The sequence below is a fragment of the Sparus aurata genome, chromosome 7 (genome assembly GCF_900880675.1).
Source record: "Sparus aurata chromosome 7, fSpaAur1.1, whole genome shotgun sequence".
NCBI lineage: Eukaryota > Metazoa > Chordata > Actinopteri > Spariformes > Sparidae > Sparus > Sparus aurata.
In genome coordinates, this window is record NC_044193.1 from 23,115,408 (window position 1) to 23,259,586 (window position 144,179).

Below are 144,179 nucleotides of genomic sequence, written 5' to 3' on the forward strand. Positions count from 1 at the left end.
GCACATTACTGTGGTGGTGATATCTGTTTGGAGCGTTCAGACCGTCCTCAGTTCATCCTGGAACAGAGTTATGGCTTCTTGTTTGATTTCCTCAACTTGGAAGATGGAGGAGAGAATTATTACAGCTGTGTTTGTGCTGGGATTTCTTAGATTTTATGACCCATCCCTAACAGCATATAAAGTTTCTGCAAAGCCAAAAAATCCATGGAGGAAAATGATGGAGGTCGCGGGTCCTTCTGCTGTGTAACTTTACCTACACATATGTGCACTGGTAACATAAACTCTGGTGGAATATTTAAAGAGTTGGCTTGTTAGCGACCCTGTTCCATCACGTCCAAACAGCTGTCGTCCACTCAGCTAGCTCGCTCGCTCGCTGAAGGAAAATATAATTCCAAGATTACGTTTCCAGGCTGTGATCGATCCGGGCCAAATAAAATTAGGAAAATGATAAAGCAGAACACAAGTGAATAATGCTTTTAAATTTTCATTATCATCACAGAAACTTGGCGGAAAAATCGCGAGCAAAGTTGTTCTCTGTACGCGTCTGGCAATGGAATGGAAATAATATCATCGACAAAAAAGCCCTCTATAAAATGTGCTGGATGTAAGAATTGGCCACCAATCGCTTGCAGACAGTTACTTTCACCTCTTTACGTACATGGTGGTATTATGAGACAGGATGGGGCGAGGCGAGAAGTTAGCATACTGTATTTCTCCTACATAGTACATTGGTGTATTTGACATAATGTCAAATCTGTTATTTGTCCACAGTCTGTTTAACTTTATACTTCACTAAGATTCTTTAATGTAGCTCCTTAAAACAACTTTGAAAAGTCACAAACAAACAAGTGAAAAACACAAAATAAAACCTCCTGTGCTAAGTTAGACTGCTGTGTCTCTGATTTTGTGGCCAAACATGTTTAGCTCTGTGGGAAATTGGGTCAGAGCTTTCCCCTGCTCATACAGGCAGCAGCTGCTCCAAAAGTATCCCAATTGAATTCTGTGTTTGATCGCTATTCATTTTTGTGCCTCTTATGCAAAGATGGCATGCAACTTGTTCCAAGTCAGCTGGATTTTTGAAAAACATTTAACTGGAACCCGAAGAAGGCCCAAATTGATTTGGATTAGCCAGCTTGAACTGGGCCTGCCAGATGTTGTTGGTAAAAACAAATTCAAGAAAATATTTTTGTTGTTTTATTTTTTTTTGCTGAACTATGAATCATTTTTTCATGAACTGAGCGTGCTTGACATATTGACATGGATGAAGTCAGTTGATAACAGTAAGGCGTCTTGGGATCTATGTACCATGTTCAATCTTTACATTACAGTTCATACAATACAGACGGTGCTTGAATGTGGCCAAATATTGAGTTTCAGTTTCGGTACTATGATACAGCTGCGGCCCAGCAGCTGGACTTTGACCGTTTAGTTGTAGAACAACTTCCTTAGACTACACAAAAATGAGCACAACATTCCAAATTTCCAACTTCCTGTTTGGTTTAGGTCATGGCCACAAGAGACTTTTTTAGGTCTATGTGCAGTACAGGTGATTACCAAATTTAATACATGTAGGTGAAAGTAGCCTTAGGATGTGACGAGTATCTAGGACGGTTAATCTCTTCACGAAATTCATCCACTTATTGGCTTCCACGGTTTTTACCCTTTGAGTCATGGAGGTTTGACGTGGAGGTCAAGTGTGTGTCAAGGTATGTGTTTGTGTTAAGTGGCTGAATGGAGGCGAGGCGAGGGGGGGGCCTATCAGAAAAAGGTGCATAGCTACCAAACGGATTTGCTAAATTTGGCTTATGCTTGTGAGCCTGTTTGCATTTAGAGATATGAACGCGTTGATGCCTGTGCATTCCTGGTTGTAGCATTTGCAAGTGCAGCCAACGTTGCATACTCAGGTATGTTAACACTGTTCATTACTTTTCATCCTTCCTCTCTTTTGACTCGTTCTGCCCTTCCTCAGTCGCTTGGTCCTTCGCTGTGTCTCCACTCGTGTCAACTCCATTAGCCTATCTGGGCCTCTGCTCTTGTTGCCAAGAAAAGATTAAACATTTATGAACCCTCAGGCACATACACAAACACCAGCTGTCTCTACGCCTTGTGCCGCGAAATTGTTCCTCATCCGCCATTTCTGCCCTGCCTCCCGCATTGTGTATTCATGAACTTCTGCCCTGCCATTTCCGATCACTCCTCAACGAGCTGCAGTCTGATTTGTCAAAGTGACGCAATGTCAAGATGCTAGTAAGTGGTCTTATGTTTCATCTCCACTGACAGCTTGAAGAGCATAACTCAGCCCCGGGAGGATCTTTTGAGGCTCAAAAGAAGGTCCTTCACTCAGACAGTACAATTCAATCAGGCGATCGACCACAACTCTACGGGGATCCTGAAAAGGAGGCGTTCCTCTCAGGGTGAATTACATTGTTGAGGAGTTTGGACGTCGAGACAGAGACACAAAACGATCATATGTGGGATTTTTAAGAGCAATCACCATGTTTGAAACCCCTATGAGTGATTGACACTGACACTGAGGATTTCAGTGAAAGGAGGCAAAGTATAAACAGCAAATGTATCTCTTTTTAATCAGCGCAGTTCCTCATGCTGCTCTTACAATCTTGCGGTTAAAGAGGCATTTCCTCTCTCCAGTTACACCAGTACAATACGGGGAACACTCATTCATGGCTTGGAAGGTGGCTGGTGTTTTCACAAATGAATGAATTCAGCTCTTGAACTGCTTTCCCACGTCTGTTTGTCCTTTGAAAAGACTGTGCATTCAGACAAGTGTTGTCCAGTCACGAGGCCACTGAGGGCTGAGAGCACTTCACTCCGCCAAAAACACGCCGAGTGCCGCTTCAAAGTTGCTCACCAACTTGTAAAAGAAATCAGTTGGTGTGTTGTTTGCTTTTTGATAGAAAAAAAACCCTTCATTCTCTTTGCAGTGCAATTTATTAATTTATATCTCAATGTACTGTTGTATTTGTATAAAATCTGATCACACACTTAATTGGCAAAGCCTACTTGCAAACAACACATGCCTGTAAAGTAGTAACCCGTGTCTCTCCTCCCCCTGCTCATGCAGTAAAAGAGAAAATACATTTTCTGGTATCCCTGCCCACTTTTATCCAATCAGGACAGAGAACTCCATAAAGGGGCGGTCCTGTCTGCTTGTTAATGCACAGAGAGCAGGATCCCCCTGCTGTCTGGTGATCACCTCTGCACATTCATGTGGTGACGTAGACAGGAGGGAGGGGATTGCTGACGGCAGAACAGACAGGAAGTTAGCTGAGCGCTTACAGCAGCTTTAAAGCAAACAGTAAAAAATCTGGGGCCTTGGGATAGCGGTTCGAGTCGGAAACCAAACCGACGGCGCCAGTATTCGATGACCAGGGGACGGGACTCAACTATTGATTATTTTTCTCCAGGAAGTTACATTTGGCTGACTTGATGCTTGTATAAAAGCAGAAAGCCCACATTTGGTTCAGGTTATGCGTGTATAATCAACATATAATGCAACACAAACAACAGTGGTTATTGTTATGGCCACAACAAAACACACAGTTGGCTCTACCTTGCGGGCAGCAGCATATAAAGAGGATGCTTTACCCGAGAACAAGTTTGGAAAAGAGATGGTTTTTATTTACAAACAATACCAAAATGAACCACAACTATGAGAGTCTGGAGGGCTGGCCAGAAAGAACAAAAGGATGGAGGACGTCTGGGCCAGAACTTCTAAACTAAGAAAAACTGCACGACCTAAACCAACAAAGACAGCCGCAAAAAACAGGACAACCAGACCTCCATCCTGAAAAAGCAAACAAAAAAAAAAAAACGCCATGTGAAGCATTAAAATATGGACATTTCACAGCAGACACAAAGAAAAACTGTAACTTTCATTATATAAAACATCCGTCAACAGAAGCTTGAACTGCTCTCAGGTCACTGGCAGCCTCCACACAACAGTCCACATTATGAACCGCTGTGTCTGATCTTGTTAGAAATCTGCTGTATTGGAAAGACAAACCCCTGCAGTAAACACAGATCAGATTTTAGATTTTCTGGCGATGGCAATGACAATGAAACCAGAGAGTGGCAGATGGAAAACTCCTTTCGGAACATGTTTGTCCTCTGAAAGATCCAAAAAGCATGCGCCTGAAGACGAGGACAAGTAGCGACATCTTTATTTCATCAGCGCGCGTCGGTGTTTACAGGGAACACAATCTTAATTTCCAGGAGCACGATACCGCTGGAATGAGACGGAGGCTACTGGCTGTCAGCGCTGCGGTCTCATTTGTCCGCGCTAATTATCCCGAGGCGCTTTGATGGTTTTCTCTTTGACATATTTATGAGTATTCAAATACTCTGATGCATTTTGAGGGGAACGTTCTATTTGTAATGGAGACTGATAAGAAAATAAGGAAAGACCGCAGCACGAAAAACATTTCAGTCGTGGTACGATGAGATGCATATTTGAGGTTTTGTTGGCACGTTCGTTATCCGAGATGCAGCCAAAATATCCACTATTAGTCTGTATCCATAAGTAAGGTGAAGTGCACACGGGAGCCGTTTCACTGACACAAACAACTCTCAACACAGCTACGAGACGCGCTGTCATCTCAAGCACCCAGCATTCCTTGGCAACAATCAAACACTCGTCTCTCTCCCCACTCTCTGCCTCTCACTCTGCATGAAGCATGCGCGGGAGCCTCTTTCAAGTGTTCCCCCGAAGACCCGCAGTAACACTGACACCTTGAATGGCTCTCCCCTCGCCCTGCCGCGACCCCCCTGTTCACACGCAGGATTGTTTGTGAATAGATGCACACGGGATGGGGCTGTCGAGGAGGTACCCCACGACTTAATTAAACCACACAACGCGTCCAATCAGCGATGAAGGGGGTTAAAGGCCAAGTATGCGCAGGGCTCAGTGGGTTAATGTAGAGATGGAGGTGCATGTTGTTTTTGATTATTTTGTCTGCGCCAATCTAGTCATTTACAAGGAGCAGACATCCAGACATCCCAAAGATTCTTCATGTCTTCGTTATCTTGAAAGAACATACCAGTACAATGATACTAACTTAGTTGAACTGAGCATTCAGCCACATTTGGAAATCTGAAACAGTATTGCTGTTTGAGCAGGGAACTTTCTACAGTTTGTCTTGACTTGACCTTGAACAACAACAACACCATCAAAGTCTGCTTAGTCTGTATCTGTTGCTCAGGTTATCTTTTGGGAGCTGGACTTCTTGTATTGTAAACTTACGGTTGGATTCCCCTGGTCTGCATGTCGAAGTGTCCTTGGGCAAGACACTGAACCCCAAACTGCTCCTGATGTGCTGGTGGGCACCTTGCATGGCAGCCACCGCCATCAGTGTATGAATGTATGTATGAATTACCGCAAGTCACTTTGGACAAAAGTGTCTGGTAGATGTACTAAATGTAAATGTAGTAGTTTTGGTAACGATACACCTGCATACAAGTCGGAACAGCAACAGCACACCGAGCTAAAGTAACCTGAACCAGAGACAATAACGCCTCGCTTCAACATGCTATCGATTAAACCTCTTTGGAAATGGGCTGACGTGGTTTGTGAGACAACCTTGCTAACAAAGCCGAACATCAGGCAAGTTCATCAACACTCGCTGTCCTTCACCTCTGTCAGGATGTCTGTAGAGGCTGCTGAGCACAGCCCTGTGTCCCGCTTATCCGGCTATGGTTTAGGCACCCGTTCTGGCACCGCACCTGAAAAACCTCCTCCTCCTCCTGTCGGTGCTCCGAGCAGAGTCAAGCATGTGATAAATGGAAATCTGGATAAAGTCTGGGAGGCAGAGCCCTTTCAGTGCCGTGAAAGCTGCTCAGTGGCGCATGGAGCCAAACTAGTTCCCTTCCCAGATATATAAAATTACCTAGATCTTCGGCATAGCTTCCGCATTGTGTGGCCCATAGTCTGCGCACTTGAGACTTCTGCTGGCAAAGCAGCTGACTTCTGGTTCAGCCCTCCGCTAACTTGAATGGGAATACAATTAACGGGGCAGCTCTTCTACAATTTCGGATGGTTTTCAGACCGAATGGCTCAAATCTGATAGTGAAATAAGTCATTTTGTTGGGGGTTGTGATGCTCACAATTAACAGGCGTTTCTTAAGCTTAAGCTTATAGGAAAGATATTTTTGGGCCAGGGTACATCACGTGACATTGTAAGCACAAGGTTTGGCCACTATGTCAAACTGGCTTTGTGGCCTGATGTTGTTCCTGGGAGCTTGGAGCTAACTGACGACATCAGAAGGAAAACTATAAAACATTTTCTCCATAGAAGTGATAGAGGGCTGGAGTGTCTGAGAGACAGAGACACCATTCAGCCTATGACAAGACGCTGTTCCGTCAAAATGGTTTTGAAGCTGTTATTTCAAGGTAAAAAGTTACATCATGTTGCTTTAAAACATAAATGCTTTAAAACTGCATTATAATTACTTTAAACTGTGTGTTAAAAGGTTTATATGCTGCTTATAAATGATAAACACTGTGGGAGTGAAGCAAAGTGTCCTCTACTGCACTTTACTCGATGTTGAAATGGTGTTATGAATCATCCGTAGGAGCGTGCCTTCAGCTGGGAATCTGTGTGTGCGTAAAGGAGGGGCAGCTCACTTGGAGCGCTACTGCTCTCTCTCTCTCTCTCTCTCTCCCTCTCTCTCTCTCTGCTGTGAAGGCGTGGTGTCTCTCTCTCTGCCTCTCTCTTTGGCAGAACCACATTGTGTTGTACACGCAGCTGGTGGAAGGGAGCTGAGGGAGCGTCAGCCCGCGGAGCGGAGTCATTGAATCACCTCACCAGCCCCGGCAGAGCGCGCAGAGGACACCCGGCTGCTCGGTCATAAACCACTTTTACGCGCAGGGGGAGCTGCCCGAGAGCGCAGATGTTGGCGTCTTGAGAGGAAGGAATCCGGCAGGTTTATCCCCCCCCCAGAACTCACCTGGAATACTCTGTGTAATTGTTGGAGGCACATAAAAATAACCATATAGAAGCCGGAGGACATCTCCTGAGCAGGATGAAGGGATTTACACCTTTCTTCAACGTGATTCTTCTTGCGCTGCTTGTCGGCACCGTGTCAACGAGCAAGTTAAATGTACCGCGGCTGAGGCTGTCATACAAAGGTGATTAAGTCTAATTAATTTATCTATCTATCTATCTATCTATCTATCTATGTGGCATTAATTGGTCATTAATTCATCGTGACCATCTCTGAGGAAGTATTCAGACTCCTCTCTCCTCTTTCGAATAGACATCTGTTTTATTCTGTGAATATTTAAACTTCACACCCTCCTGAAGCCTCAGCCTCAGTTTAATTTGTCCATTTATCACAAACCACTTATCCTCTTCGTGGTGGTCCGGGCTGGAAGCGTTGAATCGTGGTCGATGTTCTGGCTACCGTGAAACAAACCCCCAGGTTCATGTGGTTTTTTGAAATTCCTTATTTTTTAACGTTAAATCGCTGGTGTTCCAGGTTAAACCGCTGCGCAGTGCCGGCGGGGTGTCCAGCCAGAGGAGGTGTTGGCTGAGGCTCATCGCTCTGCGGTGCGATCCACCGTCTCATTAGAAAAGTTTATGAGGAACGGCAACCGCAACCAAATACCAAGGATGTTAAATAATTACACTGTGGTATGGGTATTAGCACTGTGCCGTTTAGTCTGGAAGAGTTAAGAGCAGCACAGGTCATTTTAAAGTAACACAAATGTTTTATATTCTATATTGTTCTGCTTGTATTAAAGCGGCAACATGTAGTTTTGGGGAATAAATTAAAACTCAGAATTTTAACTTTTGTATTAATGAGGTAATAACACAAACTCAGATATATTTATTATTTCCATAAGTGAATATAGAAGCTGCTCTCAGAGGAGAATAAGGTCCCCAGAACACTGCTTGAAGCTTTAAACGTGGCAGAGTCCGCCACATATAACCAAAGTAAAACAGTATGGGATCGTGTCGTCCTTTAAGGTCAGTTTGTTTGTTCAGTTTATTCAGTCATGAAAACAAAAAAGGGGTTTGTTTAAGCATACAGAAATCATCGGATTAAAATGTCGTACCCAAAACTACATGGTGCACCTTTAATTGTAACCTTGTCTGTTACACAAGGTTCAGGCTGTACAAACCTTAATAATGACCGTTTTGTTCCTCCTGTTAGAGCCTCAGTGTAAATGTGATTTGATTGGTTTTATTGGTTGTTCTCTTCTTGCTGCTCTCATGCTGAATGTTGAAGTCATTTAGTAAATAACAAAAAAATAAGAAAGCCATAGACGGTATGACTTTAGCCAGTTCACATACCATGCCCTCTTCCCCTCTCTCTAATCTGAGACCTGTTGTTGACCATGACTCGCTCAAGTTTAATGATAATAAGGCAGCAAAGTACATTGTGTGTGTGTGTGTGTGTGTGTGTGTGTGCGCGTGTTTAAGTAGTGTTGACTGTATTGTTGCCAGACCGTGCTCATTGTTTCGCCTCACTCAGGCCGGAGCAGGTCTGCAATCATCATCGGCAATTGATAACACACAGGATTTCCTCCCGTTCGGCTCCATGTTTTCAGGAGAAAAGTCACCATCTGAGTCGACTGACCTTCCTGTCGGCTGGACTGGAAATGCTGCTCAGTAAAGTGAGAGAGGAAAAGAAAGAGAGATTTCTGAATACATTTTTAAGCTATATGGCAACAGAGAAGAAATTCAAATGAATGAAGAAACAGCTAAATTCTGAACTTTTACATCCTTGTTTTTGGTAACTGTACTTCCTAAATGTGCGGCAGAACTACTAGACTATTTCTCACTCTTTCTTTACATATGTTTTTAACCTGATAGGGCCTAAGTATGTAAAGGTTAGTCGTTTATTAGCTCTCTTGGTCTGTCAACAACATGATATATTAAAAACCACAAATCATATTCGTGGTCCTTCAGAGGATGAGCCCTGATCCTTTAGGCGGGCCCTGACCTCTCCTCTTGTGACAACATCAGACTAAAGTTTCTGTGTTGGCACAAGAAATATCACAATCTTATGTTTAAAATTGCCTTGAAATCTTTGGAGCGTATTCATGGTCCCCCGAGGACGAACCCTTTCCTTCGTTTAACACTCTGATTTCTCCTGTGGCCGAAGTATAAACTTTGTTCGAATCATTTCTCACAACAGGCAGATTGCCACGAAATTTTCTGAGCACATTCTTGCTGCCATGGGAATTAACCATTTCAATTTGTTTGATCCTGTGGCCTCCCCTCGTGCGCCACTCACAGAGCGAATGCGGGACTGAATTGCGAAATTGTTTGCATATAAGTTTGTAACAATCCTTGTAACACATTGCGTCCTGTTGTGAGATGCCAGATCACATTATTGCATTTCCAACAAGGTCAGTTGGGATGTGACAAAATGTGACACAGTTTCTGTTTTATTCTTTTAGTTTGATGTAGTTTTGTAACAGCTTAATGCCTTCAGAGACATGGCTCAGTGCACCATTTTATTGGATCTGACAGGTTTTAATTAACTTTGGTGACAGTGATTTTAGGCGAACGAACACTGCCTAGCCACAGTGTTTACCGAATAATGTTTTTGGTCTCCAAGTGATAATATCTAAAAAATCCTGCAACACAGTTGAAGAGCACGAGCTCTCTGTTATTGAGCAGACAAACTCGTGCCCCAGGCAAACACTACAAGTGGAAAAAGCAGTGCCCAACATCGTGAGTCACTGTGTTGAACTCATGTAGAGTCACAGTTTCAAAGTATTACAGCGATCTTTTCGCTTTGCTCGAGCACAGACAGCACCACATAAATCCAGTTTTTCTTCCCCATTTGCCATCGAAAATGACCCAACTCTCATTCTGCGAGCGTTATGAGGAAGGAGTGTGGGAAGAAACTCTGCCTATAAGATTCTCATTAGTGACCAACCAGCCTCTCGCTTCCTGTCAAGATGACCTCACCTTTGACCCCACAGTTTGCCCCGTTTTACATAATTTCCCCCTTAACTGAAGTTCCGCTCGTCCATGTTTGACTGTCAACTGTGAGTCGTTCCACACGTCTCCATGTGTCTCATCTTCTCACTCTTCAGTTTCATTATTTCTCACTTGTCTGTCTCACCTCGCTGTTGTTTCTTTCCTCCTCTGTTTGTGTCTCTTCCGCTATCACCCCCTCTCTCATTATAACCCGCGGGAGCCCAGAGGGTGTTTGTATTCCCCGGAGGATGTTGAGGTAATTCAGCAACAGGAAAAGCTGTCATTATCTCATTTCAATCAATTAGTGGGTAGAAGTTCAAGCAGGAAGAGGGCCATTTTTGCCTCCAAACTATTAAAGTACTTGTTTCCCCCCGCCTCTCTTCATGTTTACCTTCGGCGTCCCACTCAGCACTGATTTCGAGATTGGCAGCAAAAAAAAGTCCAGAGAATGTTTTGTTTAGGAGTGGATCTTTATTTAGACATCTGTTTGACATATAAACATCCTTTTACTGCATTTAAATGGTTTTCAACCCAATCTGCACAATAAATGTTGGCAATGTATGTTTCTGCAAATCATTCATATGTTTAAACTTTATTTTTGCATTTATTTAGGTCAGTTTTTAATTTTTACACTGTGACATCGCTGTGCTTATGATCTGATTGGGTTCACAGACAAAAATCACTCGGCTAGTGTTTGGGAAAGATCCATTTGGTCTTACGTGCTTAGGTTGCCAGTAACATGTTTGGTAAAAAGTGTCCCAACATCTTTTTAAAATATCCAGTAGTTTGACATTTACAAAATTTGAAACATAGTCTGGAATAATGGCTTATGGCTTGGCAGTTGTCTTTGCAACCACCATCATTCTCTCCAACGTCTCTCAACAAAGTCAGCTCATATGTAATGTGAACGTGAAATGTATTGTAGAAATGCTAAATGATACATATAACACGCACAAATCTGAACATATCTGTGGTTTGGAGAAACGTTAAATGGCAACAGTTTATTTTGATGTCTGAGCTGCTTTGTTTCAGAAAGTAGGTCTTCGGGAGTTCTACTGCATATGTGAACAAAGTAGTATGAAGCATGTTGTGGCTCCAGAGGAAGCTGCATGTAATCTGATAAATCACCTCCAGTGAAGTCACTCAGGAGCTCAGTTGCATTGTGGGTAATGAACACACCATGCTTTGAAAGGGAAGAAGAATGGGTAGAATAAAAACGGCAGATTGTAGACAGGGGACTCCTTTTCAAAATCTGATGCCTACATTTCCCACAATGCAACCAGGCCATTGAGTGACATCACTGGAGGCAGTTTATCCGATTGCATGCAGCTTTCTCTGGAGCCACAAAAGGTTTTATATTACTGTTTTTTGTGTTTTACATGTGCAGTAGTACTCCACAAAACCTGTAAACACACTTCAATGTGTAAAATGAGTGTAGTTACCCTTTAAAAGCTGTTTGAACAAGTGTTATATGTAACTTGATTATTTTAGATATTACTTTATTTTATTTTACTTCTTAATCAGTATGAATGTCACAGGACTGTTTTCATCAAACATTAATATGTTTACAGAAAATCTGTGTTGATAATTTAAAGAAAAAAAAAAAAAATTTGCAATTCAAACTCGCAGCAACAAAAATGTGTGCGTGTGTCTGTGTGTGTATTTGTGTGTCTTACGAGCTGACATTGAGCCGTCGAGGTATGTTGTGCGCACGCGTGTGTGTTTGTGTGCGTGCACGGTTGGCTGGACTCCCAGCCCTCTGCCAAGCATCTATACCAGCCTCCCATCATGCATCTCTGCCTTTCTCTTTCAGTCTCTGGATGTCTTTCATTTGTCTTCTTCTCCCTTCAGTCTGCCCGCTTCATTTATTCATTTGAATTCCCCGATGTCTGTTTGTGTGCCGCACACACTGACTTTCGACACACACACTCCGTCTAATACAATATTCACTTTGTCTCTCTGAAGGCAGGGGGCCACTTGAAAACACCAATGCACACATCGGCGTCCTATTTTGATCAGATTGCATTAGTTCTCAGAGCGAAGGCCTCTGTTTGTTTTCACTTACAGCCTGTGAATTAATGAGTTTGTTTTCTCAGCCGGCGTTGCCCAGATGCATACATCCAGACGGGTGTTAGTTGTTCTAAGGCGGAGCGGGGTAATCTGTCACCGGGAGTCTGTTGGAGACTCTGGAGCCACTCGAATGTAGGGCGTCTCCCATCCTTTCATCTCTCGGCCCTTTTCCTTTCTTTGTGCATTATTTTCATCTCTCTTTCCATTCTGCATCTATCACTCCCTCCCTGCTGCATGTAATAGCTCCTTCATTGCAGTCTTCCTCTCTCCTGCTTTGCTCCAGTTCAGTTTAAGTGCTCCCAGGCCTCTAGACTGATTTAAAATCCAGCAAGAGCGAGAAAAGGAGGAAACAAAAGAGAGAAACTTGAAGGTTTAGTGAGGAGGCCAACTGGCTTGTCAGGCACATGCTCTTTTACTAGGATGTGTAACTTTGGTTCGAGGAAATATTGGAGAGAAGAGAGGGTTTTAAAGGTTTTAGTGTTTTAGTAATGGTTGACATGTGTTTAAATTTCAAATGTTTGTGGAAGTTCTCAACATATAGTCGAGGGGTCTTTAGTCTGCAGGCTCAATAGCTGATATTTGATGTGTACAGTACACTGAACAATAGCCCAAATAGTTCTGTAAAAGTAAGAAAATTTAGAAAATGTAAGAAACAGTCTTAAAATAAAATCCTTGTCCAGGTGAAAGTTGTAATCCTTGACTGGATTCAGCTGTAAAAATCCACTTTAGTTACAAAAGATGGATTTAAAGGTGCTGAAACAGTTTCATAGGTCCTTCAAGCTTTCAAGCAGAGACCGAAGGCTATCTTAATGTTTGTGACAGGTTTCTAATGGTTTGTGTCCCAGTAGAGAATACTTAATTCTGATTGGCTGGACAGTGTTTATCATGTAAGACTACTCTATACGTTGTCATGATATGGGTCACACAGGAGCAATCATGGAATGTATGTATTTTTGTGGGCATTATTCTGCTTTTATCGTAGCCCCCTTGCCAACAAAAAAGCCCTATGTTATCAAACTTCAAAATATCAGTTTTCAGTCACTCATATGTCCATCCATCAATTAACTATACCTGTGTATCCTTTAGACCAATCGTCAGGTCGGTGGCCAGTGGTTAATAAACCAACTTCTGACATGAAAACTCCACACCTGGCTGGGGGCCTTCTATTGTCAATGAAGCTTTAAAGCTGCCAATTTATGCCCAAAACAGTATTACATTTACAACAAATACTAGTTTGAAAGCACAACACTCTCTTAAAGACCCTGAAATGCTCATGGTTCAAACTAGATTTCAGGGGTAGCTACTCTTTAAACATCTTGACGTGTAGTTCCTGGTTCTTAGATCTCCTACGTCACGTATTGCAACATCTAACTTAACAGTAAGGGGTTCAAGAGGCTGAGTCAAGTTTTGTACACTTTATTACTGACATATTAAATAAGAACTGCAGGCAAACACCTGCATCAGTGGAGTTTAGTTAGTTGAGAATCAAGATTCCACACAGCTGTACAGCTCCGAGGTCACATCTTCATCTTCATCACTGTCCTTAATTGACAGTCGCCTGGATTAGGACGGTAGATTTAACTGTTACTAGGCAACAGCTGCTCCGCGTTGAAGTAGTAAAGTTTAACCGACGAACATGGAATCTAATTATATAGCCACAAAATATTGTAAAACAGTATTTGCATTTTGATTGCAGGGGATTGTGCGTGGAAGAAGATGGATCACCCACATCGGCCCGTGCGGTCATTAGTAAAGGCACTAAACACGGAGTCAAATCCCTTTTTGATGTGATAACTGCGGTGCTGCTTGTACGTTACCGCTGCGAAGTGTGCGCTCATAGGAAAAGCAATCATGTGCTCGGATCTCAGCTTTCATAACCCAAACATACTGACTGTGCCTGTCACTGTAGCTCGGTGTTGTGGTCTGACTGCAAAATCACAACCCTCCTCTGCTTTTGCTGCACTGTGATGGACTACGAGAAATCCAGATGATTTCTCTCTTGTTAGTGACATTTTTATTGGTATTTCTGATGACATATCATTATTGCAAGACTGGTGCACGGACAGAAAGTGTTTTTTATAAATATATTAGCTGACATATGAGAGGGACACAAAGAAGCTTTGTCCGGTCCATGAAAATCGCTCCTGTTTGGTTTGGAGGCTGCAGAGACAGTGTAGAGAGGTTTTCTGTCTGGTATGTGGACGTGCTGACAGTGGAAACACACTGCATGTTTCTGACACCGCAGGCATGATGTGAGGGTTGAAGGATGTGTATTTGTGTGTGTGTGAGAGAGAGAGAGAGAGAGAGTGAGAGAGGAGGGAAAGGCGCAGTGAGTATGTTGGATGTAGAGCTTTGTGTGAAGAGTGTGTATGCGTTTTTGGATCCATAAAGCACCGACATGCGTGTCCGTGTGGGTGTCACTATGTAGGTGGGTGTGTGCGTGCGAGATAAAAAAGGGATGTATTGCTTCCGACGCAGACATCTGTTCATCTGAAGGTGTCACTTGTGTGTCGTGTCAACAGCTATCTCTCATGTGACAGCCATCAGATGGCAGCCTGGCGAGATCACAGACGACACACAGATGGAGGGTTTAGAGATGAGGAGAGAGGACTGACAGCCGCAGTGTGAGAGACAGGAAGCTGGAAAAATGATTGAGATGAACAGAGGGATCAGAGAGCACAGATGGAGAGGAAGCCGGGGTGAGAGGAGAAAAAAGGTGTGTGGGATGTTTGACGCAAAAGAGAAAGGACAAAGGAATAAAAAAAATAAACTAAGAAAGAGACCCAAAAGAGAATTCACACATCAAGGAGGTCCAAGATAAGAAAACTTTTGCGTAAGAAATCCTTTATAAACAGTGTGGATGAAAATGTTTCTGTTGGCTGGGACCGAACCACAACTTGTCATGCCAGTAAAGAATGACCCCACTGCTGACTGTTCCTATTGTTCGGTGTAATGCAGCCATTCATGAAGGAAATTACATTATAGGTGAGGTTGAGGCTTATTTCTTGGCAGAGCAGATATGAAATGAACCTAGAACAGTTCGGTAATTTGAGTCTTTTATCTCCATCTGCATTAAGTAAAAGCAGGTTTCTTTGCAGCCATGTAAACACAATTGTATTATTGTTGTGAGGGAGATGGTGGAGACATGACGCCTCAGCTTTCATTTACAATACAAAAGAAAATTTCTGAGAAATAAACATTGTTGTTTTGAGTTAACAAATATTGTGTTTCTTTGCAGTTGATAAGATTGTTTATATTAAACAGGTAATCATACTAACCACATCACACACTCCAAGGCTTCCTGACCTAAACACAGTCACGAAATGTAAATATAAGTGAAGTTATTCTTAATGTATTTACAAATTACTTTTTGTTGTATTTCATTTTATTGCATTTAATTATTTATTTACTTATCAAGGCTGCAAAAAAAAGGTTCATATTAAGGATAAGCAGGAGTAAGCGAAGCCCTGTTGTACAAAAATCGTCTTCAACTGAGTGCCTTATGAAGACAACAGTGGGGAAAGCATCAGGATGGCAATAGTAGATATTTTAAGAAAAACTATAACCTTACAGTATGTAACATACTACAGTACATAAGTGAGCTACCATTTGCCAACTTAATTCAAGTGTTTTCATATTTTGACCTTCTATGGGTCCAGCACCTGCCTTAAACGGTTTTGGTACATGACTTTAATATATTAGAAATCAATATTTTCTAATTGTCATCAAATGTCATTAAAGGAGCAACCCAACAATGAACTGGTCCAAGCCTGTCTTAGCTCATTCTTCATTCCCACAGACCTCCACTTGTAGTCTTTCATTGCTAGTTTAAATGTGTATTTTTCCACATCTGGAGATAGTCCCCATTAAATACCCAATTTACTCTCATCTCAGTCATGTTTGGAAAAAACTAGTCTATTTTTAAAAATTGAATTGAACACTGTGAATTATTGGTTTTGCTGACAGTTAGAAACATAAAACAAAGCCAGCCAGATCCCATATGATGGTCAGCCTCTACTAGTAAGTCTGGGTGCTTAAGGATGAAGTTAAACTCCTTGTAAAAGTTGTGTAGTTTTCAAAGCACACGTACATTTTTAGGACATAGATAAACTCTGGATAAACACCTACCAGCTTCCCCTTGGCAGATAAATCTAACACCACACCATGCTCCCTGAAGTCCACATAAGATAGACAGGATTGCCTGAAAAACCCTTGTTGGATTCAAACCAGCTTGGCTTTGCTCTAAAACATGTCAAGAATAACAGTGCAGAGATATCCCTCTTAAAGGTCAGTGCACAGAGGCCTCTACAAGCCTGAACCAGGACGGCACCGTGAATTAAAACATGTGCCCCCCTAATGCTGGCATGAACCACCGGGCTGAGAGATGAATGGAAAAGGGGGGAATGTCCATGAAAGCGAGAACACATCAATGAACAGGGTGAGAGGAGGACAGAGGGTGAAGAGACGGACGTAATGAATGAAAGATCTGTGAATGTGGAGGGAAAACAAATGACGGAGCCTCGAAAGAGTGAACGTAAAAGAAAGACAGGAAGAGAGTGAACGAAGGGAGCGTTAGACGGAGATGGAAATACCAGAGAGGGGCAGATAAAAGGAGGTCATGGTGCCGGGGTGGAGAGAGATAAATGGATGAAAATAAAGGACGGAGAGGGGCTGAGAAAAATGGAAAGGAAAAAGACAGGAGAGAAAAGATGAGGGAGGTGGAGGAATGACAGATAGATGGAGGATAACCTGTAGGCTGGAAGACACTGGTCCCTTTGAGAAGCAAAGGTTGAGGGTTCAAGTCCCAACAATGTGGCTTTGACCATCTGTCATGTAGATTACTAAGTACTCCGCTTTCACACAGGAGTGATGGGAGATGTGTGCGCGGGTCGGATAGCAGGGGTATCCTGTATCTCCTTACATTGTGGAATCTTTGTCTATTCACTCGTCCGACTTGTACGCCCAAGTTAAAGAATAGATGTGTGTGTGTGTGTGTGTGTGTGTGAGTGTGTGTGTGTGTGTGTGTGTGTAAAGAGTCCGCCCAAACCATCCCCAGTGTGCACACATTGGCTGTTGTTTTATCATGAGCGTTACAAATCACAGCAGTGGACGTTCACCAATGGGGGTTCAAGTCCTGAAAAACTATTTATCTAAACTTTCTACACTCCGCCACACCCTGACAACCGAGCACACAGCAGCTCCCCTCCCTGCTGTCCTCCAGAGGTCCGACCCATCCTTCGCTCTGGTACTGATCCGATCCATTGTTACCTACTCCGTTCTGTTTTCAGGCTGTTATGTTTTAGGGAAGGTTACATCATGATGTAGAAGTTTCTGTTTGCAAATTCAATTTTGAAATTAAAATTTGAGCATGGTTGATGTGGCTAGGTTGTTTTCTTTTCAAGTTGGGTAAGTGAAAACCACTTGTCAGATTGTCCTGGTGTGTCTGTAGTCTGGCTGCAATGAACAGATTAAAGAAGAAGGAAGACACAAACTGAAAACAAAACCAGCTGTTTGCCAAATACAAAAACGCCAATAAACCTCAAAGATAAGAAGAAGAAGAAGAAGAAGAAAAAGAAGAAATGTAGGAATTTGAGTTTTTTTCCCCCCCAAATTTTGCCATTTCAGGCAACTTTTCAAAAGCTTCAAAATGCTCATAAAATACTTTGATAGGAAACACAGTTACCAACTTGAGCACTAATGAAGCTTGCATGTTCACATTACAATTCCACCAAAATGAAATCCCTAAGCCAAGAAAAATGAGAATCTGTTGCCCATTTCACCAAACTTACAATATACAAGTTGTGATTTGCTACATGAGATCATTTTCTCTTTGTTCATGTTTGACTCATCAGAACAAACATGACGCCTGCATGAGTGTGCATGCAGCGCTCGCAAATCACTCCCTCTCTTGTCTCTAACTTGCCAACAAACGTTTGGACGACGTGACGGCACCGATATTGAAACCAGTGCAAACGTTGTATATAAATGAAACTTACATGGCTATCTGCTGTACAGGTCCACCCAAAGCTTTTTAATACTTTCAACAGATCACAGTCTCATACTAACACCTTGTGAAAACCTTGTGATCACTTGGACTAATGTTGAACTTGGCCTCCTCCTGTAAGTCACCGCCCACCAACTGCACGCTGCGTCCTGGTGCTGACAGGACTGATGCCTTGCCAGTGTTTTATAGTAAGTCTTATTGTTCCAGCTTGAGAAAGAAAACTCCCTGTGCTACCCTCTCCCTGTGAGATGGATAAACATCCTCAGCTCTGCTCATGTATTTTTTCACTGGAGACATTAAAGGATTAGCAGGCATTACATGTGGTCCAGCTGGACCTTCCTGCAGAGAGCACCGAGCGCTCAAAGAAAGAAAAACAGAGAGGAAACACCTAAAAGGACAGCCCGTCCTCCTCAGAAACATGACCATGTAGGCTGACCATGCTGACGTCTTTTGTGAGGTGCTGACCCCTGTTGGCTGTAATAATTAACTTACTAGTATAAGTTGGATAAAACAAGCACAGGACGTTCCCCTAGAGAGCACTGTTAGTGTCAAACCAGAGTGAACGGTGAGTTATGTTAGCCTTAAGTGACGTCAACTACATGATGTAACGCCTCCGCTGGTACAGTTGTAACTATATTCATAGAAACGATGTAGTTATTTTAAGCCAATCCACCATTTATCTCACCTTAACCTAACCAATGTGTTTACTCGACTTAACGAAGTACTAACCAAAGTGCGAGTGTACGGCTGAGATCGTGTACGCCTGTTGCTGGTACGTCATGTTGTTTTTGGAGAAGTGATATATGTCGTTTTAGGGCCGACAATCAACAAGGCAATGGACCTATTCATTCGCTTAGGTAGGAGGAAGTGTTGATTAGGATAATTACACACACACACACACACACACACACACACACACACACACACACACACACACACACAACCCAGTGCTCAGACAGAGAAAGTTCTTCTCGTCTCCTCATGTCGATTCAGTGTCCTACCATTTGGCTCCTTTGGCTCAGAACCAATGCAAAGTGACAGAGAAACAGGCCAGAGGTGATGGGAACCCTCTTTTATGGTGGATGGGAGACATTACATGTCACACACACACTGAGTTGCTGCCACAGAAACAAACACACCCTCTCACGCAGCAATCGATTAGTTCCACAGTAGCCGTCGAGAGGAGGGGACGAGCACAAGGGACTCCACTGTGGACTGATGTGTCTATTAGACGGAGGCTTAAACTGTCACTCTTATTAATTTAACTTCTCATTCAGTCTTAGATTGAATCTTGACATTTTCACTTTCTAAGTTAAACAAAACAGATTTTATTCTCACTACATTCATGTTAATTTTGCTTTATATCCAAACTTCTGTGACACATAACCTTCAATGCAATTCTAGGTTTAAAACACTATATATAAAAAACTCACTACCTCCGCGTTGCACAGAATTGCATGTGTGAGTCCACTCTGCTGCGTTCAGTTGACGCAGTGTGTGTGAGGCCACCGGAGAGCTGGCAGGACTGTTTGTGCTGAAACACATGACGTCAGCGGAGAACTTTACAGAGAGCTGGAGGCCTCGGCTGAGGCGTCGAGAGATGGAGGGATGAGCAGAAATCATAAGAGAGAGTGAAGTTTAAAGAGAGAATGAGGAAGAGACGCGGCACTGGTCTCTCTTCCGAGGGAAACGTTATGTGGTGCGTGTTGGACTGATGAAGTGAAACGGAGGAAGACGTGAGGAGGGAGGATGACAGATTTCTGCAGCGAAAGGGAGGAAGGGTGAGATTAAGAGAGGAGAGACGCGGGGATGAGGACAAAGGACTGAGGAAGAGATCGGGTTAAGAGACGCGTGGTTCGTCATGCATCATGCTGGATGGGGGAGAAAAAACGAGGGAGAGAGGTGTGCGGTGCGGGTGAGTAATGGACGGAGAGTGGCTTGAAATATGGAGGAAAAAAAGATGAAAGCAGACGAAAGAGAAAGACGGATAGAGAGAAAGCAACTGGCCGTCAGGGAGGGAGGAAGATAAGGAGGGAGAGAGAGAGAGAGAGGAGGGAGAGATGATGAAATGAGGAAGAAAGGGGAGGGTGAGGGTCGATGAGAATCGAGGGTGATGAGGTAACAACCGGTGCCGTGTTTTGATTGGCCCAGCACGGGAAGATCGGGTATCAGGAACTCTGATAGGCATCCAGAGACGACTGAGGGGGAAGAAGCTTTGAAAATGTCACTATAGTGTGTGTGTGTGTGTGTGTGTGTGTGTGTGTGTGTCCTCCCTCTCTGGCGCTCGTCTCACTTCCCACAGATTTATCACATGAGCGAGTATGATAAAAATGCGAGCCGTGCGGGTAGGTTGACATCTCCAGTGAGGAGCAGTAACAGGTTGGCAGGAAATCCTGGGATTTACTCCGTCATGAGTGATCGGGCCGGCGGTATCTCTGCCAGGACAATTTCCCCCCCAAGTTTCAATAATCACAACACAGATATGTGGAGATCTAATAGCTGTGAATTATTACAGAGAAGAACAAAACTGACCTAAACAAAGAAACCTGAGAAAGAAAAATGTGCTCTAACTAAAAACTTAGTAATAGCAGCTGATGTTCAACTACATTAGCAGGTAAAACATGACTTAAATGTTAAATCAGCACCGTTTTCTGAGCTCTTTTGGATTATATTCCTCAATATAGAAACGTGGTCAACCAAAAGATGCACTCGTAACACGACTGTGATTTATGACTTTAAAAGAATCACCAAATTCTCTTTTTTTTAATTGATGATAAAATCTTTAAGAATTATGTGTGAACGTTGCCATTTTGCAGAGCTGTGCCTTCATCTGATACAGTTTTTACAACTTGTCCTTCAGACATTTCGATGATCCAATCTGTTCTGATTGAGATATTCACTCATGCCCTGGTGATACATTTCATAATGGTCACTTAATTAAAACAATATTTTCCAAAAGCCAGATCACGAGGAGTGTGAAAAAGTGCTTGTAAAACTGAATTTCCACACTCTTCTTGGTATCTTTGGCTGCCGTGCCTTCTGGTGTTTCATGGCACGGTTTATATAGTAACTATGAACTATTGGAAACAAATGTGCATTTAGATCAATATGAAAATTCTATGTAATTTGTCCAACCCCAACACACACCTCACACAGTGCCTTATTGTGATATGCACCAATTCTTAATTCCTAGGGACCCTCCAACAGTGCTAAAAAAAAATGCGCACAAAAGGAAATTCACATAGGAATCTAAGACTTAAGAAGCAAATTTAAAAGCAAAGTTCAAATAGACTAGAATATAACATATAACATGTAAAAGAATAAAATAAATAATGTGGAAGACACAAAGAACTGTGTTGGGAGGCAAAATGAAGAGGATAAGAGGGATCCTGAGACCTCGGAGTGGAGGATGAGGAGTAGGAGCGCCATGAGAGGACTTTCTGTGCACGCGGCAGATTCCAGACATACCTGGCACACTGGAACAATATACAGCCGAGGTGTAATGATACCCTGGGAAGCCTGTCAGCGGTGTAATGAGTCTGATGGGTCTTTATTTGTAAGCGGGCGCTCGCGTTTGTGTGTCGGAGCTCGTGAAAACAAAATGTCAAAGAGCAATATTTGGAGATGGAGGCGGCGTGTTCAGTCAGCTGAGACGGGAATAGGTGTATCCCGAAGCAGGGACTTACTGATTCAGGACGATGTGTGTGTGTGTATGTGTGTGTGTGTGTTTCTGGCATGAATTTTGCAGCACAGGGGGTCTAATGGGCTTCAGATGTGTCCCTCTCTCCCACTGAGCCAACAGTAACAACAGTGATACTATTGTGTGTGTGTGTGTGTGTGTGTGTGTGCGTGTGTGCGTGTGCGGCTTAACACAGCATACACCCTGCCTTTGCCCAATTTGTACATTAGAGATGTCAACATGAGATCTGGCAGTGAGCTCTTTCTTTGTCAACCCCTTCTGCTTCTCCTCTTGAACCCACGTTCACTCTGGTTTCCTGTCAGTTTTCAACAGCTCTGCCCTCGATCGCTCTTCGTTGCATCTCATCTTTTTTCTTTTATTATTTTGAATCAGAAGTTTGATTACATCTCTTTGGCCGTCGAGTGATGAAAAGTCTGTGTAAGCTCCCGGATCAAATGAAAATATGCAAATAGGCGAGTGGACTTCTGACAGCGGTTGTGAGCAAGACTGCGCGGTCCACATGTCTGACACTCGGCTTTGACTGACACCAGAGAGTCCTGACCAAGCGGAACATCGACAATGTAAACAAATCTCATAATAGATTAGAGCGTACGTGCCTTTGAAGTGGCTGAGACGGCTCTGATGCGGCGGTCGAGGTCTGACACGCACAGTGAAACCAGATGCTCTCTCGCATGTCGCTTTGGTTTTGGCACGGCTGCTGTTTGTCGGTGCAGCGTCGGGCCGGCTGCCCCTCAGGGGAGACGGGACACATTGCAGACAGATGTAAGGGTTCTCCCTACGGATGCTGCGAGGAAATCTGTGGAAGCATAGGCTCTTGAGAGGATGAAGGGAGAATGATCAGGCGAAGAGGCAGGAAGACGGATGGCCGGGCACGAGAGATGAAGTTGCAGAAGTTGCCTCAGCAGAGAGGAAGTTGAAGATGGATAGATAGAAGAGATAGGGCACGATGGAGAGCGGAGAGAGGTTAAACGGATCGATGGGAGACATGTGAGGATGGATAGACGGCAGGAGGAGAGGGAGAGGTTGGTGAGAGGTGAGACAGTGGTGTGGTTTCCACAGCGAGCTGCCGGAGTGATAACAAGCTGCAGATGGAAGCTGTTAGCTCACCTTTCCCCTCTGTTTATGTATGTGTGTGTGTGTGGGGGGGTGTGTGTATGTGCTTTACATTCTTGCGGGAGATTTGTCTATACGTCTGAGTGTTTTATGACATTCAAGGTGGAAAGAATGAAGAGAGACAAGAATCTGCTTCCAGGTCTGACTGTGTTTGAGAGTACATGTCATGGTTCGTACTGCATGTAGTCGGAAAACGAAATGAATCAAGGAACTCTGTATAAAAAGATACTGAGCCTGACTGAGCCCCCAAACAAACACCGAAAGAGCTGCGATGATGTTCTTCTGCATGTTAAGCATCAGGTCATCGATCAGAGATGCAGAAGTTCATTTAAAATGAAGATTTATGACACGATATGTCTAAGCGAACTTCTGGTGTTGACTCTCAGGCAAAGATGAACACCAAACACTGAATGTGGTGCCTTTTTTAGCCCATGAAGACAGGACATTCTTGTTCCCCAGAGGATAAATCCCTCTGACTTTGACAATTCTTTTCTTCTTGTGCCTCCCTGAGGTCGACGTTTTGGGTTTTGAGTGAAAATGTCGGAACAATTCTTGGATGCATTATCATGAGGAGTGCAACATGCATTACATTTTTTTTTTCTTTTTCTGAGCATTTCTCCTGATAGCAGACATACAAGCATGAACTTAAATGAAATGTGTCATGTGCGCAATGTGTAAGAATTTGCATTTAAAATATAAAAAGGAATGTACCAAATTAACAGAATGTGAAGAAATAACAGTTTTGAAGATATGTCAAGGATTAGCATGCTGATCAGTTAGCCCCTAGCTACTTTGTACCTCAAGAGATGATAGTCTGTTAGCAACACGAAGATGTGCAAAGTTAGCCAACACAACCGCTCGGTAGCTGTATGCTTAACTGCGATTACCGACGGCTACCAACAGTTAGCAGCAATTAGCGGCATTCAGCGTATCTACTGAACCTCGTTAGTGAGGTCAGATAAACTCAGTCCGACCTCACACTCTTCTACAATCCCTCCTGTCAAAACAAAGAGGTGTGCCGTGAACGTTACATCTCGTCCTGATACCTGCAGTGTCTGTTAGAGGTCTCAGCACCAGATACTTGCGGAGACGAACGGTCGGCGGCTGACGATGTGTCGAGCTGCCCGCATTGATCGGCTGATAAACGTGATGACACATATTAGCTCAGATATCTGCCCTCTTCCTGTCTATCAGTGCGTGGGTGCTACCGGTTTGTGTGAGAAAATAAAACTTTGGCATGAAAGCGGATCATATATCATGTGATGGCACAGGTCTCCAGCGCCATAATGTGAAACAGTTCTTATCTTCTGTCTCCATATCATAGTTTTTCCTCCTGCTCACCCCGTCAGTCCCAATAAATCCATCACACGTCTCCGCACCCTCCGTCTGTCTCATGGTGTTCTCTGCCTGTCTCTCTAACTACTCATTATTTTCTGACTTTTACCAGCTGCTAAAAGCCACAGTGTTCCCCCCTTTCCCTTCCCTTCCCCTCTCAGACTTCATCTTTCTTTCTCTTACTTTTCTCTCGCTCCCTCTCTCCCCACAGTATCTCCCCGATGTCTCCCTGCATGTGCGTCTCCTCATTATTCTCTTGCCAGCAGCTTTAAAGTTTTACATCCAGTCTTTTTCTTATAAAAACCACACTGAACCTCCTCATCACTGTCTTCGGAGGAGCAACATTTGCTCGGCCCCGGCAGAGGAGGGTGTTTGAGCAGAGTTTGCCGGTTCATCCTGGTTTTGATTTGGCTGCTGCGGAGATCTTATTAGGGAGTGTATACATACAGAGAAAACACGAGAAAGTGTTAAACTGTTGAAAGCGTTCTGCTTTTACCGTAAAAGTTTCATCTGCACTGATAATGAGGGGAATCCAGGGCGAGGCTGTTTAAATGTGTGTATTTAACTGTGTGTGTGTGTGTGTGTGTGTGTGTGTGTGTGTGTGTGTGTGTTGCTGCAGGCAAAAGATTGAAGAACGACTGAGGTTCCTTTCTGTGTGTGCGTGTGTGTGTGTGTTTAATGCTGACATGACGAGTGAATTTAACAGAAAATGCAGTGTGTATGCACGATATGATTTTTTTCAGCTGTTACCAACAACCTATAATTCATCCCAGGCTACTGCCAAAGCCTGTTATAGAGTCTTTGATCCACTAGAGGTCAGCATGTGAGTGTGACCATTTAGCTAGCCACACATCGATTAGCTATGACTCCTTTTTTACACTTGGTACTTGGAAGAGCTGCCGAAAATGAAAGTAACTGAGCTGCGCCGTCTGTCAGTAAAGCTCCCGACTGATTCCACCATTATATGTGCATGCAGAACTTTCAGGCTAGCTGACAGGATAGCCTTGCTAGTTAAAACCACCCATGTGATTATTTGAATTACAAAACTTTTGAAAAAAAAAAACTATATGCCAAAAACAAATGATAAACTAAAAACAGTTTATAAAGTAAACTGTGAAAAGTGAAATATTTTAGCTAAGTTACGGATGAAAAAGCCCAGAGATAAATGTAAATGTATTAAATTTGAATGGACACCAGAAGCAGAAGGAAGTGCAGTTCGTAAAGCAGATAAGTGACATTATATTGTGCAAGTTGAGAATTCATTGGACTTTCCGCCTGGTGACTGGAGTTCTTGACTCTGCATGTGAATTTGGTTGAAGCCACCTAGTGGCAGTTCATAGTAGTGCATGCTATTATTAGACAGGAATGCCTTAGTCCTGTTCCATCCATCCATCTGAGACTTGTTAGATCCTGTTTCACAAAAAAGAACTGCTCAGTAAACCTCCAAAAATTTCTGGTTCTCCTGGAGTTTTTTGAGTGGTTAATAAAGCTGACTGAATAGCTAGTTAGCATGGAACTTGACTGTGGAAGAGATAGTGTTATTTTCACAGATAGACGAGTGACATGGTGGAACAGTGTTTCTTTAACTCAGTTTGATGTGTTACCAGGTCGGAAAGTTAAGTGCTTCTCGTGGTCGACATAGATGAGATAACCGATAATTTTACATTTTGTATTCTTAAAAGAACCTTCCTAACCTGTGGTGTATTCTCACCTTAGGCTAAGATATAGTGAGCAAAGACAGATGATTTCCTACAGCTTTAATTTGTAGTGTTGGAACTTGTAGGGTGGAGCCTCGAGGAACATGTAGTGCAAATTGTAATTGTGCTGTAAAAGATGTCTGCACCTTCACCAAAGGTTTGCCAATTAACAGGACATTTATCATTTCATTATCAGTGAAGTAAAAATGTCAAACATTCTCTGGTTTCAGCTTATCAAACTTGCTTTTCTCTGCTTAACATCATAGTAAATTGACCCTCTGTTGTGTTTGGATTCATTCATGAGGAACATAATTCTTATATGGAGTATGCAAGTGTGTGTGTGTGTGTGTGGAAGACCTGGAGTTTGAGAAATGGAGTTTTGTAATAAAAACAGATCATTCATGTGTGTGTGCGTGTGTGTGTGTGTGTGTGTGTCTGTGTGTCTGTGTGTGTGTGTGTCTGCAAGGCTCTAGTGATGGACAAGGTGTCACTGGTACATGGGGCCCTGTGCTTCACTCGGTCAATACCCTTGCTGAGTGGTGAGTGACTGAGCCCACTTTCTCACCGTGTGTGTGTGTGTGTGTGTGTTGGACTGAGAGGGAATAACAGGCGTGGAAGACGAGTGATGAGAGGTATACGGAAAGCCGTTTCAGCAGAAAGACACGTCCACCGAGAGTTTGACATACCGAAGACGTCTCCTCACACACGTCTTTCTCTCCTCATCTTTTTAGAGACAGAGGTGATACAGCAGAAGAGGTAGGAGAGGCAGATGTAGGAGGTGTTTGTGTGCGAAAGTGAGAGATTTGGAAGCTGCGAGAGGCTGAGAGGTGGAGAAGAAACACGCTCGCTGTTGTTCCTGTACTTGTGTGTGTGTGTGTGTGTGTGTGCTTGTGTGTGTGAGACACCCCACGTCTCACTGAACTTGACTTCAACCCTGCCTCTATGCCGCTCCTGCGGAGTCGTTGCATCAACCTTTTGACTTTGAAGCTGCTGCCAGATCAGAGTGGAGAGCCAGGTGCAGGCTGGTGCGTACAGACGGACTCCTGCTCTCCCACTGATACTGTTTACTCATATGGGAGTGTGCACTGTGCACATATTAGCTTGTGTCTCAAGTCCTGCACTTCAGAAATTGAACAACGATGTTCAATATCTTTAGCATTACTGGATTTAAATGACTGGGATCAGATGTATTGGCTTTAATCATCAATTATTGCCTCTTTTTACTGTTCTATCCAATGGCAAACTCAACATTTTTGAGGGGCGAGGGCCAAACAAAAAGGACACCAGCTGTATGCAGTGGGGCGCCAGCACACAGAGGGCACTGTACTGTTTTATCTGCCATATGGGCATCAGAGAGGGCATTTTTCCAAGTCCCCCCCCTCCCCTGCTCCTGAGTTCACCAGTGCTCCTCCATGTTTTTTAGAATGCTGTTCGCTCATCCTTCTCTCTTCTCTTTCTGCAGACCTGCTGTCCACCAACAGGTCCTCCATCTTCAGCGGTCACCACGGCCAGCTCTCTCTAACCGCCGTCTTCCTGGATGAGTACCGTGACCGCCTCTTCCTGGGAGGGAAGGATGTCCTGTACTCCCTCCTGCTGGGACCTACCAGCAGCGAGTCCAAAGAGGTGAGGCATTCAGAGACAGCTCATGATATGAGTCGAAGTATTTGACTGCGTTCTGCTCTGCTCCGTTGATGGATGTACTGTAAAAGGTTACTGTACAGTTAACATTCATCGTTCCATTTAGATTAAAGTTGCAGTGACTCTGCGAGGGGGTTTTTCAATCTGTAGGTGATATATGACTTTTAGAGATAGGCGTAGGAATTTGTGTTTTTTCCAGAATTCCCCCCGTTTGCAGAACATCTGTTTAAGCACTCTCTGCTATAAATCCAACATAAACGTGGCGACTCAAACCTGAACAGCCATTTTATTTCATATCGCTGCTATTGCATCATCGCTGACAACAGTAACAGAAAACAGTGGTGAAAATATTAAATAGAAAAAAAGTTTTACGAAAAAAATCAAGCGATCACACACCTGCTTTCTGGGATAAAATTGTGACCGGTCCAGTCTGGATTATATTATGAACAGTCAGTGTACAGACACTGCATGGAACACATTGTGAAATACATTTGAATATGCATTTAGTTAGATGTACTATCTGCGTTTGTTTGCGCTTTATAAAAGGTTGTTCTTACCTCCTTTGTCAAAACATTTCTACAATCTCGTGCCCTTCCAGGTGTAGGAACACCTGTAAAGGTGCAGCCTGAGGTATATTAGACCTTGTTTTTCATCCAGCATCTCCTTTAATCTGTACACGAGTGTATCATTAAGGCTGGTTGAACACAGTTTCTTAAGCTCCCCATAAAGACACGAGAAATTCATTTACGATCCGACTGTGCAGCAGATTTCCCCGACCATCAAACACCGAGAGTCTGCTGAACACGCGGAGAGAGGGAATGCTATCGTGCTACGATCATCATTTATGATCAAGAGCTCTGTTTTTCTTTCATCTTTGATTCTGAAACTTAAATGTTGGTTTAAATCAACACAGCTTCTTCATTTTGGGAAGAATCGCAGAGTTCGTGTCACAGTGATGAAGAGCTCCATCAGTTCTTGTTTAAGTCTCGAGGACCAGATGCAGAATGTTCCCAATTATAGAAAATGTGTCTCTCATATTAGAATGGAATTTATATGCAATATAATTTATTCAGAGGAACAGTAGACGTGAGCTATGCTGTGATTTGTGGAGTTCGGGAGTTATTATACCTTTTGAGTTATATCTTATGAGTTTTCGGAGAGTTTTTCCTGGAAGCCTTCGACACCGGGGAAATGAGCAGATTTAAATTAAAATAGAGTTTAATTTCATCTCCTCTGTATCTGTTGGAGAACTGTTCTGGGAAAATATGGAGCACATTTATTCATATTTCATACTTTTCCAGTAGGGCGCCTAGTGCGATCTGTGTTCCATTAAACTGGTTTCCAGTGAGCACAGAGCAAAAATAACTCTAGAACAGAAAGCCTCGGTGTGCTCCAGCACTTTAGCTAAGAGCAGCAGTGTGAGTGTGTGTGTGTGTGTGTGTGGGTCGAAGAGACCGTGATGATACAAAGCGAATGGGCGAACGGGGAATTTACCGAGCGCCAGATGTCGCCCACCTCAACCAGTCTTTAATTCCTCTTCATCCCTCCCTCAGCCTCCTATCTCCGCTCTTCTGTCTTGGCCTACGATCACACGTGAAACTTGCTGATACAGTTTGCTGCAGGTCGTTTGAGGCTTAATGCCCCGCGCTTCCATCAGAGCCAGCCATTGTGAAATCTATCAGGGATGCCAGTTCAATTAAACAAAGGTTTACAAGATGACACACATCTGCCAAATACTCTGCAAAGCAGCACTGACAGAGAAGAGAAGAAAAGAAAAGAAAAGGCTAAAATTCAAACAGTGTTTGACTTTCCAGGAGAAGTTATTGATCTAAGAAAACATGCTAAATCAGCCAGATATGGCGTTTCAAACTCGAGGGCCCCACAGCTGAACTAGAGCCAGGAGTCTATTAGCCTAGCTTAGCCTAATGCCTGGAAGCACGAGACACATCGAGCCTGGCTCTCTCCCAAGTTTGAAAAATATCGAAAACTCACTTTAAAAACCATAGATTGTTATGTCTATACTTCTCGATCTGTAAACGGATACACCATTTTAATGATGATGTTTCAATTAAAATTTAAGACGGATCTCGTGGTTTTCCCCTGCTTCCAACAATTGGTGTAGCGATGTTGTCATCTTGAAAAAGTTTAAAACACCAGAAAGTTATTGCTTTCAAATTAAAAGCAGCAATATGAAATAAATGTAGTTGAAAACATTCAAAAATTAACTCACCTCTCAGCTCTAAGCTACGCTTAGCAGCCGTTAGCTGATATTCTAGTGAGTAGAAATTTTGAGTTAGACTTCAACAGCTGGCCTATTTTTACACATTGCACCTTTAAAGGTTGGTGTTCCTTTAAAGTTTGGGCTGACACTTTAAAGTTTCCATACTTTTTCAAAGACGTTGTAGCACTGTGAAATCTCTCACACTGGCTTGCAGGTTTTCAAGCTCAAACTTTGCCCACCAGACTTTACAACGTCTCTGGCATAAGAACCTAGCATTGCCACCCTTTCCACTATAAATCCGGCCAACAGCGTAATTAAATTGGAAATGGAAATGAAAGTGTAATTGTAAACAAAAGGCTTTGGTTGAAAGTCAGATGGCACTGAATCCGTGCACGCAACTGGATTCAGCGCCGACTGACTCAGCTCTGGGAAGTGGAACGATTTGTTTTAATGACAATTACCCGGGAGAAAGTAAAACAAACACTGATTTAGTTCATGTAAATGTTTCATATGATGAAGTAAATATTCATCTTTCTTGTAGCGAAAGAATAAAAAGGTGTGAGTGGAATTTGAGTTCTTATAGTTTATTTGGTCTTGGAATGTGTTTGGCACACGTAAGTTTCAGCATGTTCAGACAACTAGTTCATTTCACTCAGTGCTTGGTTATGTCCAGTGCATCCTGTGTTTCTGTGCTTCCTTGGTGATTTTGAAAATTGTTTCTGGCCCAGTCCACCAAGTGTGGCTTCATTTTGGAGTAATTACTCTGGCCTGAAAAGAATACAACTTGTTAAGTGACATGCTTAAACCCTCTCCTCAGGAGCTACATTTTTTTCTCTCTAGGTTTTAGGCTTGAAGAGTCCAAAGCAGAGTCCAGCATTTGAACCAGACAATTAAGGGTGCATCCTGATTCAGTCAGAAATAAACTCCCCTCATCCTATGACTCTATCTTTGTCCTTCTGCCAAATTTTGCTCTGGCTCAGCAACCCTGAGCTGACAAATACGACAGAAGGTTTTCTGCATAAATCACTAGTGAGTTGATCAAAATGGAAAAACATCTGCTTACATCAGCGTGCAGCATGCTGTCGCTACACCCAGTAGCATGTGTCAGAGCTATTCTACTGCCTTTAAGTAAGTTACAAGTGAAGTGCGCATAAATAGAAATAATATAACCAAAAATGGAATGCTTACAGGGAATTTGTTTTTATTGACATTCATATCCAACATACGACAAAAGTAATGCGCCTATCAGATACTTTTTGTGTGCACACGTTTTAAAAAACATGTTGGATTGATCGAATTTCCAGCAGTTCTTCGGTCGGTTACATCAGTTGTTTAATCCTTTCATTTTGTGTTGTTTAGCAGCTGAAACGCGAAACAAAGACGTCATTTGAGGATTGCTATCACTTCACTTCATGATTTTGGCAGACTTTTAAAGCATCGTGTCTGTAGTCACTGATGCTTTTGATGGTCCTGTTTAGTTTAAAACTTAAGGTTAAAAAGTCTCAGCTTGAAGTTTGAAGGACAGCCGGTGTTGCTTGGCTCCGCTGATTCCAGCTCTGAGTAGATCATTTTCAAAGTTTGAATAAACACTGCTCCAAGTTCAAAGATCCAAGACATGACAAATAAGAAATATCTCAGAGGGTGGATTAAGAATTAAAGAGGCAGAGCCACACTGATCTAGTATCAAGAAACAGTTAAACAGAGGGAGGAACGTGGACAGCTGCTGGAGGTCGGCCATCCTTCCCAAAGCGTGCGTAGTGGGACTCCTGGACGATGGATTGGTTATTGCAGCACACTGACTCAAACCGTCGCCAGCCAGGGTTTAGGCAGGGCCTGATTTCACAGTATATCAGTATCAGTCAGGCATGCTATCAGGCCTCTTTAGATCAGACTGTGTGTGTGAGCCAAGCACACATTCATATCAGCCCCAGAACCACGCCAAAGAAACGGGTCCAGAGATTCGAGACCATCTGAAGCCAAGTTTTTGGACCGGCCCTAATTTATATATTCATTTCAGTCAAGCGTGAAACAAATGATTGTTCTGAATGGATTCCTGCAACGGCAAGCCAGCTTTCAGACGACAGCAGGCTCCTATTAGATGGCGTGAAGATGGAGCTGATCGTTTTCACCAATAAAACACTGAACGCTTTGGGGAATACACTTATTCTCTGTTTGAGAGTGTCAAGCATGTATGGTAGATATAAGGCTACATTCAGGCCGCACACTTAGCTTAGCACAAAGACTGGAAACTGGGGGAGGAAACAGCTAGACTGGCTCATTAAAAAGTAACAAAATGCCTACCAATAGCTCCAAAGCTCACCAACACGTATCTTTGTATGTGTACCCTGTAAAAAAGTGGAAATGTAAAAACAACAATTCACCTTTCCAAGGGCGACATTGACACCTGGGATCACACCAGTTGTGACACCGGACAACAACCATGACTACTTAGCAGTGACTACTATGTTACTGCATGAGTAGTCAGTGCTCAGGGATCGGACCGCACCCACATTAGAGCTCAGCCTTCCTTCTGATCTGAACCCAACATCTGACTGGTTGGACTGCGTCTTGCATGATTATCACGCTTCCATGCTGACAAAGGCGGACAGACAGACAGACACACATGCAAACACCTGGCAATGCTTAAGATCGCTCCTGTGTTAGTTCCCGCTACAATCGATGTTTACCAGCAACACATTTTACCGTAATGACACACACACACACACACAGAGTCAACAAGTGGAAAACATTACAAGCCGCCGCTGCCGTGGCTGGTAACAATGTGTTTTTTGAGCATTTAGGTGTTTAAACCCAAAATCCAAGTACAAACCTGAAATACACAACACACTACAAATATCTGTACTCGCCATGAGTTTATATGAATTTTCTTCTTTGAGCCAGTTGGCAGTTTGCACTACCATGATCCAACAAATCCATTTGATTCATACAATATCATATCATCATAATTCATCTGAACTGAACCGAATGTTTAGCGTAAAATTTTCTTTTACAGGCAGCAGCATGTTGAAGTCTTTGTGCTCTTACACTGTAACACAATATATCATATTAGAGTGGTTAAAGTATTTCCATGCTCTCCAGCGTCACATCCTTTATCCATACAGGACTCGTCAGATGATTTCTAATCTCTGCGAGCCAGGCTTCAGTTGTCCTGATCTACAGTGAGTCCTCCGTAGCGGTTGTGATGGATTGGCATTCATGACAGAAGCGATCAAAATCTGTCCCGGACTGTTATCGCTGATATGAAATTCAGTGAGCGACGAGCAAAAGAGGAGAGCGTGGTCCAGGCAGAAACATTCTATCATCCTTTAAACTCAATTTAAATCACGCTCCTCTTGTTTTATCACTCTCCCATTCAGACACACTATTCCCCGAAGCTACCATATTGGCCCCTTGACACACACACATGCTCTCCATACACACTGAACATCTGAAATCAGACGTAGTTTTGTTTTCCTCTCCGGCTTCTATTTATCCTGTTGGCCAAAAACAAAGCCACTGTGCTACTGGACCAGACAAAGACTTATTGTCTCACAGAAAAAAACCCTCTGGTAGTCGAACAGAGTGTACAGTATCACACACGTCATTGCCTAAATGCTGAGAAGGACCTGGGCTTTTCTCTTCTGCGGCAAATTGATTTCATTTATCATTTTCTGAAAGCAGTGTGAGAACTATTCCCCATTGTTTCACCTCCAAGTTTTGTTCTATGCTTATCTAAGATCCAACTCTTCACCTCATTGAATTTGCAGAAAGAGGCAGAGACTTTGGGACTTTCCTAATCAGGCAATGTTGGATCTATACTGTGAGAACTGTGGGAAGGTGCAATCTGAACGGATTTATTTGTATTTCTATTTTTAAACTCCAGACGGTCTTGTTGGGATACTCTCCGGGTCTGTCTGAGAAGCGCTTTGAGACTGTTTTAAGCCAAAAGTGTAATTTAATTTCTAGGCACAAAACAGAAGACAGAAGGAGACTGAGTGATGAACCTCAAGAGTCAGCACTTTCACATTTACTGCAGCTGAGTACATATAGTCTATAGTAAGCAAGAGAGTGTTGCCTAAAGTGTACCAGAGCAAAGAAAATTCTGAAGACTATAGTATTTCTGACATGAACAATTATCACTTAGATACAAATTAAACTCAAATTCAATAGAAGTTAAGTCACAAATATGGCCAATTTCGACTTCAGTGTTTATTTATTTTATTTAAACCTATTTCTATGCCAAAAAAGTAATAACACTGGTAATACTTTATAATAACCATCATTAATATATGATAAATGTATGTATGAAAATATAAATGCTGAACAGTTTGTACTGTAATAATTGATATGAAGTGATCCCAAATGTATTTCTTCAAATATTAAATTAAGATCAACAAAAACACCCTCGATGTCCTCAATGGTGGCCTGGGTGAAGTTCACCCACATTATGAACACACAAAGATGTGTATCTCTTACTTTTGTTATCTTATCAAAACGTTGATTTCGGTTTAATATGTCGAGGTTTTGACACACTTGCGTCTCTGAGATGTCCGACCTCGCCCTAAGGGGTCGAAGTGGAAAGAATTTTGGTTTTGGTGTTCACAGCATTTAAATAATTACATCTGGATTACTCTCAGCCAGGACATTGTTCGTTAAAGTCAGACTGCTGTTGGTTTATTTGAATATATTCTTCAAGGCTGTGAGCACTAAGAAATAAATCCCTCTCTCCTCTGATGTACTAGAGTAAAGCAGACAACTCAGACAGACTATCTCAAGACCTGGACTTATAAAATCTTATGTGCTTGGCTGGATACAGAATACGTGGAATGATGAATGTGTCTGCTGTGTCTCAATCAAGGTTTCAGCTTTACAAGCCAAAAGTTAACTCCCATCACATGCAGAGGATCATGCTCAATTTGCTGCTCTAATTGGAAAATAATTCAAATGTAATGACACATGGGCTGATTGTTGTGTTTTGATTGCATTAACGGAGTCGCATGAAGAATGTGTGCGTTCAAAAAACAAATTACGTTTTGCAGCATACGAGTGAGGTGCTTGTTTGCATTTCTGTAAAGTTATGAGGTCGTCAATCATCACACTCTTCTTTCTCTGTTCCTCCATCTTTCTGCTTCTTTCTTCGCAGATCTACTGGCCGCCGTTACCTGGCAACAGAGAGGACTGCATTCAGACGGGGAAGGAACCACAGGTGAGAGATTGATGCTAGTTTTAACTCCATTTACATTGAAATGCTGTATTTGTCTTTGATAGTTGATGGTGATCATGAAAAGTCCCATCAGGTCTTTTTCACTTCCTCACACCAAGTTGAAATGATTGCAACAATCACAGACTTGTTTTAGCCTCATTTTAAGATACTTATATCAAACCTCTTTGCGTCCACTGCGTGTTTGCATTGACATAGATGTAGAACACTTTCACACACAAGCTGAATGGCCTTCTCCATCCGCTCTTTCCAAAACCACTCGCCCACTGATGTTGTCACATTTTGGGTAAAAAGGAAAACTGACCCGTTGTTCCAAATCAGTTTATTTGTGGTTGGAAGGCTCTGAAAGATCCAAAATGAGGTTCACCAACTGGAGCAGAACCCATTCCATGTTGGTGGGAAAGAGGCAACTGTGGACAGTTTTTCTCTCCCCACTTGGAAGTTTCCGTACCCTGTTTCACCTGCCCGTTCGTTCTTTCACCTCTCAGAGATCACATTTGCCAGACACTCGATTGCTTTGCAGCTGCAGCCTGTTTCATGCTCGTGTTTTGTATCCAGCTCTCTCGCCAATGTTCTGCCTGTTTGCTGATAATTTAATGTGTTTGTCTGGCCTGAATGCCTCCCTGTTTTTGGAAGCCTTCAATTCTACCACCTGAGCCCTGCAGCTGCAAAAAGTCGTTCCTGTTTCGGGCAACTTGAAGTCCGACAGAGCAACAAGTTCACAGAAGAACCGAGCAGCTTTTTTCCATAGTTGAGCTGACCGCTTTGACCCACACTGTTGAGCAGCTCTATACATTTTGCCAGATGACTCCAGTGATGAGCAGAGAAGCAGCTCCCAAACCCCATGGCTTGTCGATTCTGTGTTTCACTGAGATCTTGGCTGCTCACCAGCTGAAATCCTGCAGTCATGCCAGCCCCCGCTCTGCTCTCTATGGTTCTTGTGTACCCTCAACCTCCTGCTTGATTTATCCAGCTCTTATTTATTGAAAGACATTTTAGACCCAGGATACAAAATATTTATGCACTCACGGCACTATACAGCCCCCCATTTTCTTTTAAAAGCAGTCCCCAAATGGCAAATGTTGTGATGGGTAGTGCAGTAAGTGCCTCGAGCAGTATGACAAACTGAAGTGTACTGTAAATGGCATACTTAGACAGTTCAGTGCCGCGTCGTGTTGTGCTGACACTTCAGTTTCCTGCCCCACAGCATCTGGTACTCTTGTCTCTGGTGCAGTAAACTATAGACTATTAATGACTCCAATGAAGTGTACAACAGCACTGTCAAGAATAATAATCAGGCTGAGGTTTTAAACTTTGAGTACCTTTTCTCAAAGAAGAGAAAAGACAAAAACAGAGAAACGGAGGGAAGGAGAAAACTTTCAGGAGAGCAATGCTGTTATAAATGAAGTTTCAACTTTTGAACTTTCATTGGTTCTGTGAGGGAGGACAGGGAGGCAAGGGTGCATCGCTTAATGAGCACTCGAAATACAGAAGGAGGAAGGAGGAGAGATGGATTTGAGGAAAATAGAAGATGTCAAGGAGGATAGTGTAAATACAGGAGGAGAAGGGAATGTGAGGGAAGAGAAAAACACAAAAGGAGAAGAGTCTTTATCTAATAATGAGCACGAGGCAAAAGGAGAGGGAGATTCTGAAGAAAACCACCTCAGTTCATGTCAGTGAATAGAACCAGTGTTCAGGAGTGTGTCGGCGCCCGGAGCTGTTTACCTCCTCCACAAGCTGACTCGGCTTTCTGCTTGTTAGCCCGGAGAGGGTTAAAGAAGCAACTGTACAGCAGATCAAACAGAATGAAGTGGACGGAAAGAGGAGGAGAAGAAAGAAAACGCCAAAGTTAATAATGGTTATAGAAGCATCAAAAACAGGAAGGAAAGACCCGGCAAAGTAAAGCAGGTGGTGCGAATGTCTGCAGGACTGAGCTTTAGCCGTTAAAGCCATGGTAATGTAGATGTGGCTAACATGGACCACAGGTGGCTCAGGCTGCAGGATGACGATGCCTAAAACTTGTGGAAGGACTGCAATTATATTTTGGGCAGACATTCATGGTCCCCAGAGGATGAAACCTATAGATCTGGGTGTTCATATCAACCAAATATCAACCTTGTGGTGGCACTGGAGGTAATTTACCTCCAGTGCCACCACAAGGTTGATATTTGTGGTTTTTAAATATCTCAACAACTACTGGATGGATTGCCACGGTATTTGATGCAGACATTCATGTTCCCCTTAGGATGAACCCAAAAACTTAGGATGATCCGAGAACCTTTCAGAATTTTACTTTTTCCAATACTTTGGTTCCAAATAATTGGTTCCCAAATACCTGCAAAACTACGGACACTCCAATCCACCTCAGCTCTACTTTACGTCTAGTGCTAATTAGGCAAAGTTGCAAAGGGCTTTGCAATAAAAACAGCATATAGTAAAAGCAGATCAAACCCACAACTTAATATATGAACAAGATGAAAAGATTGAATAATATAAATAAATACCATCAGTTAAGAAGAGGCCTCACATTGAAAGAGAGGTTTCAGAAGAGATTTAAAGGAGGGCGGCATGTCGTCAAGAGGATAACAGCAAAAGAGACAACCAATAAAGGTATTGACGATAGGAAGAGAAAAAATGAGTCAACAAAAAGAAGGAGGAAAGAACGAAAGAGAAGACGGTTTAAATGGACTCAGTTTCTTTAGATGTACTGAGACATCGTTAAAATTGATCCCAGCTGATAAAACTCCCAGCGGCTTTATTGGTGCTCAGAATGCATAAACTAGCACTAATTACTGATTTACACACATACTGCACATCACACACACACACACACACACACACATTGAAAATGAAGACGCTGTTTTAAAGGCACCGTGCCTTCATGCCTCATGGCAAGAAGTCTGACAGCTGCCTCCATCTGGAACGGTTTATAAGGTGCGTGTGTTTCTGTGTGTGTGTTGACTGTGTTTGAAGTGGCAGGTGTGTCTTGGGTGTCTTATATCAGTTTTATTAGGTGTTTCCTCTGTGTGCTGCTCACAAGGCTCACACGAGGCTGGGTGTGTGTGTGTGTGTGTGTGTGTGTGTGTGTGTGTGTGTGTGTGTGTGTGTGTGCTACTGTACTGTCCACGGTGGGGAGAAGGAGTCACAATGCATTGTTAGACAGGTCTTTAAACATGTGTAACGTGTGTAACTCTAGCTTACTTCTGCCAGAGGAGTCATTAAGTGTGTGTGTGTGTGTGTGTGTGTGTCTAGATCTCTCAGTAACAGATAGAGATGTTTGTCTCCTTATGTTAAACTGCACAGAGATATTCCTACATTCCTTCACGTTTCTGCATGTTCCTGAGTTTTTTGGGGTGTCAGAGTCGATGAATTACCGCTGTATCCCGTGGCATCTGCAAAGCAAGAGACGCAAACACACACACACACACATGCACACACACGTTCCATCTCATGTGTTTGCTGTCTGCGTCTGTTAAACATAACTGTGTCTGACAAAAGGTGGTGGAGGTTGGAAGGTGAAAGGTCTTCACATTGTTTTAGAGATGTTTGTGTGTCAGTGTGTGTGTGTGTGTGTGTGTGTGTTTGTAGAGAGAAAGACATGAGACAGAGACAGAAAAAAAAATTCAGAAAAGACGATGAAATTAAAAAAATGTCATTAAAATTTGATCTTTCAAACATCTAAACCACAGAAAAAGAAACCAATGATTGTCTTTTTCTTAGCTGCATGTCTCTTCTCTTTACGTATATCAAAAGTGAGTGAAGAGCAGATGAAGCTGCCGGGCGTCCTTTTTATCTCTTCTACTGACTCTGTCTCTACCACCTTAAACATGTTTTCACTGATAGCATTTCCTCCCAGAGTCACAACCTCATGACCTCCACCGCCATTAATTACAGCTCAGACAAATAAATAACAGGCTGAGGGGAGACACTCAGTGACTTCAGCCAAGAATGCACCGTCTCGCCTCGGCTGTTAACACATTTCTCCACCTTCGTCTGCATCTTCTGCTTATAATTAGATTGAGTATCTGATCAGCAGTCGCTTCCTCCATCTTCAGAGGGCTCAACGTAACACATTTATACATTAGAGTGATGCCCATTTTTGCACAAAAGAAATGTCTTTGAGAGAGAAGAGATCAGGGATAGTAAGTTAGGTTTTTCTGGTGCATGATTAATTTGGCTTGGAGAGAGTGAGAAATTGTGTATGCGAGTCTGAATTCTGCGCGTCTCTGTGTGAACTCCACAAATCGATTTGTGTGCTCGGTTCTGCGCTTTGTTCTGTCAGGAAGAGCTTGACGGTGTCAGTAATCCGGCCTCCCTGTTGGTTTGGGTTTATCAGAAGAGCTGTGATCAGTTTGACTTTGTTTGAATCTAGTGTTTGACATTCTCTGTCTGAGTGAAGCAGAGTAAGTCCTGTCTAGACAAGCGGTCTAGACAGGACTTCGCAGGATTTTCGTTTGATGTTGTGCTGCAGAAAAGGTCTTGAGAGTGCCACAGTTTTTGTCTTCTGTCCTACTCACTGTAGAATGTTTTTTTTTACCATTAAGGTAATATTTCACTATTCTTAACACAGTTGTTTCAGTTGCATATTACCGTCTATAACTTGACTATAGAAGGCAAAATAGAAAACACTGTCATAAGTGACTTTTTTAAAATTCAAACACTTCTTGCAGTCATTTCGAAATTGAGTCCTGAAAACCAATACATATGTTTATGATGCTATAATAAACATCTACATAGTCTTATTACCACATAATGATGTTAATAAGCATCTTATGAGGACTTATGAGGAACTTATTAAAGACGTACTCATCAGAAGGACCGTGTGATAATAATACAGGTGCATAGTGCAACAGGTGAATAGACAGGAAAGTGATATACTCTGTAAACAATGCAATGGCACTTTAATTCAAAAACATCAACCTTCTACATAAACTGGCACTAGGCAAGTATTTTGTTTTCACTCATTGTTGGGAAGTCAATAGCAATTGTACAATGTAAGGATTAACCAATAATGACACCATCTGCATTTAGATTGGATCCCTATAAGCCTCGCTTCACTGTGTATTTTTCACTGATTGTGGGCACGAAATCTACAGGGAAGATTTGAAGGCATGAAAAGCAGACAGAAATGGAGACAGGCTGCCTACGAAAATGGAGCCAGGCTCATTTTCGTAAGCAGCCTGTCTCCATTTCTGTCTACCTTCACATCTCCATCGTAGACTCAATGAATGAGTAAACTCACATTTCTCCTGTTATTTTGGACGCCGCTACTCTGTGGAACACAGAAACCAGATATCTCTGTGACAGTGGTGACGAGACGTTTGCTAAGAATGGTACCTAAACTTATTTCCTCCAATTACCGAGTCTTTGATGGGATCGAAGTACACTGTAAGCACTCTCATGCTCCATATTGGCTTGTGCAATAGTGAATCATGTTTATGTTTCTAACTAAAAAACTGTAAATCCCTTGTCTGAAAGTAAACGTCACTGTTTACACTGTGGCATTGTATAGTACTAAGCAGTAATCCATATGGGCTCCAGATTCAGGACGATGCAGCAGCTCGGCTCTCTGTGGCTCCTTCATGTTTTTTGTTTAATATTAATGAGAAAAAGATGCTGCAGAGGCCAGAGACCAAGTGTGGTCTGTCTCTGCCCGTCTTCTGCTCTTACTGTTGCCAAACTGTTAGGAAATGAAGGCTGCAGCTCTGACGCCTGCCAGAAAGTCAAGTAGGTGACTGTGGTTTTTGATTAAGAAGTTAATATTGATTGGTTACATGGTGGGTGGAGTTGGTAGAATTTTTGGAAAAATCGTCTCATGCAGTTTGGCGAGAGTCTCTTGCCATGACTGCATGTTTTCAGTGCAGTTTGAAAATCAAAAGCACTCAGAACTATGGGCTTCTTTGAGGATCAAACAGCGGTTGAGACCAAAGACTTGGAGAGGCCGGTCCATCCAGCTGTCCGGCTTTGAACTGCTTTTATGATGTTTGTGAATGTCTGTAATTGTGTTTGTCTATGAGGTCCTGTTCACTGTATTCCTGTCTGTGTGCATATTTGTGTGTGTCTGTGTACACGAAAGTGTTGGTCCTCATATCCTGTTAGTATTTCAGAATCTGACTTCTCTCCACTTACATTGGCTGTTTATACTGGAAACTGCTCTCCACGTCTAAACTTGCCTCTCCCTGCCGGGGTCAGCCATCACAGAGCAAGTTTGGCTGCTTTGCTGCTGGCTCCATGTTGGCTCTACCACTGTGCTCCATGGACATCGCTAATACACTTTATAAGGCCACAAAAGTGAAATATTACCAAATAAAATTCTCCATTCTCCAGCTCATCGCTGGCCCCAAGCTTCCACTGTTCACCCTTTGGTGTATCTGATATTGCCATGTTGGTGTTCGTCTTACATCATGATTAACTTTGATCCAAAGCTACAATCCAACTAATCAAAGTCTCTTTTGGGAGCAGTTAAGATATTGTGTTAAAAAATTACTTTGGCAAACGTGAAGGTCACATTTACGACTGGCACTTTAGTAAAAGTCTTAAAGCATCTGATATTAAATGAACCTAAGTATCAAGTGTCCTGCAATAAAGCAAGTAAAAGCAAATTATACATATATTTACCGATGTATATGTATATACTGTATTACCCACTTGGTCGATTGTCAGATTTTTTATTCAGCATTTTTATGTCTATATTTGAAATCTGATAACTGATAATATACATTCATTCAAAAATGTGCCACTTTGGTCCAGTTGCAGCATGCAGTCTGCGAAGTAACTAGTGACATCAGTTATCAAGTTATTAAATTACAGGTACCGCAAAACTATACTTAAGTACAGTACTTAAGTAAATGTACTTAGTTACATTCCATTCCTGTAGGCAACAATAACTATTGTTTAGGTCCAAGAAACGGTCATAGCTCAGGTTTCTCAAGACCCTTTCACAACATCACCACATGTTGCAAAACCTTTTTTGTCTGAGTGATGAAGCTATGGCATTACAAAAAGGTGATTAGTCGATGCAGTTTTAGTCCTGGACCGATAATACTGTAATTATAACGCTGTGGGAACACCACCAACACAGCGATATTTATTTTAGCATTTGAACCACTGCTCTCTTAGAGAGAACCAATGTTCTCTCTAAGAAAGCGTGATTGAGAAAATACCATTCCAATGAATGATGCCATTTAAGTCCTGATAAGTCACCAGTGCACCACTTTGACAAACCCCTTTAAATGTCAGCAATATGAATCAGCAAATGTACCAGAGGGGTTGAAGGTTCAGAGCTGTCGGCCTGTCCGGGGCAAACGTTGAGAAGAAAAAGCATGAAAAACTTTCTCTTGAATGCATATGTGAAACATATTTATGTATCATCGCCAAAAGTCATATCTAGATTCATTTCCAAGTTACGATACTGTGTTCTACTAACTGTAACAATTCGGACAGTGATTAAAATGATATGTAGTGTGTGGTAGAGTTGCTGTTCATACTTCTCAAAATGAAGACCACATCTCGCAAGAAACCCTATTTTCTGTTTCTGTCATGAAGAAGAAAAATGTTGATTGCTGCTCTCTGGAGTCACCTACTTTGTTTCTTCAAACCAAGTTTCTTTTGCTCAGTACACTGAAAGTCATACTGAATGTTGGAATAGTATACAAGTTTGTCATCGAAGCACTCAGGTTTTGAATTAACTTGTAATTAATATGGTTAACCAGTTGTACAGTTGTTCGACCATTATTGGACTTGTGGTAAGTGCTTTTGCTGTTGTTATTTCACATCTTCACCTGCTATTGAACTTTAAAATCTTAAGCTTTAGAATCACAGTACCCTTGTTAAAAAATCACCGGACTCCATGGGAAATCAGTCCTATTACTGCATATTGTGAAGGCCAGGAGAGCCAGCCAAAGTTCTTGACCATGTTCTTGTTTGTTTATGTTAATGATACATATGTCCCAGAGAAAATGCTGTTATAATGTGATATTTAAAATGCTAAACATACCTCTCTTAACCCCCAAGACACAAAACTGTGGTTTTTTCAAGGTTTGAACTGTGTGAATGAGCAGCTTGTCATTGCTTGGAATGAGTGTTTGTGGTCGGCCGTCCTCCCCTTGATAATCAGAGGTTAATATATGAACATTCAGAGCTTTTGTTTCCAGAAACATAGCCCTGACCTTGGCTATTTATGCAGTGATTAAATGCCTCCATTTCCAATGCCTGGCTGGATGTTAAGACAACTCCCTGACATGTCAGTGAGAGGAACCAGATTTGGTAATCAAACCACTTCATTTTCTGTTCAGCACCACTCCCTGGATTGCCACTTCATCTCAGGCAGACCACACAGATACGTACAACCCCAGATCCCAGGGCGGGAGAGCAGAGACATATTTTCTCTTTTCAACATATAATTCCTCTGTTCGCTCTCCTCGGCCACACAGATCTCCAAGACGACTCCCCGAGTAGCAGAACGGAAACCTTGGAGAGACAGATTTCTGTTCGCTCTCAGTCCACTCGGTAGGCTGTTCTAGACCTCGTATATCTTCTGTACGGAGCAGAGACATAGTGTAAAGCCCGGCCTTTAATGTATATGATTCCAGTCGGCTGGAGAGTTTATACTGGTAAAGCAACAGGGATATACCATGTTAGACGCAGATGCCCCTTTTATGTGTCGATTGAATAATCAGCAGCAAATGTAGATTAATTGAAAGCAATATAAAAGTGGTTTTGTTTAGTTTATTACTGGTCTGGTTTTGTTTGGGCTGAGACATGAGCCAGCGGGGGACGGGCAACGCCATGATGTAAACTATGTGTTGGACTGCGCTGACATGGTTTACATCAGGTCTACGGCGCCTCAAAGCACTCGAGGAAGCGATCAACAACGTTTGAGCGTCCGACTTCGGCTGTGAGAGGGAGGCGGGCCACACGCAAACGCACAGTGACAGATTTACTGGACTCATCTGCGCACAACACACACCCTTGTTAAAACACAAGAAAGACGAGCACACGTTCAAGCGTTAAAAGAAAAAGACATACACAAGCAACACAACCCATACACCCTTAAAAGTTAAGGACAACAACACACTTGGATCTGATTCAGCCAGTCTGTTTCGATATTTGCGCATGAAAACACACTCTTGCCTGCACGCCAGACGCTCATTGTGCATGTATGAGTTTGACCTTGTCAACGTGTGTGAATGACACCAGGCCAATCCCCTTTCCTTCTCAGCTGACACCCGTTTTGTCACCGCTGTTTTTATAGACCGGAAGAAGGAAGTATTCGTGCCCTGTGCTTCCTCTGGACCTCCGTCTAGTACAGAAACATCTCGATACTCGTTTCCTGAGTCGCCACTTCTTTTGTTCTCTCTCTAATGTGTGTTCGAGTGTCTGACCTTTTTATGATCGTCCACTTGTTACCTAGTTTATCAAACAGCCAATGAAGACATAGGATCATATTTCTGTCTTTCTTTTTCAAAGCTCAAGTAAAACAATAGAGTTATTGTTGGTGTCATGACTCAAAACTCACAGTTCACATTATTATCACTTTTTCATTTTGGCACCCGGGTACTTCTGATGTGATGCAGTGTTCCTTCAGCCTGAATGTGTTGAAAGCTCTTCTACAACATCAGCCTGTCACGTTGGCTGAAATCCAAAAGTCAGAGATACGAGTCCTATGCACTGCACTGCAGTGGTGAAATTTCATCTAATAAAGCTCGTACCTTGGCCCTCGTTGCAAACATGTGGGATCGATAAGCCTCGTTAAGAAAAAGTTTTGGTTCTGTTCAATAGCCTGAAAATCAATTTAGCTGCGTTTGGTTGACAGTTACTGTTGGACTGTGTGAGTCTAATTATTAAAGGGTCCTTCCCCTGTTTTTATGGGTTTATGCGTGTGTAACATGTGTGCAAGAGTGAAGGGAAGGTCACATCCCGTACCTGCACAGAAATATCAGACTATATCATTACTATTTAACGAAAGGAAACATTTTTTATTTGTTTAGTTAAAAAGAAAGTTGCACTCTTCACTTGTTTGGTCAGTTTCCAAAACGAGAACATAAAACACTTCACCCTACAGTCTTTGAGCGTTCACACTGACACCAAATAACATTTGACACAACATATATTACATTTCACATATTTCTCTGAGATACAAGGTTTTAATCTGTGTGTATGTATCTGTGTTTCGCAGACGGAGTGTGCCAACTTTGTTCGCCTCCTGCAGCCCTACAACCGCACCCACCTCCTGGCCTGTGGCACCGGCGCCTTCCAGCCCATGTGTGCCTTCATAAATGTGGGGCACAGAGGAGAGGTAAGCCAGGGTGAAGACAGTCAGTGTGTGTGTGCATTTATGCAGCGCCTGGGGATGCAGCGCCTGGGGGATCACTGTGGAGGGCTGCAAAGTATCTTAAGAGGGGGAATGTCTCAGCAAAAATACACACATCCGTACCCACGAAGACATAAATCCTTTGTGTTGGCAACTAAATGTGAAAAATAAGAATTAGTTGGTGTTTTTGAGGAAAAGCTCAGTGATATACAGCTGTCACAGTTGTGTAAGAACACATATTTTACTGTATGCTCGCCTCACTCCGCCTCCATTTCCTAAAGGAAATGTTTGGAAACTGTAAATTATACCCACTTTTCTCTGCACTGTGTCGCTGTTAGAGACTGTTAAAGACTCTGCGGTTTACTTAGATATTAACTGACGAGAATTTGAGTTTTCCTTTTTAGTCACTCCTTGGCATGAACATTTCCAGTGTTATTGCTTTAAATTACAAGTCACAAACTGCCAGCAGACAGTGTGATAATAAGAGTGATGTCAATTTTGGAGCAAATGCAAGTTGATAAGTTGATTTCTTCTTAAACATGAATTGACAGTTAATGCTGAAATTTCGTAAAGCAATTTCTATACACTAGGAGGCAGAATGACCCAGAGAGAAACTCCCAGAAATATAGTAGCCAACTGATGCTTGTTGGCTGGTGTTAGCAGGGCAACATTATTATTCATTTGAAGTTCTGTTTTCCGACACCTGATGAAAGCAATCAAAATATTCACATAGAGCTATGAACTGTCATTGCTCTGATTTGGCCTCCACCATCTACTTTGCTAATTATAGCTAACTGCTCCATTGTGTTCACCAGTTAGTCACACACTTCGTTCTGTCTTTAAGTGTTGAATTAAATTAAGCACACAGCTTACTTGTCTTTGCAGGAAACAGCTCTCCACATAGATTTATGGTGTATTGGGAGATTCATGAACGCTGGATGACTGGACTTGTGACTGAAAAATGTGCAGACGACGATGCACAAAAAAATACACTAAAAGAGTCTAAAAACTAAGTTTGGTGATCAATTTCTGTAGGTTTAATGAGAGATAAAATTCCTTTACATCACAGAAAGACTTTTAGTTTTCAACACATCCTATCTACTCACCTAAACGACTGAATGGGTCAGTTGCCAGTGACTCCCAAAACAAGACATATCACTGTTATGTTTGGTTGGGTTTAGGCAAGAAAACTACTGGGTTAAGTTTAGGAAAACAGGGTCAAATCAACTACGTTACAAATTATGTAATGTATGTTAATGTTAACTTAAGTTATGCATGTTGTTCATGACTGAAGTTACGTTATGCAACTGAATGTTAAACTGCTTTGACAGTTGTTTTTCTGTTGAGGATGTTCTGGACCGCCACCACAAGGACTTTTGGTTCTGATTACATTTAGTTTTATGTTATTCAAATACAGTCAATCAAATATGGTGAAAGTTGTTTGAACACCAGACAACTTAATATTGGCCAAGTAACACAGACTTAAGCAAAACTCAGCAGACGATTGATTCAAACAAAGTCCATAAAAGTTCAAAAGAATGGCTGTCCAACTAGTTTACGTGCAGAAATGTCTTTATTATTATACTATAAGTAGCAATATAGAGGCAGGGTGCCACTGTATTATTATACACTTAAAGCAGTGTACATATGAGATGATAAGGAATCAATGAGTGGCCTCTGTGGAGGAAACCAGGCTAATGAAACAAATATGGCTGGTGCCAAGATGTTTTTGTAGCTCAGACGGGCTCTACTGTGTTCTCAGATCCCGGGGGTTCAATGTTAAGCCTCAGCAGGCAGCGCTGCCATGAGGCTTTCTGTAAGGCTACTCAGCCGCGGCGCTGGGCCCTCTATACATCCTTTCAAGTGCACAGGCTGGCTCTCTACACAGCCACTCAGCTCAGAGGGACCCTCTGTGGAGTCTCACGCTTGGAGCCGTTTGAAAGACAAGAAGCAATGAATGGAGCCATTAAGAACGACTCGTAGTTCGCTGTTTCACGGCGGTCCTCCAGATCGCAGCGCAGGGTGCAGCCTTGCCTTTCCCAGCAGGAAGGGGGCGAACTGGGCATGAGGAGAGAGGAAAGCTGGGTGTTGGCAATGAGTGAGGGAGGGGGGAAGGAGACAGAGGAGTGGGAGAGGGCCAACCCTTTAGTGGGAAGAGTGTGTAATGGATTGTGTGTACAGAAAGTGCACTGCAGCATTTTTTCTTTCTCTTGTGGGCTCGGGTGCTCTTCACAGTGTGTGTGTTCTCCTTGATGCCGTTTTCTACCTCCCACTTAATCTCTCAAACTCAGTGTGGTTTTCGGACTCAGGATCTTTCGGGGACATCATGAAAACCAGCAAATGTCCTCCTCTGTTTGTGCTGAAATACTCTGAGCACAGTAACAGGGCAACACTATACGGTGGTCTGCATCTTTGAAGAACAAGGAAAAGAAAAAGTGGAGATAGAAAAATAAGTCAGGGGAATCTTTGATGGTTGGCACTGAGCAGATGTTGTAGGAAAGTAGGTCTCCAGTTTGGATTCTTAGATTCTACTCTCTGGGAAATTTCTTGCAAAACACTTGAACTAATCGATTGTTGGCACGTAGCAAAGTATCACAGCAGTTTGTGAATAGTCATGAAATCTAATCTATCACATTCATGGACATGGGCGTGAATTTTCTTTTTTTTTACATGACACTCAGCATGACTTTCACATGGAAATTCCTGTCTAACAGTCTACTTTTGTACTCACCGAAATATGCCAGATTTGTTTCCCATCAAGATCCATGCATTATTCCCTGAGAAATTAACACAAATGTCTAAAATCATCCTATCTCACCATGTTCAAGAAACATTTGGTCAAATGTAAGTACACAATTCAAGAAAATATATAACAAAGGTCGAGTTGTTTCAAGATATTTTAATGCGGCATTGTTCCATGTGATATCTTTTTACCCAAATTACAATAATTCCCAAACCTTGGCCAAACCAAAGCCGAGGTTACAAACTGAAAAGAATTTGTCACAAGCTGAACCAAAGTTCTTTCTTTGCCGTAATCTAACCGCAGACAGGACCTACTGCCTTCACTCTAATGTAACAGTTTACTGAAGTATGGTGCAGGCAAAAAATAGTTGAGTTTGGAATCACATATCAATGTGTTACAAAACAAAGTGTGTCCATGTATTGTGTTGATAATGGAGTCATGGTTCAACACTTTAACTTTGCGGTGCACATCCCTCACAAATGTCTGCAGATTGCGGAAAGATTGTAATCGCAATCTTCCTAAATAAAGCCCTGGGTTAAAGCATGTTTAACTGTGAGCTATTGTTGACTAGTTTATGATGATGAAGGAAGTTGACTCTACTGCTGCCCAGCAAAATTTATTTCAAAAATGGGTTCATGTTAGGAAGATGTGTGTTTGTATCTCTACATATGAAGCGACTCCCAGGATTTATCAACTATAGGTGTATTAAATCAACCTCAGCCCTCCGAACTGATCATCACTCAGACCACAACCGCGTCCTTTCAGCTCGTCGGAGTGTCTGTGTGAATGGACGACACCGCGGGGAGCCTGTTCATTTATTTAACCAATCGTTAACTGGCGGAGAACGCACACCTGGGTGTTTGTCTGACCTCTCGGGGGGGGGGGGGGAGACAGAGGCCACGAGCCCTAGGACCGGACTTTGGGTGGGATGACCTTTGACCCTTGAGGTGTTTCATCTCAGTTAGGGAGCAGACATGCACATACCCGTTCTGTCCCTCTGTCTTGTGGTTTCCGTCCATCCAAAGATTTGACGCAAGGTTGCTGAATGTAGCAAGAAATACGACATGGATCAGGCTTGTTTTACATAAGCGGTGAAGAAACAGTCTCTCTCAGGGACAGGCCGTGTTTTGAAAATGTTGGACGGGCTGTTATTACACTGCGGTGTCGGATAATCCTCCCGATATTTCATTCTCTCATTCAAAGATGAAAACAAAGGGAGGCATTTAGCAATATTCAAGTGACGTATGCTCATGATGGAGAGGAGCATCAGTAGTTTTTATAGTTGTAGGAGGTTGTTGGGATTTTTCATGCATATAAAACTGTCAAATCTATTTTGACATTTTTCTGCAATAAAAATGTAATTCCATCTAGCTAACAGTGTGTCCCAGTTTATTGAACTTCTCGAGAGAAAACAGTATTTGGATTCATTCTCACCACATGGTGTTCGTCTCGGTACCTGACACATGTGAAACTACAATGTAAAGTGTATGTCTGTGTGTGTGTCGCCGCCGCCTCGGTCGGACACAGACTGGTGCCCCCCCCCATGGTGAGTGACACAGCAGCCCGGAGCTGTGTCATGTATGTGAAAATAAACCACCGTATCACAGTGACGACATACAAGGGACCATGGACCACACACATGCGTGCACACACACATAATCAAACAAAACAAATGACACAAACTAGAACATATAAATAGGCAGAGATACAGACAGAAACACACACAAACGTGATGAAAGGCACGCGCATTAAAAACATAAATATATAGACGCAAATGTGCGGAAAGACACTGATTGACAAACACACACACACACACACACACACACTGAAGCAGACATGTACATGCACCTAACAACAACCGGCGGATTGAACACACAAACAGCGGCGCTGTGCTGTAGAACTGGATCAGTTCACATGCTCCATTTTTTCAGTGAAAGCCCACTTTTACTCCACAGTTCTGCTTTCTGGCACTTAGGAAGAAACCCCCTGAATAACTCACTTCCTCTCATCGTGATGGCAGACCTCCACGACAACCTTTTGTAAGTGCTCCACATGGGACGCTTCGAGTCCAGCGCGCGGGGGGGTGGGGATGGGGGGCTCTTCAGTGGGGCCAACAGCATCAACGTGGATAAAAAGTGGACTAAAAAGATTGAAAGCATAATAAAATATTAATTGCTCATAAATCACCCTCTTATTTTTCCCACGTATGTTGCCTTTGGATCAGAGCCGTACAAAGTGGGGATGAATGAAGCCTCTGATTTTACTGCTTCTGCCTTTGCCGGCGGGGTTTTTTCCGTCGTTTCTAGGCCTTTCACTTGGCATTTCATGTCAGTTTTAACGGCACTTTAATTATTATCATAACTCTTAATCAGCTCTCTGTCTCTCGCTCGTTTTATACTTTTTATCCGTCTTTTTCGGCTTTTCGCTTGCTTTCACCAGAGTTGAAATGAGAGAGCGGGCTTCCCATGCTGTCAACTAGAGTGAGAGCTGAGTGGTGAGAGAGGCAGCCCAGCCATTATGTGACTGGACAGCGCCGGTATGGCCAAGTACAACACCATATCAAATGAGGTCCGTTGGTCGGCCCAGTCGCCTTTAAGATACCTGAAGTGAGTCCAAACTGGAATTTTTACAGATTTAACATTTTTGTAACGCCGCACTACCTCGACTCGACTGCTTCATTGGGAAAGAATTATATACACTCGCAGCACTACTCAATCAAAGACTTTAAAAGTGAGGGAGGACAAGAGGGGGAGGCGGATGGAGAGCCAGATGAGAGGCTGGTTGGAGCTGGGAGCACATAAGGTGGATGTCTGCTTTGTTCAGCTCAGTGGGAGAGAGGAAGAGCGATGGGACGGGGACGGCGGCGGTATGATGTGATTCAAACTGAGAGTCTGACACAGAAGACCCCGTGTGAGACGTAACTGTATCTCAGCTCCATGACATGTAACAGAGACGATCACTTTTATACGTCTCTGGTCGTTCTTTGTAGTTGCAATGATTTGTTTTCCTCAGCCTTCATGTACTTCTTATGGTATGAATTTCCTTTATGACATTAAAAGCCTTTGCCTTTGCTGTTTTGATGAAAAATAGTAAATCTGAAAATGAATCCCAAAGAAGCTTGTGGGAACTGATACAAAAAAAAAAAAAAAACAGACATCACTGTTAAATCACTGTTTTTAGGTTTCACTGAGCAGCAGCCATTGTTGCCAAAAATGACAGCCGTGGGATGATGTTTAATGCTGAATCACAGCATTATAATATTGTTAGCTAACATTAGCCATGATAAAAGCCAGTGGTCGTACCAGACCAAATGAGGCTGTAGCAGGAAAACTCCTGAGTGTGTGAAACTGAGAGATGTTTCGTTTCATCATCGCTAAAGTCGGACTTTTCAGTGTGCTACGTTAGCAGTTTGAATTTACATAGCCTCGCTTTAAGGCATCTGATTTAGGGTCCAGATTAAATGATACCAATGTGCACACATTTGTGTCAGTAGTCGCTTGTCTCGACGGTTTTGCAGTGGAGGTCCTGATGTGTTGTGCTTGGCACAGCTGAGTACAAAGTGGCCTGGATGTCTCTCTCTCTCTCTGTATCACTGCACTCGAGTGTATTTGTCTTGGCAGAGTTTGGTCAAAGTGACTCTGACAGTCTAATCAGCTGAGCCGGCAGCCACACCATTCCCCCCGATCATAATGAGATAACACAGGCACACACACACACACACACACACACACACACACACACACAAACACACATACGACCCTAAAACTACACAGTCTCTTGCAAATACAGCCCTGATTCCAAAAAAGGGATAAAGCATTAATAAAAACAGAATACAATCCTTTAGAAATGCTTTTCAACCTTTATGCTATTTAATACAGTACAAAGACAAACCAATCCATATTCAAACTGATAAACGTTATTGTTTTAAATACACACTCGTGAATTTTGATGCCTGTAACACAACAAAATGGAAAAATCGCAACATCCCAATTCTTCTGGAATTGGGGTTGTAATGCCCAATATGCACTGAAAAAATGGAATACGCAGAAAAACTTACAGACACTCACTGTGTGCCAATCCACCCACATAACACACACGCACACGCGCGCACACACACACACACACACACACACTCCGATGGGGACTTCATGCAGTGACGTTCAAGCAAGGTGCTGAAAGAATGAGGATGACTAACGAGCGGGCTTAAAGTGCTCGGCAGTGTGGGAGACGGAGAGCAGAGAGCAGATGGAAACACGAGCAGAAATACGAGTTAGAGTGAATGTGATGAGAACAAGACCAACAAGCAGCACAAAATCACGCGCTGTACATCACCGCTAACAATTCCATTTTTATCGCGCAGTATCTGCAGAAAAGAAATCTTCCTCTGCGAGCGTAAGTACCACTTCTCTTCAAATGGAGGATTTCTAGTTTTGGATGGAAAAAGTACATCTGGTACAACTTTAAAATCGACAAAGAAGTGATCATACAATCCACAGACTCAATTTTTAATTTAGAAAAGAAATCCACATGAATCCACAATTGGAAGAAATAATGTGGGTCTTAGGGTGAGACAAGATTCAGAGCATTTTTTTTTAATACCCCTCATCAGCTCACATTTCATTAAGTGTGATTGTGTGTATAAGCATTGTGCGTGCTGGTAGGCTGCACATGTTCCCTTTGACACCTGTGAAACTCATTCAAACAGCTACATGTGGATCAAATAAAGAAATAAACTGTCTCTCCTTATTTCCTCAGACCTGCTGGATAAGCCAGCGTATATATAATCCTATGGTGTGTTTCTGACAGTAGGAATTTTCTGTATCCATGTTACTCAGCACGTTTCACTGCACCGGTGACCGTGAATGTGTTGGTGCACGTACAAAACTTAACATGCGTGGGTGTCCGCATTGTCCACTTTGTTTCTTACAGTATTTTTATCTCGCAGACTTCAATGTCATCATCTCCCCTGTGGTCTCCGTTCGGTGGAAGACTCACCCTCCCAGTAACAATACTCCATTGTCTATTAGAGGAACAGAGACTCATGCACACACCGAGTTCACTGTGAGGACACTCAAGTCAGTTATATGGACTTGAATCAAACACAAGGTCTAATTGTAGGCCCCTGTCGCCTTCCATTCGCGTTTTATCCCAGAAACACGCCTTGATCTCACCCTGGCCACTCTGGCAGAGGCAGCCTGGTACGCTGATGTCGTTGAAGTGGGCGTAGAGGGGCTAAAAAACAAAAGGCCTTTTGTCCGCAGTGACCCCACTTTGACCCGACGAATCACACAATCCGAGGACGTGGCCAGCGTTCGTCAGGTGAAATCAACTAACTGGTGAATGACGAAGAAAGCACAAGTCTGCTGCTTTAATTGTTTCCTTATTCCTTCACCGCTGGAGACAGAAAAAAAGGATTTGGTGCGGTGAGATGCAAAATGGCGATCCATCAAACATGTTTAAACACTTTAAATTTTGGAGGCATTTTCAGGCTGAAAGTATGGGTCTAATGGTTTTGTTTTCCTGGTTTTTGCTGACTCTTCCTCTGACACATATACTTACATTGTACCTGAATTTTCAGTTTTGATCATGCTGATAACTCAGTCCATCCTACTTTTCCGAACAGTCTATTGTTAGCACTGCTGCTGAAAACACACCGAGTCGCTCCACTTCCCACGCAGCAGAATACTTTTCCCAGGAAAAATCCCATCTGACATTCGACGTTTCTCACAGCCAATGAAAGAGGTTCCATTGATTCCGTTAACAATATCAGTTGGCGAGACAGAGTGGAATTTTTCTTCTTCCTTTCTTTTACGTGTAAATGTCAAAGATTATGACTTCCTGCGTGAACCTCGCTCATTTACTGCACAGTGTGTGTTGACTGAGGTTTGGGACCCCGAGTGTCATGAAACCTGTTCTCATACGAACCGGCAAAATTCTTATTCTGCTTGGATTTTAAGTGTAATTTTTATTTGATAACAGTGTTATGGGCTTTGTTTAACTCTGTAACCCTGCTGGCTCCTGAGTGTACAATCGAGCTGAATACTGTGTCCAGCTCTCAGGACTGCTGCTCTGGGAACCGAGTGAGAAACGTGTTTGAACTCTGGCAACTCGACTGATCCTGCATTTATTCGTTTCTCAGACAGCGTCTTTAGTTCTCAGACGGACACAGACGGGTTCACTGGAAGGACAAATAAATCTCAAACACAGGCTGAACACTGAAAACAGCTCCTGTCCCACTTCTCTCTGGACCACGGGACAGAAAAGCAAGAGAAATGTACCCAATATAAATAGACTCCTTGAATTTGTCTTGAGCAAGATAATTAATGTCAGGTGCTCCAGTGGAGAAGGTAGAAGGTGAAAGACTTTCCAAATGGAAGAAAATGTAACCCGGTCCACAGTCTGATGCACATAAAGCAAATTCTTCATGTTCAAGTTGAAGTCCAGGCCTGTTTCTTGAGAAGGGACAAACGCGAGGCTGACGTTATCTAACAGACTTGCTGGAATGAATGACTCATGACTGTTTGTGATTTTTCCTCTCCAGCATGTGTTCACGATGGATCCTACGAATGTGGAGAATGGACGCGGGAAGGTTCCACATGACCCCAGCTTCCCCTTCGCTAGCACCTTCAGTGGTATGTCCCAAGTTGTTTTCCCTGTGTTTTTAGATGAGTTCTCCCAGTTTCAACAGGAAATTTGTGTCGCATCAATACCATTATAGTGAAAAACTTAAAACACGGAGTGCTCTGGTAGCCGAATGGTCCAGGCGACAAAGAAATCCAACATCTGAGGTTTAATTTTAGCATGGAACCTTTGTGCATGTCATACCCCTCCTCCCTCCTCTTCCTGTCATCCTCTTCACTGTCAACTGTCAAAATAATGAAAAAAGTACTACCCAAAAACACAGAGCATATACAATGCAAACAGGTGATTCTTGTGGACAAAGTATTTAGTCTGGTGGTCTGGCAGTAGGTACTTCTGTATCACTTGTCGGAAGGCAGCAGGGTGAACGGACCGTGGCTGGTGTCAGTGTTGTCTTTTGGTATGCCTTGGACTCTGTGCAGACACCTCACCTCAGTAATTCTTGATAGTTTGGTGTCGATGGTATTCGGGTGGTTTTGACTACCTGCTGGGTCCACCCTTCCCGCCCTTGGCCGGAATAACAAAATATCATTTACTCAAGTTGATCTGCTGTGACAGAGCTGTTGTTCTGTGTCTTGGTATTCTTTATCCGCCACATCTAATTGTTTAAAATGTCAAACACAGAGAGCCTGTTTCTATCCATTTCTCTGCTCTGCACAGATCTATGCTACATGTTTTAATATGATAATAACCCCAAGCAACTACGGAGAACATCTTTGGCTCTGACATACACACAAGCTGCTTTACTTGATATGACTTTTCAGTGGCCTCTCTTCATCTGTACAGCCTAACCCAAACCCATACCCTAACCAACTTATGCCTAACACTATATTTAACCTTACCCTTAAACTTTGCCGGGACCATCATGTTTTGCTTTATTCGGATTGGTCTTTGGTCCCCATGAGGACTATAAGTCCTGGCATGGTCAGTAGTTTTGCCAAAAATGGTCCCCAATAGGTAAAAAAACACACACACACACACACACACACACCGCACATTGGAGCTGCGCTGATTAGGTGAAATAGTTCTGGGTGTTTCTCTCTGAATGTCAGATAAAGTTAATTCATGTAATAATTTTGATTTATATCAGTGACAGACAATCCTCAGAGCCACTGAGGGTGGAGGAATGTGCGTGTGTGCAAGTCTATTCTCTTTGCAGCTGCGTGCTTTCAGCATCAGAATTTATCCAACAATGCGCTGTTTCTGGCAGGGGAACGTCAAAATGGAGCCAGATTGGACCCCAACAGAGCTTTACAGTGGACACATACGTAGATAGAGAACAACACACAAAGCTCGAGAGGAACGCCATTAGGCCTGCAGAAGCTCACTGCAGGAAGACTGGGGGACAAAAACAGATATTAAATCATACATGCTGGGATGAGGAGGGTGATTTGTTCACCTGGACACATTTAAATGTCACTTTCAACATAGTGAAATGCTGACTCAACAGATCTCCTGGCCTACCTCAATGTCGGCAGGGTCGTGTAAGATGACCAGACGGCTGGAGGTTATGCTCACACGACCGGGCACCGTGTTCAGGGTTTCTGCTCCGTCTCTGCCGGTGACCATTGACCTCTCCATGGATTTTGTTCATTAGAAATCCGAGGTGTGCAAAAAGCAAACAGGGCTCTTATTGACCATTGCTGTTTACAGAGAGTCCGAGTGCACCAGCCTTGAAAAAAGATCTTTGACATTATCAAACAAAACAACTAAACTCACAATGAAGCACACATAGGAAAGACAAAAGAGGTCGATGCAAACAATGTAAATGATGATGAAAGTCTTAATTATCAGAGATCAACCCAATAATGTTTTCCCCTCCCCGATGTCAGGAGCTTCTCCCAAAACTCCCAAAACTCAATAGGCCCTGTCATCACCAGTTACTCTGTGTGTCTGTTTAGGTTTGCTCGACTGAATGTGAGTTCGAATTGACTGCATATGTGTTTGTGGGTGTTTGTAATGTAAAGAAGGGTGTGTCTGTGCGAGTCTGTTTCTAATGTCACTGTTGCAGCCAAATAAAATAAGAAGATTTAAGTCACACCCATGGGATCACTGTGGCCAGATTCCACGTCTAATTTGGGCACCGTGCTCGTAAGAATTACAACCAGTTGTCTCAGAAAACAAATTGGATTACTCTGAAACACTATCTCGAATAATTCCTCGTTATCTAAAAGCTGCTGTGGTGATTTCTGCTCCGAGCCGTTTTCAGGTCTTCCATCTTGACTAACAACAGATAACCTTGGCTGCCGAATGTTTTTTCGAGACTCAGTTACGAAATGTGCAACAGGAAATATTTTGTTTCTGTTTGCAAGAAAATCAATTTTCCGAGTTGTTGAAATTGAAACTGAGTCCTCGGCTATGGTCTCTGGTCTCAGCGGAGGACTCGCTGTACGAGGGGGGCTTAAGGTTTGGGTTTTAGATTACTCTCCCACTGTGTTCTTTATTGGATTTGTTCGATTGCTTTTTTCCTTCTCTTCCTTTGCCTCGTTTGCCTGAACCGCAACATTTCTCCCCGTCACCCACAGTTTCCTATTTGCTCTTCTGTACCAAACTTTATTTTTTCCCTAATCTTTTCTTCCTTCATTGCTGCTGTTAGTTCACACTCTTATAACCCTTTTCTTCCAATCCCTCCCTCTATTTCCACTTTTACCCTCCTCTCTGCCTACTTCCAGTCGTATGTCTTTTACTCTTCTACCTCTCACTTTACAAACTTGTTCTCTCTCCATGCATCTCTACAGGTGGAGAGTTGTATACAGGGCTGACGGCAGATTTCCTGGGTAGAGACTCAGTGATCTTCAGGAGTATGGGAGGTCGCTCCACCATGAGGACCGAGAATGATGAGAAACTGCTCCATGGTAGGCTAATGTTTGGTTGTTGTATCAATACAGAAATAAGACAATGTGCAGTAAAAAAATGTTTCATGAGTGTATTAATTTCGAAAGTATTATCATTAATATATGACCGATTATTTGCACAAGAAACGCCAAAAACAAAGACAAGAAAACCCACAAAAAAACAAACAGCTGTGTCTGTCATATTTTTAAAAATCTTTTTTACCATTAAGGGTTAATCAATCTAGCAAGAAGCAAAAGCACATTTGCGACGGTTACATGTTATTTAATAAACTTGATCAAAATTGAATTGGTTTATTAGACAATCAGGAACTGGTGTTTTCCCATGCCATAATAATTCTTATCAGACCACCTACATTACCTGCAAGATAAGGCTGCAGGTGTCCTACATGGTTTTCTAAAAATAATAATAATGATAATAATAATAATAATAATAATAATAATACAAAAAAATATATATAGTAAAAGAATTTACTATATCAAAAGACACAGGATGTTTCCATACCTTACTGTAAAGTCCAATCTAAGTGTGTTGGCTTTTTAGATTCCACATTACAGTTGTTTACTGAATATTACACCGAGATTGACATTTAAACTATTTCTGTCTATTTATCTATGTCGCAAATCATGCTCATAGGCCCGCCTCTTAAAATTAGACTTTTAATGTGCTCAGAGAAAATCAACACTTTGAGCAATTGGTGCGAAAAAAGCCTTCTAGTGTCAAACTCTGCACATGCATCATTCCACACAGTGAAGCTCAAACATTCACCTGTGAGACAACAAGAAGGACACATTTATTATGGAAGGGGGACTTGATAACAAAAAATTTAGCATTGTGTTGCATTCGATTTACATGTCACTAGGTGAAATCTTTCAGGAAATGTTCTGGACTAGGGGAGTGAGTTTTGTCATTCAGTCATTTGTTTAAACTATTAGAAGTATGTTGCATTTGATTTTAAGCATCATAAGTAAGACAGACTCTGCTGCTTTGACAAAAGACCACTCATCATTTTGATTGTATGTTGTTTGGTATGTCTACATCCACATCTCTCACCTCTTCCTCTGCAGACCCCAAGTTCATCGCTGCCCACCTCATCCCGGACAACGACGACAGAGACAACGATAAAGTGTATTTCTTCTTCACTGAGAAGGCCACGGACGCAGGGGACAGGGAGGGGGCCATACACACACGCATCGGACGAGTGTGTGCGGTGAGAATAGCTACTTCCTTAACCCTTCGTGTGTAGACATTACATTTTTTTAAAGGCTGCACATGGCACTGCTCACGTACCACATATTTGTGAAATCGGCCGAGGCTTTGTTATATCTGTCAATGAGCCTTATTCTGTCGGTGCGTTCCAGTGGAGGTGATTTATGTTGGAATGGAAAAATGACGTAAGTCCGTCTGACTCAGCAGCATCCAAAGACACAAGTCAGATACAGACGCACATAAGCATATAGGTAGATTTTCTGTTGGCAAGTGGGGATGAGTGGAGTCAGACTGTCAGGTAAGCTGTGCTCATCCTGATGACCATAAAAGGATCCGGTCTCTGGAATGAGACATCTGCAGGGGTGTTTCACTTGATGAAGAGCTTGTGACATCTGGGAGTCCTTTTGGGCTTTCTTGTTATCTGGTGGATCCGTTATGGGTCTCGGATATTGATTCTACGCCAGGTCTTTCAGTCTGATGTATGGATTCACAATCCCACTGGAAATAAGGTTACATGAGAAGACAAATGCAGAGAAAAGTGAGTGGAAAGAAATTATTTGAATTAGGGGGCTTTTTCTACATTTTCACATACAAACGTCTAACTTCCCAGGACAAGGAGGTTGTGGTTTTATGGCTTTCTCCTCCTATTGTGACCCTGTCATGAAAAAGGCTAATCTCTTTTTTAGGCAATCACATATTTACATCGCCCTGAGGGACTGTGAAGGCACCGTGATATTCAGAATCATGTGAATCCTTCCAAAACACACACACAGCTGTCAAATGATCCCCATCAGCCCTGCACGCTCTCCCACATTCTTTCACGCATTGATTTGTCTTGTAAAACCATATGTGAGGCTGTGTGTGCCATATGCAAACACAGGCATGCATTGAAGCACACATACAAACACACACACAGCTGCAGGGTTTCCTTAGAGACACACTCGAATGTGCCAGAAAAGTTTGCGAAAGCTTCTCAGGCAAAACCCGACTTAAACCTTCAAATTATAACTTTCTTCGTCGCCTCGTCATTTCCGTCTCCCCTTCACGTTCCCTCCATCTGTCTCTCCCCGCGTAGACGCATTAGGGTGTCTCCTCTTCAGTCGTTGTTTTCTCCCTCAGGCAAAACTGAATATTGTCATCACTTTCCCGGTGGTGCCTCTTGCCAAGAAGCCAATTATCACTGCTGAGTCCATCACAACACACACACAGACGCAAAAAAATGTTAATGCATGCAGTCATGCATATGTACGCACCCCTACACACATACAAGATGATTTCTTCAGTTTTAATGAAAGGGGAAAAGTGAAGGATACGCACACACTCCCTCTGTATCTATTGTGACTCCCTGCACATCTACTCTCTGCAAAAGATAAGGAACTGTGCACACAACAGATTCAACAGAAGCACACTTCATACAAACAGTATGTGTGTATATATTGAAGTTGTAGCAGTAGTTGAATATAACGTGATGTAGTTTTTGTCTGTGTTCAAGAAAATGTTATATTGAAATGAAACAGTGTTCAAGTCCTTATTTTTTGCTTGAATTTGAAGGTATTTATGGACTGTAGCTGTAGTTATTTAATACAGTCTCCCAAATGTTAAAGAAAGTTCACTTCCTGTCTGTATTGGGACACTTGGGCCTTGTATTCAGCAGTTGAATACGTGCTCAGTTTGATGGAAGTAATTTTTCAGACTTACACTGTCTCGGTAAAAAAAAAAAACACTCTTTGATGGCCTTGTGCTCAAGTTTAAGTTCATTTTGAAAGCCTTAAAGTTTCACTCTCTTTCAACACTTACAGTTGCTTTAACCTCAGATTATTTGAATCCAAATCCTGCATGCTTGAGTACAGAGCCAAAGCAATGAAACTTTGTGTTTTGAAATGAATATGCAGCTGTGTTTTATAGATTGTGTGTACTCTGTTTTCTGCCAGAATGATGTTGGAGGCCAAAGAGTTCTGGTGAACAAATGGAGTACTTTCATCAAAGCCAGACTGGTCTGCTCCGTACCGGGACCTCATGGGATTGACACACACTTCAACCAACTGGGTGAGAGACACATAAACCTTTTGCACCTGCGCACAGTTGTATTTTAACATAAAGTCTTCTGTACATGAATTGATACATAGAATACAATTTTTTTAGAAATGCTAAATGATGTTGTCTTTTTTTTGTAAAACAGAGGATGTTTTCCTGCTGAGGACTAAGGATGAGAGAAACCCAGATGTCTATGCGATCTTCAGCACCATCAGGTGAATATACTGTATATGTGACATCATACCTAAATATTATCTACTTTGTAGTTTGTCATAGAAAATCTCAAGTCTAATAAATTGAATACTGTAAATGTAATTTGGTAAGGGGCAGTGTCCCATGATAGTCAAAATACTGCAATCACTATCTTCGTCTCCATTATCACATACTTAGAGACCAACCTAATAGCCCATTAAAATCATGTATTTACTGACATCCAGTGGCATAACTCATTACCTTTCTGCTGAGCTGTTAGTGTGTACTCTGGGGTGTATCAGAACACCATGACATCACTGTTGAATGTGGTCACAGGTGCATCAAGGGTGTGAACAGAGCTGGACCAAATTTTTAACCAGTTAAAAGCTGAATGTTAAGTTGCTCAAGCGACAGTGTTTAGATTTTGGGACTTGCATCTAATAAAGCTATTGATGAACTTAAAAAACACCACTGATTGAATTACTTATATTATAAGTACATAAAGGCAAAATGAAGTCACCAGTTTCTATTTTATTAGTCCTATAAAATAGAAACTGGTGACTTCATTTTGTCTTTATGTTTGTTGCAAATGTAACTGACTCGGATCACATTTATTGCCCAAATAGTTTTTGGATTAAGTTGTTCATGTTAAACTGTATATCTCCGCTCTCTCCACAGTAATGTGTTCCAGGGTTTTGCTGTGTGTGTTTACCGCATGGCTGATATCCGAGAAGCCTTCAATGGACCCTTCGCTCATAAAGAGGGCCCCGACTACCAGTGGGGGGCTTACGAAGGCAGGGTACCTTATCCAAGACCTGGTGTGGTGAGTGATCGTTTTGTGATTGTCTAAGTTTATCACCTCTGACCATGGATTTACTCAAATGTTTAACTTGCCCATACATTGACTATACCACCTAACATAGTTTACTTACCATTACCAAGATATTTTCCATAACTCATGCTTTTACTTGGCAACGTTTTTGGGAAACATAAATGTCCAACTCTTCATATGCTGATGAAACACTGTTTTACATTTTTGTATCCTCTTCTGATCTTGGTTCTATAAACAACCTGGTGGGCTCTATCAACGGTATGCAATATGAACTTATGGTTTTCCAGAAACTTTTTTTTTAAATATACATCTTAAATTGATCCTGTAAAACTGGTGAATACATTAATTTCAGTGCAGTTTTTTGTTGTAATACCAATAGTAGGGCTCAAACTTAAGACAGAGCAGTAGCACTATGAGACACCACCTTTCAAATGATTACAAAGTTTAAGTTAGTCATAGTTTCAACAGTAACTAAGCATAATAACCTTCATTAATATTATTTATTGCCGGGCTATTGCATTAGAATACAGTCATTTTAGCTATGTGTAACTACGGTAACAGACAAAACACCATCATGCCAGTGCTTTAATCAATTAAGAATGGATTTAAAATGATTGATTTAACAGTAAGTGAATCATCCCAATTGGTTGTGATGACATTGCCAGGAAACTAGCTGTGCTATTTTCCACATCAGTTGGAAACAAGCTGGATTCATTTTCCTGAACACATTATGTATCGTGCTGCATTTTTCCCCAAAACATGTAATGTAATACAGTTGTGTACAAACATAATTCGAGGATAAGCGTTTGCTCGAGCCTACTGTGCGTAGCCGACCAGAACAGAAAGTGGAAAAAAGCATTGAAAGGGAAAGATGATAAAGACATTAAAAATGAGGCGCAGAAAGTTTCCATATCAGTAACATAAACTACTGTATGCGGTAGTGCAGCTGTGCTCACTGTATACAGTACAGACCCTTCTTCTGGTTTACATCCTGACTCCCAGTGGAGCCCTGTCATGCTCTCTCCACCATATCACTGTAATTCACACTTGTTATACACGTAAACATGTGCGTGTAGGCAACACACACACACACACACAATCCCGCCGCGCGTGTAATTCCACCTCGTTACCGGAGTGAAGGAGAGCGTATAGAGGCAGAAGGAATATGAATAATGTGAGAACAGAGCAGACACCTCCGTGGTCTCACTCCACTGACTCTCTGATTAACAGCCATTTTTGGCCTGAAACTGAGAGGGAAGTGAGGAAATGGAGGTAGAGAGGAAACAGGGGGAAAAAGGTGATGACTCAGGGTGGGCTGATGAAGAGGCACAGATGGGAAGGAGATAGAGGGGGGTTAGTTGCTTCATTCTCCTCTAATTATTCATCCAAGCGCCATCTTGATGAAGAACAGCTTGATATCCTACTTGAATGTTTGGCTAGAGTTCAATTATTCTTTTGCTAAACTTTTTAAAAACAATTACACCGACCTGGATTTCTCTGTTTGATAGAACATTGAGGTCCATTTAATTTCCATACATTGTGACAGGTTTAAGCTTTGTACTGTGTGTTATCCATCATGTCTCCTTACTCACTTGTAAAAACCTGCCAAGGAGTGGAAAGCTTAGTTTCACCTTCCGAAAGAGTTCATTTGAGAAGGACTTGGTGGAGTTATCCTCCCTGGATATTTATCTTGGATTGAAATATCACTGCACGTTGTTGAAAGTGGTGTCAAAACTCATTCTCTAATAGAGGATGCGATGGGATACTCTCTTTACTAAAGCTTTAGTGGTAATCCTACCTGGAGCTTGGCATTACATTTCATTAACATTGTGATGAATTATCTGCCTGTCTCTGTCATCCACACTGACATCACAAAAGCCTTGTGTTTGATGCTTAAATATGGAGCTTTTGAGTCGCTACCAGACATATTTCATCCTCGATGATCTGCACAGAATTTAATTTGCCTGGGTGTTTCTCTTGGATTAATTTTCTGACAGTAAAATCACTTGTGTGGCCTGTTTTAAATCAGCCATACTACATTATGCCGTCACATCGACAATCAAGAGTATCATCTGCATACTTTTCTGCCTCCTGCCTGCACTGTTGGTTTGGTGTCATACATTAAAGTGCCAGTTTTTAAATAATGAATGTTGAAGGTTAAACGAAATGTGTTTTATATCCACACAATTGACTCAGAAGTCATTTAACCAGCCATATATGCTGAGGGACTGCTCACTTTAGGCATAGGTACAGTATATGAATGCTGTAATATCCTATCTTAAACCAATCTCTTCATCCTCCATCAGGTCTAGGGTTTTCAGGGATACATCACTTTTTTCTCATATGAACTCAATGTCCACAGAGTAGCACACAACAGCAGCTTGTCCGTGTCAGAGGAATTCACACCTAGTGGCCATTGGTGGCTACTTAGCAGAGTGTGCAGCAAGAAGAAGATTCTTCCTTAATGATAACTGTCTTTCCATTGATCAATACTACATGTATTTGGATGTAACCACAATATCAATAAAAGAGTGGAAAGCTATGCACAGTCAAGTGTAAAAGAGTACGAAGCTGCTTCAGTCCATGCAACTTCAGCAACATACCTACTTGCTCGCTGTATATTCTACAGACAGTCGCCTGCTTTATTCACGCATGGGTTCAATCAGACATTACACAGACTTTGTACAAGGGAGCTGACAGGGAAAAGTCTGTTTAATGTCTGGCCCAACTTCTTTGGACATTTGTTTCAGCTCCTTCAGGTAGTTTTAATGTAGCAGTCTGGGCAGGATCTAGGTATAGGCAATCTAGGCACAAACCTCGGGCCTTATTGCCACTACGGGGCCCAGATAGAAGAGAAAACAATTGCCTGCTGTTGAACGGCATGACAACATTACACTGTAAATTGCAGGCTGTATTTGAAATTGTAACCCAAACAGGATTCTCATTGAAAGGTTGACATTGAATGTTAGGGTTTGCAAAATGTGAGGACCCAAGTGCAGACAGGGAGGCACGCAAGTTGGAAACATAAAGCAAGCTCTATTTACTAAAGCGGTATCCAAAAATTCAAAATGCAGGCAATAAACGGTTGGAGACGAAAAGGCAACAAAACAGAATCCAAGAAAAAAACTTGAAACGCAAAAACAAAGACGAAAGTGACAGGGAACACTGAGGACACGCAAGGACCAAATGAGGACAAATGACAGCAGGGCGAAAAAAAACTCTGGACAACAGAGAATGCAAGAGATGCAGGACTGACGTGGGGAAACATGATCTGACAAGGACTAAGGAAAAAACACAGTGACTATTTAACAGATGAAATGCAGGTATGCACAGAAAAGAGGTGGGAAAGAGACAAAGACAGGAAGTCCCAACAAGACACATGAGATCTAAACTAAAAACAGGCATGGAACTTTGGGGATCACAAGCATCTTTCTCTCAGATTGCATGTAAGTAAACCACAACCAGAGAGGCGGAAATAGAACTGTGGAAAGTAATTTTCCAGGTTGCGAACCTGAGATAGTCTCAGTCTCCTCTGGGTCTGTTTGCTGTGGTGGAACAATTCCTCTGATACAGAGCTCACACACTGCACACTTAACTCACATGCATGCAACACACTCACGTACTCAGTAATGATGGCCGTGAATAGATGTCTGCCAAACATTCTCACTTCTTCCCTCTCATTTATTTTCACTTGGCGCTCAGTTGGAGATGGAACGTGGTCGACCTGCCGCAGCAAAGTTTGGATGAGTTGTCAATGGATTCTGGAGCTGTTCCAGTTTAGGTTTTATGTGCTGAGGAGTAGTTCGACATAATTTAAAACGGACTGACACATCAAGGATGTGCATTAGGAGCTGCACAAGTACTGTATAAGTGCATAAATGTGTGAAAGTTGAGGAAAAACTGGGAGTGATTGCTGGAAATAAACACAAGATCACAATTCATACCCTGTTTGTTGTGAAAAAAGTCTCACTGTAAACAAGTCAACATTTATTGGGAGCATTTGAAGTTAGGAAGGATGAGATTTTATCTTGGATCTGCTCACACATTCTACACCTTCTGGAATAAATTATAATGGAGGGCATTTAGTAAACCATACTCAGAGAAATGTAATATTATACATCATTAGATTGTGCAGTTGTAGTCCAATGTCCCTGCACAGTTCAGATACTCCCTCTGAAATTGAATCCAGACCGTTACAGAGCTATTGTGGGGATCACTCTCTGTTGTGATAAGCAGGAGTAACAATATGTCTACCATATGCAAGAACAGTCTGGAATAGCAATATCAGGGAATGAGATTTACACAAATACCAAGTGCTCGAATGACTAACTGCTCTCTCATGAATTTTTTCTGTGTAAGAGACTCGGTCTCAATTAAATTCTACTCTTCCCTCAGCCTTAATTGATGAGATCTGGCGAAGTTTTTAGGCTCCTGACTGTGACATGTGCTTTCATTTTAGTCAGTTCCTGCTGCTGTGTGGAGCGTCTCTCGTCCACATCTCTTTGCGATCCCAACCTCCCAGCTTGAGAAATGATCGATTTGTTTGCTTTTTAGGATTATTCCTGTTCCTGCCTCCCTCAGATTATTCCAGAGTAATATATTTTCCTTCCTTGGCCTGTTTTTCTTTTGTATGCTTAAGTGAAATCAGCATTCACCACAGAGTAGCTAATCTGATTGCACAGCCGCCCAGTATAATTCCAACAAGACTCTTGAAATCAACCCCAAAACCACCCTTAATGTGGTATTTTTTAGTTTTTTGGGTCCCAAATAACAGTATATTTAAGTCTTGTGAACCTTAGCAAGAGCTCTGCAAGGAAGAAAGTATGCCCTTCTCGCTATTGCTGCAGTTGTTGATCTTAATTGCACAAAAGTACAGGTTATATCATCCTTTAATCATCACAGGAAGGGGATCCCAGTCTAATAGTCCTTTTCAACCAAGGCGGTTCAGGGTCTGGTTCGGAGCCAGGGCCTACTCTGGGACCAGTTAATTTTCAACAGCCAAAGAACTGACTGGAAGCAATGGTTGCAGAGTGGCACCAACACAGTGACAGGGTTGTCATTACCAAAGACAAACTAAAGTCACTATTTTTTTAAAAACCAGAGTTAGTGTAGCACATTCCGATTTATCCACGGGTGAATTAATAGAATATTTTGACTGTGAAATTGGAGACGTATACACTGATTGAATGATGTGACACTACGTTGGCTCTCATGCTTGTGGAGACTGGTTCTTAAAAGGTTCACAGGGAACTGCGAAGGGAATAGCAGTTTGCTGAAGAGGGTAAATCTGCTTTCAATGGAGGGAAAATTAAGCTTTCAATAGTGGTGGTTTTGGCCACCAGCAGAGACAACAGAGCCAATTACCTCTGAATAGAACAGCTGACCTTTTCTTACCAATCGTTGTGTTAAACGGTTGCAGTGAAGACTCACAAAAAAGCAGCTGTGCGTGACAAAGACTCTGGCTCCTCTGCAAAGAATTGCTGATCTGGATCACGAGCAAACCCAAAGGTCATATGTTTCGCATAAGTGCCTTTAATTAGACAGTGTTAAACAGTCTTAATTATTTGAGTTATGCAGTAGTTCTGCCAAGTATCAGCACATTATTTTTTTTTCGTTACCACAGTGACACAAATGGGAGGATTTTTAATGAACAGCAATGTCTGCTGCCACTGAGCTGTTTCCAAACACGTAACTTTACCCCGGTGGTTGTGAACTTTCATCCACAGTTTTCAGGCACAATAAAACTGCTAATGAGGGTTCTTTGAGAACACTTGAACACCATAATTAGGTCTAAATTCTTTTTAAAAGGCACACCTCCAGTGGTGAAAAAAATGGTGGGAATGTAGAGTGAAAGTGGAAATTTTGCTTTAAACCTTTCCTTCAGTCTCGCTTCTATTTGCCTCCATCCATCTTCCAGTGTAGCATCATCAGTTAGCCGGCCGAGGATTTCAACAAAATAGTTCTGCTCTCCATGTCTTTCTCACCCCCTTCCTCTCTCTCTTCAGTGCCCAAGTAAAATCATCAACCAGCCAGGCAGAGAGTTTGGCAGCACAAAGGACTTCCCTGATTCGGTGCTGCATTTTGCCCGCAACCACCCGTTGATGTGGCGGCCGGTGCATCCCGCCCTGCGCCAGCCTGTGCTCGTAAAGGCCAACATTCCTTACAAGCTGAAACAAATCGTGGTGGACCGGGTTGAGGCAGAGGATGGGCAGTATGACGTCATGTTCATCGGCACAGGTAAGTGCATGATTTTTAAAATCGCAAAGCTATTATCTACACTTTTTTAGAAATCAGGAGCCTGATTGTGACTAGCTCAAGGTCGAACAGGGAGTTATGTCTGTTGTCTTGAGGATGAAGTTTTATTGAGCCCTGTGGAGAAATCTGTTTGTGTTTGCTTGCTTGTCTTTCAGATGTTGGTACAGTGTTGAAGGTCATTGCTTTGCACAGTGGGAACAGCCTGGAGACTGAGGAAGTCACACTGGAGGAGCTACAAGTCTTTAAAGTAAGTTTTACCCCATCAGGTGTCATAATAATTCTGTTCTTTGGTCCTCCTTAATCATTTTTAAGGCATTATCAAAGAAGTTGCCATACACCGTTACAAAGTACACTTCTTTCATTAACTTAAACACTCTGCACTCGACAGAAAAAAGACCCACAAAGATGTCTTAGAGAAAACTTCTGTCAAAAATCTATCTACTTTTTCCTCCACATCCTTAAAGAATAGTTCTCTGCTTTAATTTCCTCTCTATCACATTTGCTTTGTTTGAAATATCTAAGGTCAATTATTTTCATTATTGCAGGTGCCAACTCCAATTACATCAATGGACATATCAGTGAAAAGGGTACGTTGATGTGACTGTAATTATAAACTTTGTTGCTCACGTCTATTAACCCGTCTGTTATCTCCATTATGCCTCACCATCTTTTTTCTCCTCATCATTTCAAACAGCAAGCCCTGTATGTGGGCTCTCCAGTGGGTGTAGCGCAGATGAAGCTGCATCGCTGTGAGACTTATGGGAAGGCCTGTGCTGAGTGCTGCCTGGCCAGAGACCCTTACTGCGCCTGGGATGGAACGCTATGCGCACGATACATGCCCAACAGCAAACGCCGTTTCCGCAGACAGGACATCAGGCATGGAAACCCTGTGCTTCAGTGTCTGGATCAGAACCTGAGTGGTAAGAGTCACTTCTTACTTGGCATTTCTGCATTGAAATGTCCTTTTCTGTATGTTTTGATGAGTTGTGAACTTAGATTATCTCAAATGTTTCCAAAAATGTTTAAACCCAGTGATATCAAATCTGTAATTTTACTCAAGAACAAAGTGTGTTCTGGACACCTGATGTTAAAACTTATGTGCAAACATCAGATGACATATCAGAGAGTGAGGAAGGAAATCAGCAAATGTGACTCATAACGTAAATAAAAGTTCTGAACATTATCCGTAATTGAACATTTCTGCCTGAGTGACGTAGATAGATTTTCATCAGCAATAGTGGCTGTTTAATGACGAGGACAACAACTATCATGATCCCATGGTACTCATCCTGTTTTATTTCAGTTCACACACGACTGAACCAGCTAAGCAAATGACAACAGAGCAGCTGTGCTAAATCAACTGTTAAGTGCCAAACTAGCTGCTAGGTGTAAATTTGCGAATGTGTGACATGGTGACGTAGTGGGATGTCACAAAGTCCCAGAATTAAAGGTGGGACTACTGACGAGGTGTTTCAGTAGTAGTGTTTCCTGTGGGAGAGAGGAGCTTCTGTTGGTGCGGACTTCGACTTTTATAACTTTAAAGCTCTTTTACATGCACAAGAGCCTATATATAAAAAAAAACACTGAAGGGAAGGAACAAGAGACATAGCATCATAGTTTTACTTTTGAGAACATGGTGATCAAACTATTTCTTCAAATGATGGTTAATGCTGGGAAGTGTCAGTGGAGGACGCTTCATTTGCTCCACCGTCAGAAGTGAAAAGGAAAATCAAGTACAGAAGGAAAGCTGAATTGATGTTCAATAATTCAAGCCAACAAGCACAAAATAATATGACTGATACTAAACAGGGGCAACTGTCAGCTGGACGTCTGACGCAGATGGTCACAGTTTTTAGGTCACGTTCTACTTTCTTGTACCTCTTCGTAAGCTTTTTTCCAAATTCCTCTCAGGACGCTTTAGATAAGCATTGCCACTTTGTATAGTCAAAACAAGGGCGGTGGTCTGTTTACTCTCTCTAAAACTATTTAGCTGTGGATAGAAAGAAAAACCAGTGAGGATCCACTCTTGTGTATACTGCACATGAGTCTGTAAACACCTGAGGTCCAGGGGAAGATGCCGTTGGACATGGGCCAACTTGTGTTTGAATTAAGGCTGTATGTGTGTGTTTGTGTGTGTAAGGGTCAGTGCAAACCTTTGTACAAATCAAACTCGCCACAAAAACACTCTCCGGCTTAAATCGTGAGAAAGAGGCACAAAGTGGGCCACTTTGATCACGCTGTGTGAAACTGATGTTGTACAGCATATCAGACAGAAGATACATGTTAACTCCTCAATAACACACATATTACTCATTACTCATTCAGTGCATGTGGAACACAAACTTGACCTTATTCCACACCAGATCTCACACCTCGTTAGGTTTGGGAGCCATTTGTGTTCATAGGAGATGAGAAATATACAGACAAACTCAGACATGTGCATGTTATAAATAGATCTCCATATATTTTGGCACTGATCCTTAACAACCTGGGAAATAGGAATGAAAGATGGAAGTGTGTGTGAGAGAGATTGACAGCTCAGGCTATCATTCGTCAGTGATCATACGGAAAGCAAGTACAAACAAAAAGTATGAAAACAAATGGGGATGAGGTGAGGGTTAAAACAAGTGTGAAGACAGACGAAGAGGAGCAAAGAAAAGGAGGCTGTGGAGAGGCGGGGAACAAAGGATGTGTGCATGTTTTGGTTGTGTGTTTGCTCACCTGAGTGTAGCTATGGTGCTGAGGTGACGAAAAATGCAGCCCTCTGGGCCTTTGGATTGAGCCACATTTTAAAAGGCTTCTTTGTGCCAAGGTGTCAAGTTGTTGACAAAGTCAAATCCACAGAGGCATGTGTTTCCTCTGCTAAGAGTGAAATATCATCCTAACATTCACTATTTGTCAAAAGAGATATATTCTCAATGTGTACTCACATGAACTCAGTACACAGAGATACTGCCTGGTTTACAAACTGTGTGTCCAAATGAACATTCATTATTACAAACTGACATCATCTGTGCTTTGGGGGGGTTGCAGCTCAGTAGTATTTGGATTGATATCCTTCAAGAAATAGTTTGACATTTTGAAAAATGTTTACTAGCTTAGCCTAAAGTCTGCACTCATGGGCAAAATGGTGGCTTGCCTAGACCTAAAGGTAAAAAAACAGCACTAATTCTCACGAATTAACACATTTGTTGGTTGTTTAATCCACACAACAAAAAAAATGACAAGGGGTATTAAAACAGGGGACTTTTTCATGGTCAGTGAACAGTGACTTCCTGTTTAAGGATCCTGGCTCACTGTTTCCTCCTGTTTCCAGTCTTTATGCTAAGCTAAGCTAACTAGTTTCTGGCTCCATCTTAATATTGACATAATATTAATATTTCAGTGGATTTGTTGTCAGTAAAGGCAATCTACCCCAGACGAGGAGTTAAGGTTGATGCTTTTGCAGTGCCCTCAGACTAAAAATCTTTCACTCCATCTCTCTTTCAACCAGAAGAGCTTGATGTGACCGATGACAGGATGGTGTATGCGACGGAGAACAACAGCACCTTCCTGGAGTGTGTTCCCCGCTCTCCACAAGCTTCTGTTACCTGGCTCGTCCAGCGTGATGACCGCAAGGAAGAGGTAAGATGATAAGTAATTCAAAACTGATAAAATGCCACCACATCTTAGTATATGTGTAATGGGAGGAAAGTGGGAAAGCCTGGAGATGGATGATGGGTGGAATGAAGCCTCAGGCCAACAGTGGCCAGAGTAACTAACTTTAAAGTGAGATGTGCGTGTGAATTTGGCACGTGGTTGACACATTTGACAGCCATTTGACATATGGTTGAAATTAAGCCGTTATATTTCAAAGGAAAAACGTTCAAGCGGCCGTTCTCCTGGATAAACAGTGGATTCTTTTCAAACCTTGACTGCATGCCACTGAACGCTGAAGTGCCACTCAGTGTCTACTGCTTACTGTGACTTAAACACAGTGTTGCAAAGTCCTTTCAAAGTGCTACTTAGGAAATTATGTTGCTGTGATTACCCACACCCACAGTAATCATTCATTTGCTTGAGGGTATGTTTCTCTAACTTAACTGAGTGCCTCGGTCAGCCGCGTGAGTATTAAGGCATTACCACCCCTCTTGGTTTCCTAGCAAATAAACATTTGGCTGCCACTCCAGCCGACGAGGCTGCCATGTTTGTGTTGGCATAGAGGGAAAGAATCTGAGGAGTGGCAAGGTGGAGAAGATGGATTGAGAAAAATTAGGTATGAATGAATAGAGAGACTTTAATTGGGGGTAAGTAAGGAAAGAAAAAGAGAATGAGAGGAATTGAAGAGCTAGAGAAAGGGTTAAAACCAACAGTGACTGGGTTCCATGGTACATTCTTGCTGTTGCAGTTCAAGCTGAGAAAACAGTACAAAGAGCCACGTTGAGCCTCTTTCTTTCCTCATGCTATGAGGGGGATTACATTATTTTTTATAGTTTGTTCACATCAGCCAGATGAATGGCCTCAAAACAACACAATGAAGCTGCAATTTTCACAGAGATCTTTCCACAAAGACTTCTGCCTTCAGTATTGTTTGAAAGTTGATTTTAAAACATCTTTTTTGTCAATGTTGTCTTATTCATTCACTTAAAAGAAAACATGCAGCTATTTGCAACATACAAAAAGTGTATAATCGTAATATCGATTTTCAGTGTCCACTGCTGCAGCACCTATATTCAGTCTCTATCTGAACGCTCCATTTTATTGCGTGTCTCTAATTGGACCAAAGTAGGCACACCTTGTTTCTTCATCAGCTCTGCTTGGGTTTTTTTAAGCACGGCTATGCTGGGCATATTCTTGAGATTAGTTTTAAATTGGTTGTGATATCACAACTATACAGAAGTCCTGACAGCTTGTTTAAAAGAAAAAGTCACAGTTTCTAAATTCCAGCGTTGTGCATTTCTCTGTGGGTTAGCATTTTGATACTTGCACCGTATTTGTTAAGCACCTAGAACTGCTCTATAATTAAAATGACATGGATATTTCACTTTCATCATTATAGGATCATTGAAAAAAATTTACTTGCAACACAGCAACAACTTTGCATGCAAAGTTTCATCAATTTAAGCTGCTTGAACGTATAAAATAATATCTGATACATAATCACTTTCCATTCTGAAACAACACAAGATATTTGATAGTACAGTTAAGTGAATGTCAGTATATGACAGTTAAGTAACATGTAGTCCCTCTGCCTCACTCAGGTGAAGCTGGACGATCGCGTGATGTCCACAGAGCAGGGCCTGCTGTTTCGTCGTCTCTTCCGCCAGGACGAAGGCGTGTACATCTGCCGCTCCCGAGAGCACGGCTTCACACAGACCCTGGCCCGCCTCACCCTCGAGGTGCTCCAGGGGGAGACTGTGGACGAGCTCATGGCACGCGACAACGCCGGTCTCTCTGACTCCTTCAAAGACCGGGCTTCAGGAGGCTACAGGGCCTGGATGCCTTGCAGCGCTTACAGCAGGAGCGGCTCATCAAGTCAAATCGGCCAGTCACGCACGTGGTTCAAGGATATCATGCAGCTGATTGGGCCGTCGAACCTGCCACATGTGGAGGAGTACTGCGAGAGGATGTGGTGCAACGACAAGCTGAGGAGGAAACACAAGAGCATGCTGGAGAAATACCGCCAGGCGCAGGACAGCGCCAGGAAGGCTCGCAGCAAGAGCTCCGGCGAACGGAACCGGACGCCAAGGGATCTCAGCACATGGGAAGAGTAACGGAGGGAGAGCGAGCAGGGGAAAATCAAAGAAAGAAAGGGACAAAGATTCCACTACAGGACAAGATTGATTTAGCAGCAAAAAGGGTCAAAACCAGCATCAACTCCCAATGGTTGAAACTTTGGCACTTGGCGTTGTAAGAATGAGGTAGCTCAGAGCTGATCGTAACAGAGTGGATTTTTATAAAATCAGTGTATTTTTAGGTCTGGTGTTAGGGGTTGGTTCTGGATAGGACCCAGAAAATACAGAAGTGTTTGGTTGTCTGGAAAGACAGAGCCAAAAGAGACTGCTACTGAACTGAACAGGCTGTTCCTTATGAAAAAGTAAAAAGATGTTGAATAACGAGGAGACCAGAGACAAGCTTTCAGATACAATCAGAAGATGCCGAACCAAGGACTCATCCCTCTCTTACATTTTAGCTCATGTATACTTTCACTGATACTGAAATGGCAGACATTGCTTTCGTTTGATCCAGTCATAAAAACTTCACAACCTCAGATTTATTAAACATATGCATGCTTTCGGACTGATTTTACAGACAGCCTTGTGTACTCTTTGAAATGTTCATGTTGGCTTTTAGGATGCCTAGACTGGGGCTTCAAAAGAGAGAACCATCACTTCTACACTCTCTATATCTTTGGATTGCAAAATTAAAAAGTGCCAACCTGACACACAAGGACACAAACACTTCCTTTCCTTTAGTTCTCACCACCGCTTCCATCCAAGTTTGACACAGTCACATTTCACACAATGCAATCACTGGATTTATAACTTGGTATTTAATGGGCCATGTTTCTTGCCTTGCTCTGCATGTTTTAATTAAATATTCATGTGTGACTTAAGCTGAAGACATAACTGACTTTGCAGTGTATTTATAAGGGTCATATATGGCTAATACACACAAGCTTAGACACTCACTGTATCTGATCAGTGTACATGGACACACACCACCATAAACTCCAATCCCACTCACCCATCACACTGAAGCATAAGCTCAACTAGCTCAAACTGGAAGCTACCGTGAGACGACTGTTGATGGTTCAACAGATTAAAGGCACATTGCTTTGTTTTTACTGCTGTGGGTTAAACGTTCCATTAAACACCAGCTCCAGATCCAAATTCCCCCCTCACCGACCCTTAAAGGGATATTTCACAGAGGCTTATTTTCATGCTGTTGGGTACATACCGCAACACCTCTGGGAATGTACCTAATGACCGCAGTCAAGCTCTGATATTTGCACCCTTGGGGATCATTATGCATGTCAGCCCAATGAAAACTAAGTCTGTGATATAAAAATTAATCCAGCAAGTGGGCCCACAAATGGGAATTATTATCCAATTTTTTGGTTATTCATTTTTATTACATGAGTAATTGTTTAGTCTGAAACAAGTGTAAACCCACCATGACATCACCTATTGGTTTTAATTCATTATGGAGCCTCAAGTTTGACATGATGGCCACTACCATCTTGTTTCTTTCAGAGCCAGAAGTTCCCTAAAGCATACTCTGCTTTATCGTTTATATTTAACTCTAAATGGGACCATCATGTACAAAATGAACATCATGCTGTATTGACGAAGACTTGAAACTAGCATTGAGTCCATAAACTAAGTTGTACTAAATGTTTACAGCAGTTAGTGTGAAACAGGATAATTTTCTCATAGGCTTACATACAAGAACACTTCATTTTGTATTCACTGAAGTTGGCAGTTACAATTTTCAGATCCAGAAGCTCTGACCATATTTAAAATCACTGACAGTCCTAAAAAGTTGAAACATCAGATTTTAATGAAGCCCAAGGTGAAAAGTGCTTTCTTCAATCAAACAACAGTTAAAAACATCCAAAATTAAGAAATTACATAACCTGACCTATTTGCAGTAACCTCACCTCACATTTTAATCATCCACTAAACTCATGTTCCCACAGTTTCTCTGTCCCAAGTGACAATAAAGGGAACAATAGAAGGGGTCAGCTTCAATGGCCGAGTCCCCCTGTGCTTTCTGCTTTGTAAACACTGGTTTTAAGACGGTTCATGGCTTGAACACATGATAATCCACATTGTTATTGTCTTCAGATTTGCTGTTAAAATATAACTTTTATGGTGAACAAAACCAAAAAAGGTTTTCCTTCAACAGGTAGCAGTTGGTGACCCAGATATGGGTTCGGACATAATAACAAAGAGTGGAGGACAGGAGAGACAGAAGGTGGGCGAAGATGACAAGCTTCAGTTTCAGTTTCAGTGAGGGGCTGTTTGAGGAAGGAAATGAGATCTAAAAATAATCATAGAATGACAAAGGAAGATAATGTGAATATTGTACACTGATTGTGTTTTGAAATGAGTTTGAAGAGTTGCTTTCATCTGTACCACCTATGTAACAATTGTATTACATTAATGTATGCATTGCATTTCTCTAGTAATCTCCTCCAGCCCCATTCATGCAAATTATGGCTACATAGACCATATGTCTACGTAGACCTAATAAACATTGGAAAAAATGTGCCTAAAATGTGTCTGTAGTAAAAGATTGTCAGATCAAAAATTAGATTTTTGATTAATTGTTCTTCTTTAATCTTTGTCCCTGTGTATAAGAAATCCAAGATAATAATTTCTTTGCAGTCATGTGTTTTCAATCATAAACTGTACAAAGGTTAACCATGCTTATTGGATTAATTTGATGACAACTCCACACAAGTAGAAACACAATCTGTTGCTGCCAAAGAATTAAGGACCACCGATATGGTTGCCAGTGTGAATTCCTTGCCATATGCGTACGTATGGACAGTGGTATATCAATTATGGGAGCCGTCTCATTGTTTAAAATTAACGTTTATAGCGTGTGAATGGCTTCTAATAGGAAAATTATCAGGCTGGAGGATGAATTAAAAAGAGGGCCACAAGCGTTTTTAAGAGATTAATAAATAAAAAGAAAAGGTACTATGAGCATCTTGGTGAGGCTGTATTTGAAACTTATACAGATCTTTATCATTATTAAAACCCATTTCACCACAGTAAATGAGTATGAAGTGAGTATTTCAAAATAAAGCACATTATACTTTGTACACTTTGTACACTCTAGCTAAGTTTATTTTCTTAGTTTGAGGACGGTGAGACCAGCTATTAAACTCTACTTGTGGTGTTTTGTCTAGTAATATTGTTTCTGATGTGTATCTAAAATGAAAGAAATGAGAGATTGACAATTGATTTATATTGAACAAAAAAGTTCCTTGTTTGCGGTGGACAGCTACACATGTACTTGGTCTGGTCTTTGGTTTATGAAGATGAAAGAAAATTTAATTACTGTCACCAGAATATTAGGAATGTGTTTGAGGTATAGCGTTTGTGATTGATTGTAAAGTCTCAGTGTGTAAGATTTAAAAAAAAAAAAAGAAAAGAAAGGAAAAAAGAAAAGCAATAAAAAAGTGAGATTTTTACAAAAATGTCATAAGATAGAACTGCGAAAATAAACACTGACAATTATTTTGCTGGACAGTGTTTTGAGACTTAAACAGAAACAAAAAAATATACTTTAGGATATTAGTCATTTGTGCATTTTTTGCAAATGTGAATTTTTTTTGTCACTTACAAGGTGTTTAAATGTGAGATAATGTGCATGTTCAGAAAACACATCGGAAGCCTTCAAATGCATTTCCATTGTTGTATAATGTGTTGGTGACACTTTTCAACTTACTCTTAAGCCGTCCACCCTCTATAGCTAGTTTAATGCAGTTTGTCACTACTTTAACTTTTATCTAAAAACGTGGAATTTACAGCCTTATTGTTCAAGTTCTGTATTTTAGAATATTTATATAGGGACAAGGACTCAAACATTCATCAACATGATCAATGTATTGTGACAACTTTTGTAAAACCGATTTCACTCCAGCCAAAATTCACCAGGTGATTTGCCTGATCAGTGGCTCCTGCTAATTGGAGGCACACTAATTGGTAAATGCCTGATCATCAGGGCTACCTCAATTTTAGCAAACCAGATCAGTCAGTGAAGGATGACACGACATTCATGAAAAGTCAGTAGCCCAACAAGTACACAATCGTCATTAATTGCAACAGGCAACACCACTCTTGTTGTAGAATTAAAGTATAGGGGTCCTTGGATTAAAAATTAACTTTATCTAAGGGTGAACTATTTCTTTTTATTGTCCTGTAAAATTGTGCTGAGTGAGGTCTCTAACGGACCTAATTTTAATGCATATTTATGTTTTATTTAAATGTCTTTTTACCATGCATGCTATGTACTTGTGTGCTAATTACCAATATTAAAAGTTGATTTTCTAACATAAGACGTGACCCCTGACTGGTTATTTTACTTGAAGTTTGGAGAAAAAAGGAAATGGGGTTACTGTTTTGTCAGGGCAAGACTAATGGCGCCAGTGACATAAACAAAGAGTGTAGTTCCCTGAAATGAACCGCTTTTATAAACCATAGCTTTTGCTGCACTGAAACCAAGACATGCTCTATTTAATACTAAATCAACAACATGTAGACTGCACACCTGCAACAAGGCTGTTTGGCATTTAATGTCGGGTCAAATGGAGTGGCTCTACCTCCCATGTCTGCTTTCTTTCCATATGTATGATGATCAAAATGTTATGTGCTACAAGTCTAAAAAATGAAGGCACATATTGCTTGGGTATTTTAATGTTAAAACTGGGTTAGGGTTAGATAATGAGGGTCCCCATACTGTGGGTCAAAAAGTCAGGGTCCCCATACTGTAGGTAAAATAACAAATACGTATTGGAGCAAAACCTCTGGTATTTGTTCTGTTTTTATGCGAGCACTGAGGTGTCATTATAAGCAGGAGCACTTGTGGGTGCATGATTGCAGATGTACAGACCCAGTGTTGGCCCATTACATTACCCTGGGTTACTGGGTCTGGCCATGCGTGTGATTGGAGGGTAATTGGGCTGTAACATCTGTGGAAAAAGTGCACTAACAATGGTTGCTTGTAGCTTCAGCAAACAGACCAGCTCATAAAACCCAACCTGCAACTAAAGCCACTAAACGACTTCACACCCGGACAATTATTGCAACCACACAAACTCAGGATGAATGTGAGTGCATGCTTTGCACACACAGATGTGAAGATGTGGATGCACAAAGACCCGCAAATACACACATGTTTACACACACTGCCCTGTATAAAACTCCAACATGCAAATTCTGTCTCCACTGTATAAAAAGGGAGTAAAGTGTCCCCAGTATTTATGTTGTCAGCAGTTTGGTGGGTCAAACCTCATAAAACAAATTTTAACTCGAATGCTTATGTACAGAAATTTGCCATGTATACACAGAGGAACACACACTGAAAGCCATGGGAACAACTTACTGTAAGTCATTTCTAAATTCAGTATTTAGGGAACCTACTTTTTGTGCATTTTCACATGTTAAAACAAGGTTCAGTTGAGAAAAGAACCGTCATCACTTTTAAATAAAGATGATTTATTGAAAGCCTTGATACAGAGAAAAAACAAAAGCACATAAGTAAACCAGACAATTCACAGGGATCGGAAACATGCTCCATAAAGCCAATGGCTTTTGTTTCCTCAAATTGATTAAGTATGGGTATATTTAATGTTTATATATTTAACACATACTACAAATCATACATCCAACATACATACATGTTTCTCCTGACTGTGTAGCTCACAGCTAGTGGGGACCGATAAGAGTTTGGCTGATCAGATCTCTCCACTCACTCTAAGGATGGATTTTTCTTTAATTTTTTACTTTTGTAAAACCTTTAGATTCTTTTTAGTTAAAAACATTGGGCCTCATTCACCAATATCTTCTTAAGAATCTTCTTAGATTCTTTCTTAAGTTGTTCTTAAGAGGTTCCTTAAGATCCTGGATCCTGGATAAGAAAAAATTAATGAATGCCACAATCTTCGTAAAATCTTCGTAAGTGGGACTTAAGAACAAATCTGTTCGTAAGAACGGTTCATGAATGAGGCCCATTGTGTGCACATGTCAGTATGTTCAGCTATTACTGCTACTACAGTGTAAACATCTGAGAGCTGCAAGTTTAATCTATTTTTGGCAATCATGCATCATGTTTCCCTCATGTCAGACTAGCCAGCTCACAGAGGTGCATCACACAGCGCAAAGCAACCATGTTGCTGCAAATAAAGCACAAAAAGTATGTTTGCAAGAAAATTACTGATTGTGTAAATGTGTGTCAGTGCCACCTGTTCATTTCTAACATGACAATAATTGTAGAGCTCTTAAATGTTTTAATGTTATAAAAAAAAAAAAAAGAGGAGGGCCCGCTCCACCAGAATGGATTTTCTATGCCCCTTAAATGAACAAAGTAGCCTCCTGGTTCGGCCACAAGACATCACACAAACAACAACGAACTGACAAAGAGTATATGGGAAACCAAAGTTTAAATACACAGACACACCGATGAGGGAACAAGGAACAGGTGGGGAGGGAGGAGGGAGGAGGACCGGCCTTTGCCACCAGCCTCCCCAGTCACCTGTTTAAAATGAGGCCTGCTGCTGCCTGATGAAGTGTGACAAACATTAAAGCCAGGTCACTGTGCACTTCACTATGGTGGTAAAGGTAAATGAATAGATGCAGGTGGCTGAACCAGGCCCCAGTGGCCTGGAAGCCGAAGGAGGTTCGCTGGAGGCTCCCAGGCCGACAGCTCCCTGTCATCCTCCGTCAGGGGCCCCGGCAAGGTCCAGAGGGGTTTTCCAGTTGGCGGTTCAACCTCCAGAGGGCCCTAGCCTTCATCTTTGCTGCCAACTTCCAGAGGGTCTCAGCCTTCATCGTAGCCGCCGGCTTACAGTGGGTTCCAGCCCACACCCCCAGCCTTCAGAGGGCTTCCGCCTTCGACGCCGGCCTCCAGAGGGTTCCAGCCTTCGCCTACATCTTTGCTTCCAGAGGGCCCGAGCTTTTGTCTTCACCGCTGGCTTCCAGTGGGTTCCATCCACATCATCCCCACCATCTCAGCCTTCGCCCCTACCCCTCCACCCTCCCAGCTTCATTTGGACTCTGTACTTATGGTTTTTAATAATTAAAGGGGGGTTCTGTCATTTTTCATGATTCAATGTCTTTGTCTTGTGTCTTATTTTTGGTTATTTTTGTCCCCTTTTTGTGTCACTTCAGTGTTCTCCTCTGTGCTCTTTCCTCTATGTTCTCCCCTCTGTCTTTTCTTCTTCATCCTTGCATATTTGTCTCCCTCTGTCTGTATTGTTTCCTTCATGCTTTCTCCTCTGTGTCTCGTTCCCTCACCAGTGTGTCTGTGTATTTAAGCTTTGGTTTCCCATGTACTCTTTGTCAGTTCGTGTTGGTGTTTGTGTGATGTCTCCCTCGAGTTCCTTGTGTCTCCACTTGTGTCTTCAGTCTCTGTTTTTTTTTGGTATGTTTTGCATTTTGATTTCTGGTGTTTTATATGTTTGATTTAAACTTTGCCTTTTTGGTTTGCACTTTGTTCAACTGTTTTATTTGCTACTTTGTTTTTTGGTCCCTGGATTCATTTTAATTCGTGCTCCTTGGTTTTTTGTAGATTTGGCTTTGGGTTGAATAAAGCTCGCTTTTTGTTCTCCCTTATCCTGCCTCCTGTTCTGATGATTCTGGTCAATCTCAGTGTGTGTAGTGTCCACATTGCACAACATTCTCTCAAACTGATTTACAAAATATCTTACACTACAGATTCCTTTTCTGTTTATATTTTTGGCATCCACTGAACAAATCCTTTTTGGCGTCCATTAATCATATATAGCACCTATCAGAGCTGTTTTAAGTGCAGATAATACATCAAATCATTACACCTCATCAGAAAAGCTTAAATGCTGTGTTTAGACTCTTTTGATCACTGAGGCATAAAATGCACCTTAACAGGTCTCCAGGTTGCAGGCACAAACTACACAGCTACCCCGTAATCTTCAACTCTGTAAAATGTTTTATATACATTCTCAAATGCATGTGTACAACCACAGACACAATAAAAAAAAATTAAAAAAAAACCCCACATGCACACAATTACTTCTGACCGAGTTACACACTATCCAAGGAGAACACACCCCACGGTTCAGTTCCTCCTGTTATGGTTGTGTCTCCTTCTGTTATATGCACTATGTACAAACTTTGAACTGGACGTGGGTGATAAAACACTTATTCACAAGCCCAGGACCACAGGGCAGTGTAAATCCACCGAAGGATTCAGAGGCTGATTGGAGACAGATTTCAGTTAAGAGGGGGATTTCCTGTACACGATCCTCAGATTCCTATGAGGATATTTTTATTTCCCCTCTTGGGTCATACCGTTATCAGTCATCAGCACTTTGTGTTGGGAACAAAAAGACACAATCCCTGATGTTTAGAGGAATGTGTTAGACATTGGGAGAGAAGGATTTGTGAGTAAAAAGGTTTATTTTAACAATAAAGGGGAACAAGGGAGGTGAGGGCAGGCAGGTGAGCAGGAGGAGACAGGTTTCAGTGACGTAGCTGGCAGCACAGGTGAGCTGGAGAGGATATGGAGCCAGAACGGTGACTTTAAAATTTAGCATCCAAAAGAAAAAATTGGCATTGAAAACAAAACCAGTACTGAAAAAGGAAACATTGTCATTGAAACATTTGTATTGAAAACAGCTGTATTGGCATTGAAAAAAGAAACTCATTCAAATAATTTAAATCCGAAAATCTTATCATTTTATTTTATCGGGATTTTTTTGTATTTTTCAATGACAATCTTCAGATTTTTTCTTCATGTCACTTTTTTTTCAGTGACAGATTTTTTTACAATGTCAGTTTTTTTTCAGCGTCACTGATTTTCAGTTTTAACTTTCTGTCACTGTTTTGGCGTCTAGAGGGCGGGGCCTGAGGGGAGGGGCAAGTAGAGCGTGGTTTGCATATCATTTGAGAAGGTAATGGCTGCAGCCTGCGGGAAGGCGGGGCTGGACGGTCCAGCCACAATACACAATAATTTTTTTGGATGCCAAATTTTAAAGTCACTGTTCTGGCTCCATAAGCGGAAGATGGAGCTGGAGGCTGAGCAGAGAGAGAGTGGAGAAAACTGCACACGAGGCAAGCACAAGCAGCATCAAACGAAGACATCCAAAAAGTACACTCGAGATCAAAAATTACAAGCTAAGGCACAAGGAAAGCATGCTGGAGCATCACCAGTAGAGACTGGAGAATCTGGCACCAATGTGAAGTGGAGATCGGGGTTATGTAGTGGCTGCTGATGAGTTTGATGAAGCTCAGTTGCGTCTCTCTGCTGCGGCTGCAAACCACGCCCACAAGCACACACACTGGGAAGGAGCAGGTGAGGGAAAAGGAAGGGGCAAACAGGTTGAGACAGCATACAGCGTGACAGAATTTTATGTTGGAAATGAGCGTTTTACTCATCAAAAATCTGCAAAACCCCCTAACATGTACTATTTGTCTCCTTTTTTATGCAGTAGACTTCCAAATTCTATTCAAGTAATAAACCCCCTAAAAAGCATCATGTTTGGCAGCTATAGTTGATTTGATGATGGATAACAAATGGGTGCATGTTTCCCCCCCTCATTATTAAATAAAACAAAACAAGACATCTTTTTACAATCTGAATAAACATGGCAATAGCAAACACACGGCTGAATTGCTCAGTGGGTACCAAAGATATTCCATTTTCATAGTCGTTCTTGACTTATCGCAGCTGGACAGCAAACCCATTATTTCAGCACACAACAAGAATGTGTCATATGATGTGTAACAAAACCACAGCTTTGTTATGGTTGAAAGAATTTGTTTTAAGATTTTGGTATGAGATTGAAAACATTAAATCCTTGGCTTCTGTCAGATTTTAGTCTTTCACATGATGTGTCATGACACCATGATGGACGGTGATGGCCAAATGACTTATTGCTGCTGTACTTTCTTTGGGATTTGATGTAGTGGGGGTGTTTTTTGTTCATGAGGTTAAAGAGGTTCAACACGGATCACCGTTTATCAATCAGGATACGTTGATCTTGGTAAATTTCCATAATTGGGATAACCATAAACTTGAATCGGATATGTGGAAATACTATGGATTCAACTAAAGAATGACGCAGACAGAACTATCCTTTATTCATGCAGGACCGCAGCGCAAACACGTGTATGCGTGCATGCATTTTTATGTATTAAGCACTCATACCATAACTGTATGCACAGCCACAACATTTAAATGTGTTAACAGGGTGAATAACAGAATCCAGCTTGTGTTTGTCTCTAGACTAAAGATTACTAACACACTTTGATGATTTCATCTACTATCTTTGAGGTATTTATTGCTTGTATGGAAGGAAGCCAAATTATTGTTTGTGCTTTTACACTAAGTCATGGAGTTTGTAGGTAATTGCATATATACATTACAGACTTGTTTGGGCTTTAAAGATCAAGCTTTATCAGGGCTAGACATCCAAGTTTAGGATCTTAGTGTGTCATTTAAAACTTTCCACGGTAATGCACAGTCCTCTTGGGGCTGTCTGAACTATAGGGAGCCATAAGGAAACACACTTGAAATGTTTATGGTGCAGTCACATGTAAACACAGCCAAAGATCCATCAGGATAATTCTGATTCGTGGATTTAATAGTATTACTATAAATTAGTCTATTTGGAAACATATAATGGACATAATGACCCAAACTGAATGAGCTTAAATTACTTTAATGATGCTGTACCCATTGGTTAGCAGTTTACAGGACTTTTGCCAACAAAAAGCCTGATAGGAGAATAGTTGACAGCGACACTCATTAAATAAAGTGTATTAATATGATGCATAATATCCAATGAAAAAGACTGATGCTGAAAGGACAGTATTCCCAGGACAACAAATAAATCTTGAAAGTTGTAAAAGTGGCAAAACATGTACTGTAATTCCAAGTTGCGAGTATATATTAGCTCAGCAGTGGTTCACCTTTCTCCTTCTCGCCTCCACTGTTTCCTTTGCTAACACCAAAAATATGTTGCATTCCTGCCTCTGATGCAGTTTTCAACACTCATGAAGTCGCAGTCCTGTGTCCCAGTGTCAGTTTAAATGTATTCAGATATGTTTTACATTGAAAGCTGTGGGACAAAGCAGCTTTATAACCTCTTATTTAGTTTTATTACAGCACCTCACAGCAGTGTTTCTGTCTCAGAGGCAGTTTTCTCAGTTGGTCTGTTGGCCTCTGTTGGTCTCCTTTTATTTCTGGTCGACTACAAAGCTTCCTCTTGTTCTGCTTTGCTTGTTCTGGTTGTGATTGTACCCATTGGAGCAGTCTGTTGAACTCATTGATCCTGATTAGAGGCATGAGGTTTCTTTTTATATCCATGTGCTGGAAAGAATCACTCACTCTGAATCACTGCAGATCCTGCCCTGCTCGATAGTATGGTAACTTACTGGATGTCATGCTTATGTTTATTATGCCATAGTTTCACTGTGCCAAGAGTTTTATGTTCAGTTAAAGAAAATGACCGTTTAATGCAGTGACCGAATTTCCTGAATGTCTGTGAATGTGTTTGATGATAGCCAGTGTTGTGTGAGACTTTGAACTGTGAAGCCTGAAAGTCTCCTCTGGTTCCTACGACAGTGACTAAGATAGCATGCCTGTGGTTTGGAGGAGCATTACAGAAGTTGGTTGTTGGTTCTGCACAGTGGTGTAGTCTAGTTTATTGTAGTGGGTATACTGTGATGATTCCCTCCCAGCCTCATACACACCCGTCCCCGACCGACCCCCCATAAGCACCACCACACTCACTAACGCATACATACAATACATAATAATGTAATAACAAATAGATGCTGCTGGGTGCCAAAGAACTTACACTGGACATAAGTAAATAATACATGCTTCTGTCCTGTTTGTGGGTGCTACTGCGTGAACTTACGAAAGCCCTAAAGGGCCATGCATTCATACATTTTATTCCCTCTGTTTTCCTGTTATAATGAGTTAATTTCATTTGTTTTCTCGAGATCTGGAGTTATTATCTCGAAATAACAACTTCTGTTTTCCCGAGATAACAGGATCATTTTCTCTAGATCTCGAGATAACGAAACTTTGTTTTCCCAAGATAACGATATAATTAATAGCTCACTTAGATTGATTTTTCATTCATACATATTCTTTTCACAGTGTTTATTTTTTTGATTACCTTTGAACATTTATTTAGTTGATACATTTTTTGATTTACAATAAGTGCACTGCACACAGAGTGCTGATCAACCCAAACTTCTAAGAAGACAATGCAGACAACATTAGTGTTAAATAAAATACATGTTTGTTTAAATTTAGCAATTTTGTGTCTTGTTGTATGTTATCAGATGCAAAATAACAACAAAAAACACAACAACATGATATTGGCATCGACATTGGCTTGAAAATCGTGCCTTGGTTGCTCAATAAAGAAAGCTGCTAGCAAGCTAACGTTAACCACCTAGCTTGCTAACAGAGATGCTAATTAGGAAAATGTGCCAGGGACAAAGACAAACAATGAGTGTTTAATCCAGCTATTACGTTACCTTGCTAGCTTAGCAAGTTCGCTAGCTAGCTAGTGAGTTAAACTATTAAACACTGACTGATGCTGAGAACATCGCTCGCAGCTAGCTAACTTCAGTTACACTAGATATGGCACAGCAGTAAATATAACTCAATATTCATTCCAACAATCCTCTGCTGTAACAAAATGATCTACTAACTTTCACGTACCAGGTGTATCAGCATCAGTATCAGGCTCCTTTTCTGTGAAGTGATTCTACATTATGTTAGCTAATTTTAAACTTGCAACACTGAGAGCTACTGTCCAGCCGGGGAAATTACCATCAAGCTACTGTGTTCGTTGGTAGGTGACATCAGGTATAGGTCACGGACAAAATGTTATGAATGGAAGTGAAAAGAGGAGACGCATTCCCCTGCAAAATGTATTTTATTGCAGTTTTTTAACAAAATTTCTGTCACAAAACTATATTGTTATAACTATATTGCACATTTTTAAGTTGGTATACGGAAACCATGGAGTTTTCTTAGTGGGTATACGGCGTATATCTGTGTATCACGAAGACTACACCACTGGTTCTGCAGGAGACAAGCATGTGTCAGTCAACGAGCGAGGGAGCCTCCGCCAACTGCTCGTTCAGAAGTGACACTGTAATGATGTCCAGGCAGGTTTGTTGTTTGGGCCACATCCCACAATAGCCTGTGTTTGGTTGGAGTAATACTGAGCAGCAAAACTGGCTAACATCTAGTACCATTATTGAGGGATGCTACAGTATTCTAACTTTCACAACATGTGCTTAATTATCTCTTGTAGTCTTTCAACTCACCTGCTTGCGAGATGGCAGTTATGAGTTTTGTTTCACGTATTATCTTTGTCTTTCTCATCTGGTAATTTTTTATAGGTTGTTACAAAAATGAGGCTAAAACATAAAATACCCTTTTTTTCCCCCATCTGAAAGCCTGGTGACACATAGTGATGAAAAGACCGGTTCTTGTATGTTATTTTTGTCTCTTTAACCCATGACCGGGAAATCAACTCGTAAACTTTTTTTTTAGTTCTTTTTTCTTTTTTACCCCCAACCTTTCGTGTGGTCACAATCTGCGACTGAGCATGACAGTAACTGCTCACTGCTGTGGTTGGGTCCTTTGAGCTGGGCAACTTAGGTGCTGAATGAGAGTTTACCATGCACGCCACGCGGCAGTTAATTCACTCTTGGGCTCAGATCAAAACACCCCCCCAAGATTGAAACTAATTTTATGTCTCTACCCACAAAAGGAAAGAATGAATGCAGTGAGTAATAAAGGTGCATCGCTCACTCTTTCTGACGTTAAATATCTGCACAAGAATCTGCTTTTCTTTCAGTGCAAAGACAGCTGACAGTGAAGGAAACAGAAGAAATGAATTCTGTATGGAAAAATGACCACAAAGTTGTTAACCAGCGGGATTTTACCAATGTCTGCACCTCTAAAATCGTTTTCATCAAGGTTTGTAGAAAATGAGCTCCAAATCTTCTAAAGACTAGCACTAAAAACACCACCATGAGCAACCGTGCAATGGTGAAGATGCCTAATAGCACAATGTGATTATGGTCATTACACCAAGGTATTCTAATTAATTCCACAACAATACATTGTTGTAAAAATGCTATACATAGCTCATTTAATCTGCAGTGTGGGAAAGGAGCAGCATAGAGAAAACTGAATTGGTGGATGTTGGAAAAGTGAGAGGGGGGCATTGGTCCAGGATATATGTATATATATATTATATATATATATATATATATATATATATATATATATATATATATATATATATATAAATATGAGACCAGCATTTAGAATTATTCTCTTTGCCAACAACATACCAAACACGAGTCTGCTATTTGATGTATATTCAGATGATCCAACCATAAAATACAAAAAGAATCAAATTTATTTCGGGACAAGGTGTTTTGAATCAGGTTGTTGCCTCATTAAGCATAAAAAGAGTGTTCTGAAGAGAACATTACGTTAACACAGAGTTAACGTCACAGAGCCCCGACGTTAACATACACTTTTACGGTACGCAGTCTCTAAAGGAAGGTTGAAGGGAAATTAAAGATCTGTAGATGTAGAGAGGTCTCATGGGGAAAGAGGGCAAGTTTGGTCATTAATCTCTCCTGTTCAGTCCCACTCGTCCTCCGGGAGAGAGAAATGAACAGTTTCTCAGTGTGCCACAACCTGTTAGGACTGTGAGCCGGGGCTGTTAAGGCATGTGTTCCTGTCTCCATTATACAACTCATTTGTTATTAGATAGATAGTGTCATTACACCACAGTCTCAGAGGACACACAGTCCATGTGCAAGCTCAAACACATATGGCCCACTTTCAGCAGGACTGCATATTATTTATCATTCAGTATTCAGACCAGCGTCATTCCTCACTCTTTGACCCTTTCCACCAAACCACAAAAAAACACACTGCTCTTCACGGGTTGAGTGTGTTTGCTCTTTCAGAGTTCTTTCACGAAAACCACAGAAGAATTCCTCACTGCAGCTTGAAACGAGGCTTAATTGAATTGGTGTGGACGTTTTGAATCCGCCATGAAGACTTGACTTTTCTTTGGAACGAGCAGTGATTTGAAAGGGACTTATCCAAATGTATTGATGGATATTCATACCCTTGAGAGGAGACAGTCTCTCTGTTTTGTTGACAAGCAAGTCTCGTAAGGTTTCCACATTTTTTTTCATAGCTGTAAAGTTCATAACAAATAAATAACTTTGACATTTAAACACCGAGGTCAAAAGAAATACTTGGTTCCCCTTCACAACACAATGTTGAATGATTTTCTACTTAACAAGTCGACTGAAGTGCACTAATAATTAACTTAATCCCAAGTGACAGTGGTGCAGAAAGGGGGAAAACATTCTCTAGCTCAGGGCTTTATCTATGATAAACATTATATTGACATCAACTTTCTTCATCTACTGTAATAAGAATTCTGTCAACAGTTAACACGTATTTGTTGGCTCTAAAAATTATCCATTAATGGAGATAGACTGATTACTGTACTGTCGCCATTAAAAACACATTTCATTTGCCAAAATGTTTCCTGTTTGACAGAATGTTGTATTCCTTAAGTAAAACCATATTCAGACACGGCAACAAAATATTGAAATATGATTCATGGTTTGTGCGTTTTGCCATACACAGAGCCAAGTGCTCAACTGTTTTTGTTTTGTTAAGTGCTCTTGAGGATTCTAATTCACATGAGAGTACGCATGGCTACATGTGAAGAGTAATATCTTTGGCATATTCATTTTCATTAGACATGTCAACAGCTTTGTAGGAATATTGTCTTTTGGGCAAAAAACCTGAATATTTGGTGCTCATCGTTACAATGAAAGTAGGCAGTATAAAAAACAATGATATCCTGCGCGCAGGACAGCAGAAAGTTTACGCAGCTCGCAGTGAGATGTGTTGAACCATATAGGCGTTGTGTCGGGATGAGGAAGCTGCTTGGCTGTACCGGGGTTGTAGCAGCATACTGGGGCCTGTACCAGAAAGCAGGATATGTATTTAGCGAGGTAATTTCAGGGTTGACACTGGGTGTTCAAGAATTACCTTATATTATACTCTAATTTCTCCCACTCAAGCTTCAATTTCTCCACCTCCAGTTGTACTTTTTTCAACAACTCTTTCTTGTAGAGTATGTCAAGCTGGACGGTCCTCTCATAGAGGACACAAACTTTATCTGCTCCAGCCTGACACAAACCAAACACATAATAAAGTTCTTTTAACTTTTAAGCATTGTGCAAGGCTAACTCGAAAATGTGCACATTTCACATCGACTATATCTACGGTTAATTCATTCCCCCTCGTCTCCTATCTCCTTGTCTCCTATCTCCTAGCTGTTGAGGTGGAGGCCACAGGCCTGGTAGGCTCTTCCTGCAAAATTTCCATCATTGCAGTGGAAACAATGGAAACATTTTAGTACAGAGTGTACTTGAAGCAGTTCTTTTTATTATAAGTCCCGCACATAGACCAACACCATTAGCAAATCGTTAAAGTTAATTCAATTACAGCCAAGTGTTCACACTCTCACCATCTGTCTCCCCAGTCTGTTTGACACAGACACAGCTGAAATAATAAGACTGAAGCTGTCATACACACACCATAAAAAAATAATATATATATGAGCAACATGTTAATTTAATGAAATACCTAAAGTACATGCACACTATAGTCAGCTCTACTCATGCTTAATTGATATTATGAGCTATTATAAGCTTCTAGCTGTTGCCAAAAGTCCTTCCTGCATTTGGCAGCTGCAGCTGTGTTGGTTTTAGCTTGGATTATGTGTTAAAATTCTTTATATTTCTCTTATATTAAAGTTTGCTCCTCATTTATGAAGCACTCAATCTGCTGCATACTTCACACTTGCGGACTCCAATGCTGCAAACACCTCCCCTTTTATGTGAATACGCTAATCACTAGAAGGGATATCCTGGGTTGAACGAGTTGATAACCAGCTTTCTGTGACCGCTTAGTGCAGTACAGGCCCCTTGTCTGTGCCTGCTCTCTGGCATTGTTGCTGTTGTTGTGTGTACATATATTTAACTGGTTCCTTAAGATGGAGAATTTAAGAAATCCAATTTAAGGAACTGTGTTCTCAATCCACAGGATTACTGAAGATTGAGGTTCAAATGTATGAAGATTAAAATGGTTATCTTGACATTAACTTTCACTCAGGTTGTTTTCTGAGGTGTAGTGAGGCCAAATGTTGTATATTGGACCGTTAAAGCAATGCAGATGCTTGTTGTTAGTCCAGGACCTGGACTCTGTGTATTTACCCCCACCACCCCCCGCTGTGTATCACATCATGACCATTGTTCATGCAGCAATGATTCACCACTGGCGTCAGCTCATTTGCACTTGCATCTACAATGCAGCTGATATACTTGCCGTTGCAACGTCATCATCATTTTCTGGACGCAGCCTGTCATCAGGAACTGCAGCTGATGATGTTTGGATCCGTCATTTCCTGGCATTAGCGAGATCATTTCAAACAAATACGAGAACATTATCTGAGCCTCAAGCAGATGTTTGTTAAGGACATGTGTTTTCATGTGGTGCTGGTAAAGCAGTCATCCTTTAGGTATTAGGAAATGATGGAGAGAGCACACAGCGGAATAAACAACTGAGAAGAGGACGAACACCGGGGCTTTTTCAAGGTGGAAGTTAACCGTACTCATATGCACAATACAAGCCAAATGTTAAATTAAGATTGCTGGGAAGTTTGGTCAATAACTTGCATACCAGTGGTTGTTTACCATCACACATACTTATGGTCCACTTCCTGTTCTTTTCCTGTTTAGGAACAGTGCTAAAGCTGGATTCGTTCCTGTGCCAGATCGCGTTGATTATGTCAGAGGTAATGACCTGTCTAAGAGTGGCTGTGTGTGTGTGTGTGTGTGTGTGTGTGTGTGTGTGTGTGTGTGTGTGTGTGTGTGCATGCGTGTGTGTGTGTGATAGGTCCAACAGCTGTGCTGGGTAACAGAGCAGGCACTTCTGGGACTGCCCACCTGAGACCAAATCTTTTCATACACACTTGCCAGCATAGCTCATGTTGTAAAAAAGTCAATTTAACTCATACACATACGCTTGACGTTCTGATCCAACACATGAATGAAAACATACAATGTGTACAAAGAGAAAGACCCCCCTTAATTTATACATTTTAAACAATGATTAAAATACAAATAAAATGCAAATAAATAAATCAAAGCGGGTTCCTAAGTTCATTGGTCATCAGTCTTCCAGACTGTTTATCTGCCAAACTTCTCCCTCTTTCCTTCCATTTTATTCCACTGCATCTGGAATTTGTATCATACACATATTGATTCAATCAACCACCCGCCTGCAGCCACACACACACAGAATACACACAGCTCCAATGTTGAGAAGTTTGAGATGTAAATGATGAGTCCTGCTGTGTGTTTATTAAAGATTAATCTTCACCTACTTTGTGTAAGCAGGGTGTTGATTTTCCAGGTAAGAGGGGAGAAGTGTGTACGTGTGTCACAGGAAGTGTCCTGGCCTGTGTGAAACAGAGTGGTCACTCAGCTACTTCCTTCCTAAAGGTGTGGTCACACCTTGAACAGCAGGAAGTTTTTTCCCCTACGGCCACACAAACAGTTTGTCTGAGGCATTGTCAACTGCCCAGCTTCTTAGTGTGTGTGTGTCTGTGTGTGTTATTATTTGTTGACTTGCAGATTTCATTGTTTTTTGCTTTTTTATTCAGAACACGAGCTGCATTTTAAAACATCTCCACCATTTTAATAGTGTGCATATGGGCGCTGTATCATCTTTATTACCCTTTAAAAGAAAGCTAACTGTAAAAACAGCTGGTGTTGGAATATTGATACAGATGGCTGCTTGGTGTCATACTTGAACTTTATACTGAGCAATTTATACATACATCATGCATATTTGTTGTGTACAGATAAACTGCTGGCAATCCACTCACCACAGCCAGCGATGCAGATATGCCAGCACATATGTATCAATGGTCACTACCACGTTGGCCACTTGTGTGGGTTACTATGTCGGCTTCTGCATAGAGTCTACATGCGACAATAAAACAGCCTCAACCAGGGTTTTACAGCACCTCTACCATTTAACAAGGCTTTCAGTCTTCTTAGTTTTTGGAGTTTGTGGGAAAGAAACTCCTCAAAACTGTCCTCACCAGAAAAACGACAGCTGTTAGTTCAAATGCTTAAAAAGTAAGTTACCTCTCTCACTAAAATTAGTGAGTTTGCATCAAATCACATTTCGCATCCTACCAACAATAAGCATTTGTCTCCTTCAACTACAACAACATTCTGTTCCCTAATCTCAACCAGGTAGTTTTAGTTGCCAACTCAATTTTGGAACAATTATTTGGACCTATTCTGGAGGCCCGGAGCCTATGAGGTATGAACTCCTCACTTGACTCCAGCTTTTCTGTGTAAAGAGGTGATTAAATGAGGTGTGATTCAGGGACACAGCAGCGCCTTCGCTCACACAGATGATTGAAAAACCTGATTTTGCTCGGGGGCATTTCCCTTTGGCAGGGCATGTACATTATTAGTCCGTATACCTTTAAACAGAGCTCAGTAACGATAAGATATTCAAACTGCCTGCTCTCTTTTCACACACGATATGAGCCGACACCTGACATAACAGAGACAGGGAGGCGCTGGTATTAGACGAGGCGATCCATTACACTGTCTGTGTCTTTGTAGTACAACGCTTTCAAAGCTCTAAATGACTTGGCCGGTGGTAGGTAGTAATTGGAGATGAATTGAGGTATGTTTATGTCTGAGCAGGATAAACTGTCCCGTACTGTCAACTGTCTCAGCACTCTGGTTCAAACAAGCCTTTGAAACCCGTTTTCTATAAATGTTTAGTCATCTTTTATCTGTCAGTTTGATCTTTTGGCTTTTGTCTCTCTTCTTTCTTTCTCTCTTTTGTTTGTTTCTTTTCTCTCTTTCTTTACTGTGGTTTTTGTTTTTTCTTTCCATACTTGTGTCTGAGCTATTTCTGCTCTATAAAAACAATTTGCTGGGGGGAGTGTTTGGGTTGTCAAGGTGGTAGACCTCCATCACTGCAAATCAAGCAATGGTCCAAAGTCTCTGTAGTGTGTGTGTGTGTGTGTGTGTGTGTGTGAGACTATGGTTAGTTAGTGGGAGCCCTGTATCCTTTGTGTCAACAGGCTCTCTCACTTGCTATGGCTAATCACCAAGGTAATTACTGTTAATTAGGTTCATTAATCATTAGACCTGTCAGTCTGTTTCACTGCCTGGTAGCTCCTGTGTGTGTGTGTGTGTGTGCGTGTGTGTGTGTGTGTGTGTGTGTCAGAGAGAGTTTGTTTGCACATTGTATAGGTTGGTAAAAGAAAGGAAAGATGGGATTGATCTTGATTAAAAAACAATTGTGCATTTTGTAAAAAGATCATGTAAATTAGGAACTTTTCATATGATACCAGGTCCTGACCAGAAAGACATTTTGGTTATCTGTGCAAGCAGCTTATCATGACCTAATTTTATGATTATTGTTAGGCAGCAACCTCCAGAGGTTGTAATAATTATGACAGGAGCAAAGCAGGAACTTGAATTCAGAAGTTGGATGATTGTATTTTTCTGTCTAGAAAGGAAAATAAGTAAAAATATTGAATTTCTTGAAATTTTGAGTTTATTTCATTTATTACGCTAACAGCGTGACATTAAAAATGTTGTTTCCTCATACTCTGTTGATAATGTCTTTTTAAAAAATAATTTAAAAAAATAAATTATCCCCTTGCCATATCATACAAATTCCTCCTTTTAACTTAGCAAACTTATTTTAAATCATCTCATCATTTTCTTAACCTAATTAAGTAGTTTAAAGGCCTAAACCTCACCAAACTACATTTCATAACATATAGGTGATGGCATAAGTCCATAGGTTTGCCTGTCATACGTCATATCAAATGCGAACCAGTCGTATATGTTGTTTTAGGGATTCACTGGCAAATAACTGGTTCAGTCATTTTGATTTGAGGATATGCTGAACATTCACCTGTTATATCAGTTAATGCAGATAAACCTTTACATGCAGTACATATAAGAATTTTGTGTCTCCTTTCTTAAATAAGTGGGGTGAATTAATATTTTTTAACAATAACTGCATGTTTTTGCCCCTTTTTTTAATTGTACAACAAATCAAAAGATGATGTGATTACGTATTTTTCAAAACACCAACTAATATCAAATTTTAGGTGGTTTATTTCAACTGTGTCCTGCATGTTTATTCATATATTTGTGTATTCTTTTGGTTCAGGCTCCAAAATGCCCAAGGAGTCATAGAAAGAGGCATGTCTAGTTGTGTAGCTGTTCAAGCCACTTGAATGACGGCAGCTTTAATGAGACTTTATTTCTCCGACATGTAACGCAAGGAGTCGGCTGGAAGAATATAATCCCTCTGTTTATTCTGAATGATCTACATACACTTCATCTCAGTGAGTTAGCAATAGCGTCAGTGTCATGGTAGCCATTTGGTATTCTAACGGTTCATTAAACTGCTTTACGTTAACCATACAATGTGTTTATTTTACAAGGCATTGATGTAATCACCGGAGTACACATTCCCCTGTTCCTCATTAAAACTCCCACATAAACAGTCCTGCATGTCGTGAAAGAATAGTGTTTATTCATCCAGCAGATGCAATTGAAGCCTCCCTGTAGCTTAGACTCTAAACATGCTCTCATATGATTCAATCAGTGGGTGATGTATGGTCAGGATGTTTTAGGGACTGAAAACAAAATCAGAATCTCTGTTGGATATTATCCCTTCATTTTGCTTCCGTCTCTTTGCACATCATCTGTCATGCCACAATAATCTGATTTGAAAAAAACCTTCATTGGAGAGATTATTTTGTCTTCAAAAGCTTTAAAGCTTTTTACTGCAGACTCTCCACATTGAGGGATGCTGGACTTTGTATGAAAAGTTACATAAATATCATGATGTAATATCTTAAACTTTTAGGGTTGTCAGGGGTTTTGGTGTAGAGATATAAGATTCTATATCTTGTTAGACTACATGATGACAAAGTGTAGGAACTGTGGCCAATTCAAGGCGTTCCAAAAATGATTTTTCCTTGAATTAAATTACATTTATTTAGCAATAAGTGCACTCAACATATGGAGACAACCCAAGAGTTACAAGGATCATACAAGTACATCAGCTTTATCAAATTTGCTGGACTGCTTCAAGTGCTGCATTTATAAACAACAAGAAAGAAAGAATGTTTGTTTTGTTTTGTTTTTGATAGTGGGTGCAGTTTAAACTGATGAGCTTTTGGTCCATGATAGATGATGTGCAGAGTTTCTGCTGTCCAGATGTAAATGGAGAGCTCGCTTTACCAATGTGCAGCCAGAACAGCAAACAGTCACAATATTGTTTGGTGGTAGCTTGGCCCCCCTCGTAGTAAAGAGTAGGAATCAAGCCAGTAACAGTAGTCATCAGGCTGTGATGTAGGGTGTCCTGGATATAGGATGGACCTGAGCCTTTCACAGCATGATAGGGAAGGACCAGTAGCTTGAATCAGATTCGATTAGCCACCATATCATGTTCCAATGCTAGGTCGCCAAATACTGATGCCACTTTGTCACACCCCTCGGTGTCTCATACAGATGCACAAAGTACCCGTCGCATCTGTGTGCGGTGCTTAAATCCTTCCTGCAAGAAAGCCTTTCTATCACGGCAGTTTGGTTAGGTTCAGGCAAAAAAAGATTCTTGGTTAGGTTTAGAAAAGGATCAGGTTTCACACAGGACACAAACCCCAGTTTCCTGGATGAGGTTACTGTGTGTGTATACTACACCGGCTGAAGAAGTTTCTCTGATCGGCTCATATTGCAACAGATGGGGCTAAATTAGAGTTGAAAGTCTGATGCATTTCATTACCAATGCAGAAGGTACCCTTTAGTGTCTGGGATGTGATAAAACATTGCTATGTGATGCTCTGGGAACAAGATGGGCGGGACCATAATAGCCAGTGTGAAGTGTGGGAGGAGCAGTGCAGTGTGGGAGAATTGGGGTAAGTTGAAGACCAGCTGGGCTGCTGCATCCTGGATGATGCAGAAGTCAAACGATGCATCCAAGCAGACACAGGATGACAATAGCTGGGACCGGAGTCTGCTCAAGAAGCCTATTTTGTAAAGATTTTTTTTTATTATTTTTACAGCAGCTGCTAAAAGGAAATCAAAATTGACTTACATAAATTTCTATGAGTGGATTCATGTTCTGTTTGTGTCATACACACCCACAAGGTATAACACACAAAAGCATGCAGAGTGCTGTGCTGTAAAGGCAGTAATGAAGTAAGCATGAATGTAAACAGTGTTTTGTAATAATGGCACTACAAATTTGTTATGAGGACGAAAATGCATTCAACCCATTTGACCCCAATGCAACATCTTGGTAAGTAATGCTGACTATATACAGACATTTTGTTTACAAGAAAACTCCACAGGGCCACTTTAATTACTTATTTCTGTGAACACATCTGAACCAAAAATCCTAACCTTTTTCATATACATTTACATCAAACCGCTGTTGGTGTTCAATGTTTGAAACAGTAAATAGAGTCAATTTAAAACTAAACAACATAAAAATCCCACAAAAAAATGGTATTTCAAAACAGAAAAAAACTTAATTCTGTCCAGTTAGCCACTCTTGACTTTTCCTCTTTTAAATTTAGATTGGTTTTAGTTTTCATTACAGTTGTTTTGGACTTCTTCCAGAAAAGTAATAAAAGGGGGCATACATTTGCTGTATTCTTAAAATGTATTGCTCAGGGCAAACCTAATTCTTTCAAGCTGAAGGAGACCTGAAATTTCGACTATGCTGAATACTGAAGGTTTACCACTACTGGTGTAAAATATGTTTTTATTGCATGAGGCTATGTGTATGATATGCCAAACCAGATCCAGGGCACTTGGCCAACAGGAACAAAAGCTGCATCTTATAACTGTGTCGATATATATATATACTTGAGGTCAGAATGGCATTGGTCTGTTATGAGCTCACTGAGAAGTATTAGATTAGATTTTGCCATATATGTCTATGTTTCACGTTGTATTGAATGGCATGGGAAAAGCCTTCTCTTTATCCATTTCTACTGCGACAAATTGAATGTAAACAAACTAGTGTATAGAGATGGCATTAGGTGAGTGTGTGTGTGAGTCTGTCTGTGTGTGTGTGTGTGTGTGTGTGTGTGTGTGTGTGTGTGTGTGTGTGTGTGAGGGTCTCAGTGATATCATATTTCATATAGAAGCCACTGTGTGCCAAGGTCCCATTCACCCTGTTATGATACGTTGAACTATATATGGAAATATGTTCACTTTACTCACAGGAGAGAGATAGAGAGAATTCTGAAAACAGAATTGACTGTTCCAAGATGAGGCCAAGATGCATTTTGTAAGTGTCCACAGTAGATGACAAACACTGTCCTCACAAAGATAGAAGAACAGAAACACACACACGCACACACACAGACACAAAGAATGGCAAGTGTTACCCAGTAAAATCAGCATACCGAAATGAGTCCTCAATTTGGGACCCCACGGACCATTGCAGACCCATTTAAACACACACAAACACACACATTTAGGTATTGAGAAAACTGAGGGCCATTGAAAACACTGGGGAACAAATGGGTTGCCAGTTTGAGTAATATGTGCCCAATTTAATTTTGTGTGTATGACTGGTGACCACATGCTTCATTGGTGTGTGTGTGTGTGTGTGTGTGTGTGTGTGTGTGTGTGTGTGTGTGTGCGTGCGTGTGAGCGTCACTGACTACTTAAACATATGTGAATGTTTTTCATGTGTAAAGGAATGCAAGTGGCCTCACTTATTTTGTGTGTTTGTGTGTGTATTTCGCGTTGTATGTTCCTGTGTGGATGTGTGTTCTCAGCGCTGACAGGCAGGTCATGATGATATAAGTATGAAGAATGTGGGTCTTAATGTCAAAGATGGAGACACTGATATACAGACTGAGGGGGTCGGGTGAGAGAGAGAGACAGAGAAAGGGGTGGATGTATAGCTAGACTGTACATGGCATTTTGTTTCATTGAGGTTTTTGCATTTCTTGTCTGTCTTCTTTTTTTATGTTTTGTGTATTATAGTAATGCTACAGTGGTTTCATTCTTACAACCCAACTCAGTAAGAATGTGAGCGCTCCAGGCAGGAAAGTCTGGAAAGGACAAGAGAAACAATTTTAATTTACCTTTTTGTTTTGCAGATTAACACTGTCTTTCAAATGATCCAGTGGAAAATGCTGGCCAAACCAAACACAGGGTTAGTGTTAATTACATTTTCATTTGACATGATTGTGTGATTTTCATCACATTACATGGAAACACAGCTGTAAGTATCAGTGAATAGTCTGCTTCGTGCTTCCTTCCCTTTTGGCCCCTATTCACCAACAATAGCAGTTTTTCATATTAAATCACCATTGATTTGATTTGATTTGATCTGATTTGATTGTGAAATAAACAGCATAGAACAGACTTGTTAAATGTCCAAAAAACAAATTAAACAGAGACAAAAGATCAAAACATCCCTCATCGTAACACTTGTTAAACTTAAATTGAAGTACCGGACAAGATTAAGACTTTGAAAGATAACTAATCTCGTATGTGTTCAAAGTATGACATGAATTTGCTTTGGTTGTTCTAGAGTTTTGAACCTGTCTACCTCCCCCTATACCTACCTGAGCAGATGTTTGCCTCCAGAGATGGTAAAAGGTGAGTCTTTGCCCTCTGTGGTAGCAGGAGAAGATAAGAGACATAAGCAGCTTGCTGCAGGTATGTCTGTAGAGGTTTCTTACTCTGCTTTAAGTAGCTTCAGATGGACTGTCAGCACTGCAGTAATAATATTGAGGAATGAGCAAAGGGTAATCAAAATAAGTACTTCATTGGGATTTCTCATGTATTTTTTGACCTGACACTAGAGCATGACTGCCACCACGTGGTTAAAGTACAGACTACATCATTCAGAATCCAGATCTGGGTTAAAGTAGATTACAATTATAAATCAACTAAACTAAATGAAAAGAATCAATCCCTGTCACACCATTTTGGTCACCTTACAGTGACAGATATGACAATTTTTAAAACTGAAATGTATCACATCCTCATATTGTCAAGACAGTTATATCCTTTAAAAACACTGGGCTGTCATGAGTCAGATAAATGACTTGATAATGATAATAATAATAATAATATTGATAATAATAACAAGAAGAAGACGAATATTAATAGGTGCTATTTGTTAGAAAAGTTGATTTTTGAGTCTCATTCTTTATTCGTCACCTAATTACACTTCGGGATGGCAGCTGACTGGTCCTACAGTCCCGGACCGTCATTCTTTGATGAGTTAGCAGTGGTCCTCAAAAATCAACTTTTCTTACAGATAGAACCTTAAAAGGTGCACTATGCAACTTTCTTGCAGGCCTAAACTTACAAAGTTGTTAAGCTTAACATTTTAGATGTGCTTTATAGTCATGTGTTTTACATTTGTATTTGTAAACACCGGAGCCAAACGGGCTTGTATTTCTGAGTTATGAGAACAAGAGAAGTCCGACACAAGACCATCAAAACAAAATGTGACATGAAAGTTGCATATTGCATAAGTCCCCTTTCATCCTCCTTTGGCCAATTTTTTGTTGTATTTCCATTGTGTATTTCATACTGCTTATATTCGGTAGTTATTATTTCTATTTCAGTCTTTCTTTTCACTCTTATACTTGTATTTCGTAAATATGGAAGTCTTTAAAAACAAATGCATCATTTGTGGCTGATGCCTTTGAAACATACTAAGGTACTTGAATCTTTCATGTTACAGAAGAGGACGTTCACGTTTAAGTAACTGCATATTTTTATTGTGTTAATCAAAAACAATCTGACATGACATTTCACAAAGACCTCTGGGAGTATTACAGTGCACCATGTTAACTTTGGCCTTCCACCTTTGAACTTTAACCTACAGACCGACACACCACTGTTTCTTTGCCATTATATACAGAGCTCTGCTTTCCCCCAAAACTCATACACACACACACACACACACACAAACAAACCACAAGCACACATTTCTCTCTCTCCCTCTCTCTCACTTACGCACGCACACACACACACACACACACACATACACAAGCCTCTCCTTGTGAGCTATCGTACATGGGGTGCGTCACATGGCATGGGATACAACAGGGGTGTTGATTGGAGGGCTGTGTGAACAACAAAGACTCTAACTGGACACTGTGTCCCATTGGCTGTAATGTCCAAAAGAAAATGTTGAGGATGAGTCCTTTTTCAGCAGAACATGAACAATACAGATGTCAATCTACATTTATAAGAAAAATAAAAATCCACCACAACATATCAGCTTATCTTTGCACATAAATACATAGGAATAATAATAATATTCAACATTGTGCTTTCTTTCTCTCGCTCTTTCTCGCCACCGCACCATTGTCAAACGCGTTAGCCACGAACATTGGTCATGCAATTTCAAAAGAGCACAAAACAACTGCTGGCTTGTAAAGGGAGACTCGGGCACGTTTGACATCACTACCAATGTAAATATCGAAGAAAAATGAGTACAAGACAAACACATGAAATCTCCACTTAGTGATTGAACTCAGTTGGTTCTGTGGTTCAAACGCATCTTTACAAAATCATCGGTTTCGCTTTCAATCCTGGATGTGGTGTCAAAATGCAGAGTGTCCCTTCTTCTTAGGAGTCAGTCAGTTCAGTTCAGTTCGGTTTAAAGAGTTAATTACATCTCTAGAAAGAAGGTATATAAATAACAACGACATTGATTCAATACATCTAAAATCCACTCACGGATCTAGTTTGTGCTGCCTCCTGTTATCAGGCTTCCTTTGAATTACTGAACGCTCTAAAGCCTATTCAGCCAATTTCAGTATATCGATCTTTAAAAACCATGATACTTGTGGGAAAAATGTGTGGCAGCAACACAAATAAGACCATTTATTCATCATAAAAATCATACTGAAATTCCATGACCGCAAAACATAACTGCATGTTTTATCTCACAAGGCCTGTTGCTTTCTTTCATGTGGATAGACTATGATATAATGAAGCATCGTACGACAGGTAGGCTCTGTACACACAATAGACACTAGGGGGCAGGCTACACATACCATGTTAGCACAGACAACAAACAAGGCTTCTTTACAACGAGTACACAGAGAGAGATCAGACTATAGACATAGAGAAGGAAGACCTTATCGTACTAATCATCCGTTAGGAAGAGATGACATCGTTAAGCAGCAAAAGTCAATAATATCAATGACTGTTACACTATGTGGAGGAGTGGTTCCAACAGTGCATGAAGTCAGATGGAAGTTTTTCTTGTATGTTTTTTTTTTTTTTTTTGCAGACAGTGAAATGCATCGTGGGCGGCGCAGAAAAGCAGCCTTCTGTGCATTTTACTGTGCTGAACGAGTTGACTCGCTCATCTCATATTATTTGCATATATCTATTTATCGCAAACAACATATGCAAGAACAGTGTAAAAGAGCAAGGAGTAGAAGTACCGCTTAGAATAAAAAAAAAATCATTAAACTCATAAATATCATGCTAATATATAGATATATGTATACTGTACTGTCACCCAGAAGCATGGGTTGTCATTCTAGAGTCTTTTCTCTACCTTTTCATCGTGTTAACGCTTCCCACGCAAACCACCATGTTTGTAACTTCACTTTAAAGGAGACATATCATGCTTTTTTTTTTCCTTTACTTTGTTTTATATCGGTTCGTGAGCATGTAAAAGTCCATGGAAGCTCATCCCTCATCCAGAAAACACTGCTCTTGATGTGCCTGAAATGCCTCGTCAGTAGTTCCGCCTTTAATCCCAAGATTTTGTGACATCGTTATATCACCACGATGCACATTTGCATGATTTATGCATATATTCATGATAGAAGTTAAGCTAACTGGAAGTGGTAAACATGGTAAGTGGTGCTGGCCCAGGTGTGTCTGAGCTAACCAATCAGAGCAGACTGGGTGTTGAGGAGAAGGGCCTTAAAGAGACAAGGACTAAAACGGAGTGTTTCAGACAGTGCAGCAGTACGAGAAAACTCAAGTGTTTTCTGAGCATTAAAGAATGTATAAAGCCTGCATCTACTCTAGTAGTACCTGAAATGAGCATAATATGTCTCCTTTAATGTTAATGCACAAAACACTGAACACAGCCAAAACTAAAACCAATAAATAGCTCATTTTAGAGTGAGGCTTTGGATTGTGTCAAAACTGTTTTCCTACGCACTTCCAATTCTTATTCTAATATTTCTGAGCCACATAAAACCTAAAACGTGTTTCTATCCAGATCTTTTCTGCTTTTAGAGATTGACGTCTTCATGCTCCAGCTTTGCCTGTGTACTGTAAACAACTCATCTTTCTATCACATCATGGAATGCCAGTAGTTTTTCCACCCCTCGTTCTCTAGTGGTTGTGGACCGGTAACGCAACATAATCACATCTGGCCAGATACGACTGCTCTTCAACCATGGCTGAGTTTGTGTTGTGTGATTTATTTTGCTGCAACATGCCTCAATGTGCCTAAGGAAAACGGCTAAGAAACCTACTATATAATATAACCAGTTCTGCAACATGCTGATCTGTTCCACAGGCTGCCCCACGCACCTCTACCTCTTCTGTGACTGCATTATGTCAGATGCACACAAAACCGCGTGAGAAGTGAGGTGACTAGACTTATGTGCAACAAGAGCACCACAGGAAGTTGATCACTTCATCTGTTCATGAATGAATGTCTGAAAATAAAATGTTTGTCTGCATGCCTGTGCAAATGCACATAAATAGTTCCAGTTGGAGACCATTACTTTCCAGTTTACTCCAGTTGTCACGTTTCTCCATTTGCTCCCATTATGGTATGAAATCTTCAGGTGAAACAAGTTGTGGGGGAGAGTTCAACCAAAACTCGGGGCTGTTTTTTTCTTCAGAGTGTCCAGAGAGTGGGCGTTCATAATGTGAGCAACTATCCACAGGTAAGCTGGCATGTCGTAGGCGAACTTTATTACCCAACAGAAGATATGGTGATGCTTCCATATACAGTCAGTGGCAAAGAGAACGACAGGTGAGTGGAGGTTTATTGCGCACAGATAAAAGTGGATTCATCCCCACATACCTGCTTTTACACTCGACTACGCTAGTGGAACAGTGTAAAGGGATCGTGCAGAATCAATTTGGGCAGTAAGGCAGCACATGCAGGGGCTGGCCAGTGGGACGAGGACTCGAGGATCAGGGGTACCGTATAGTGGGGGCATCCATAGATAAATATACACAATAGAGGAGGTGCTGTGTGTGTGTCTGCATGTGTGTATCTGTATGTGTGAACACCTCCAGGAGTTCATGGTCTCTCAGTCTCTTTCCACCATTCTCCTCCTTTGCTCCTTGTATCAGTTCTTTTCTCCCTCCATCTCGTTCTCCGGGCTGTTACTCCCCTGCGCTGCGTGGCGCCCGAGGGTTCGGTTTCCCGTCGTGGGTCCGGCGGTTTCTCCCCTTCCTTATCTCCTGAAGATGCTTCCACTTCTTGTTAGCTGGGCGGACGGCGGGGCCCAGAGGCGGGACGTCCTTCCCAGGAGCAGGAAAGCTCTTATCTGCTTGGTCGATGCCGGCGTTCTTCCGCGCCCAAACTTGCTCACAAATCTGGTCGACAGTGCTCAGGTTAGGGTGGTCCACAAGCTGCATGAAGTCCCGATACCAAAGCTTTTGATTGGTCATTGGGGGCCCACCTCCGCTGCGGGGTTCTAATCGGACAGGGGCGTCGGAGGGGAGATTGGAGACTGAGGAGGAAGTTGAAGGTACGACTTCCAAGGTGATGCCTAGTAATGTTTGGGTGAAGCCGTGTTCCATGGCGTGGCACTGGTAGACACCGATGTCTCTCTTAAGGACACGGCGAATCAGAAGGCCTCTGTCCGTCTGGAGAATGCGGTCATCTAGACGCACCTGGAAACAGAAATAAGTTTCATTTAAATGTTGGAGCTTAACAATGTGTACTGCTGCCATTTAGTCTGATAGTACATGTGCACCAATATCATCGAGTGAAGTTCAATGTACGCTTGCACAGGTATTTCTGATTCTTACCAATTGATTGAACAGCAACCGTGTAAATCCACATTTTTTTCGAGAGCTTGCACTGTACAGCAGTCGCAGTCAGTTCACTGTATGTGGATGTTTGTTAATCTTAATTTTACCCTACAGCTTTAAGATCCTTGCTTTTCTTTTTAACTTCGACTTCTTGGTAATGATTATATAATGCCAGTGTTGTGGTGCAGTGTCTTTCAGTGCCAATGACCTTGTTTAGGTGGTTCAGTATCAGCTGGGAAAAATGATTAAATCTGAATAAGGTTTACATTTTCATTACTAATATATGATTGAGGGTCATAATAAATGTTGGTTATACCTTCTATGAAACCCGTTATGAACATGTGTTATCATGTGCCTACAGTACCATATAATCATAAGCACTGAATATTCATAACACTTTATAATAACTCTATGTATATCAACAATGAACTATACATATTTGTATAATGGATTACATTGGAGTCATATTCTTATTTTCTTCACTTTACTTGAAGCATAGAATGACCAATTATAAATACTTCTAACCAACAGTGGTGGAAAGAGTATTGAAAGGCTTTACTAGAGTATGAGTACATTACTGCTACTGTAATAACACAAAATAACCCAAAAAACTACTGGTATTAAGATAGTGATTAAGTAAATTCCTCTCTCCACCGTCCCTCTCACCTCTTCCCGTGGGTTCTGTGGATGTTTCTGGAAGGTCCAAGTGACTCTGGCCTGAAGGGATTTGGGGATACATTCCAAAAATGTGCTGCTTGCCTCGACTCCATACAGCTTCCTCTCCGCGACGCGGTACTTATGGTGGTCTACAGGGGGCAGCAGAGACAAGGACATTATGGGTCTAGTACAACCGGGAACATTCGCTCACTAATAACAATCCAGGACAGGAATAATGCAAGAATGGAACGGGCAAAAAGGAAAGAAAGGAAAGAATAATGCAGAACCAGTCAGGAGAGAAAAGAGCTTAAAGAAAGGGACAAGAACAAGAGAAGGGACACTGGGGAAAAGAAGGGATAGCATGGGACTGAAACAATCTGAGCTGACAATGTTTGGTGAAGAAATAAAACGTACTTTGAAAGTGTTTTGCTGATTCATGAAGATTATATTTAAGCATAGTTATTGGATCTTTTTTCAGTCTTGTGATGCCAATGTAAGGTTGCTCACAAGAAAAATTAATAACTCACACAAAGAGTCAACACTCACTGATGAGAGCCTCTGTGTGACTGCTGCTATGACCACACATAATGACAGCATCCTGTCGAATACTGGTGAATATATGTCAGTACTCATGTTTGATGCTTAACACTAAACAAGGACTCTTATGTTTCAGGCTTTGCTTAGTCATGTATGTTGCCAGTATGAGTGATGAGGTATAGACACTGATCCTTTGTCATTCATAAACCTTCATCTTAAATGCAAATATAAGATTTTTCAAAATATAACAAACATTAAGCCCTGCTTGGGTCAAAAAAGAACAAGTTCTTTTCTAGGCACCAGCACCACACAACTCATTGTATAAACTGCCAAACTGCTTTGGGCCAAAGTCATCAGAGACAATTACTCTGACCTTCATTAGTTTTACACAACCGGGCTTGCATGCCACATGATGTAATCGTATTACTCGGTAGTTCCTTCAGTTTGAGCGATTAGCTTGATTCAGTTATGTGGCAGAAAGATAGCAGCAGAATGCTGCCATTGTGGTCTGTGTTCACGGAGGTCACCAGGGGTGAAGGATTTCGCACTTTTTGGCAAAGGGACAGTGACATGTCAGATGCTGAGAGTCTCTGTGAGTCAAACGCAGGATCAGAGTAAGGCTTTGTTCTTTTTTTGCTGAATATACCTCTGCAGCAGCAAACAGAACTGATCACAACTACCACTCACATCAAGACAAAACAATAGTTTAGGAATAATACCTCCGGAGCACAGAGTGTTGGGATCTCCGTTCCTCACATCCTGGCGACGGAAACGTCTGTGAAATTTCATTTAAAAGGATTTATTAGAATTTACATGAGGAAAGTATTTAAATACACTCAATACACAGTGTAATGAATCATAATCTGGCGTGTGTCGTCAGTGTTTGTGTCATACAGACCTCTTGGTGTTTGGCAGGTAGCGAGTGCACGATGTTCCATCCCAGGCACAGTACGGGTCTCTGGCCAGACAGCACTCAGCACAGGCCTTCCCATACACACTGCAGCGGTGAAGGGGGACCTGGGCGATGCCTGTGCCTGAGCCAAGATACAGCTGTTGCTGCGGGGACACGGAGTGGAGGGACAAGTTTTAAAAGAGGCGGGAGTTAAAATCAATTGTTTCTTCAATCTGACCATCCAGCTCTCTGTGTCTGGGACAGTTTAAGCAAATTATGTGATGTTGCATTGTTGACATTGTCAATGCACAGTGATAGTAAAATGCTCAAAAACAGGCTCAACTAATGAGAACACCTTTTTGATGCAAAGATTCATATTCTCCTAAAAAGGGATTTAACAAACATACCCGTTTTGAGGAGATCTGCATGTCGATGATAGATGAGGCGTCCTAAAGAGAAGGGAAGATACAGAAAATAAATTACAATGTTCCGTTCCGTTCCGTTTTCTTTTCCGCTTATCCGTGAGGGTTGCGGGATGTTGCCGCTTTTCCCCCCTAAGGGGTTGCGGGGCTTACTGGGGCCAAATCCAGTTTCATTCTATGGGCGTAGGCCAGGGTTCACCCTGAATGAGTCGCCAGCTCATCTAAATTACAATTACAAACAATTACAAACAAATTACAATGTTACATGTGAAAAATACTAGCTTTTTTAAATAAGTAGTTCAATCGTAGTTTTCTTACTTTGAAGACTTCCAGCTCCTCCAGCAGAAGTTCTTCCATGTTGTTCCAGCTCTCCTTGGGAACATTGATCACCTTGAGTACTGTCCCTTTGTCTGAAATAAGAGATGCAGTCCACCATGTCAGTTTTCATGCATAATGTCATCACTATCTTGACTGAATATAAGGTTCAGAGTTCGAACTGAAAATAGGTCATTCACCTGTGCCGATAAACATGACATCATACTGTCCGTCGGCAGCGCTGACTCTGTCCACGGCGATCTGTGTGAAGCTGTAGTCCACGTTAGTTCTGACGAAGACCGGCCGGCGGCTCATAGGGTACACCGGGTTGTACATCAGAGGGTGGTGACGTGCAAACTGGATCACGTCGTCTGGGAAACCCTTCGTGGACTCAAAACTGCCGAACGTCTTGCTGGGACACTGATGGAGGGCAATGAAGAACAGTTTAATTCACATTGCAGCATACGGTCTTGACTTCGGTAAACAATTAACTGAATTTAAAACAACATTATTTATGTTGCTTCAAACTCATTCTGGTGGTAGAGTGTATTGTTACAGTGTAAAGCTAAGAATTAAGCTACGAGCAAAAGTGTTTAAATAATTCAGGCAGCTCTGCAGAACAGGGCGGACTGCATGTTCTCAGAGACTCTTTGCCTCATTTGGACTGAACATTAAATCATGACTCACACTATATCTGATAAGGACGTTTGTTTTGCGTTTGCTCTGGATGTATAAAATGTCTGACTCGTTGGTCCAAACGGGCCACAGGGAGGAGAGTATGGTGTGGTGGGGTCACAGGGACGTGAGAGATTTTCTTCCTCTTTTTTCTCATTAAAATTCCAGTCTTGGACTTGTATTCAGGATACTAAATTTCCTAAAAATATGCTGCAGCATAAAGCAGTTTTAATCCTTTTTTATGGCTTGTACAGTAGATATAGTTTGCTCATTAAGTGGAAACCTTTTGATCCGGTTTAGACATTTCAAACACTTAATCTGCTGTCTGAGCAGTTTTGCCTAATTCACTTATGAGTGTGATCGTTCCCTTTTTAATTCGATTCGTTCCGCTACTTTTTACAACCCGGTGAGGTGATGGTGGCGTGAGAGAGGGTTTACTGTAGGCCAAATACAATTACTATTCTGCAATAACACAATGGAGATTGTTCTGCTGTGAAGCTCTGCATAACAAATCCTGCTGACGCTACACTTGTGTGCTGAGAAGAATGTAAGAGCTCTAATACAGTAAGCACATATTGATTGGGAGGATTGCGGAGAGCTTTCGGATGAAATGATGTCTAATAATGAGCACTGCAAGGGTATGATAAGGAATATTATACCAGATTGATGTATTCATATTGATCGGACTTTGATGTTACAGTCCTGCGCCCCAATTAGAATTATTAAAGACCAAAAGTTTTCAAATCCGTTCTCATGACGGACACTGCGGTATGCTACAGTACTTATATGGAAAAGTACTCCATTACCAGTAAAGATGTTGCATTAATAATTTGATTTGAGCAAAGGTTATGCATTATGCATTGCGCAGAGTACAGACAAATAAAATGTTCTTCAGTAAAAGTAGTCATTAGGCAGAATGGCTCCATTCAGACTGCTGGTTTAAAGGTGCAATATCTAAGAATTGTACTAATTGTATTAGTAAAACATTAATGACATGTTATGTCAAAGACGTCTATGTCGTCTCCGTTGCAGAGATTTCTACTGAAGTTAGCATGCTAATCAGCTAGCCCCAGCTCTGAAAAACTCTTTCTCCCAGCGGTGCAAAGGTCCTGTGCTGAGCTGTCAACACCTACACTCAATCTAACTGCAAAGCTAAGTGAGCTAACAAGCAAAAAGTAGCTACAGTCATAAACAGAAAACAGATGGCAGCAGTAAGCTGCTTCGGTGATATGCTGTTAATTCTAAGAATTAATTAGAGATAATTCTAACTGCTGTGTATATTGTCTGTGAATGTTATCTATAGCAGTGTATCGTTTTAAGATGATTATGTTTTGTATATGAAATCTGAATTTAGAAAGCAGTTAGTGACTATAGCCATCATACTGTAAGTGTAGACTGATGATGAGTGGGTACACTATTTTATCAAGACTATAATAAACATGTTTTAAATAAATGTTTTAATTCATAGTTAATCAAACTTTAGTTATCTGAATGTAAACAAACAATGAAATGCTTTATAAACTGTTTATTAAAAGTGCAATGCGTACTAGTATGTAAGAATTAGAGTGTCAAATTCATGCTCAAAACAAATACAGGGGAAATATGTTACTCAAATAACCTCTAACTGCTGCTAACTGTAGCTCTCCCTAGCTAGTTAGCTCAGTTAGCTGTGCAACTAGCAGTCCAGACTGGGAGCCTGGAGCACAGGGGGGTGTGTTGGTGTTTACACAGCTAGCACAGGAGCGTCTGACCGTGAAGAGCTGGGGCTAGCTGGTGAGCATGCTGATTTCAGTAGATATCTCTGCCACATAATACATAGATGTCAGTATGTCAAAACTGAAACTGAAAATAAACAAGAAAGTTACAGGTACTTCAGGTTTGTACCGTTATTCTGTACTTCTCAAAGGGGCTGACACTACATTTTGGATGGGAGTTGACTGCTATTGACATACCATTCCTGGGCGGGGATAGGGCACTTTTCCCTGGAAGGGGACCCACTGGTAGTTGGGCCCCTCTTTGTGAGCGAAGGGTCCCAGGAAGGCCCTCCGGATGTCATTCATGGAGTAGAGACACACAGCTGAGCCTTTAAATACACTGCTGCTGGGGGACAGGGGGAGCTTGGTTAGAAACATCAAAACAGACAGACACACACATTCTCACACACACACACACACACACACATACACACGCACACACACTTTGTCTTTCTCTCTGTTCTCTGCATTTTGCAACCACACACACACAGAACACACAACATAAATCGACTCTGACCTGGAAGTAGAGAAGACAGTGTAGACCAGAGGGTTCTTTCTGTCCCTCGTCTGCAGCAGGAATACATCGCCTGAGGACGGAGAGACACACACACACACACACTCAGGTCAGGTGCTGGTGGTCCAGAGGTCAAAGGTTGAGAGAAAGATAAGCAAAGCCCTATGGCTGCGTCTAACTGCTTTAAAGAGAGATTTCACTAATAACCGAGGGTCGTGACACGGAGCAAAATGCACTACAGCTTCACACTGGTCTGCTTGAGGTCTGCCACAAACAGCATGTTATATTCATATTGCGGTATTAAATACAACAGTGAAAACTGTGTGTCTAAAGTGGGGAAGGTATTTCAGTGGAATGATTTCAACAGGTTCCGATCAACACAGATATATTTTACAGGGAGGTCCTGTGGCCTCAGGTATGGTCAGAAAACTCCTGGTCAAGATAACAGGACTCATTGTTCAGATGAGGGAATGTGATGGACAGATTTAGCCTCGGGTAGGGGTTAGGATTTGGACAAATTCTTCCACTAAGTTTACCTTTCATTGCGCCCGGAGATAAGACGGATCATATTCTCGCCCACAGATATGGTCAGAGAGATCAATCAGAAACATCTTGAGAGCTGAAACTGCTGCACCTGGTTGGCTGTTTTTTGTTTTTTGTTTTTGTTTTTTTAAGGTAAACAAGTATTTCATAACCTGTTAGATGATAATAGCTTTCTACAGCCTCACGACCATTTGATTTGTTTGATCCTGTGTGTTTCTCTACATGTGAAATTTCAATTGGACCGTTAATTGGGCTAATTGTTGCGGAGGAGCTTACATAATTTAGACAGCTTTCTATGGATTCTTTCTAGACTCATCCACATTATTTCTTATTGTATGAAGTCCTACTTTTTAGCAGTTTTGAGCAGTTGTATCTCTCCGCTTTACATATCTATGAGCACAATGCTAGGGTGAACTGGCACGAGACGTTTGTGGAACAATCCTCGCGTCTGAAAGTGAAATTATCTCGTCTTTATCATGATACATTTCCTCTGCCCACAATCCGCGCCTACACAGCCTGGCCTCTGGCTCGAGTCGAATAACAACATATTATCGCCTTTTGTCATACAAGGACTCACCAGAGACAAGCCTGCAAGTTACTCTGAACCCACAGAAAAAACACACACTGGCTTCAGATCCGGCCAGAATCTCTTACCAATTAATCTCTCTATAATGCTTCCTCCAAGTCTGCAGGAATGTGGGTCTGAATGACAATCTACAATTGAGGTCAGAAATCCTGGTTAATTCATTATGCTGTCTTCAACTTTCTCTCCCCTTGCACCCACAGAATGTGGCTCTGGGTAAAAAATCTAACGGACACAACGAGGTTGGAAGATTTGCCCCAATTTTTAACTCTTTGTTTTGCTTTTTTTTTTTTTTACATCAGATTAAATCAGATTACCTGATCATCCGGTGTTGGATATAACGGAAACCTAGAGATTTATTGTTTAAATTGAGGAGTTTACATGATATTAGGACATCTGTTGGGGTCAAAAGGGTGATTTTGTCAATCTGAAAAAGATACATATGACTTTTTGTTCAGTATCACGCCTGGTCTTGAATTCAAACACTAGCCGTGTTATGTCACACTTTCACCCGACATAATCTTATTCAGCATAAATGAGCTGATTTAGTGCAGAATCTGTCCTTCTGTATACACAGTGACTTACGCAGCTCGTCGAAGTACGTGTCGCTGCCGTCAGCTCCTGGTACCGAGCAGATCAGACGGGTCTTGAGGAATGTCGTCCACTTGTTCACCAGACTTCGCTGACCGCCCATGTCATTCTGATTCAAGACAAAACGGTAGAGAGGCGTTAAGCAAAGTTTATATGCAATATCCTGTAAACCAAATGAAATTTTTTAACCAGAATATGAGCTCAATTTCTAACAGAATCTGTAAAATATCCGGGTTGAGTGGGCAGATTCGAGTGATGAAACAACGTCTCACCCTGCACAGCTGTCCGATGCGGGAGTAGGTTGACTTTCCCAGGCCCTGGGCCTCCACCGCCGTCTCACGGAAGAAGAAAAACACCTTGTCGTCATCGGGGTTTTCACTCTCCGGGACCCAGAATGAGCCAACAAACTTTGGTTCTGGTAGACGCAAAGAGGAACAATGTCAGCTTTTTATTTGTCGAACAAGTTTCTTTCCGAACACGATAGAACTGTAATGGAAGCGGACACACAAACACACACACGGACCGTTGAGCCAGCGTGAGTCATGCTGCTCCGTGCGGATGGAGGGCCGTTTCCCCAGGCTCCTGAAGATGGTGAAGTCTCGTCCCATTAAGTCCGTCGCCACCCCCGCATACAGCTCATCACCTAGGAGACAAAAGGGATCAATAAGTCATCGATTGGTTACGTGATCTTTCGGTGATGACTGGGGCTATAACATCTACCAAAAGCAGATAAAATGATGGCATGAAAATGCTAAACAATGTTTAATCCCAATAATACACCTCTGGGGCAGTATTAATCAAACTTCAGTATAAGCCACACTGAGTTTGTGATGAATTAAAAGTTTTGGTTAATCAGCTCACCGACGAGTACGGACGCAGCATTGTGTCGAGGGTCATACGGACTCTTCCCCTTCCCGTCCTCCACCTTAGAGGGGTCAATCCTGAACACATGGTCCTGATGGAGAGACAAGACAGGCATTGGATGTAAGCTGTGATCACACACATTCACTTCGTTTTCTACTCTCAGAACAATACAGTACAGTCATTTGTCGGGTGAGATTTCAAGTTTGGGGAATTTGGCAGCGTGAGGGACTAAAAACAAATTCGAAACCAGCAATTTCGGCCCACCATGACGGATGTCTGCAAACTTTATCGTAATTTACCTTCTCTGCAGCATCACTCTTGACTCCGGTTTGCCGTCTGTCAATTTTGTTATGCCGAAGTTTCCAAGCATGGGCAACAGCTGGATATCAGATGTCAACATTTTGTTTTGAGGTTCTTTTCTGCAGTTGTTTTAGATTATTGCATAACAGTTAAAGGTTGGCAGAGGACTAATGCTCACAATTTAAGGCATTCGAACACAACAACCTTTTGTTTGAGCTGGTCAGAACAAACAAAGGAAGGCGTAACGAGATCTTCGGAGGCACTAAGCAAGGAACAGTGCATCTCAGTAGTTTGTGTGTCTGTGCTTCCTTTATTCCTCACCTCCATCCTGTGTCCCACCTCTACAAAGGCACAGGTAGGGTGGAAGGCTCCGGTTCCACAGGCGTACAGGTGGGTGCGGTTATAGTGGTGCACGATCTTCACGTAGTTCACACAGTCAGACTGAAAGACAAACACAGATACACAGTCTGAGTATGAGCAGCAGTTGGTGGTCAGTATTTATTGATTTGGATCTTTGGGGATACATTCTTGTCAGGAACTACAGACATCTATTGGTCTAAAATGGCCAGATTCAATTATACTGACTTAAATATACTAAAGATATTGGTGGGCCCACCATGTATAGCATGTGATTGCACAATGTCAACTATACTTCAGGTCACCAGATCTAAAAGATAAAAAAATTGGCCTTAGTTAGCTGCAGCTCAGCTAAACGTGTGAAAACAAGACAATAAGAAACAGACGGTTAATCCGAGATCGACCAGAACTTGGACTCTGTCTCTCTTTTGGTTTAGTGATGTACATTCCTCACATAACTCCTCTCAACCCGTCTGCTTGTGACAACACTGTCCGGTCCCCAGCTCCACCTCCCAACACACTGTTGTGACAGCCTTTGTGTCCCGGCTGGACACACACATGCTGACCGAAAATGATCAGATGAACCACCACGTGAGCATGCAACACAGTCAAAGGTCCAGGGGCTTCAGAAAACGATATGGACATTACGAACATGCATCACAGTGTTTGTGAAAACAGTAAAAGATAACTGAGAAAACCTCATTTCAGTTTTTGAATGAATTACAGAAAACGGCTAAACGTGCTTGGTAATGACCCTGCTCCTACTATTAATGCTAAGCTGAGCTAACCAGCTGGTGGCTGTTGCATGTAGCCACCACTTATTTCTCGTCCTCCTTCACATGAGCAACTTTGAAGATTCTTATCCTTCTCTGTTCCCTCTTTTTCTCATCCAGACAGCCGGTTATCGATCCACAGCTACATCTGTCTATCTCAGACTCAAGTTACAGTAAACTGGATCCCAGGAGACCTCTGGAGAAAAGACTGACTGTACACTAACAGGCTGGATGGTACACACACCCCACCTTTCGCCATCGTCCGGATCTTAACAACAGGCTTTGAGGAGATTGGCCTTTTTTACAACTAGCCCTTTAAGTTAAGATAACACAAACACCATCATTATCTCCATGATTATCAGCAGCCTTTAGCCGCAGGGCCGGAGCTCTTTTCACGGTGTCAGTCATGTCCCTGCCTTTACACACTGCTTCATACACACTCTCCTTTCTACTTTCCCCCAGACAGACCGCCGCAACATCTGTCTGTCGATCAAATTACAAACACTGTAGGACCCCTGGGGCCCACTGGAGAAAAGGTTCATGAAGACATGAATCTGACTGTCAGACTGGGATCCAATCATCCTGTGTACAAAGTCTGCACATGATTTGATTTAAAAAAAAACAAAAATCTTCCCAAGTACATTTATGCTTAAATGCGCATCACAGTATTTTATTTTGGTCTTAATCTTCCAATTTTGTCCCAAATACTAAAACAGTTTTTATCTCATTGGACGAACATGTCATACTGCATTTTATTCTTTCTTTAAGGTGCACTATGTAACTCATCCTGATGTGAAATGTGCCCTTTTTGTTTCCACCGCGCCATAACTAAAAATACAAGCTCCTTTGCTCCAATATAATGAACATAATTAAAGTACGATTTCAAACATATGGCTTTAAAGTACATGTATAGCTCGTGCTACCACTCACAAACTGCTAATCCTTGTCTCATAGCTTCTTTAAAAACTTGCATATTGCGCCTTTAATATTTATACTTTTCGATTTTTTGCAGAGAATTTTTCAAAGTTGGACTATGCTTGTCGATAAAGATCTGTTACTAAATTTTTCTGTCGTCCACACCTTTAATCTCTTCTCCGATCAAATTAATCAAATGTCTTTCCTTTTCCGTCTTTTCAGCCTTTCAGCCTCACCCAAGGGTGACAGACAGACAGACCGGGTTGTGAAAGCAGTCACAGAAGCGGAATTGTGGCTCATTAAGCCCAACACACCTAATACACACACACACACACACACACACACACGCACACGCACACACGCACACACGCACACACTGACACACAAACACACCCTTAGTGGTTAAGAACAAAGACCTTTCAGTCTTTGAAAAACCACCAGGGGGTTATAGTTGGAGTTGTTGGTGTGTGAATACATACATGCCACTGTGTGTGTTTGTGTGTGAGTGTGAGTGTGTGTGTTCACATGTGAAGGTGTTCAGCCAGTCGACAGGCCGATTAAGCTGTTGACAAACACAGGAGACCTCTGTTTCCGTCTAAACAAAGGCGCACACACTTCACCTTTTCCTCCACCCTCGGGCTGACACATGCATCTACACAATGAACGTACACACACTCGAACACACACCTGACTGGCTCGCTCCATGTTCCACTGATGAAACATACTTCTCTCTTCTCCTGATTCCCAGGCAGTGAAGGAACAAGCCCTCCTCATCCTCTGTCTAACTCCCTTTGTGCTTTAGCGCTTGGTGTGTGTGTGTGTCTTTGTGTGTGTGTGTGTCTTTGTGTGTGTGTGTCAGAGGGCAGAGGAAGGTGAGGGAGTCAGCAGAGTGGCATTTTTTGACAAAGTCAATTCTTTGATGTGACAAAGGGAGAGAGAGAGCAGGAGGAAAAGAAAAGGTAAGAGGAGAAAAGACGCCTGAGAGGCTTTGAAAAGATCAGAAAGGAAGGAGGAGGGCGAGGGTGGTGAATTATGCCAGCAATCACATTTCCTCAGTGTGTGTGTGTGTGTGTGTGTGTGTGTGTGTGTGTGTGCGTGTGTGTAAAGGGTTCACCGGCCGACCTTTGACCTGCCACTGACTCATTAGCTGAAACAGTGAGCAGAGGCATGCTGTGACCTCAGAGCGGCCTGAGCTTTAGCTTTCTCCTTCATGTCTTATAAAGCTGCATTGTTCTTCAGTGGATGTCTTTTTCCCCCCTTTTCTCTCTTTATGCTTTCTATTCTTGAAATGATTAACCCGATCCACCGATTCATCATTTCAGCCATTATCTGTCCTTCTCTTAATTCTCCACATGTCTCCAATACCGTTTTTTTAGCCAAGCATCTTGCGTTATAAGTTATAAAAGTACAATTTGCTCGATATTGCAGGATTTCTTCATGATCCCTTGAATCAAAAAGTTGGACTTTCTAGGCATCTTTACCACTGTACTTGTGTCACTGGCTAAAATCAGCTAATTCTAAAGAACAACCTCCCTCATGTCCCCAGTGATCTGGCACCAACGCCTATCTAGACACATATCTTCAGCTATTTCATTGCATCATCATAAAATGTAGAGAGAAGCAGAGCTACTGTTTGTCTTTCTCTCCCGGTTTTGATTGCGCCTGAGAGCGAGGAGTCCCGGCGATCCGTTGAACTTTTAATAAAGTTAATGGCTGAGAGCCTGTGACTGAACACACAGAACGACGGCATACAGTGGACAACCATTAGATACACGACACAGCACCGCGCAGTAACCCAGGAATGCCTTTGACCGCCTCTGCCCAACAGGACAAAGGAGCAGCGCTCTGACATATTTCTCCTGCGACAGACTGATTTCTGCTCTCAGATTATATAACAGCTGTACGTGGTAGAAGGTCGGAGGAACCCCATCAGCGGAGGAGTTTCTGGCTTTGAGCATTCACAGTGACTCAGCCGCAACATTAACCTCTTATCCCCGGCCACAATATCCCGGTCAAATTAATTTTAAATGGTACTCTTCTGTCAGCTGGTGCGAAAATGACGGTGTAAACACACAGAACATCACGTCTGCAGGTTTAATACATGTCCCCGGCATTACAGTGACGCCTCGGCCAGAGTGCTGAGTCAGACTGAGTGTCTGGGTGAACTGTCAACTGTTTACTGCCACTGTCTGACTGTGTTTATGTGCGTGCGTCTGTGTTTGTGTTAGTGTGTCTGCGCGCATGTTAGGTGGCTTTCCTGTGGTCAGTGTGTATGTGTGTGTGTGTGTGTCTGTGAGTGAGTGATGGAGGGTTCATTACTTGTCTTTATGTGGGCAACGTGTTGAGCCCATTGCGTGCCTTGTGTGTATTTGCTGAGCTACCATGACAGTGATAATTTCTGAATGAGCACTGCAGTTTGTTTGAACTCATATAATACAAAATAAGGACATGGGTGAAGATGCTGTGTGCTTTATGTCAGACAGCATGGTATACTTTTCCTACTTATAAAAGAATGGTTTGACTCTCTGGAAGATGCGTTTTTTTGCTTTCTTGCAGTTTGATGTGACGATTGATGCAACTCTCCTATTAGCTTAGCTTAGCATGAAGACTGGGAGAAAAAAGAGTTGGGAGAAAATATAGCCTGGCTCTGACCATTTGCTAAAAAGATCAAGCTGCGTGTGCTTCACGTGGGTTAAAAGGCTGGATGACATCCTGGTCAGGCGCAGTGACTTTTTGTCATCACTGTGAGGTTACCAAGCAACCAGCTGAGAAAAGCTGTGGTCTGTTATGCCCAGAACTGCATCAGATGGATTAACTTCCTTAAAGTCCTTGCATTATAATCAAATATGATTAGACTAAGACCAAGATCCAATCCCGTACCATGTTTGAAATTTTTGCTTTTTTAATTTGGACAGTGGAGATAGTCGTGGACTTCAGGAAGAACCCAGCCCCACCCGCCTCTGTCATCCTGTGTGGCTCCCCAGCTGACTCTGTGGAGTACTGCCGCTTCCTGGGCACCATCATCACCCAGGACCTAAAATGGGAGCTGAACATCAGATCCCTCACCAAAAAAGCTCAACAGAGGATGTTCTTCCTGCAGCAGCTGAAGAAGTTCAACCTGCAAAAGACGATGATGGTGCTCTTCCACTCTGCCATCATTGAGTCCATCCTCACCTCCACTATCACCATCTGGTACCCTGCTGCCCCTGCTAAGGATAAGAGCAGACTGCAGCGTATCATACGCTCTGCTGACGAGGGGATTGGCTGCAACCTTCCATTCCTTCAGTACCTGCACAGCTCCAGGGCTCTGAGGCCTGCAGGTAGGATTGTGGCCGACCACTCCCATCCCAATCACAGACTTTTTGTCACTCCCCTCTGGCAGGAGGCTGAGGTCCATCAGGACCAAAACCTCCCACCACATGAACCGCTTCTTCCCCTCTGCTGTTGGGATCCTTAAAAAGTCCCGGGACCCCCACCCCCATTGACACTGACACTTGCTCTCTTGCACTAAAACCCACCACCGCCCTGGAATGCTTGCATCCCAATAATGCAGAACATGTACACTTTAACTTTTGCACATTCATGTACAGCTCTTCCATCTTTATTTATCTTTATTTATCTCATCTCACACTTTATGTCTCTGTTTGTTGATATTGTATATATCATAGTCACTGTTCGTTCATTGTTTATTGTCTTAAATGTATGCACCTTCCCTACCAAGACAAATTCCTCGTTGGTGTAAAATCCTTCTTGGCAATAAATCTGTTTCTGATTCTGATTCTGATGATCCCTCACTGGCTTCCCACCTTAGAACACTGGAGGCTGTGTTCGACTGCTTGTTGGTCAAAGTATACATTTTGATTGAACTCCTGTGATGCTTCTCAACACATCGTCTCTGTATTGTGAAGATGCTTCTAATAAAGAGTAATAATGTCATTTAGAACACAAATATTTCGCCGGATCAGAATTTTCTGCTCTTTTGTAATTAGCTTTTTAAAATAAAATGCCCTCCTGATTACAATGTACAATGCAGCGAGTGTGCAGGGTGGGACCGGCGCGACGGCATGCACATCTGCTACATGTAACCACAACTGAACTCATGACCCTCTGTGATGCCCTCTGGACTGCTTCTCTGCGTCCCTCTGTCTTTTTATTGGCAGCTAAAAAAAAAAGATATGAAATCAAGACTTTTCCCTCTGCTCTAGAAAAAGAGACACATTCAGTTTCTAAGAATATGCTGAGTAAATACTGTATGTGATGATTATGTCTCAATGTGAAGATCTGTGGACGGAGTCTGGGCTCGGCCTCGCTGACCGACACGTAGAGGCCACAAGAGCCTATAGACCACCCAGGATTACATCACACACAATTAGCCACGTCTACATATATAGTGTGTGTGTGTGTGTGTGTGTGTGTGTGTGGAACATTTACTTCAGTGTGTGCTGACATGCCACAAATCTGTCTATATATACTGTATTTATGTCCCTGTGTTTGACAGGGTGTGTGTCCATTTGTTCATGTGTGTTTAAGTATGTGTGTGTCACTCTTTGTGTGTGTGTAAAACAAACCCCTCATTAGTGTGATTACACAGCTGTAACACACAGACAACGAGCTCCATTCATACAAAACCCCGGGCTCCAGTTTCACCTGACCAGGAGTCTGTGTGTATGTGTGTTTTTGTGTGTGTGTGTGTGTGTGTGTGTGTGTGTGTGTGTGTGTGTGTGTGTGTGTGTGTGTGTGTGTCTGGGTGTGTGAGTGTGTCTGAATGAGAGAGTGGAGACGGTGGAGAGAATGAGTAAAATTGCTCAAGAAAAGGGGAAGTAGAGATGGAGGCAGACAGAGATAAGACAGTACAGGAAAGATTGGGGGAATTTTGAAGACAACTTTCCCCTGGTCAGTTGTTATTCCTGCAATTCTGGCCTTCGAAATGTTATTTTAATCCTGTGTGTAACACCGACGCTGCTCTTATTCCTTCTGACTTTCTAGTATCTTTGCGAACACTCACCCACACACTGAGAACTGAGCTGACCTCACGCCGTTGACCCTAATTACAGAGACGTGTGGAGGCCAACGTCTCTCTCCCCCACTGGATCTCATCCCTCCTACTTTCCTTACTCTCTCTTTCCCTCGCTCACCCACTGTTCTCTCTCTTCCCATGCCTCCCGTGCTCTCTTTATATCTCATATTATCCGATCTCTGGGAACCAGAAGTTTCTCATGTTGTTTGCGACCCCTCTCAGTCCCTTAATCGCCTCTACGTACGTGTTTGTTCCTCCCCATGAAACAACACCGTCTGTTCAATCGAAATACAAACCTACACAGTTCCCCTCACCGAAACATTTTCACTGTTGGATCTGACTTACACTGTCATGTATACTGTTCATTTGCAAATAAGCACATGCGCTACACAAGTTGCTTCAATCTTCATGCAATTAAAGTAACTTCAGACTTTAGTGCTGCCTGCAGTGCAGTGCATGTCCCAAAGTTACACCAGTCCCTCACAGTAGGTACTGTGGAATACAGATGCGACCAGAGTGAGAAAGTCCATAAAAACCAATGACTTGACCAAAAGTCAACATGGACTCGATGAACCTGTATCCCTAACCAAACAGATGTAATGTTTTTACTTTCCTACATGAAGTACTTCATTGAACCCAGACCATGATCTTTTTCAGTTCAAGCCATTTTTTAGTCTTCTGACTATAGACGATGACAAAGGTCAGGGGCGGTGTATCGCAAGTTTAGATTTCTGTGTATGTACTGGATGCAGTATGAAAGTGTAAAGTTCTGTTATTTGAACGGTTAAGTAGACCACAGTTACTTTATCTGTTATTTGTTTTGCTTTATTGCTGAAACATGTGTCGCATTTGGCAGAAATAAAATTCATTAGCATTGGAGAAGAAAGCACGAGTTTTGGATTAAGATCAGCAGACTTCAAAACGATCGCTGCCCAAGGCGTCTTTCCACGTCCAACCTCAGGAAAACATCAGGAAATCAGAGACTGTCGTGCCTGCATCTTTACAGAGACCGATGATGTACATGTGTGTAGATAACTGTATATACTGCGTGTTTTATGTTTATGGAGCATGAAGGAGTTTACAAACTTTCATTATTCATCTGGTAAGTCTGTTGTTCATTGTCATTTCCGTGTTTCATGGCCAGGGCATGGTTCTTTAACTACAATCAGGCCTTCCTTGTTAAATAAAGGTCAAACTTGTGCATCCGTAATGTAAGTGAACACGTGTTTACATCCAGTGGGTCACTAAACAGATTTCCTCACCTCCCTCAGACCTTATTTTGAGACCATGGCTTAATTACTGTTCTTTAAGTTAATTAGTGATACAAAACGCTTCAGCTGTCTAACTGACTTGGAGGAGACAAACCATAGACTTCTATAAGCTACTTAGTGTTAATGTCAGTTGAAGTCGGAATTTTAAGTAAATCGTTTGAAACAGCAATCTTTCCTTATAGTAGTATAGCAGTACTTTCCCTGGCTGAGGTCGTCTGCACAAATCTAGCCGTGCTGACAAGGTTTATCTAATTCCTAAACCAAATTAAAGCTTCTCATTTACTTAACATTTAGGAAATTTGTTAACTCCATAAAGCCACAGAACACACACTGTGCCGCTGACTGTAAAACTGCTGTGGAAAAAACAACGACTGCCTTCGGTTCAGCAGTCAGATTGGGGTTTTACAGGGTTTTAACTGATTCTGAGGAGGTGATCTCACCGCAGGGCAGGTCCAAAAGTAGGAGTGTTGAACCTATTATTACATGTTATCTGTTTAAACTTGGTGTTTCCGTCTTGTGATGACTCCCATGACTCCAGTGGATTAAAAGGTAGCATTGTGTTGCGCTGGAAAGGAGTGGACAGTTAACTCCTCCACGAGGGCCTCCTCAGCCCTCTCATTCAACCCTGTGCACAACGTCTGAGGGCCAAGGCGGAGCACATTTTATAAAGGATGTTATGTATTGTATAATGGCTCACGCACTGTTTCACTCAGAACAATTTCATCAAAGTTAAAGATAATTGTGGTGTTCTGTTACAGAAATTGCGATTCACTTATCCACTGTTGAGGTGTGATCAAGACTTTCGCCACAGAACACGATCCAACATCTCCTGTCAGAGATGCAGATGTAGAAGTAGATACACATTTTCTGCTTCCGTGGAACTGTTTATTTTTGTAAACTAAGGTGAAATGAAGCAGAACATTGTGATGACACGAGATCAGGTGCAGTGGTGTGGCGTGAAGAGACTCACAGTGATGTCCTTGCCAGCCCAGTTACACTCCTCCCTCCAGTCGACAGGAGCGGGCCAGTAGATCTGAAACACAGCAGGCAAACATTAGATGATCCTGTGACCCGACTGTATTTAGTTGTTGTTGTTTTGTTTTTTAAAAATCTTGATTAAGTTACCATTATTAGAAGTCTGCTCAGTGTGACTTTTCAGAAATGATTCATCCTTTATCCATGCAACAACAACAACCGTTGTTCCCTCTCAGCTAAGAACAGGCCCTCGAGCAACGCACAAGGTAAGAATAAATCGTGGTTTTCATCTCACTACCTTCAGACCACGACCATACGTCCATCAAACTTCACTTCCTTTCCCTCTTTTCCTCGCTTTTCCCATCTGCGTTTTTCTTTTTCTCCTCTCCTCCACATCCTCCCTGCTCATTGTAAAGGAGGAAGAACCCACCGCATTCAAAACCGCATTTACTAGTCGTAAATCAAACTCGCCCATATGCCTAAACCCAATAGAGGCTTCACATCTAACGTACCAAGCATGTAATTTACTCCAAACAGCTGTAAACAGATGTCTGTAGGTTGTATTTTACTTGAACATCTATGTGTATCTTTATTTCCACAGCACTGCCATGTGCACTACTTTTGCTGGTGTGTACATTTATGTATGTCGAGCTCTGCGCAAGTGATTTAGGATGGACACCCTCTTTTCATCTCCGTCCACGTCTTTGATTTTTCTACCTTTGTCCATTAATCCTACATTTCTTTTTCTTCTCTTTATTCACTTGAGTGGACTCACATGTGCCACAGTGTGATTCAGACATTTTCAAAGGGCTGGTTAAACGTCTCCATGCTTTTTGAATATTTCTCTTTCTGCCACGTCTCTGGGACCACATGAAAACAAAGTCTGTCAAAGGGTGTCTGGCCATCACACTGATAACAGCAGCAATAAAGGATTCTTAGGAATCAGACAATACAGCACTGGTTGTAATTAAAAAACACTTCCTCATTTCCATCCCTTGCCAGAACAATCTCCTTGATCTAGTTTTGTGTTACATATGTAATAAAGTATTTTTATGACAGAAACACATAAGGTCACTAATTAAAGCACAGTTCTGGTAAATTCATCTCTTGATTAGATAAATAAGTGTATCACCGTGAAGATTATTAAGAGATTGTTTTAGTGGAGTGCAATGAGTTTAATATTCTCAAGTTGTTTTCCTCGGCAGTCTGTTGCCTCACAGTGACTTTTTACTGACAAATTCTGATCAGTTCATCTTAAATCATCGTGGACGTTTGTGATAAAAAAAGAAAGAAATTCCCTTAATGTGTTCCGGAGATATGGTGTTCACGAGGATGGGACGCCGTGAGGTTGCAGTGAGCCCGACCACTGACCTTTTAGCCACCAAAGTCGAAATAGTTAGTTCTTCAGTCCAAATGGACTTTTGAGCCAGATTGTCCTCAAAATCTCTGAGATATCGTGTTAACAAAAACGGGTTGGACAAACGACAGGTGGGCAGGCAGCGGACACACAACCCTAAACATAACAATGTTATGTGTTGAAAACTTGCATTTTGTAGGTATGATCCTACCTGATAAGTTTGTATTTCATAATAATGTTAAAATATCTTGTTATAGCATGACAACTTCTTGTTCTCAGAAAAAAAAATTGCATGCTCTGATGTGGCAGCAATACATTTCTATATAAAACAAAGCATATAAAACCCCAGCACAGCACTGCCTGAGTCATAAGTGTTCACCAGCAAACAGTTTTTTCCTATTATGTGGAAGTAGAACATTTTTACATCACGGTTTTTATTGTGTTACCAACAAAAATTGTTCCTGGCTTATCCTGGTTTTTACTGCTTGCAATTCGGACCAACCTTGTGCTCCTGCTTGGCGATATTGTCTAATGACAGAGACAGCAGGAAGTTCTTGGCCCCCACGAAGAGCCGGCCTCTCTCTTCATCCAGCAGCAGAGCGCTGAAGCAGCAGGAACGCTCCAGCTCGAACCGCCTCACTCCATGGAACTGCTGCAACTCTGCAATCAAACAGATATAGGGGATTAGAGAGAGTGGCAGCCCTGAATCTGTCTTCTGTTACATGTGACATGTTGCATCCTGCTGTTGCACGCCACATGCAATCCCTCACAGGCTAATTCAACTCACATTGAGCCGTCAACAGTCAGGCCGAATTGAAATATCTCATGTTATTATTTTTTTTGTATCACTTTTATCATTTTGTTTTACTTTTTTGTTGAATAAAACAACAAGTTACAGTAAACAATGACCTCAGATAGAGATGAGAATCACCTCCAGTCATCAGAGTCTTCCGATCCGAATCAGTTCGTTGGCCACAAGACCGTGACGAGTCATGTGGTTGATAAAGAAGATTACCATTTCATTTTTGTATTCCTGAGTCCTGAGGCCAGTGACTTTTGTACAGAGACGACAAAATCCCTTGAAAGTAATGACACTATATTGGTTTCAATGGAAAAATTGAGTGTCCTTGCTGTGTTTCCAAACTGGCAAGAACAACATTCTGAGGGAATCGAGCCCAGGAAAATTGAGCTTGTATTTGTAAACTTAAGCTTTAATAGTTACCTCAAGCCAGTGGAAAAAAAAACAGTGTTCTTGGCCCGAGAGGCAGAAGAAATAAAGGGACTGCATCCTCCCCTGCTGGCCTGGCTTAAACCAGGAGCTTAAGAAAACAAGACCAAGGGCCTCTTCGCTTAGACATTAAAACGGCTTTATTAGTCTGTTATTGTTCTAATGGGAATTTATAACTTTGTTTAAGACTCTGACGCCACCCAGAGCCGCCTGCATGACATCAGGACTTTAAATCTACTGCCTTTGTTTTAAGTCAGTGTGCTGTTTTCAGCAAATGTGTTACTACTCAGTTCCACTAGACTGTGGTGACTACAACCATGGGCCCAACAGGGACACTCAAAGTACTAAGAAAATGACACCTACATGTTAAAAGACGACAGCTTTTAAATAGATCAAAAATGATGCCTGCAGGCTGAAGTCCTCAACTTAAATGGTAATTTCACTCAGCAGCTAAGTTGCATTGTGGGTAATGTATGCGCCAGGTTTTGAACAAGCTGTCACCTCGTCCAGCATTTCCCTCCTGGAATACTGCTGCGCTCAGAACAGTTCAAAAATGGATGACCATAATCGATACAGCACAACCAGAGATAATGATAACCATTAAATTAATAAATGGAATATTGAAAAAAAACACGGTGAACACAGTTTAAGATGAATTTCAATTGTTAGCATTTTTTCTATACATATCGTGATAATATCCTTATTGTGAATTCGTTTGGCTGATAATCGTGCACTGAAAATCTGCTACGACAGCCCTATTCTGATGTTTATCATGTTGTTCAAATGCTGAAATTAGCATGTCATCATGCTAATATGCCTGACGCCACTTCTTTCGCCAAGAATGGTGAAAGTATGAACCACCCTACTCTGCCTCTTGTTGGCTTACCCTGATATTCATCAGTCCTAAACCTAACAAACCCAGCAAACGAAGGCAACAAGTACGAGCCAATCAGAAGCAGACTAGGGCAGGCCAGTAAAGTAAAATTGGCAAATCACTGTTTTGTTATGATTATGATTATATTTGTTAATTATCGATTAGCTGGTGGTGCGTGGTCATGTCATAGTCTGTTGTGGGGCGTGCACTACTGAGATCAGGTAGTGATAAGACCAACTTATATTGCCGTCACTTGAGCTGCTCCACTAGGAATAGCTAAAAAGAGTTCCTCTGGAACTCATGATATTAATGTTAATGACCACCTACTTGCATGTTATCCTTCTTCTTCCTTATTAAGAAATACATTGTTTGATTGACCTACGGCAAACCGGAGAGTTATTTTGGTGGTGCACGAGGTCATCAAGATCTTTTAGTCCATCTCGTGCCAACTGCACTGAACTATTCTGCAGAGTTTCCTTCCTGCACTGTAGGCTATACATGTTACCTTCAGCCTAAATTAAAGGCAGCACATATCTCAGCTGGACAGACGGCCCTGAGCAAGCCTCACGTCCTTGTGATATAGTTCAGCCTGTAATTGCTGGCTTTCAATGATGGAACACATCCCCAGTTTTTGCGGTTGTGTTGGGCACTGTGCTGCCTTCTAACTCATAATGCTCCAGATGAAAAGCAAAGACCCTGCCAATGTGTGTTTAAGTCGTGTGTGAGTGAGTGAATGTGTGTGTGTGTGTGTGTGCATCTGTTTGTGTATGAGTGTGGCTGTAAATCAGAGCGGCTGCTTACTTCTGGCTACCGTTCACGATTGTTTTCTTTGGAAAGGATGTGGGGAAATCTCGCATGAAACAGAGAAAGTGTGCGAGCGCACTACAAAGCTTAAAGAACGTATACAAGGCACATAAACAAACCATCGCAAACGAGCCGACGCTTCAGTTTCCCTCCTCAAAGCTTTGGTCCTTACCTTTGTACGAGAGCTTCATGCGTGGTGAGGAGGACGAGGAGGAGGAAGAGGAAGAAGAGGACGAGGAGGATGAGGATGAAGAGGAAGTGCGGGTCATGGTGCCGGAGGAGGCGTGGGCGGCGGCCAAACCCAGCAGGAACAGAGAGCTGCAGGTGACCATCATGGCCGCCATCATCATCATCATGGTCATCATCTTGGCACGATTAGAAGAAACTCCCTTCAAAGGTTAATTTCTTTGTGGTTTTCAGGTGAATTATGGGATTTTTTTTAGATCCCACTCAGCAGTACGCCCAGTAAGTCCACCTCCCTTCGGACTGGTTCAGTTCAGCTCTGCTGATTCTGCTTCTTGTTTGTTTTCACCAAGTCTCTTCCAGTCTCCCTTTCAAGTTCTTAATATTCAGTGTGATCTTTAAAATATCCTCCCCGGTTCTGAAGAGTTCTCTTGGCAGATCCACAGCTCCTCCTGTGAAGGACGACCGAGTTCACCTCTCACATCCGAGACGGGACAAAAACGTCACACATGGGCACAGAGACCTAAAAATAGAGACAGAAAGGGAGAGGATTTAGAAATGGACAGGACTGGAGTATGTGCACTAGTGCCAGGGATGCCCCTGCACGTACACGCACACACACACACACACACACACACACACGCACACACACACACACACACGCACACACACACACACATAGAACACTGTCTGAGGTATATTTAGTGAGAGTCAGATTGATGCCCCTGCCAGGCTGTGTTAATGCCAGCCTCCATTATGGCAACAACACTATAATCTCTTCACATTACAGCAAGACTCGGGACGGTATCCAAAACACACACACAAACACACACTGACCGTGGCGATGAAGGCTGTGTGTGTGTGATAGAGATACGCCATGCCCACTGCCAAGCCAAGCACAATCTCTCCCTGTCTGTGGCACTGCCAACTCAAAGTGGCTTCCCCCTCTCTCTCTCTCTCTCTCTCTCTCTCTCTCTCTCTCTCTCTCTCTCTCTCTTACTCTCTCTCTCCCTCTCTTACTCCTCCACAGTGGCAGACGGTGTCACCAGATGAGATCTCGTCACTGCTGAGGACTAATGAGCCAACAGTGATGTGGATGGATGTAATGGATGAGTGCTCGACAGAGGGACACTCACGAGAGACTCCATCAAAAATCTGTGTTTTTACGAATGAGATTTGGTGTCAGTATTGGATCACCGATGACATTACAAAAGATCCAGAGCTTTCTAAAATCTTGGTTACACACAGCTTCTATATGTGAATGTGGACTTGCTGGTCAGGGAGCACAGAAAAAGACTCTTTATTGAGTTATTTGAGACTTGAGTTGAATTCAAAGCAACAGATTTCTTATTGTTTCGGAAAAAATCCCCAATAACTCGCCGCCTCGGCTGCCAGCGTGTTGTTGTAAACCACAGCTCCACCACAGCAAGAGCTGGAATGAGGTCACCGCTTTGTAAGTCCACATCTATATGAATGTTGTGTGGTTAAAAAAAGAAAAGAAAAAGAAAGTGTGCGCACAGGACACACACACACCTCTCTTTCAGTACTTTGGACTCTGTGGTCAGCTGCAACAATAAAGCCTTTCAGTAGAAACAGTCTCCTTTATTATATTACACCTCACAGTTTGCACTCAGTCACTAATAGGCAGAGAGTCTGCTTTTCTCTATCCACAGTCTTATTCTTCCCTGTCTCCTTAAAATTATTTCTATCTCTGTTCTTCATCAGGTCTTTTCTGTAAAAACACAGCATGTCTTGAAGAGAAATCAGCTACTTGGCCACCACGAGGCTGGATCTGTCTGTGAGTGACCAGGGCAATATCACACATAAAACACCAGTTATTATATTTCTTTACGTGGCAAAAGGCCAATTTTGAAAAAGTTGGCCCAGCTGCAACCCAAACTTGGTACTCACACTTCCCAAAGCTAGCCAAAGCATTGCTACTGGAGCTGACTCTCAGCACGGATTGGCCCAAATATGCGACCCCAGAACTTTATCCAAATCAGTCATAAATGTGGGCTAAACCCAATTTGCATTTTAGCCTCCAAGGGAGTCCATTGTCCCAGTTCCTCCAGCAATGTGGTGGGTTTTAGGATACTTTTAATGGAAGATAACACCTGTCTTATGGCTCTACCAACGGGGGAGATGCTCAAGATACTGCAGACTGGCGTTGTTATCATGATAAAAATGTATTCTTATGCGCAGAGGTGAAAAGTGCTGTATATATAAATGAGCTCTGCAGTGGCAATGGTCCGCCAGTGCCTCCATTGACAGTTTGGTTCTTATGACGTAATTTCTTGAAGGATCTTCAAATGCTCTCTTTCAAATATGTACAACTGAAGCTAAAAGACCATGTAAATGTAAAAACAATAATAAAGGATAAAGTTTCAAGACAATCGTAAAATCTGACATTTGATCAAATAACAACACAAAACACACTTATCCAAAGATTTCTAAATGTATGGACATGAACAAAATATGTCACAAGTTTAGAACTATGTGCTTAGTTTGCTTTTTGAGAGATGCTTATTTTTTATAAGCACGGTTTATTTTAGATTGGTTTAAAGGTCCATTTCCGAAGGGTTAATAAAGGAGCTGAGATTTTCAATAGATGAATTTTGGTGACTTGACTTAAATCTGTTGACAGAGGTGACGATCAACAGACTTCACCAGTTCTGTTGTCGATGATCGGCATTGATGAAGTGTGGGTTTGTGACAGTACCACCGTCATCATCTCAACTGTGTTCAAAACACACTGAATTAACAAATCAACCCCCTGAAAATTCGCCTTCTTTGTTTTTTAGCTTTATATTCATGTATGCTGCGAGTCGCAGTGATCACCTTTAAGTATACACTATATGCCGACTGAAATACATAAAGATGAGAACGCACACACACATACAGACACACACAGACACACACAGAGCCGTCCAGGCTGTTGGCACAGAGTTTTATGAATAATGGAGCTATTGAGGCGTGGAGACAGGAGAGCTCTCATAAGCTCAAGCTCCCAGGCCACAACACAACAGGACAGAGCTGAACAGGAACATAAACTCTCACATACCCTGCAGTATGTATGCACGCACACACACATGCACACACTCATGAATGGACAAAAGCGCACATGCATACCCCTCGGCCAGCACAAAAGTTGTGAGGTGTGAATCGTCTGGGATGCTGTAGCAGCTCTGGGCTTGCTGAGCTTGGGGCGTGAAGCAGAAAACAGTAAACTTCTCCAGCCGATGTCAAAGAAGTGATTATGTGTGTGAAACTCATCAGTGAAGTGTTTGAGGGAGATTGGAAGACGTGTGTGTGCTCCAGATTCTGTGCTGAGCTGCAAAGACGCTGCAGTATTTCAAGGAGAAGGACGTCAGTGCTTTCGTCAGCTGCAGCTCCGTGACACACAAACACACACACACAGACACACACACACACAAACACACACACATAACACACACACACACACACACACACACACACACACACACACAACACACACACACACACACACACACACACAATTCACCTCAGAGTCCCTGGGAGTGACAGGGGCAGAACTCTTACACTCCTGTCGGCTGCTATAAAAGGAACGGCCGGTCCCATTGTTCCTCTGAGTCTCCCCGAGCTGTGTATGTGTGTGTCTCAGCGTGTGTGTGTGTGTGTGTGTGTGTGTGTGTGTGTCTTCCAAATCAGCCATCATAAGTTGAAGAGTGCATCATTGTTCCTCACACACCCTCGCAATGACACACACGTTCACCACGTGTGCAGGAGCATATATACTCATCTACAAACTCTGACTTCTCAGCACTTAGATCTGCAAGCACACACACACACACACACACACTCACAAACTCCTCAAATGCTCCATAATGCATCTTAATAAAAAAGCCATTGGGCCCGCTGACACTTGCATTCAGTTCAGCTTCAATAGACACGGAGCAGCGGCATGCCAAGAGGGAGTGGATTAAAAATAAAGACAGAGAGAGATTCTTTAGCAACGGGGGGGGCAAGCCGTCCTGTCAAAAAACAGCCTAATAGACGTGGACAGACAAAGCCAGCCGCCTCCAGGGTGAGACGGGCCTTTCAGAGCGGGGTTAGAATGCAGCCCTACAGTACAGCACCCAGAAAGGAATGAATGGGTATCAGCAGTTTAACCTGTGGCCCTCCACGACAGCAGGTTAGAGAACAGAGGAGGGAAATAAAGAGTCACAGACAAACAGAAGGAGAAAGTACAGAGATGGAGGACAAAGATGAAGGAAAAAAGAGGAGGGGACAGAGCAATGTACAGACATTAAACCGCTTCAGGCCTGTCCCACAGAAAAAAAGCAAAACGCAATGGAGACGGAGGGATGGAGAAGAAAATGAGCAAGGTGGGGGAGAGAGAAAGGAGCCAATTGTTTCGCCTTCAGGGGGAAAAGAGTTCCCCTGGCCTGGGACCAACAAGTCTAAGCCTCCCTGCGATGGAGAAATGAAAGGAGAGAGGGATGGATGGAGGGGAAGAGGAGGAAGAATGTGGAGGAGGGAGGGCTGAGAAGTTGTGGGGGTGGATTAAGTAAATAATTTTAAATGCACAACCCGTCCTATAACTAAAAAAAGAACTGTAACACTGGCCGATTGTTAAGAGGTTAAATGATCAGTGTTTACAATGGTGGTAACCAATACTGACCTCAGTATTCATAATTTGTTATACATTCATATTTTTGCCTAACTGTTCTGATGTTTGATGATAGAAACATGACTCATGACTTTATTTGGGTCACTAGTAGAATAGGTTTACATGCTTTAATGCTCAGAAAACGCATCAGTTCTCTCAAACTGTCCAGTTCTGCATCACTGTATTCCCCCTCTGTTTGAAACACTCCAATTCTAGCTCCTGTCTCTTTAAGGCCCCCCTCCTGAATACTCTGATTGGTCAGCTCACACGTGCCTGAGCCTGCACCATCTCCCGATGGCTCTGTTATGTCTTAAGCTTCCAGTTAGCTTTCACTTTAAACATGAATATAGGTATAAATTATGCAAATGTGTGACATGATGTAGAGTGATGTCACAAAGTCACGGATATTTACTTGTGAGACTACTGACGAGGCGTTTCAGGAGCAGCGTTTTCTGTGGGAGAGAGGAGCGCGGATCTTGGGCCTTTTAAATTTCAAGATATCTTAAATGCACAAGATCCTTTAAAATGAAAGAAATAATAGGTCTCCTTTAATTAGTCCGTGTATTTACATTTTATGAGAGCAGTGAGCTCAGTATACACTTGTGTTTATCAAGGCCTCCTGCGAGTCGGATTGGACCAGGCAAGGAGCGAGAGAAGAAGTGAGCCAAACAGGTTGAATTTAATCAATTACTTCATTGATGACATTTACTATTAATAGTCTAAATTATCTATTTTTGATTTGTGTAACCACATAACAAAGAGTTAAATTGTTACATTCTCATCAGACTCTGTCATTTCGATGATAATAAAACACATGTGAAACACATTGGAATTGCAAGCATACATGGCGTGCCACTAGCTGTTTTCATTCTGGCAATTTACTGCTGTTTGAGTCAAGTTAATAAATCGCGTTGCCATAAATGTGATATGCCTATCATAAAAAGTGCTCATAACATGCATGATATTTAACGCAACACGAGGGTGCAGGCTGTGTATTCATCACGTTATGAAGACTGACCTCCTGTCTGGGGAAGTTTTGGTCTGATCCACACAATGTTAAACTTTTTTGTTAATCTTCACTTTTGGTTTCGGGTTGAGGTTGGAAATAACAACCATGTCGATATTGAAGAACGGCTTGTTGCTCAACATGTAATTGTGTCGGTTAAGGTTCGGGAAAGCATCCAGCGGGTGAATTTGAGCCAGTGTCTTCACAAGTTAAGTGCAGCAAGCATGCAAAAAGTAGGAAGAGTTGGTGTTTTGATTCAGCTCAGATAAAAGTCTGTTTTGCTTGCGGGTCTGATAGCTTCATTTCCAGGCAGAAGGGGAAGAAAAGCACATGGAAGCAGAAAGCCCTAAGAGCGCGGTGATAAACAAGGCAGGAAGAGCAGATGATGCAGGGCAGCGTGGCTGTGCGTCAACACGCTGCCGACCTTTACAATGTCTAGAGGGGATAGACCCAGAGTACAACAAGTGTATAACAAACAGCTCTTTTACAATAACTTGAAGCATGAGGTCTTTTGACTTGTGCAGAACAGGGAGAGGAGCGCTGCCTCATTACCCTTGAAAGCAAGGAGATGATAAAGACAGACCACCAATGGAGAGAACGAAGTCAGTAGAAATTAGTGTGTGAAGTGAAAGTAGAGGATTATACTGTTCTGTGTTGTATTCCATGCTTCTAACGCAATACTTAAGTTTGCGGACAGCGCTGTGGTGTACAGACAATCACCACGCCTTTAACACCTGAAAAGACAGGGTGATTACAGTGGACTTCAGGCAGGTTAGGAGTGACACACTGCCTCAAGCTGTGGATGTGTGTCAAGCTTCAAATTCTTTGGATTCCACATCTCTGATGATCCGGTTCCTTGACTCCTCCATCCTGACCGGAAGGGCACCTTTACTTCCTGCAGAGCCTTTAAAAAGCCCACCTGTGTCCCAAGGTACCGAAGGACTTTTAACCCTGGTATCATTGAGAGCATATTCATCAACAACAGCATATCACTGTGGTATCTGAACGGCTCCGCATCAGACTGTAAAGCACTCCAGCAAGTGTGGAAAACTGCCTCATGGATTTATTTACCATAAACACCTCAAGGTGGTCATGGTGAAAATCAAAGATTCATCCTACTCTGACCATGTACTTTTTACTGTCCTCACATCTGGCAGGTGTTTCAGGGACATCTACTGAGTAAGACCTTCCCTGAGGCTGTGACCCTACTGAACTCGCAATATCGCATTACATATATGACATTCACATGTATGAACGCTATTACAAATTAGAACCATTTCATATATTGACATGTATATCCAGCCCATACAAATATGTACGTTCATGCATGTAAAATACATATTTTGGCATATATGTCACATATAACATGTGTGTATTGTTTGTAATATACAAATATATGCATAGAATATGACTTTCATATATATGAACTTCAATGTATGTATTCTTTGTATGGGTGCAGACTTTATGATGGATAGTTCACATATGTTATAAACTTAGCAGCAGTATATAGTAACATAAAAAGAATCAACATATAGACAATTGTTATACAATATGTACAATATACAAATTGTACTATTGCTATATATATGGTATAACCTATATGCCCATATACCCAGTGGATGTATGTATGTTATAATCATATGTTGGCCAATAGTTAACATTCATGGCAGCATCACTCTTTATAAGAACATATATGTCATATATTACTTCTCCTTATGGGGTAGTGCTAACCTACACTTGCATTTATATAGATATAAGCTACATTTCAATGGCTTGGTACCTGTTCCTGTATACTGATATATATGTTTAGCCAATACAAATATGTGTGTCCGTGCATATAAATTACAGATTTAGAAATACTTGTAACAGGATATTGTTATTATTTATACATATTACATATGTATTTGTATAAATATGTAATATACAAACTATACATATATGCATATCATATAATGTGCACATATTTGAATGTTAATGTATGTGCATATATACATATTACTGCAGTCAATTCATATATATTGTAAACTTTGATCTTCACATATACATATCGTTAACATATATGAACGAGCATATAATAGCAGCATATAAACATTTGTCATTTATGTACAAATCAAAATGTTCCTATAGGTATTTCAAATATGTTATAAACCTATATCTGGTTACATCCAAAGGTTGTATGTATTGTAGTTAACAATCATATATTGCCTTATAGGTAGCATAAATGGCAGCATCACTCTTGATATAGGGGCATACGTGTGATATATTACATTTCTGTATGGGGTAGTGGTCATGTTTGCACCTGCACTTCTGGATAGACGCTAGCCACAGTTCACAGGCTTTGTGCCTGTTCTCTACACATTGACAATAAAGCTAAATCTAATATAAATGAGCCATAACTGTTACTAAGAGCTACAGAGATTTACAGGCTCAGTCATATGAAGGCTCAGAATAGGATTCAAAAGGCTCTCTATCCGCTGTGTAATGTGGCTTAGAAATACAGTCTTGTGTTCAGTGGAAGTTCTTGGGACAAAGCTGGTTACAGGAGTAAATGGAAGTTTCACACACACTCATCCACACACTCAACCGGCAAAGTAAAGCAGCTGTAAGCCAAGAGCGACTACCAGTCTTTATAGGATTTAGGCTGAAAAAAGAAAGTGAGAAAGAGAAAACGAGACAATCCAGTGCTGGAAGCCTGGTTGTTCTGAAAGACACCCAGTGAATGAAGGAGCCGGGGAGGCTACAGCGCTCTGCTGGTCGCTGGTACCGAGCCATCTGGCCCAACATCATGAGTGGAAAGTTTCCCAGCCTGCGAACCCGTGGCTAGCGTTTGTTCAGTCCGGCTAAATTGTTCTAAAAGTTTGAATGGGAATAATAGAAGAAAATAACAAAATAGTGTCCGCCAAACCTGCTCGGTTGGTGCACAGAATGCAGAAGTCGTGCATCCTGCCAAGCCAGATCTGTCCTACTCATGATTATGGATATCTTTGTATTCTTTAGTTTTATCTGTGTAGCCTGCACAGCGAGAGCCAGAAGCGGTGATTGGATTAGTATTTTTGTGGATACCCTGCTACACAAGGAAGAAATGTATATTGGAGAACTGCCCTGCTGTGGTCAGAAGAAGGCTTAAACCTCTTGTCTAGAATAACAACCTCTGAAAAAAGAGACAATGAAGGAGCCACTAAGGCGAGGGCAGCCTGCTGGTAGCTGGTCGCTGGCCATTTGGCCGTGTTAAACCCAAGAGCAGCAGTAAGTCAGGACCTTACAGAGCTGCCTCTGGTCTCCTGACTGGAGCCGCTCCAAACGGCTCTCTGAGGGAAGACAACTCACTCCACTCTCTGAATGAAACAACAGAGCAGGGTTCAAAGCGGCTCTCTGAGGAAGAAGCCCACATGTCATCAGCATGACTTGTTAAAATATATTGTGGTTTGAAATTGGCTCTGGAGTAGCACTGCTGCACAGGATCAGATCACCAACACAGCAGGCTGAGTGAAACAGGAGCTTTGTTAATTATTTCATCATTATTTTTACCTCTGTTCAGTGTGCCACTTTCAGTTAGTTTGAGATTGAATGGCTCATTTATGGAACACAAAGTGACACGAGTGTGTTATTAAAGTCCGCACCACAAAGTTGATTAAAGCGTTGTCAGAGAAACCTGAAGTGTTTCTGCACCACGTCATTACGTTGAGTCTAACTTGAAATGAGTATCAGCAGTGACCCTAAAACTCCCCCCGACTGGACAGCAGTCCAGATGAACTCACCTGTCCATCCGTTTCCAGGGGAACCGAATTCCAAAGGAGTTCAGAACATTCCGGGTCGGGATCAGCGTCCACCTGAGCCCAACAAGCCTCTGACAGCACTGACCGTTTCCATAGTTACTGCTCTGCTTGCTCCTGCTTGACCTCTCATATTCCTTCCAGTGCAACCAAAGACACAGCAAATGTCCATATGAGACGAAAACCCTCTTGACTATATGCTCACAGTATAGAGAGTGCTGTACACACACCTACACAGACTCACTGAGCTCTTGATATGTGCTCGCAAAGCAGCCATTCTCAGGCTGGTGCATGTCTAAATTCAAGCAGAATGCACAGAAAAGTTTTGTCTGTGAGCAGGTGGAAGGTCCAGGAATTGGGAGGTAAGTATGGGGCAGGTTGAAACTCCTGCAAAAAATGTTTTCAGAAAGCTGTGTAAAAGAACAATCTTGATTAATTCCAATGATGGGAATGGTGCCTTGAGGACAGAAAGAGAGCAGCGACACGGTCCCACTCTGGTGCGCAAAAGTCCAGTGAGTCTTAAAAAAAAAGTCCACAAAAAAGCAGCTGGTGTGTGAGTTAAAGAGCGGCGCAGTGAGATCTGAGTGTTCTCCCAGTCTGCAGTCAACTCCACTGATGAACGGCTGCACTCCAGCTCCACTTAGAAAAACACACAGCCTTGTGCGCACACATAAAACTCCTCTTAACACACACACGCGAGGAGTTCGCACACACACACACTCACACACTCACAGAGAGTTTTCACGGGAGCTGAGCGGAGTAGAAGTGCTCAGAGGGAGAGCAGGCAGGAATAATGGACTTAATTCAGGAGGGGAGAGTGAGAGAGAGAGGGAGAGAGAGAGAGGGAGGGGTTGAAAAGGTGGGAGGTGAGCAGAGGGGAGTGGAAAGGGGCAGGGACATGCACTGCATTGCTCCGTGTGTGTGTGTGTGTGTGTGTGTGTGTGTGTGTTTGCATGTGTCTGTGCTACTGTATATGTCCATCAGTCCTTTAAGTCCATAACTGTGATCGGTGACTTTAACTGACATCTACAGAGACTAAATACAGCAGCAGATAGACTCCCCTCAGCAGCACAGACTCGTGACTCGGACTCGAATGAGTCTAAAAGGCCTCTATTCACTGTGTGAAAGTTGAAACTGTGAACTGTGTGGCGCTAAAACCAAAGTATGATAGGCGTGCCATGGCAACTGGCTCAGAGAGCAATGCTGACATACATGAAGCAAGGAACTGAAAAATCCACCTAAATCTGCATTCGGGCTGTCACCATATACCAATTTCAATATTAACCGTAATACTTAAATATGAAATGTACAAGGTACAAGATAATTTATTGGTCATTGTACGACTAAGGGGTCGCATGACGACATGAAGGTTCTTCATACTGCATAAACATCCGAAAATGATATTTACAGTCATTTTTAAACATGAACACGCAGGGCAACTTTTTAATTTGCATCGGGGGGAATGTAAACAGCAGCAACGAGATGGCGATGACAATGTGATCGCCATCTTCACATCAAAAGTTCAACATCTGTGGAACACCGTCCATCAGCTCTGAGTGTGTGTAAGCACCGAGCGTCAGTGTTACAAACGCAGCGTCCACCTTTCCCCGCCCCGCTGTTGTCCTCGGTTTTGTCGGCTCAAAACAACAGCTTGATTCAACATATCTGTGAAGATGTTCGCACAATGGCTTCTGCTTTCTGGTTATTATCCCATGGGTCCATTTCATTTCAAGATTGCTGTTGTTGCGCCATAGAGGCGTCAAGCCACAAAAACAAAGTTTGAGACCTGCAGCCGCTGGGTGATGTGACTCGACTTGAGGCGAGACTTGACACTTACTCCAACTCATGACTTGCCCCTAAAGACTCTGGATAATGGAGCAGTCTGGATAGAAATCACAACAAACAAAAACAGAGAGAGAAAGAGAGATATCCAGATTGCGACTAGATGCTGGTGCGGACAGCTTGTAGGCTGATAAGATGATGTAAACACAGTAACTGGCATTTATAACATATGAGGGTTTACATCATCCTCTGCATATATCAAAGTTGAAGTGTGGGTCAGCTATTCATGGCCATGTCAGCCTCTGACAACATGAACGTACGTTATGAAAGGCAAGAAAGGAGCGAAAAGCGATACAAAGTTTCAAGAAGTTTTTCTCAGAGATTCTCATGTGGTTGGACTTTAAGTTAGAGCTGTTTGTGTTTTAATTCCCTTCTTTAAACTTTTTTTTTTTCACAGAGAGCATTTGCTGTCGCTCGGCTCAACACAGTCAGTCACAGAGTATTAATTCCATGACAAATTTTCACGAGGCACCAAAAGTATCAAAGCATCTATTCAACACGTTCTGCAGCATAATCCTCTTCTCTACTGTTCATTATATACTCAGTATGCTCCTAACACATGGTGTGGATGGAAAATAACATTAAAATACATGAGAGGACGGACAAAACGTCTCCAATAGTGCTACTGAGGTAGTTTCATCACCGTCACAGGTGGCACGTTCTGCCACGATTAAACTAAAGTTGCATCCAGTAACTACTGCTTTCTGACGCTGCCTTTGGTAACACAAACATGTCAAAGTAAGCCACTTTCTTCGCTGTTGTCTCCAAGAACCAACACAAACGTCTTCATCGACTTCAGCCATCAGTGAAAGTGCAGTCGATGAGTCACCACAGCAACTGTGAAACTCTGTTTACCATTTTATGTCAGACTGATTTACTTAACGAGAGCCAGCAACATAAAAAGTGAGATGCGCTTTCAAACTCGAACTCAAGGATGGATTACCAGCGAGTTCAACCTTTAAAGCTGTATGTTTTGCAATTTTCCATCTATTGTAGCACGCTGGAGCAAAATTATGATCTGAAATATCGTGATATAACACTGTCACCGCAAAAAAAACTACTTTTTATGACAAATCACCCATCCCTAGTGCCAACCACCAGCGCAGGGCTTTGCAGGCCACATGGGCTGTGACACCAGAGACTGTATATGGACCAAATACCAACATTTGGAAATTTTCCAGCACATTACAGTCAGTTCTGTAGCACTGCCAAAATCTTAGTGACAGTGATACACTCACAAATTTATCCTGTGTGTGTGTCCATCTTTTCCCCAATTGCCCGTCTTTCTATAGTCTTCATTCCAGTGATATTTGCAGTGCTGTGCCTAGGCAACCCAACACGCACACACTCACCAACAAACCCAGTAGGGGCAGGTTCCCCTATACAGAGAGGTCGTGGGTCACACATTAGGGGTTTCACTGCAGTATGTGTGTGTTGTTTTCAAGTTTGCCTGCATTCTCACACACAATGCACACTTGCTTTCAGTGCTTTAAGCACTTTGATGCAGATGGGCATGTGCACAATTAAAGCTATGTAAGAGAATGCGTGTGTGTGTGCGTGTGCGTGTGTTTGTGTGTGTGTGTGTTTGTGTGTGTGCTTGTGCAGTAGTTTTTTTGCCGACTGGCCGCCCCCCGCTGACCTGTCTGTCATAAACCAGTCTGATGTCTCTACAGGCTGCAGAGTGAGCACTGTGATCCTGACAAAGGCTTTTGTCTCAGCGTAAAGCCTCTGTGCTTTTGAAACAGATGAGAGCTCAGTTTCCTAATAGCGTCTTAGTGAATCTTTGTTTTATTGCGAGTCAATGAAGCGAAATGATCTTTAGATTGCGGTTGGACCACAATCAGACTGGTGTCTCCCACGTCTCCTCCTGTGGTCTTTTGGGTCTATTTATTATTCAATTATTCAGGTATTCCAAGAATAGATAAAGAATAGAAAAGATAAAAGCAGAAATCTGTAAATATTTAACGTATTATATATTATATTTTCATTCATTAATATAACCTATCTAACTTTCTTGGGTTGATGTTTGAGTTTTACATGCAAAGGGCTCCGTGGTCAAGTCAGCACTAAAACTTTATATGCCATGTCCAGTGAGACTTTCAAAATAAAGGCTTCATGGTAAAGTTAGCAACAGTACACAACATACACCACTTGGCTAGACTTTTAAAGTAAAGAACGCTGACAGCTCGCACATATTTTGACTTATGAAATGTTATGAACGTTTTCAAGCGGTCGCAGTTTTGTCGGGTAAAGGCAAAAAAAAAAAATATTCGGATAGATTTAGGGTTAGGCAAAATAAACTTCTAGGTTAGTGTTTTGAAAAGGTCATACTTTGGGGTAAAATAACTAACATGAATTACGTCTTGAGTCACATCCCCTAACTCATGTCATGTAAGTCACATAATGTACGTAACAACACTCATGTAACAACATGTCAGTTATGTCAGCTCACTTACTTACATTGCCTACAAACTCTGGTCTCCAGACAGAAAGTCCTGTGAATGACTAACCCAACCACTTCAACAGCCACCAGACTCAGACTTGCTCGCTCTTACTCTCACTATACTACTTTACTAGAGGGCTGTTCGATAAGTGGTGCTAGAGGGGTTCCTCCAGGGTCAAACGTTAATGTTAAGGGCCAGTGACCAGGCAGCTCTATATGATGAGTTTGGAGAGAGAACTGGCTGATTTAGCAGATTAGCTTGAGGCATACATTACACCAGTTATATATTTTATTTATTATTTTATACATTATAGGGTTGCATTCAGTCCCAAAGTCAGACCTGACAGCTTTCATAAAGAGATTGGAATATTGGTTTGTGGCTTGTGTTTTACATTGTGCAATCAAACAAGCAGGAACTAATAACTGTAATTGCTGTCAAAATTCAATGAAGAATACTTAAAGTCTTTGCTCAAATATCTTTGTTTCAGCCAGCTACGTAGTCACACTCAAACACGACTAGCACGTATACATCATTCGTGATTGGTTATGAGTTAAACTGATGGCAAGACGGTAAGCAGAGAGACAAACTGCTCCAAATGTGGCTCAAAATGGGAACTATTTGGAGGAGAAATGCGGAAGAGAAGAGGAGTTAATTGTGTAGCCCTGTTGAAATGGAAGTTGACAACAGAGAACTGAGCACAAGTGCTAGTGGGCACCTCAGTAGCGGCGCTGAAGTGACACAGAACCTGCTAACGTAAGCAGCCCATCAGCACAAACGAGTACACTAAACAGAGAAGGCCTACTGCTGTATCTTAATGTTGTCATAATGATGGTACCTGACGAGCCTGATGTTTTCTGAGGTGGTAGTACAGAGTGGGAAACGTTTAAGAAAGACTGATTTAATGAATAGGAAACATCAAAATATCAAACAAATTGAAAAAAGAGCAGATTATAAACATCAGCCAAGCTCATAACATATAGACTATTGAAAGGACCGTTGTTCTCTTAAGATGATTATCTTAACCGTGTGTTATATAATGCTCAGTATGCATAATGCACAACATCATACACCAGCACCATCAAAGAAACATGTTCTCCTGCTGGATTACGTCACTGCTGCAGAAACATTCCTGTTTATTGCATTACATAAACGTGCTTCTATAGCTCATACAGATTCTAGAGGATATACAAACATTCTGAAACTGTTAAAACCTCCTCAGCAGATACAGTAACACTAACCCGAGTGTAGCTGCACAGTGACAGCTGCCAGCTACCCTTGACGTCTGCTGCTAAATAGAAATATGCAGTCAGACTGGGCCAGAAGGGTCAGAGAGCCAGACCCCAGAATAGGTCTACCAGGTATTTAGCATTAGGTATTCCAACTGTGAGGGCACATTATACTAATATTAATGCAGCAATGAATCACTTTGACGGCATGGTTAAACAAAACAGCCGGAATAAAAGGATAATACAAGTGCCTCAGTGTTGGGAGGACACGCTTCATTGAAGTTAATGACACCGTATTGACTTTAAAAACTGCACCTATTAACATAAGTGCTGTGGAGAGCAGCGTGTTGTTGTTGGAAGAGAGTCTCTGAGCAAAATATTGGATTCAAATAGTGATTTCAACACTTTAAGACGTGATTTGGCGTGAGGCCGCAAGGTTCAACAGCCTCGAGCTCCATTCTGTGCTGTCTGACATTGTACCTGGGTCCAATTTTTTAGGGGCCACCTTCTTGGAAAAAACGTGGCCAGTGATTGTGTGTGATGGTCATTGGATGGAAGACAAGTAGGATGATTGTGCATCTCCTTCCTAAAGAAGATGTGTTACAGAGAAATCAGTAGCCAGCATGCAATGAGTTTTGCGATTTGAAGACCTGACTGTGCTCGATGAAATCTGTAAGACTTGCCGTACCTCATCATGGATGAGTACATGGTCGACAAACTAATTCAGGAGGCAGCATACAGCACTTGTGGGAGCCCGCTGCTTCCTCCTGGTGATGCCCCTTCCTCCGGGACAAGCCGGCTGTGTTGGAAACATGCTTCTGATGCCAATTTTGACAAATTCTTCAAAAGCAAGGGTGGAACAATGGATTCAAATGGCATCTATCGACAGCAGGCGAACCGCGGCAGTAAAATTAGATTGACGGTGAGTTAGGAGTGACAACTGCCGACATTCATGCCAACAACACTGCAAGTGTGGCGTCACAAACATTTGCTCGACAGATGCAGAACTGTCCGTGCCTAGCTGCCATGCCTGTAAAATTAACAGCATGAAATACCATCGAGAAGAAACTTTTTCCTATTTCTAAGTGGGTTTTGAGGGCTTTGTTGGTGCTGCACACCGACCTGACATAAAACAAATGCCAGTACTAAGTGGATCATTAGCACCATTGTAACTATGGAGCCCGTTCTGCCAGCTGTAACCACATTCGTGTCTCATGTACTGTGTGTGTGTGTGTGCGTGTGTGTGTGTGTGTGTGTGCGTGTGTGTGTGTGTGTGAGCGTTTGAAGTTAATTTGTCTAGCATCCACAGTATTGGGCCAGGAGTTGAACACACATGATGGAGTTTAGATTGGCAAACACAAAATTGGTGTTTTGTGGGGGTTTATGGTGAAGTGCCATTTGTTCACTCGGGCTGACCCAAATTCTCCGGAGCGCCTACAGTTGCTGTTGTGATCAAATCCAATTCCAGAAATTCAAAGAAGGGAGATATTATGTCGGCTCCACAGCAAAAGAAGAAAAAGACTCATAGATGAAGCTCTACTATTGGGTTCGAAGGGCAGCATTAGAGATAGATGGATGGACGGACGGACGGACGGAGGATGGACAGATAGATAGATAGATAGATAGATAGATAGATAGATAGATAGATAGATAGAACTGCTGCTTATTGCTAGTTATCCATGGCTGTTAGCTCATCGCTCTGTTAGCCATGGAGCCAGTGGTCCTACGACCCTGGTTAGCTGGTTAGCATTGTTAATGAAGAAAAAAAAAGAGTCCGGAATAATACGGATGAAAGGTAGATTGAAAATGAGTATAGAAAGTTAGGAAACATGGAAATGAAAAATGACAGAAAGGAGTGAAAAAGTCTAGTCTTGACTAGTCTCTGCATTCAC

General features: G+C 41.9%; 2 protein-coding genes and 1 long non-coding RNA gene across 6 annotated transcripts in view; 1 reads left to right on the forward strand and 2 right to left on the reverse strand.

The window, feature by feature from the left end:
* The first annotated feature begins 6,678 nt into the window (after window positions 1–6,678).
* On the forward strand, window positions 6,679–78,075 carry sema3bl (sema domain, immunoglobulin domain (Ig), short basic domain, secreted, (semaphorin) 3bl). 3 transcript variants are annotated; one of them, XM_030422823.1, is made up of 16 exons: window positions 6,679–7,144; window positions 27,335–27,495; window positions 34,875–34,937; window positions 45,130–45,249; window positions 54,549–54,639; window positions 57,385–57,501; window positions 58,567–58,709; window positions 60,640–60,754; window positions 60,888–60,957; window positions 61,613–61,757; window positions 67,772–68,003; window positions 68,177–68,268; window positions 68,567–68,608; window positions 68,716–68,941; window positions 71,518–71,645; window positions 73,262–78,075. In XM_030422823.1, the coding sequence occupies exons 1-16, from the start codon at window positions 7,039–7,041 to the stop codon at window positions 73,772–73,774; spliced, it is 2,364 nt and encodes a 787-aa protein (XP_030278683.1). In that variant the 5' UTR covers window positions 6,679–7,038; the 3' UTR covers window positions 73,775–78,075. The 3 variants fall into 3 exon arrangements, with proteins under 3 accessions (XP_030278683.1, XP_030278682.1, XP_030278684.1); XM_030422822.1 differs by having other exon boundaries at window positions 6,681–7,144; window positions 71,515–71,645; XM_030422824.1 differs by lacking the exon at window positions 6,679–7,144 and adding an exon at window positions 19,579–19,942 and having other exon boundaries at window positions 71,515–71,645.
* On the reverse strand, window positions 27,451–28,324 carry LOC115584913 (uncharacterized). Its single transcript, XR_003984624.1, has 3 exons — window positions 28,068–28,324; window positions 27,907–27,974; window positions 27,451–27,572 (listed from the first exon to the last, which is right to left on the reverse strand). It is a non-coding gene; the product is annotated as an uncharacterized LOC115584913 (long non-coding RNA).
* Window positions 78,076–100,664: 22,589 nt separating the features above from the next.
* sema3b (sema domain, immunoglobulin domain (Ig), short basic domain, secreted, (semaphorin) 3B) overlaps window positions 100,665–144,179 on the reverse strand; it is an 80,593-nt gene continuing 37,078 nt past the window's right edge. Inside the window, exons 1-18 of one of the 2 annotated variants that reach the window (XM_030423473.1) lie at window positions 136,761–137,550; window positions 127,335–127,868; window positions 124,759–124,916; window positions 122,895–122,957; window positions 113,913–114,032; window positions 113,289–113,382; window positions 112,951–113,070; window positions 112,700–112,842; window positions 112,422–112,536; window positions 110,714–110,783; window positions 110,395–110,539; window positions 107,968–108,187; window positions 107,771–107,862; window positions 107,438–107,479; window positions 107,037–107,194; window positions 106,858–106,913; window positions 105,611–105,750; window positions 100,665–104,803 (exon numbers count right to left, since the gene is read on the reverse strand). In XM_030423473.1, coding sequence (XP_030279333.1) covers window positions 104,291–104,803; window positions 105,611–105,750; window positions 106,858–106,913; window positions 107,037–107,194; window positions 107,438–107,479; window positions 107,771–107,862; window positions 107,968–108,187; window positions 110,395–110,539; window positions 110,714–110,783; window positions 112,422–112,536; window positions 112,700–112,842; window positions 112,951–113,070; window positions 113,289–113,382; window positions 113,913–114,032; window positions 122,895–122,957; window positions 124,759–124,916; window positions 127,335–127,527 — 2,442 coding nt within the window. In that variant the 5' untranslated portion in view covers window positions 127,528–127,868; window positions 136,761–137,550 and the 3' untranslated portion in view covers window positions 100,665–104,290. Of the gene's footprint in view, window positions 104,804–105,610; window positions 105,751–106,857; window positions 106,914–107,036; window positions 107,195–107,437; window positions 107,480–107,770; window positions 107,863–107,967; window positions 108,188–110,394; window positions 110,540–110,713; window positions 110,784–112,421; window positions 112,537–112,699; window positions 112,843–112,950; window positions 113,071–113,288; window positions 113,383–113,912; window positions 114,033–122,894; window positions 122,958–124,758; window positions 124,917–127,334; window positions 127,869–136,760; window positions 137,551–144,179 lie in introns of those variants that run through there. The other variant, XM_030423472.1, reaches the window with a different exon arrangement.

Excerpts from the sequence above, each read along its gene's own strand:
- sema3bl (XM_030422822.1), top strand. The coding sequence starts at position 7,039 with ATGAAGGGATTTACACCTTTCTTCAACGTGATTCTTCTTGCGCTGCTT. Across the intron at positions 7,145-27,334 it reads GCTGAGGCTGTCATACAAAG|ACCTGCTGTCCACCAACAGG; the intron begins GTGATTAAGTCT and ends CTCTTTCTGCAG. Across the intron at positions 57,502-58,566 it reads TGATGAGAAACTGCTCCATG|ACCCCAAGTTCATCGCTGCC; the intron begins GTAGGCTAATGT and ends CTTCCTCTGCAG.